The sequence below is a fragment of the Populus trichocarpa genome, chromosome 6, assembly GCF_000002775.5.
Source record: "Populus trichocarpa isolate Nisqually-1 chromosome 6, P.trichocarpa_v4.1, whole genome shotgun sequence".
Taxonomy (NCBI): Eukaryota; Viridiplantae; Streptophyta; class Magnoliopsida; order Malpighiales; family Salicaceae; genus Populus; species Populus trichocarpa.
In genome coordinates, this window is record NC_037290.2 from 20,698,360 (window position 1) to 20,840,822 (window position 142,463).

The 142,463-nt window shown below is 32.9% G+C and overlaps 13 protein-coding genes, 1 long non-coding RNA gene and 1 other non-coding gene across 31 annotated transcripts in view; 6 read left to right on the top strand and 9 right to left on the bottom strand.

Annotated features, from left to right (window-relative positions):
* Positions 1-3,209, top strand: part of LOC7479492 (calcium-dependent protein kinase 20) — a 6,081-nt gene extending 2,872 nt beyond the window's left edge. Inside the window, exons 3-7 of the mRNA XM_002309233.3 lie at positions 84-236; positions 691-806; positions 1,661-1,828; positions 2,506-2,730; positions 2,832-3,209. Coding sequence (XP_002309269.2) covers positions 84-236; positions 691-806; positions 1,661-1,828; positions 2,506-2,730; positions 2,832-2,912 — 743 coding nt within the window. The 3' untranslated portion in view covers positions 2,913-3,209. The remainder of the gene's footprint in view (positions 1-83; positions 237-690; positions 807-1,660; positions 1,829-2,505; positions 2,731-2,831) is intronic.
* Positions 3,210-20,233: 17,024 nt separating this feature from the next.
* LOC7455612 (ABC transporter G family member 22) lies at positions 20,234-26,914 on the top strand. 6 transcript variants are annotated; one of them, XM_024602441.2, is made up of 11 exons: positions 20,234-20,403; positions 20,728-21,114; positions 22,922-22,992; positions 23,605-23,840; positions 24,057-24,212; positions 24,355-24,538; positions 24,638-24,946; positions 25,031-25,318; positions 25,549-25,833; positions 25,924-26,031; positions 26,126-26,914. In XM_024602441.2, the coding sequence occupies exons 1-11, from the start codon at positions 20,385-20,387 to the stop codon at positions 26,138-26,140; spliced, it is 2,058 nt and encodes a 685-aa protein (XP_024458209.1). In that variant the 5' UTR covers positions 20,234-20,384; the 3' UTR covers positions 26,141-26,914. The 6 variants fall into 6 exon arrangements, with proteins under 6 accessions (XP_024458209.1, XP_024458207.1, XP_002309268.2 ...); XM_024602439.2 differs by having other exon boundaries at positions 26,341-26,914; XM_002309232.3 differs by having other exon boundaries at positions 20,731-21,114; positions 26,341-26,914.
* LOC127905503 (uncharacterized) lies at positions 22,760-28,320 on the bottom strand. Its single transcript, XR_008059603.1, has 2 exons — positions 27,913-28,320; positions 22,760-23,158 (listed from the first exon to the last, which is right to left on the bottom strand). It is a non-coding gene; the product is annotated as an uncharacterized LOC127905503 (long non-coding RNA).
* Positions 28,321-28,648: 328 nt separating this feature from the next.
* On the bottom strand, positions 28,649-33,910 carry LOC7479491 (prolycopene isomerase, chloroplastic). Of its 2 annotated transcripts, none has more exons than XM_024603502.2 (13): positions 33,253-33,910; positions 32,558-32,764; positions 32,355-32,454; positions 31,513-31,595; positions 31,341-31,397; positions 31,121-31,273; positions 30,917-30,995; positions 30,658-30,806; positions 30,438-30,572; positions 30,214-30,327; positions 29,739-29,849; positions 29,288-29,396; positions 28,649-28,964 (listed from the first exon to the last, which is right to left on the bottom strand). In XM_024603502.2, exons 1-13 carry the CDS (start codon positions 33,721-33,723, stop codon positions 28,891-28,893), a joined length of 1,842 nt encoding a protein of 613 aa, XP_024459270.1. In that variant the 5' UTR covers positions 33,724-33,910; the 3' UTR covers positions 28,649-28,890. The 2 variants fall into 2 exon arrangements, with proteins under 2 accessions (XP_024459270.1, XP_024459271.1); XM_024603503.2 differs by having other exon boundaries at positions 33,246-33,305.
* A 3,570-nt stretch (positions 33,911-37,480) lies between these two features.
* LOC127905450 (uncharacterized) lies at positions 37,481-38,506 on the bottom strand. The gene has a single exon (XM_052453756.1). The coding sequence runs from the start codon at positions 38,504-38,506 to the stop codon at positions 37,481-37,483; it is 1,026 nt and encodes a 341-aa protein (XP_052309716.1).
* A 784-nt stretch (positions 38,507-39,290) lies between these two features.
* On the top strand, positions 39,291-44,286 carry LOC7479489 (sucrose-phosphatase 1). 3 transcript variants are annotated; one of them, XM_024604502.2, is made up of 9 exons: positions 39,291-39,595; positions 40,380-40,533; positions 40,624-40,923; positions 41,061-41,162; positions 41,335-41,529; positions 41,633-41,923; positions 42,674-42,860; positions 43,894-43,940; positions 44,023-44,286. In XM_024604502.2, the coding sequence occupies exons 2-9, from the start codon at positions 40,474-40,476 to the stop codon at positions 44,113-44,115; spliced, it is 1,275 nt and encodes a 424-aa protein (XP_024460270.1). In that variant the 5' UTR covers positions 39,291-39,595; positions 40,380-40,473; the 3' UTR covers positions 44,116-44,286. The 3 variants fall into 3 exon arrangements, with proteins under 3 accessions (XP_024460270.1, XP_002309266.1, XP_024460271.1); XM_002309230.4 differs by having other exon boundaries at positions 40,449-40,533; XM_024604503.2 differs by lacking the exon at positions 39,291-39,595 and adding an exon at positions 39,618-39,842 and having other exon boundaries at positions 40,449-40,533.
* A 357-nt stretch (positions 44,287-44,643) lies between these two features.
* Positions 44,644-44,715, bottom strand: TRNAC-GCA (transfer RNA cysteine (anticodon GCA)). Its single transcript has one exon. It is a non-coding gene; the product is annotated as a tRNA-Cys (tRNA).
* Positions 44,716-66,943: 22,228 nt separating this feature from the next.
* LOC7479487 (uncharacterized) lies at positions 66,944-68,040 on the top strand. Its single transcript, XM_052453650.1, has one exon. The coding sequence runs from the start codon at positions 67,357-67,359 to the stop codon at positions 67,921-67,923; it is 567 nt and encodes a 188-aa protein (XP_052309610.1). The 5' UTR covers positions 66,944-67,356; the 3' UTR covers positions 67,924-68,040.
* Positions 68,041-83,730: 15,690 nt separating this feature from the next.
* LOC7479486 (E3 ubiquitin-protein ligase RHF2A) lies at positions 83,731-88,226 on the top strand. The gene is made up of 9 exons (XM_002309227.4): positions 83,731-83,979; positions 84,682-84,822; positions 84,960-85,006; positions 85,936-85,998; positions 86,085-86,193; positions 86,303-86,685; positions 86,826-86,933; positions 87,045-87,408; positions 87,899-88,226. The coding sequence occupies exons 1-8, from the start codon at positions 83,974-83,976 to the stop codon at positions 87,355-87,357; spliced, it is 1,170 nt and encodes a 389-aa protein (XP_002309263.1). The 5' UTR covers positions 83,731-83,973; the 3' UTR covers positions 87,358-87,408; positions 87,899-88,226.
* Positions 88,227-95,722: 7,496 nt separating this feature from the next.
* On the top strand, positions 95,723-98,686 carry LOC7455610 (fasciclin-like arabinogalactan protein 15). The gene is made up of 2 exons (XM_002309226.4): positions 95,723-97,278; positions 98,319-98,686. Exons 1-2 carry the CDS (start codon positions 95,952-95,954, stop codon positions 98,390-98,392), a joined length of 1,401 nt encoding a protein of 466 aa, XP_002309262.1. The 5' UTR covers positions 95,723-95,951; the 3' UTR covers positions 98,393-98,686.
* Positions 98,687-99,803: 1,117 nt separating this feature from the next.
* On the bottom strand, positions 99,804-104,740 carry LOC7455609 (protein WVD2-like 4). 4 transcript variants are annotated; one of them, XM_052454107.1, is made up of 9 exons: positions 104,589-104,740; positions 103,229-103,492; positions 102,746-103,135; positions 102,596-102,654; positions 102,332-102,412; positions 102,157-102,238; positions 101,996-102,067; positions 101,751-101,858; positions 99,804-100,481 (listed from the first exon to the last, which is right to left on the bottom strand). In XM_052454107.1, exons 2-9 carry the CDS (start codon positions 103,463-103,465, stop codon positions 99,999-100,001), a joined length of 1,512 nt encoding a protein of 503 aa, XP_052310067.1. In that variant the 5' UTR covers positions 103,466-103,492; positions 104,589-104,740; the 3' UTR covers positions 99,804-99,998. The 4 variants fall into 4 exon arrangements, with proteins under 4 accessions (XP_052310067.1, XP_052310066.1, XP_052310065.1 ...); XM_052454106.1 differs by having other exon boundaries at positions 104,533-104,699; XM_052454105.1 differs by having other exon boundaries at positions 104,427-104,697.
* A 9,237-nt stretch (positions 104,741-113,977) lies between these two features.
* On the bottom strand, positions 113,978-118,543 carry LOC7455608 (calcium-dependent protein kinase 26). Of its 2 annotated transcripts, XM_052453508.1 has the most exons (8): positions 118,421-118,543; positions 117,033-118,256; positions 116,454-116,597; positions 116,204-116,356; positions 115,560-115,675; positions 115,255-115,422; positions 114,945-115,169; positions 113,978-114,779 (listed from the first exon to the last, which is right to left on the bottom strand). In XM_052453508.1, exons 2-8 carry the CDS (start codon positions 117,940-117,942, stop codon positions 114,654-114,656), a joined length of 1,842 nt encoding a protein of 613 aa, XP_052309468.1. In that variant the 5' UTR covers positions 117,943-118,256; positions 118,421-118,543; the 3' UTR covers positions 113,978-114,653. The 2 variants fall into 2 exon arrangements, with proteins under 2 accessions (XP_052309468.1, XP_052309467.1); XM_052453507.1 differs by having other exon boundaries at positions 117,033-118,531.
* A 3,580-nt stretch (positions 118,544-122,123) lies between these two features.
* Positions 122,124-126,049, bottom strand: LOC7455607 (putative pentatricopeptide repeat-containing protein At5g06400, mitochondrial). The gene has a single exon (XM_002308297.4). The coding sequence runs from the start codon at positions 125,933-125,935 to the stop codon at positions 122,789-122,791; it is 3,147 nt and encodes a 1,048-aa protein (XP_002308333.4). The 5' UTR covers positions 125,936-126,049; the 3' UTR covers positions 122,124-122,788.
* Positions 126,050-132,218: 6,169 nt separating this feature from the next.
* Positions 132,219-136,006, bottom strand: LOC18100605 (iron-sulfur cluster co-chaperone protein HscB homolog). Of its 2 annotated transcripts, none has more exons than XM_006381868.3 (8): positions 135,590-136,006; positions 135,378-135,477; positions 135,180-135,269; positions 134,503-134,568; positions 134,289-134,357; positions 133,944-134,087; positions 133,145-133,213; positions 132,219-132,413 (listed from the first exon to the last, which is right to left on the bottom strand). In XM_006381868.3, the coding sequence occupies exons 1-6, from the start codon at positions 135,967-135,969 to the stop codon at positions 133,950-133,952; spliced, it is 843 nt and encodes a 280-aa protein (XP_006381930.3). In that variant the 5' UTR covers positions 135,970-136,006; the 3' UTR covers positions 132,219-132,413; positions 133,145-133,213; positions 133,944-133,949. The 2 variants fall into 2 exon arrangements, with proteins under 2 accessions (XP_006381930.3, XP_006381931.3); XM_006381869.3 differs by having other exon boundaries at positions 133,145-133,218.
* Positions 136,007-137,741: 1,735 nt separating this feature from the next.
* LOC18100606 (uncharacterized) overlaps positions 137,742-142,463 on the bottom strand; it is a 5,964-nt gene continuing 1,242 nt past the window's right edge. For all 4 annotated transcript variants that reach the window (XM_052453946.1, XM_052453947.1, XM_024604017.2 and 1 more), the window contains 9 exons: positions 142,276-142,403; positions 141,908-142,016; positions 141,734-141,773; positions 140,715-140,804; positions 140,263-140,362; positions 140,006-140,145; positions 139,667-139,769; positions 138,332-139,284; positions 137,742-138,214 (listed from right to left, as the gene is read on the bottom strand). In XM_052453946.1, the coding sequence (XP_052309906.1) occupies positions 137,935-138,214; positions 138,332-139,284; positions 139,667-139,769; positions 140,006-140,145; positions 140,263-140,362; positions 140,715-140,804; positions 141,734-141,773; positions 141,908-142,016; positions 142,276-142,403 (1,943 nt within the window). In that variant the 3' untranslated portion in view covers positions 137,742-137,934. The remainder of the gene's footprint in view (positions 138,215-138,331; positions 139,285-139,666; positions 139,770-140,005; positions 140,146-140,262; positions 140,363-140,714; positions 140,805-141,733; positions 141,774-141,907; positions 142,017-142,275; positions 142,404-142,463) is intronic.

The following is a 142,463-nucleotide window of genomic DNA, read 5'->3' on the forward strand; positions in this document are numbered from 1 at the left end:
GATCTAGAATCATGTTATTTTATACCTTTATCTAATGATTATTTGGCTGCGTGTAATTTATGCTCTGTCATGTTTGGGATCAGAAACGGAACAAGGAATATTTGAGCAGGTTTTAAAAGGGGAACTAGACTTTGAATCAGAACCTTGGCCTAATATCTCTGAAAGTGCAAAAGATCTTGTTCGGAAAATGCTAGTAAGGGACCCTAAAAGACGGCTGACAGCCCATGAAGTTCTCTGTGAGTATGCATGCCACTATAATCTAATCTTTAAATATCTCTTTGCCAAATAAACCAGTGCATTGTTTATTATTAGTTTGTTGTGTCTCTTTTGTAGTTGTGTTTTTTAATGATAACCCTGATTTTCTTTTATCATGAGTCACCATAGCTTCTTGAAATTTTAGCTTATAACAGAACTGAATGGAGGAAAATGCTCACACAGCTAGCCGTAGCTAATCAGAGATTGAGGTCTAGTTGACTTGAGCTGAGTTGTTGCTTAAGTGGATGAAGTCATGAAACAAAATCGTAAATTAAGTTCTGTTGGAAATGTGAAAATATACTATAGTACAAAACTAGCTAGATGGATGATGGTTTAGGAGGAGTTAGATGATATAAAGAACATGTCTTGATCTTACTAGTTTCTTTTGTCGCCAAGGAGTAGCAATAGTTACACTATGTTTTTGTTCTCGTGCAGGCCATCCTTGGGTGCAGATGGAAGGTGTTGCACCTGATAGACCTCTTGACTCAGCTGTTCTAAGTCGGTTGATGCAATTCTCAGCCATGAATAGGCTCAAGAAAATTGTCATCCGAGTGAGTACTTATAATCCCTGAACTCTTAAAAATTTTGTGCATGCTACACAGCAGACATGGTAACTGGAAAACTTAGGTCATGCTTTGGATGCTGTATCATGATAAAGAACATACTGAGACAAGGAATGCAATGGAGCTGATCACTTCCTTTGTTTGGTTGCCAGACTTGTTTTGAATGGAGTTGCAATGCTAAAACATCAATATAGAAACATCATTTATAATCTTTTGATAATTAAAAGGTGATATGGCTGTTCAGTTTTACCTGCAGTTTTGTTTCTTGCATCTATTAATGAAAAGATGTTACCCTGTCTTTGAAACAAGAAGAGTGCATATATCGTAGCATGATAATTTTGATTTTAAACCTTCTGACTATTCCATGCTTTAAGCACACATCTCTTTGTAACGCAAACATCTTTATGTTATTCACCAGTGTATTTTTTCATTATAATTTTTAGTCTAATGTGCTTTGCATATATAAATACTGCATTAAAAGTTGCTAAGCTAACCAAATATCATCATTGAAGTCATCATATAATTAAGCTTACATTACAACTCTAAATCTCTGCTTACAGGTATCAAGCATTTCTTGTTAGCTGAAGTATTTGCAACAGTGCTTTTTTCATTTGAGTACATTGTTTCACATAGTGAGCACCATACTTCATAGATGCCATTAAATGATTTTGCCCTCTGAATGTTAAGTGTGTGATTACACATTGTACATGATCACTTTCTCTTAAAACAGATATCTTGGTTGAATTGCTTGAAGTTTTCACTTGGTATTTTAAAGACAACAATGCGAGGTCCTTGCTAAAACCTGTTCTTTTACTTACCAGAAAACTTCTTTTTCATTTCAGGTCATTGCTGAAAGCCTCTCTGAAGAGGAAATTGCAGGTCTGAAAGAAATGTTCAAGATGATAGATGCAGACAATAGTGGACATATCACTCTTGAGGAACTGAAGACTGGTTTGGAGAAAGTGGGTGCTAATACCAAGGATTCTGAAATTGCTGGGCTAATGCAAGCTGTAAGTCTGTTTGAAATTCAGATTCAAGGTTTTTATAGTTATATAGCATAGGATCATGATGGTAGTTTTCTTTCTTACTCTTGTATTTTTAACAAATTACCTTGAGACTTTCTGCTGTGAACCATTAAGCGATTTCAGACAACCCGGTCATCTTTGGTTAAACATGACTAAATTTAGTGTGAGTCTCTCTGAAATGAGCTAGATAAGTAGCTTGTGTGCTGTGACCAAGATTCAAGTACCGTGTTTCTATTTTCTTGAGGATTACCTATTAAACAACTCATAGCCAAGCCGTTGTCCGATTTAGCTCAAATATGGAGAAAAGCATGAACAACCCGAGATATAGGAACATGGTGCATGATTTTGTAGGTTATGTTTAAAGAGCCTAGGTCCCAGGGAGTCTTGGAACAAGACACAAACACGCACCGACACACGTGCACAGATCATAAGAAACCTGTCTAGCATCTAAAATGTAAATGGAGAACATGTGGAAATTGATATATTTTGGTTACCATTATTTTCTATGAGATTTTATCATGGCCGTTAAATTAACCAGTGAAATCGCCACTTTAGCTCCTGGATCTCCCAGATGATTGTCTTGGATGAATTATCACATCAGCGTTTGCCCTCATCCATACAGTTTGATTCTGATTAAGCTCCCTACCTGTTAAAAATTTCAGGCTGATGTTGATAACAGTGGTACCATAGACTATGGCGAGTTCGTAGCAGCCATGCTCCATCTAAACAAGATTGAGAAGGAGGATCATCTATATGCAGCCTTCTCATACTTTGACCAAGATGGGAGTGGGTACATCACTAAAGATGAGCTCCAACAGGCCTGTGAGAAGTTTGGTTTAGGAGATGTTCAGTTAGATGAAATTATACGTGAAGTTGACCAAGATGATGTAAATATCTTCTTGCCAATAACAATTTTCATTTACCTCCAGGTAGAAAATAGTTTAATTCATCGGCATGATTTAATTTTTCACTTTCATATTCATTTCAGGATGGACGCATCGATTACAGTGAATTTGTGGCTATGATGCAAGACACTGGTTTTGGCCAAACCAGATCACAAATAACTTAGGCGTGTAAGATTCAGATAAGCCTTTAAGCAGGAGTTAATTTGTATTTTCTAGGTGTCATAAGTTAACAGAATGTGCAGCGCATACTGTTGTAAAGAGGAGGCAGGCTTCAGGGAGGTTAAGAGAGGGTATCCTATTCATTTTATTCTTTTCCAAGTTGTATTTTCCACGTTTTAGGTTCCTGTTAAATTTATTCAGATGGATTAGATTGCAATTTCCCATGTTTGAAAACTTTGTTCACGATCAAACTTTTTTTTTCCCAGTTATTTTTGTCTGTAGTATGAACGGTGCTTGATATCTCTATCGGTCCTAAATGGGTACTTGGCATGTTTTTAGTGCTCACCTTTTAATGATTAATGTGTAAATTACGTATCTTAGGTATTCATATATAATTCAATTATGCAAAATCTTCTTCTTGGAGCTAGATAACATCTCTTTCCAATGATGTTATTTGTTCACCATTATGTTCGTTGCCTATTTGCTGAAAACACAGAGATGTATACATGTTTTTGTCGCGTTGTCTAGACAAAGACAGTACTCCAGCAGCAATCGTGTTTGACACGAGTTCAATCTACATTTGTACATACACAATTGACATTTTCTTTTGTACCTTGTCCAGCATCTTCAACGTACCTTGTTCAGCAGGACCAGCACCGTGTCACGGTTGTAAATACCGTTCCTCAGTGATGAAAAGGCCAGCCATGTCTTGTCTGATAAGAGAAATGACACTACTTTTGTTCGTGTTGTGTCCATGTCAATAAAGGGTGCGCCACGACGACTTGGAAGCATCCATGTAGAAATGGCTGCATGTGCAATTGCCGATGTACTGCTTTGTTTTAGCAGGTTCATAGTAATGAAAGAAAGCAATCAATTCATAGATTTTAATTTGATGCCATGCGTGGTTGAAGGGTCTTTCTCCAATTGTTGTCCTATGCAAGGCGTTCTATCAAACTGACATTTGCGGTACCATTTAACTTGCGCCCTAAATGGACCATGGCAAGTAGCCTTCCTAATTTGCAACTAGTGCCAAACCAAGCAAAACGTCAATGAAAATGGGGCGATCAGCTTGATGCACTATGTTAAGGACTTCAAAATAAGAAAACTAGAGAATTAAAGAGAGAAGAAGAAGAGATGAGAAGAAGAGAGACAAAAGGAACTTCATTTCTGCAGAAAATTAATTTTTTATTACTCATCTCTTATATTTCATACAATTGGTGTTTATGCATAGGTAATTTCCACTAATTGTAACTAATTTCGAACTACTAACTAACTAACTCAACATCCTAACTTTTTAGCCATGTAGATTCTTTCTTGCTGCCACAATTCTGCAGCTGCCAACTACTATAACTATTGTTGCAGGTGTCAACCCAAATCTAAGGCTCATAACAATACTCCCTTCTTATGAGATTCTTCTCCTCATGAATCAAAGCAAAAATAAACTCTTCCATACTCATCAACCCCGCTTTCTCTAGTTGTAATTCCATTATTATTACCTTCATTCACATCTAGAAATTCTTCCCAACCCCCTTCCATTCCTTCAATCATACGGATCCCTTTCATACTACATTGGCGTCCATGTGTATACTTCTTTTCATATCTAAAACATTGCTTCAACCTCTTTCTCTACTCATGTAAAATTTTAAGGGTTTGTCTTGAACTTTGAGGCATTTATATTTTACAATGGTTAAGAGTTTTTTGTGGTGGTTTACCTTGTTGTCGATCCTTGTTATACGAAAGAGCAGTTTTTAAATTGAAATATGCTCTTTTTAACAATAACATTGTTAGATTCCTTTTGTTATTTAGCTTGATCAAAAACTTGCATCATGATTAATGGTTTAAGAATCATGAGCATTAGCTTGATGTCATCCTTGACCCACTTATAAAGCTGAAAATATAATAAGATTCTAGTAATGAAGAGTTTAGTGTATTCACTAACCACTTAAGTTATTCAAATCTATTTACATATTCTTTCATACATTTATCTTGCACAAGTTTATTGAATTCCTCCGCCATATCTTTTCTATTGTCAAACCTCATGCAAATACCCTTGGTGAATTCTTCCTAACTAGCCAAATCCTCTCCCTCTATACAAGAATCCTTCATACCACATCTCATCTCAAAGAACTTCTTGTATTTTTTTTATCCAACTCCTTGGATTTTCTCTCGAAAAAGTTGGCAATTCCACTTTAGATAAAGCTACATTGTACCTTACCCTTTGAACTTATTGATTTCCCTTGCCTTCTTCATGTTAATTTATCATGTGATTGGAAATTAATTCATCAGAAACTGTGTTATCCCTTCCCCCTATCTACTTCTTGGCCTTTTGTGATTATCTTAAAAGTAGCCATTATAGCCTTCAACTATAAATTAACTTGATCGATCTTCTTATTTTACTGTTCCACTATTTTTTAGAGTTTCTCGTGTAGGTGTTGTATCTGTTCATTCACCTTCCTTCCATGCTCGTCTAAAGCCTTAATTCTATTATTCTCTATTTTTGCTAATTGTTTAGTAGTAATAATATTCTTTTGGTTATGGAATGTTGACTCGAATACCAATTGTCAACGACTTTCCTTAACAAAACAAGAAAAATAGAGAATTAAATGGAAAAGTATAAGAAAAGAAAAGAAGAGAGATAAAAGGAACTGCAATTCTATAGAAAATCAATTTCTTATTATTCATCCCTTAAGTTTCATACAACTAGTGTTTTATAAAAAGACTTTATGCCAATTCTAACTACTAACATAATTCCACTAACTAACAACTAGCTCAACTTCCTAACTTCTTAGCCATGTCAATTCCTTCCTACTGCTTCAATTCTATAATTACCAATTATTGTAACTATTGTTGTAGCTGTCTAAACCATTTTCTATATAAAAAGTTGTAATAGCCTTTAGGCAAGAGGAGACATAAATATATAAAATTAGGTATCATAAGAGTCTCCGTATAAATATAATGTTCTTGGTCTTTGAGGGTTTTAAATTATAACAAACCTTATTATCCTCCGCTCCGTCTATACTAGTTGGTATCAAAGCCCAATGATTCCTAGTGATTTTGGTTAAAGATCGTAGAGGAAGTGTGTTGTGGCTCATCTATTTTTAGTGGTTTTATGTTGTTGAATAACCATAGTTGGAAGATGTAGCATAACAAGACATGCTTGTGTTGAAAGGGATGACGAGGTTTTCATATGGAAAAAGACATCCTAGAACTAGAATGTTATTTCCATTTGTATGAGTATCTTTTATTAAAAATCATGGTGGTGGGATCCATGATGGGGAAGACCATATAAAAGTGTTATGTCAGGGATACACGATAGGACGAATCGCACAAATTGTGGTAGACTACACAAAGATGTTAGGGATCCACAATGGGGTAGACCACATAAAAGTGTTGTGTTAAGGATCTATAATGGGATGACTCGCACAAAGATGTTATATTAAGGACATATGATGTGGTAGCCCACACAAAGATATTAGGGATTCATAATGGGGTAAACCACACATAAAAAGATGTTTGTGATGGATGATGGTCTTTTAATAAGATTTGAACTCAATGACAAGTTCCTTTCAACTTAGAGAGACTAATTTAGAAGTTTTTTTAGTTAATTTATTTTATTTTATTTTTTAATTCAATATTATTCTATTTTTTCTAGTTTTTCATATTTGAATTGAATATGTTTTTTATGTTATTTTTTCTATTCAGTATTACTGGGGTTTTTTAATTTTTTCTATATAAAAATTGTAATAGCCTTTTAGCAAGTGAAGACATAAATAATTCATCAAGTAGTCCAAATGGAATAATTATTGACTAAGTAAACAATGTCTCTCTTTTACTATTGGTTATTATTAATATTTTTCAACTTTCAATTATTATACCATATGTACACTAGTCTTGTTTTTATAAAGGACATCATCATTTACATTAGTCTCCAACAAAAATCTTACCATTCATTTGTCTTCGTCCATAACGATAGACTTAGAATTCATTGGCTTCCATACAAGACGCTAAGCTTAACATTCATCGGCTTTCATCAAGGATGACAAGCTTGTTTTTCATTAGCTTCCACAAGGATGACAAGCTTGTCTTTCATTTTACATTTTTCTTTCATCTTTTTTTTTTCCTTTTTTGCACCACAATACAATAATATAAATTAAAGAAACTTACAACAATAATTTAAATAGATAAGGTGCTAAGCACTTACCAGCTCTTCCTGCCGACCTCGCTCCCTCAGCTAAAGATCTAACTCCTTGTGCTCTCTTGAATTTTAAAAAGGAGATATTAGTATTTCTAACAATTTAACCACATTAATCAATATCCATGTTATTACAATCCCATCTATATTTTACTTTCATCAACCTAATTATTACCATAAATTTCAATATCTTGAGAATCTACAAATTATTATTTAATTTCTTTAATCCCACACCTTCCACACCATGTTTTGAAATCATACATATATTCTATATTATTAAACCTCACCGAAATTTCTAAGTACTCATTTCTTATTATTCAAACATTTCATGTAATTTCACTTAAATCTTTGTTTATTTATAATTTAATCACACTAACTAATTTAACCATTTAAGTAAAAAAAATCTTTTCAATTGTATACAAATATTTTCCTATTATTTTCGACTTTAACCTAACTTCCATTTACCAGTTCCTACTTTCATATATAAGATATTTGAATCTTTTATGTTATGTAACATTTTGGCCTCTTTCTAAATTTCATCATCTTACATATTAACAATTTGGTTAGTATGAACAACACTAATAAAACTTCAAGCTTTCCATGTACAAACTTCAACATCATATAACAACTAAAAATACATACCCACATATAATTCCTTAGTATTTCCACACATCACTTCCATTACATTTTACATTAAACCAACATAAATTCAACCATAAGATTACTTACCTTTTCATTTATTTTATTTCATATAACTGCACAAGTATTTAACTTAAAGTCTAAATCTTTTCAAATTCACAAGTTTACAACTTTTACTTAGGCTTTAAAACATTAAATTTTAGTATTACATGTAAACTCTCAATACATAACTTCATTAACCACAATTTTCTCATGCAATTTTACCAATTTATCAAAAATCTCACATCACTTTAATCAAATAAACCATTCCTTAAAACTTTCTTCTATGGTCGGCCGTGAGGGCTCTTCATCAACATATGTTTTACTCAATTTTCTTTCATGATTTATACTAATAAATAATCATCATATAGTAATTAATAAAATCACAAGTAACTTTATAATTTCCTCAATTCTTTAACATACCTTAAAAGAAAACTTAGGGATTTCTTCCCGTATCATAATCAAACTTCAAATAACATGAGTTATATAATTTATGACACCTTACCCAAAGATTTTGAACCCAAAATCACTTTCTTTACAACTTCCTTTTGAATCCTTTGTTTCTCACTAAACTCAACTTAAATTCCCTCGAATCTTTGGCTTATAATGTTTTTCCCTTTATAATATTTCCTAGACCAACCCAAGACCTTTAATTTTGGAAGAATTTAAGTGGAAAGTGCGAGAAAAAAAAGATTAATCCTTAATTTTCTTCTTTGTGGCAAGTGGGTCATTATAAAAGGGAGGGAGATAGACTTTTTATTTATTTATTTATAATTTTTCCCTTAATGAGTCCATATATTATTTTATGTATTTCCTCCCAGCCATTGGTAATTTTGTATAGCTTTTCAGAACTCTAATTGACCTAAAATTTTAACCTATGGTAGAATAACATGTTAGAAGACTGCTCGAGAAATTTCAGCATAATCCAACAGTTGGATTGAGAGTTATGTTTGATAGTAAAAATTAAACAATAGAAAATATTCTTATGCAAAAATCCAGACTCCTATTTTTTTTATTTACATAAATCATCAATATTTTTAAACTAATTCATTGGAGACTTTCATTCATATTTATCTCTCATAAAAATTTCATTTCAATTAATAACGTGTTTATTTTATTTATTTTCTATAGTCAAACTTTACCACTAGTTGATAGAACTCATATAATTTTTTTTTTACTGAAGGGTCTATAATTATTTTGTCCAATTAATACCTATTATTGTTGAAAAAAAAAACAGGCTTAGTTTCCTCTTTTAGTGTTATGCAAGTTAAAATGCTAAAGTGGGATAAACAAGGCTTTGGCAATATTTTTACTCACAAAATGAGGGTTCTATATAGGCTTCAAAGAACTCAACATTATGTGACTAAGGGAGGTAATCCTTTTCTGTATGATTTAGAAAAGAATTTGACAAAGGAATACAATCTCATTTTATCTCAAGAAGAGATTTATTGGTTTTAAAAGTCTAGATGCCAATGAATTGCTTAACTCCTTTTACTTTCATACCAAGGCAAAGATTAGAAGGATAAAAATATAATAAAATACATAAGGGATAGTAATGATGAATGGATGTGGGATGATGTCTCTTTAAAACTCATAGTTGTAGATTTTTACAAGGGTTTATTCACTAGAGAAATAGATGCAGTTCAAAGTTTTCCTTTATAAGGTGTTGTCCCGAAGCTTAAACGATTTTATAGAGATTGGTTACTTGAACTAGTAATAGATGGGTTTCAACCTTGTTTTTATTTATCTTAATAAAAATTGTATTGTTTGATATGAAGCCTTTTAAAGCTTTAGGGCTAGATGGGTCTCAACCTTGTTTTTGTTGATCTTGCAAGTTTGTGAGACAACTTATAGATAACAAAGTTGAAGTTGTTGATATCAATTAGAAATATTTGGTTTTGATTCCAAAAATTCCTAACCCTGGGCTATATCACTATTTTCGCCCTATTGGTATGTATAATGTTAACTATAAAGTTTTCTCAAAGGATTTTGTCAACATATTTAACATCCTTATACCAAAATTGGTCTTGTAATTTCAGAGCAGTTTATGCCAAGAAGAAATATTACAGATAATAAAGTAGTGGCATATGAAATCATCCACTTCATGAGAAATATAAAAGGAATGAGAGGTTGTATGGCCATCAAAATTGATTTGGAGAAAACATATAATTAGTTAAGGTGAGGTTTCATTAAACTTACCTTGGAGGATGTGGGGTTTTCTGAGGAGATAGTGGTCCTTATTATGAAATGCATTAAGATAGTTTCTCTTAGAGTTCTGTGGAATGGTAGTCCTTCAGCTAATTTCACTTCTATAAGAGGAATTCGTTAGGGAGGTCCTCTCTTATTTTATATATTTATATTGTGTCTAAAACGACTATCTCAACTTATTTGCAAGATTTTAGAGTTAGGAATATATTATGTGAGGCTTGTCAAAGAACTAGTCAAAGAACCATCTCAACCCATAAGCATAAGCTGTTAGGTGAGGTCCTAGGATATGATTTATATTATTCTCTAACACACTTCTTCAAGTGAAAGCCCTTTAGGCTTGAAACTTGCATAAACTCACATTACTTTGTGCTTAATTTTTATCAAATAAATGAGAATTGTGAGATTTGAACCCGTGACCGCTTGGTCATCAAGGCTCTAATACCATGTCAAAGAACCATTTCAACCCAAAAGTTTAAACTGTTAGGTGAGGTCCTAGGATATGATTTATATTATTCTCTAATAAAGCTTCTAGTTAGAAAGTAAGTATTGCGAAGACTAAGGTATTTTTTCCAAATAATATTTCAGATTGTAACCTCCTTCAATTCATATTCTATAACTTGATCGCTTTATTGATTTCATGTTTTTTTCCAATTTTTTTTCTTTTAGTAAACCAAAGGAAAGAGAAGTAGGAAGATGGGAAAACTGAGTAGGAAATAGGGTAGTTTTCGTTAAAAAAAAAAATTGAAATGAGGATGCTTACAAGCACTATTATAATAAACTCCGACAGCGAATGAACAATTAAAAGGAGCTTTCCAGGTGGGTGAACCGATTTTTTGCCTTTTCGCCATGTTCGCACGTAGTAAAACTTTATTTTCCAGTAAGGCCCAAAACCACATGATACTTGACCTACCAGACATCTATAAACCTTTTTCTTCAACTTTCCAAAACCCCCCACCAATCTTTTTTAACAGAACTGGATCAGCGTGTGAGCAGCAAGAAAAGATCAAGTTGCTGTGGTTAATTAGTCCCCACCATTGGCACTCACCATCGATCCCACGTCGATTTCACCTTCCAGTTCATCTGGGCCATTTTGTGTTTCAAGTTTTCTTCATGGAAATAAATAGCAGAAGAAAAAACAGTCTGGTGGATGAGGATGAGGGTGACCTAGCTCTCTTCCTCCTTTTTCTTGATTGATCCATCTCATACATGGCACATCACAGCTCCTGGACATTTGTCATCATGACCCATGCAGATATTGCATGCACGTATATACATCTTGACGTTTTCGTATTATGACACGTCATTACTCTTTTTTCGTCTAATAAATTTTCGTTAATGTTGCTTACACGAATTTGTCAAGAAGCATATGCCAAGTCTCCTGGATTTATTTTTATGCACAGCAAGAAATTGACATATATACAGTTTGCATAAAGTATATAAAAAATCCTGCTGCTTCCGATGAAACCTGGACCGCCCCCACAATGACATTAATTAAAAGTAGAAAGTTAGAGATAAAAAATAAATAATAATAACCCACTAGGAAAACGTGATCGTATTAACCTTTTGATCTTTTCATAACTGGCTAATGTTGATGCCACCAGAAACTCGTTTTCACTTTTGTTGCCTGTGCCAGTTGCCACCCTCAGTAACAAGAAAAAGATCGTCGTAATTAATTAATGTCCGACACGTGGAGGTATCCAAGAGGCAAGCACAATAAGTCATACCACGTGTCAAGGGAAGGGGTAACAGCCACTTATTAATGCTGAGGTGTCGCCAATCCTGACTGTGTAGTCTACACGTGGCAATGGAATGACGGCGACTTTAGCTCTGTTGTGTTGTTAACAGCAAGAAAATGCTCCATAATCCCTGAGGTCTGGACATGACCTAACTAACAAAGATTGTTTTTCTGTGTCCCTCACCCGGTCACGTCCCTGTCACGTCCCTGTCACGTGGCTTGCCCACAGTTGGCCGGCACCGCCCCCCCTTTCTGATTTTTAGTGACTTGTTAAATTATTTTTGCATTTTTTTTTTGTGTAATAAGAAAAAAACAATTTAGTGCAATTAAATATTAATTATTTTTTAATTAAATATTAATAAAAAAAGTCAAGTCAGAAACTTTTAAGTTAGAGAAATTGTATTGAGTTTTAAATTTTTTTTTTACAATTTTATAATTCATTACTGAGTTTTTATTGAATTTTATCTTGTAGCATTTGATTCATAATAGGTGTGATCATTTTCAGTTTGGTTCGGTTTTTACATAAAAAATTAACCAAACCGACATTATTAATTTTAAAAATTTAAAACCGAAACCGGTTCAAACCGACTGGTTTCGGTTCGGTTTTTATTGTTCAAAAACCGGTAAAACCGAAAAGCAAATCTCGGTGCCTAGTGCCCACAAATTGCAAGCAAATCTCGGTTTTTTTTGTTCGGGAAAACAGATATGCTCAGTGCCCACAAACTATAAGCAAATCTCAGTTTCTGTTGTTCAAGAAAACATATATGCCCACAAACTACAAGCAAATTATAATTTAATAATAATAATAATAAAAAGCAAAAACCCACAAGATGCAGGGATGAACTTGAAATGGAGTTAGAATCTTAATCATTAAAAAACCATCTCTTTTTTTTATCTGCCCAGTGTGATGTGGTTTGATTAGAATAAATGTTGATGCAGGGATGAACTTAAAGAGATTAGAGATAGAGAGAAAAGAAGGGGGGGCTACGGGGAGAGATGAGAGACAGAGAGAAAAAGAGAGGAAAAAATAGGGGGTTGTGAAAAGATGATGAGAGGCAGAGAAAAGAAAGGTGGTGCCAGCTGCTGAATATTACTTTAGGTTTATGATTGAAAAAACATCCTATTTATACTTGTTTTTTTTTTAAGTGTTGGCATGGTTGAACCGGTTCAGTTTGGTTCAATCGGTTTCAGACTTTGGAAACCGAAACTGAACCGAACCAGAACTTTTTTGTGATTTTTTAATCGGTTAATTCGGTTTTTTTTTCGGTTCGTTTTTTCAGTTATTTTTTTTCTGGTTTTTTCGGTTTAATCGGTTTATCGGTTTTTTTGCTCACCCCTAATTCATAATAAATTAATTTTTTATTTTTTTCATATAATAATATAAAAAAAATAACTTAACTCAATAGAGTCCATAAACCAATTGTAAATTTGATGAGTTGACTAAATATTAATAAAAAAATCACGTTAGAAATTTAATTTTAAGTATAAACCATTATATTAAATTTAATAACAATTCTGAAAAAAACACTATTTTATTTTATTTTATAGTACAAGATATTTGAGTCCAGCCTGCAACAAAAGGGCTGGCGATAAACTAGTGTTGAACTAAATAATAACACTTGCATGCACGTGACGTTTAAAAAATAATTGAAATTGGATCTCACTGACGTCTAAAACTGAAAAGAATGGAAGGTGATCCATAAAATCATTTTTTTTAATTAAAAAAAATAAATATATATAATAATCATCCTTAGGCCTTTTGGTAGACATCATATCTTTAATCCAATTTATATATATATAGAGAGAGAGAGAGGGATAAGGCACTGAGTTCCTGAATTCGCATCCAACCGCATAATGTGATATTGAATCCAGTAGGATCCCATTCCTTTGTTGTGTCATGTCATCGATCGGTTGAGTGAAGAGTTGAAATTAAGAGATTTGGGCCTTTTATTTTATGATTGTGTTGTGTTCTTCGGTGTTTTTTTTTTTTAATTATGAGATAAAAACAGTGCTCGGTGACTGGTTAATATATATATAAATATTGCTTTTTTAATGTTTAATTAAGACGACTAATTAAGTTGTATTGGATAAAAAATAATAAAAAGTAGGGGGCTGAATATTTCCTAGATATAAAGAAAGTCTTATATCCAATCTGCTTTTCTTTAATCAAAAGTGCATGATGGATTTAATTATTTCGGATCTTGGAGTATAATACCGCTCACATCCAAAATCTTTTATGATTTGATATATTATGCTCGATCAGTCAGCTAGAATCAAAAATACATTATTATTATTATTATTATTATTATTGAGATAATAAAAAACATAAACTTGATAAAATTAAATACCATAAAAACTTTGATAAAAAAAAATCAAAAGAATCAAATTGAAATTAATATTATTCTTATTGGAAAAAAAATTAAAAACCTGATATGATTAGTGATAAAATTGAAAACCATAAAAACTTTGATAAAAGAGCAAGGAAAAAAAATTAAAAAATCAAAAGTAGAAGGACATAAATAAAAAACTTACATTTACAAATTAGAATTGAAAAATTAAATTGAAAACAAATAAAACTTTAACAAAAAAGAAAAAGACAAAAATCAAAACTAAAATGACTGAATCTGAAACACCAACAATAATAAGTTCTGAAGTTGATTTTCTAGGGTAGGAGAGAGAAATGAACGGAAAAAAAAGGGTCATTGGTAGAGGTGAGTAAAAAAACTGAAAAACCGTTTAAATAGAGAAAACCGGAAAAAAATAACCGAAAAAACCGAATTGTGAAAAAAAACCGATTAAATCGATTAAAATTTTGAAAAAAACCGACCGGTTCGGTTCTGGTTTTATAAGCCTAAAACCGGAAAAAACCAAACCGAACCCAAATCGACAAAAAACCAAAAAAAACCGAGTCAAATCGGAAAAAACTGAGCCAAACCGAGAAAACCGAGTCAAACCGGTTTTTGTCCGAAGAAACCGAACCGAACCGAAACCGATCAGTTTGAACCGGTTTCGGTTTTTTTAAAAAAAAATTCGGTTTGGTTACTTTTTTTAATAAAAACCGAACCGAACCGAAAATGATCACCCCTAGTCATGGGTGTCAAACCAGTTACCTTTAGATGCCACCCACCACCAACAAAGGAAAAAGACACGGAGAAGAACCAAATGAGACGGCAAAAGCTCATTTTACACCATTAGAAGACGCCGCACACGCCACCCAAAATGTGTGGCGTCTCCCACACGCCATCAGCTTTTTGCATTTAAAAACTATAAATTAAATGGTAAATTACGTTACAACTCTCAACCAAACCAATAATTACACAAAAAAAAAAGCATGAGAAAAAGACAAAAACACCCCCATTTCAATCGCTTAAATCTTTTGTCCTTAAGGTTATATATTATATACATAATCTTACTGTATTTTAAAAAGGAAAAAATAACAATATCTCTGCCCTAAAGTGTTAGTTTTTTCTTTATTCCAGTGGTATTTTGGTTGTTTTACTGATCATAATATATTGCATAAATAGAAATACCTTTAAACAAATCTATATATATTGACTAGTTCAAAGACAAATAATTTTTCTTAGAATGACAAAAAATTCACTATATTGTAATGATAAATAGAAAAATAGCAGTGAGGTTGTAGTATTTTTCCCTTGATCTGATTTAGTTGTTGTGTAACGTGGGACACCAAACAATGAAGTTGAAGCTCCTTTGCTAATTAATTCGTTTCACTGCTTTCTTTGTAATATCTCTCCAACCTTAATTTTTCGTGATAAGAAAAAAATAGAGATTTGTGTGGCTTGGTACAACTTAAATCAAGGTGGACGTTATTGAATATATATTGTTTAAATTGAATGATGTAGCTTAATGTGAATTAATTGGTAGGAAGTATATTTTTTTTTTAGTTTAACGTGGGTGTCCGAGCCAGCTTGCGCGTACCTCGACTAATCCCAAGGGCCCTGAAGTTAACGACCATGTAAGTCTCCAGTGGCCATCATATGAGCAACCACAGGGCTCGAACCTGAGACCACAGAGGGAGCAAACCTCTTAATTCCAAACTCTTACCACTAGGTCACCACCTAGATAATTAGTAGGAAGTATATTACTGCGATGGGTCATGGTGCCATGTTGGATCTAATCCCATGGCCAGTAAGTAGGAAATAATAGTTAATAGGCTTTCATGTAAGAGTCTGTTTTTTATTTTTTATTTAGAAATATATTAAATTAATAATTTTTTAAAAAATTTATTTTTAATATTAATATATAAAAACAATCTAAGAATACAACAAAATTTATTCAAAAGTTTTAAAAACCCTAGCTAAAACATGGGATAAACAACCTCTACACGTAAAAGAATGCCGACACCAGCTTTTAGAGCCCGGCGGCCACATTAGGGTCGCTAGCTGCGTAGTTTTCTTTTTATGGAATGTCGTGTTGATATTTTGAAGTAGAATCTCTTAGCCTTTGTATTTGATCATTCTGTATTTCAATCCCCGTCTTTTTGTATTGCTCGTTGCTGATGATCAGCTTCGTGAGATATGAGTATAATTAGCTTTTATGGTTTGGTTGCATAATATAACTTTTTTTTTTCACTTATATCCTTGGAAGCTCAAAGTTGGTCGAAATATATTCATGTATTATTATTTTTTTGTGTGTTTTTTATTAATTAATACTCTAAAATATATAGGAAAAGTACTGTAGCTTTTTCTATATTTTTTTCCCCATATTTTTTTTTGTTTTTTTCCCTTTTTTTTTGGGTTTTCCCTTTTTTTTTTCTTTTTTTCCCAAGACTATATTCTTCTTCTTCTTTTATTATTTTTTGTTTTTGTGTTTTTTTAAAATTATCTTTGTTGATTTTTTTAATATTGAACTGGTTGAGAATTTAGTTCTGTAGTTTTTTTCTTTAAAACATTATGGATTACTATAATATTTTCCTACATGGTTTTTTTTTCTTTTTTTATGATTTTTTTTTCAAAATGGTTTTTGTCGATTTTTTTTTTATATTGAGCTGGTTGAGAATTTTGTTTCATAGTTTTTTTTCCTTAAAACACTGTGGATTATTACAATGTTTCCCCACATGATTTTTGTTTTGCTACAGTGTTTCCCATATGTATTTTTTTAAATTATCTTTGTCGATTTTTTTAAAATATTGAGTTAGTTGAGAATTTAGCTTTAACTTTCCCCACATGTTTTTTTTTTCATTTTTTTTGCTTTTTTTTTTTCAAAATTGTCTTTTTTTTTGTTTTTTTTAGAATTGTTTTTGTTGATTTTATTTTGTTAATATGGAGCTGATTGAGAATTTAGCTTTGTAATTTTTTTTCTTTAAAACACTGTGGATTGCTACAGTGTTTCCCTACATGGTTTTTTTTTTCTCTTTTTATGATTTTTTTGTTTTTTTTTTCAGAATTGTCTTTGTCGATTTTATTTTTTTCATATTGAACTGATTGAGAATTTAGCTTTGTAGTTTTTCTTTAAAACACTATGGATTGTTACAGTGTTCCCACACATGATTTTTTTTTTTTATGATTTTTTTTAAAATTATCTTTATCGATTTTATTATTTTTAATATTGAGCTGGTTGAGAATTACAACTATAGATTTCCTCATGAAACACTATAGATTGCTATAGTGTTTTCCTGTATGGTTTTTTTTCCTTTTTTTTGTTATGATTTATTCCAAAATTTTCTTTATTGATTTTACTTTTTTAATATTAAACTGGTTAAAAATTTAGTTTTGTAATTTTTCTTTGAAAATATTATGGATTGTAACAGTTTTTTTTTATATTTTTTTTTAATAAATCCACGACAATATATAACCATGGCCGAAGACATAACATTTTTTATTCTAGTTCAAGGTCACCACTCTCAACAATGATGTCACAAACAGTAGTGGTGATAAATAACATGGAAATTTGTCGCAAAGATTTTGGAGAAAAGGAAGAAAACATGCACGTGATTTGAACATTCCAAGAACTCAGCCAATCAGCCAATTCCCTCTTGAAGAGGTAATGTGAGACACAACGAAGACCTCATATGCTGTCGACACGGACCATCTGATCCCTAACGAACAAAAGTCATGGCCACAGTCGCCTTCGGCCAGTCCATTAGGCGCTCCGTCAAGCAACCTAAAAACGTCAAACCACATAATTGGCTAGCTAGTCGCTTACAAACCCAGTTCACGCGTAGTTTTAAAACCCGGTTTTGTTCTTGTGGGTTAATCCGTTTGATCTAGAATCAGAATTAAACTAAGTTTAAAAATAAATAAAAAAGAAAAAGAAAAACTTGAGTCGTTATTAATTTATAAAAAAAATTAAGATCAACCTGAAATTACTCTAATAACTCAGTCAAAACCTATCATGCAGGTCTTAGTCTTGGGTCAAGTCAATCATCAGGCCGAGATTAAATACTCCGACTTCACGTATACAATGGATGTTAGGTCCAGGATCAACACAAACATAGCACATGCAACTGTCCAAACACGTGTACGGTAAGGATGAACATGATTGATGTTAGATTCATCATGCATCGGTGGACCCAGATACTTTCTTATCAAGTCTAGTTATTTTCAGAATTTAGCTCATACTAACCATCTCACCTGCGACGATATTATGTGGGCTCAATATTTTTTTAACAAAAAAAACTAAAAATATAGGTTTTTTCAATATTTTTTTACATAAATATATAAAGGGTAAAAAAAAACTTATACAAATTAAATAAATTAAGAGTTATCTATGTTAATTAATAAATAAAAATAGTCATTAATGATAACTAAATACATATCTGGAAAAATCAAAAGTCAAATGTAAATCAAGATATTTGTTCTCGCAACACGATTTATTTACCCGATTTTGTTTAATAATTTTGTTAATTAAAATTAATTTTTTATTTAATTAAATGATAGCAAAAATAGACACACAAATAGAATTGATTGAATAAAATCAAATAAAAAAAGATATCTCGCGAGGTTGAACTTATTAGAAATACCATGCAAAAAAATATTTTTTAATTAAAAAAAGTCATAGATGAATTAGAATAATCTCTTCAAAAAATAAATACAAAAAATATAATTAAAAAACAACAACTATTTTAAAAAAGGCTAAATAAGAAAAACAAAAAAAATAGAGAGAATGTGTATTAATTTAAATATATATTAAAAACAAAAAAATTGAGAGAAAGGGTATTAATTTAAATATATATTAAAAATTTATCTTAAAAAAAATATATTTTTTAAAAAATAAAACAGAAAAAAAGAGGTCAGATGTTACTGAGCCTGACCCATCTAGGAAGGGGCAGCATGTGGGCCTTAATTTTTTTTAATGTAATTGCGATATTTTTTTTTTATAGAAAGAACAATCAGACAACACGTCATCTAGTATTTCTTAGATTCCAGCCAATGCGGTGATTGACAAAATAGGTTCTGTGTTTTTTTTACCAAAAAACTCATTTCAATCCATTTGTTTTTACCCAAAACACCCAGAAAAGAAACTAAAAACTTTGACAAATCCATAAATGGAGTTAAAAAAAAAAAAACTAAAATCAGCCTGAAATAAAAAATCTTTCCAAGCTCAGATTTGGTTTTTTAGGCAATTTTAAGGCACAAAAAACACCTAGGTGGAACTCTCTTCACTAAATGAAACTCTTTGACACCAAGATAGACTATTTTGGTAGCGATAACACCCTTTTACTTCCTTTACCATCGAGATCCAACGATCTTTCTCTCTCATCTCTCAAACCAGAAATTAAAAACTAAAATAAAAATTGAACTTTCATACTAAAATTGAATTGAAAAAACATTAAGGGATTGGATATGTATAATTTATAAAGGGTGAGAACTAAATTAAATATTTTGTGTGAATTTTGAAACTATCATCGTGGCTCATTTTATACTTTGGTTTATATTTTTTTAATTTTATTTTTAATCAATAAATTTAATCTAATTAACCTTCAATTTGGCCTAGAAAAGATGTAATTGCACAAAAAAAAATTGAAAAAAATAAAATTTTGAACAGAAAATCCACAAATATGAAAGAGTGAACAATATTCAGGTACAATGTTTTCACCGCATAGTTTAGAGTACTTGTTAATAATTGTGGAATGATATGCTCATATTATTTGTTAACAAGTCCAATTATTAAAAAATTATGACAAGTTGGCAATCACTCGATGGCTCGCGATACGCCACGTGCCAGATAAAAGTGAAAATACAGTGTGAAAAAGTGAAATCATGGTGACAAAAGCCCTGCTGTGAAAAAGAAAAAAGGACCTACTTTTCCGTTTAATGTTTTGTTGTTTTAATGGAAAAGCTAGTCACTTTACTGTACAAAAAAGTGAAAATACAGCGTCAATGATTTAGAGGTACAGTAAACTTGCTACACTCATAGAAGACCTCCCTTTTTAGTTTCTTTTAATAATAATAAAAATAATTGAAAAGTCCAGGGGTGTTTTGGTAACTTGGTGGACACCCTCTCAAGCGCACCTTATAAGTAGTGGCTCCATCATTTGATGTAGTGTTGCAGTTTAGACATTATTACACTTCCCTCGAAAAGACATATCCTCTCCCTAGGTTCTTCCTTCCTGTCCTTCATCGGACTTTAGCCTAGCACTACTCTAAGGTACTAGGAGGGCAAGTCCTTTTGTACCGGCACTGTATACTTTGTCATCTCGGCATGCAAAACTCTCCTCAAGGTACGAGTAGAGACAGTCCTTTTGTACGATTACTGCTTCCTTCAATTCATCTACGAGTCTCTGTGCGCGCGCGCGTGTATATATATATATATATATATCTCCTCCTCTCCATTTTCTATATTCAAACAGAAAACACATCTAGCTACTGTAAACGGAAAGGTCTACAATTTTATACTAGCTAGACTGTTTAGACAGAAAACTATTGATCGTTTTTCTAGCTTTCTTGACTCTCTTCAAGCCAGTTAGTATCGAGCAATGTTCATCAATATCCCTTAACAGAATCTCATATTAATATCTTCGTTTTCTTTTTTTAATATCGTTGAGAAGATTGTAGCATGGAGAGAGCAAACACATCCTTAGCGAGAACCAAATCAGAACAATTGGCTGAGACAGTGGAGGCAGCGTTTAAATCTCCCATGAACAACGATGGGGTTTCCGAAGGCGGCAGCGGCGGGACACTCTCAGGTAAGTCCAGCAAGAGGCTAACGACGGCAGCCTCACCGGGACGTACCACTTCGGGTGGTAACAAAAATACACACATTAGGAAGTCAAGGAGTGCACAGATGAAGTTTGAATTGGATGACGTCAACAGTGGAGCAGCTCTAAGCCGGGCCTCTAGTGCCAGCCTGGGCTTCTCTTTCTCCTTCACTGGCTTCAACATGCCACCTGATGAAATAGCTGACTCCATGCCGTTTAGTGATGATGATATACGTAAGTCTATATACACCTTTTTTTAATGATTCTTCATTGTTTACTAGCATATGGTTGGAGGTGTTATAATTTTCTATGGTTTGTGTGGTCCAGTACTTGAGTATGGGTGGTGGAGGTATGTCCAGTCTTTGTCCTGGCTTGATAATCTGAAAAGGTTTCATGATCTAGCTAGAAAGTAGAACCTTTAGGCATGAAGAACAAGCTACAGGGCTTACTGCATATTGATCTGGTGATCAGAACAACATGAATGTGAGAGAACTCATGAAATTTATGACTTGCTTGGTTTTCTGTTTCCACGCATACGCATGCTGCTTTTTCTTTGAACCGAGTACATATTTCTATATCGTATCACGTTATCACTTTCATAATTTGCAAACGGGGTCTCCTAAATTCGGGTTTTTTTTGGGTTTTCCTCTGAAGTAAAAGTAAAACTCATAAAATATGACGAGTTTCACTTTTTATCTTAAAATGGAGCAATTCATGAGCGAGTAGCTACTAAGTTATATGAGAATAGTGCATGGGTGGTACTGAGCTAGTCGCAGATAATAATTGGGGTCACAGAGAGTTAGGCAAGACATGCACTTGCCAAGCCTTAAATGTGGGAAAAATTCAATATGAAAAAGCGGCCAGCTTGTGACGAGGGGGAGGAAAGTGAGCATGATCATGTTAACAACCACTTGCAAAAATGGGAAGGCAGTGCGTGAGAAGCGGGTCCCTTGTCTCTTCTCCTGTAAGGAAAAAACCTAGGCCTCCTTTCAACCTTGGATTAGAGATCTGCAACATAAGCCTAATGATACCCCACTCAGCCCACATAAATACTGATGGGGTATTTTTGGCTCTTATTTTCGTAGTGGTAGTTACTCAGTCTTGCTTCAGTGCGCACTGCATTATTTTTCATGTCCAAGTCACTGGTGTTAATGGAAGGTTGATGTCCAATCTCTTTCTGCTAGCTCATAACCACTTGAGTAGATTCTCTCCCTGTTTTTTTTTTTTCCCTACAGTTATTTGGATCCTTATGAGCTTAATTTCCAATACTGAAAGTATTAAATTCATCTCTTTTTTTGGGTATAAAAATAAGTTATTCATATCAAAATTAGGAGATTTAGGGGTTTTTTTTCTTGCAAATCTACAGCACTACAAGTATATGGTGTTTATCCTCCTCCTTTTTTTCCCCTTCCAAGAATAGATATAAATTAAGTCTTCCATATGGGCCCCAGATCTTGGGACAAGGTTCCTGTTTATTATTATGATTAGCAAATTGGGCCCCAAACTCTATAGACTTTTGCTGACTTGTTGCCTCACGTAACTTTCATCAAGGATATTGATTCCCCTCGTCTTGGCAAAAATCATGCACCTAGATCATATGTGACTTCAGAAAATGATATCAGCACTCTTCCTCTTCTGTCGTAATCCTCTCTCAATGATAAACTCTTAAATGGTTAGGTGATGGGAGGATCGTACGTGACATTGAGGTTACAGAGTTCTCTTTACTGTTGATTGAATTTGTTGGGATCTTTAAATTGTGACCATTGCAACCATATCTTCAGGAATTATTGCAGCCACAAAGTTGTGAAATGATATGACAGAAGCTTCAATCTCTCCAATCAAGTTATGATTCAATTGGCATGTTAGCCGATACTAATAATTTAGAGAAATATTGGCTAAAATGAGAATTGCTTAAAATGTTCATCACATACCATGTTATTTATCATTCAAGAAGCAAAACAACTTCTTCTTCTTCTTTAGCATCAAAAACATCTTGATTCTGTCATTAGTTTACACAGTCCTATATCTATGGTTGTTGCAGCGGAGGATCTTGAAGCCGGAATGCGTAAGCAGAAATTTCAAACTGAACCCTCCTTGCCAATTTACCTGAAGGTAACAAAATCTAATTTGCGATGCTGCAGGTTTCCAGTCTTGTTCTTCTTTATTCTCCAAGTAGAGCTAGCATGCACCGGTAGTATTCAAACTAGCCTTTCCTAATGGTGCCACGGATTGATACCGATACGTTCTATTTGGACAGGCAGGGATGGAGATTTATGATCTAGCAATCAACGCGATCCATAGAATATGGTTAGCATGGTCAGGTTCAGTCTTGTACAGAGTTTCATTGTATATGATATTTTTGTACAAGACTCACCCTTCTTTCCAACAAAAAAAGAAAATGCAGTACAATTTATTAACTTGCCATGAAAACTACTAATGGGGTCTTAAGAGTTCTATTAACCATTTGTAAGAACAGGAACATGCATTTGAGGATAGAAAGCTATCTTCACTTGTTTTCTTGAGTCTAATTAGACTAGTTCCCGAGTCGATCTCAGGTATTGAATAAAAAGCAATGCTTATTTGTCAAGGAAAGAAGGGTATGGACAGTTTTTCTTATATTTTGTTAGAAATTAGACTTTCTAACTTAGCAATTATCAGATAATCATGTAATGAAGTTTCCACCATTTACCGAATTGAACTTTGTTCTTGTTTGGGAATCTGCAGTTCAGAGATGTTACATACAAGGTGATCATCAAAGGAATGACCTCAACCGAGGAAAAGGATATCTTGAATGGGATCAGTGGTTCGGTGGATCCAGGGGAAGTTTTGGCTCTTATGGGACCTTCAGGAAGTGGAAAAACAACACTTCTGAATCTGCTTGGCGGCAGGTTAAATCAGCCCACTGTCGGTGGTTCAATCACTTACAATGACGGACCATACTCCAAGTTCTTAAAAAGTAGGTAAGAAACTTAGATATCAGTGCAAGACTGGTTCGGTACTTACAGCGCTGAATTGACTTGTTACTTGCCAATTTATTTTTCATCGCGATGACCAAAAATCAATGAAAAGACGCAAGAACCTGAATTTAGCTAAGTCAGAACTTTTGTTGCATGTACGACTAGAAATTTGAATCATTGCAAATGCACATCAAAATGACATAAAAAAACATATGGCAGGATAGGATTCGTGACACAAGACGACATTCTGTTTCCTCACCTTACAGTGAAAGAAACATTGACATATGCAGCCCTCCTTCGATTGCCAAAGACATTGACAAAACAACAGAAGCAAAAACGAGCCATGGACGTCATCTATGAGCTAGGCTTAGAGAGGTAATGAATTCTCATTTCCCTGCCATCATCAATCAAGGCAAATTTGTAATCAATTCAAGTCAAGAATGTTAATAATAGAAATAAATTCTGCAGCGTCTGATTGATCTTGCTCATTCTTGAAAGCTAATGTTGATGTGCCTAGGTGCCAAGACACCGTGATTGGTGGCTCATTTGTGCGTGGAGTGTCAGGTGGGGAGAGGAAAAGAGTTTGCATTGGCAATGAGATTATAATCAACCCTTCAATCTTGTTTCTTGATGAACCAACCTCGGGCTTGGATTCTACAACTGCTTTAAAGACAGTGCAGCTGTTACAAGATATGGCAGAGGTATTCTATTTGTGATGCTTCTTATTCAAGTTTTTGGCCCTTTCATCAGGAGATAGTGTTGCATTTTTCTGCTACCAACTTGTTTCCATTTAATGGCAGGGTGGGAAAACAGTGGTGACAACTATCCACCAGCCATCTAGTAGACTCTTCCACAAATTTGACAAGTTGATTCTTCTTGGGAAAGGGAGTTTGCTTTATTTTGGAAAATCATCAGAAGCAATGCTGTACTTCTCATCTATAGGTTGCAACCCGCTTATTGCCATGAACCCTGCAGAGTTCTTGCTAGACCTTGCAAATGGCAATATAAATGATGTTTCTGTCCCATCTGAATTGGACGATAAAGTGCAAATAGTGAATTCAGATGCAGGAAAAAGAAACGGGAAGCCTTCTCCTGCAGTTGTTCATGAGGTAATGAAGTATACACAGACAGACTTTTGCGTTCTTAACATCAAAAGCTGCTATTTAACTAGATAATGTTTCTGTCGAAAACAGTACCTCGTGGAGGCCTATGAGACACGAGTTGCGGTCAAAGAGAAGAAGAAACTAATGGTTCCTATACCCCTTGATGAAGAAGTGAAGGCAAAAGTGTCTTCTCTGAAACGACAATGGGGGGCAAGCTGGTGGCAACAATATACCATTTTGTTCTGCAGGGGAATCAAAGAAAGGCGGCACGACTATTTTAGCTGGTTGAGAATCACCCAAGTTCTCTCTACTGCAATTATCTTGGGATTACTATGGTGGAATTCAGATACTAATAGCCTCAAAGGTCTTCAAGATCAGGTAAATAATGGTCCGGCCAAGATCAACCCTTGGGCCTTCTCTTTTCCATTTCAGGCTCAAAGTTTACTGAAGCACTTCTCTGAAAACCTATCCGAAACCATTGAAAATCAACTGAATTACAAAAAATCAGTCTGGCTCATAATCACAAAAGCACATTTTTTGTTTCCTGAAGCTCCTTTACACAAACAACATAATTTCACTTAGTAAACTTAAACCTTCTTGGATTACAGGCAGGGCTGCTGTTCTTCATTGCGGTTTTCTGGGGATTTTTTCCTGTATTCACAGCAATCTTCACATTTCCCCAAGAAAGAGCCATGTTGAGTAAAGAACGGGCAGCTGACATGTACAGACTAAGTGCATATTTCTTGGCAAGGACTACAAGCGACCTTCCACTTGATCTAGTACTACCAGTACTTTTCCTTCTCGTCGTCTACTTCATGGCAGGCTTGCGAATGAGTGCTGCTCCATTTTTCCTAACCATGCTCACGGTTTTTCTCAGCATTATTGCTGCTCAGGTGAGACTAGTTTGCAATACTAACGAAGAAGGGTGTCAAAGAAAAACAATTTAAAATGTAAGTATTTAATCAAGCATGTCTCCATGGCAGGGACTCGGACTAGCTATTGGGGCTACCCTGATGGACTTAAAGAGGGCCACAACTCTAGCTTCAGTTACTGTGATGACCTTCATGCTGGCTGGAGGGTATTTTGTAAAGGTAAGTTCATCAAAGATCATTTCATACATCTCTCTCTATTGCTCCTCTCCAATGCAATATTTGAGTGAATTTTTTCACAACATTTGAATTTTAGATTCGCACCACATGACACATATTGCTGACATTGATTGACCGATAGAAAAGGACTACTCAATAACGTCTACAATCAATATTGAAGTTTCAGAGCATGTCATCTAGAGTGGAGTTCATTACTTCACTAATTGATAACTCTCTCCCAGAATTAGTATTGATTCAACTTTTTCTCACCTAAACGCAAAGAATGGTCACAAATGGTCTTCGATTTTGCAGAGAGTTCCAGTATTTGTATCTTGGATCCGCTATCTGTCTTTCAACTACCACACCTATAAGCTTCTCCTCAAGGTTCAATATAAACACATGACACCAGTTTTAAATGGAATGAGAATAGACAGTGGCTTGACGGAAGTTAGTGCCCTGGTGGCAATGGTTTTTGGCTACCGTCTCTTGGCTTATATTTCCTTGCGGAGAATGAAGCTTTGTGCGCAGTAAGCAATATTATTCAGTGCGCATTATCGACAGTTAACTTCCACGTTTGACTTCAAAGATCTATTCCAAGAAAACTTGGGTTCCACGGATCAGAGAAAGGGATATAAGCAAGTTATCATATTTCAGCTCCATGAAGATTTTTGGATGGAAAAAGCCTCAACGACGATATTTATGCAGTATCTTAGGCATGTAAGTTGATTTTTCCGCGAGGAGAATTCCTAGAAATGCAATCACGTTATAAGAAGCTCGCACTCACAAGCTCGTATCTTTTATATTAAAATGGAGTGATGTAATAATAATTGTCAGACATACCTACCTATGACTAATGCATATCTATTGGAATTAGCGACTTCTAAAAGTTGGGGGAATGAAAAACATGGTATCGCATATGATTTGATGGAACTTTATTTACGTTTTCCTTGGAAAGAAAATTTCCAAGAGCAACCGCTTAAATACATAGAAACCACCAGTGATTGCTAACCAAACACCAAATTGAGAGGGAAAAAAGGTTGTCGCACCCGATATCGCGGCGGCCTTAAAAATATATATTTGGGAAGAACGGATTTTTGGCATCCTGTTCTTTAATAGGGAATGATCTTATTTAAGGAGTCGTCACCTAGTATTATGGTCACTAGGAACTCTAACTGGTCAGCAGAGATTCTATGGTACGAGATTGGTTATGCAAAAAGGAAAGATATTATCACCCCTTAAACGTCCTGCCCGAGGCAGGCTGCATTGCTAATTTTGTCATAAATTGCTAATGTTTTGTTGGTTTATGCTATGATGGTTTGCATGTGATATTCCTGGCTTTGACGCCAGTGAATATTCAAATACGGATACTTCCAACTCTGGCGTTGGTAAATATTACGTAGTTATAAAACAAAATAAATTTAAATCCATATTTTTATATTCCTGACTCTGGCGTCAGTCAATAAACAAATAAAATAAATTTATTTTTACGCATGCACAATTTTTTTATTTTTCCAGCTAAATAAAATAAAATACAATGAAAGAATAATATAAATTTAAACCGGTATTTTTATTCCTGACTCTGGCGTCAGTGAATAAACCAATAAATTTATATTGTTTTTATTCATGCATACACATTTTTTATTTTTTTAATAATTTTTTTTGGGCTGGGCCCAGCTCAGCCCATGTGGCTGGGCTGGACCCAGCCAGCCCGGCCAGGTCACTGGCCCAAGCCAGTGACCCGGCTGGGCAAAAACTAAAAGCACGCGTGAATTGGTCACGCGTGCGCGAACACTGGTGAAGGTAATTAAATTACCTTCACACAGTGTTCTTGTAACACTAATAATTACATTTTGAAATGAAGATACAAAGGGGATGAAGTCATACCTGCTTCTGGAGACCGAAGATGTTTGCAGCACTGATGATGATTCTCGCCTACTGTTTCCCCTTGTCTTCCTTTTGTGATCACTTGTCTGTGCTTTCCTTCTTGCTTTCTCAGCAGCTTTTAAAACTACGAAGATGATGTCGGTCTGCTGTGAGTGTTCTTTGAATGAATACGGGTCTTTCCTTTGTTTGCAGGGACGAAGACAATTTCAAGGATAATTCTCGTCACTGTGTGTGCTGCCCTCTTGTTCTCTCCTTCTCTCTGTATATTTTTTTTGCTCTGGTTTTTACTCTGTTCTTTGCTCTGGTTTCTGGGTTGATTTTTCGGGTCCCTGCTTATGTTTTCTCCCCTTTTTTCTTCTCTGTTTTTCCTTTTTTTTTTCCTCTGAGATCTGTATTTATAGTGTCAGAGTCTTTTCGCGTGTGAGAAACCAAGTTTCAATCAAACTCATTCTTTTCTTTGAAGTTTGAATTTAATTAAAAATCAAATTTGAAAGCGGATAATTATCATTATCTTAAAGACAAGGATTATCTCGAAGATAAAATTTATCTTGAAGATAGGGATTATCCTGAATATTAAGATAGAATGACAAAAGCACATTATAGTCCTTAATTTTCACGGAAGTTGACAAATTACACTTTTCATCGAAATAAATCTCTGATATTTTAATTTTTTATTTTAAATTCTATAAAAATTAAATTAAAAGCTAAAAGGCAAAAATTAGGTTATGACAAAGGTAAACGAAAAAGAAAATCTTGAAGATCCCTCTACAACTCTGTGTACTTTTGATCCAGCCTAAGGAGTGAGAATCACCCGCAGTGATTCAACTCACAGTTTGTGAAAGGTTAATATTTTTGGATACCTGGTTCACTAGCTTGGCAATTGCACTTCGCTTCTATCTCTTGCAGATCATTTCCACTAACCTGTGTTCTTCAGGCAAAAATGTCATGTTGCAGGCTCTGTTTTTCTTTTCCCTGTTCTCAAGCCAAGGTCCTTAACCAACCAAGAAGCCGGAGGAGAGCAGCATCCATTACAGGGGACCTTTTCTCAATGCCTATGATAAGATTTTGGGGGGAGGGGGGGTAAACAGAAAAAAACTAGTCATTTAAAGGGAGTAGGAAGCTCATCAAAGTTGACATACAATTTACTTTTCTTGTCCTTGCACCTAAACGTAGGATAATTTTTTAAATAGATCTCGATCAGGAAAAAGAAAAACACCTTGAAGGTTTAACAGGGTTGACATTCATTATTTCATCAATGGAGAAAATGCATAACTATAATTTCTACCACGACTTGATCATGCTTTCACAAATGGTCAGCAGAACTACCGAAGCCAATATCAAACACATTGAGAATGAGAAATGTTTCCTAGCTTACCAATATCAGCAGCTACTCGATGAGCACACATTACTCCTGAAAAAGCTACAGCTATAACACCCTGTCCTGGAAAGCAGCTATCGCCAACACAGTAAAGACCATCTACAGCCTGCAAGTTTCATCATGTCATGACCCAACTGATTTTCTCCCATGAACTACTTGTGTCAATGGATCAGTTCGATCCAAAACTTGAGATAAATCGTGTAATCTGAAAAAAGATTCATAAGTGGTTGTTAATGGAGTTTGGCAGGCTTGAGAGGAGTGGAGTATTGACATTTCAACAAGTGTTGATGGCACTTCACTTTTGTAGGGAGAGGACCAGAGAGGTAAAGAAAGAAAGTGAAGCACCATTGATAAAGGGCAAAGGCAAATAGCCTGAGTATTTCTTGCTTAAATGATTTCTAAAACTACAATTACTGTGACATTCATGAGAGGTAATGATTGGACTTACTGTTGTATTGAATGGCATTCCCAATAAACCTTTAGGAGTACTGCGTGGCATTGGTCCATATGTACCCTTGTCACGAGCCAAGTACCTCCTGTGTGTCTTGGGTGAACCTACCTGCCATGATTGCATGTACTTTTGAAGCCAAAACAAATTTGAATGACAAGAGTCGATAATAAACATAGTATTCCATTCACTGAAACTTGGAATGTAAGAACTTTGAATGAGCTCCCACCAAACAAGGCATGCAGTTAATAAAGTACAAAATGGATAGTGGGAAGGACTTCTTCAAATTAGAGAAATTCGTGAATTTAAAGCCTCTATAAGGATCCAACCACTTGAGGTTGGTTTATGAATTTGTGTGTATCATTCAGGCTTACATCCATAAGTAGTGATCATTTCCTTCTCATATGCCATCACCTGACACAATCTCTTTACATTCTTCAATGAATATGTACTTTTATGATAATGTGATATATACCTCCATGAAAGTAATTGATGATCTGAGCCCCGGAAAAAGTTTCTTCTCCAATCTGCTTATAATCTCATAAGCCACAACCTTCTTCTTTGCCTCGTAGTCCTCTGTCGAGAGTCCCTAAACAGTTAAGTCCAGCTATTAGGAATTTAGCTGACAGAGGGAGGGAAGGGATAGAAATAAGACATTAAGTATAGCTATTCACTTAAAAGTTACAGTAGTGAACTTACCTCCCAGTCTTCAATGGAAGATGTTGTAAATATGTGGAGTATATGACGGCCTTCAGGAGCCAATGATGAATCAAGAACAGTTGGAATGCTTAGGAATATGCTTCCATAAGGCTCCTCTAATCTTGCCCAGTCATCCTAAGTCAAAACAAAAGAATTAAAGTTAAATGTGTCAAGCTCACAATTCCAGATATATGGTCTCAGTTTGTGAGCAAATGAATACCTCAAGAACAAAGTGGTGGCAATCTGTATCTGGTGGTAGAACCTCGGCTTTAACACCCATGTGAATGGAAAGAAAAGATGGAGCCTTGACATAAACTTTTTGAAAATTTTCTTCCTCTTTTGGAAGGGTTTCTCCTTTCAACAACTTCCCTGCAACATATTTAATTACTTCATAATAACTGAAAAAGCCCAGTGCTAGAGCAGCAAAACGTTATTGTCAAATCAAATAAATTAGAATGTTGGAATCTGCCAAAACCAACCAAAGGTATCCCATCTAGTAGCATTTGATATTATGGTTTTGGCAAAGAACTCCCTTCCATCTGAAAGCCTCACTCCTACCTGCCAAATTCAAGTGAAACTAAAATAGATAACAATATTATCATCTTCCTTTTTTTTATTTCTTTTTGCATTTATAAAACCAAGGATTCAATTCTAGCACCATTTATCCACTATTTAAAACTCACAGCCTTTCCATGCTCAAGAATGATGTTGGTCGCGTTTGCCCTGTAAAGAATTTCACTGCCCTGATCAATCAGACCTTTTGACAAGGACTTTGCAATTCCACCAACCCCACCAACAGGATAATTGATCCCTCCAAAATGCCTATCACATAAAACCTGGTGCCGATAAAAAAAGATTAGAATATACATATTGGAGAGGTCCAAAGTTATTTAAACTGCTCACCATGCCCGCATTGATCATTGGGGTCTGCAAAGCATTGACTGTGCTCACTATGAAACACTGCAGAGAAACAATAGATAAAACTTCTTTATGAGATTGCAGGACCCTCTTTCAATACCCAAAAGACCATTAAATATACAAAATTTATCAAAGAATTGAATTCAAAGTATATCACCTCTGCATCAATGAAAGACAACAACTCAGGATCGTTTATGTACTTTCGAGCGATGTCTCCAGCATTTTGGGGCAGATAATAAGCTGCAGAGAATAGAAGCATCTCATTAGAGAAGTTTAAAAGAAAGAAACAATTATTTTTTTGGTTTAATTTAGTGACTAGAATGGAAAAAAAATTCATGATAGGGAAATGAAAAGAAAAAAATAAATAAAAATAAAGATTGAAGGACCAAAAGAGATGTGACTTTCAATATTGACTATCCAAAGCTCCAACCTCAGAACTAAAATAGAAGATCATGATAAACATTTGTAATTTTTTTTTTGTGAGTGTGTGTGTGTGTGAATTAGAACATTTTCTTGACCATCCAAACCAATATGATATCAAGGAATGCTCCAAAAAATTTTGGGGCCAGCACTTTGTCTTTTAAGCAGTCAACCTGGAAGTAATGAGCACAGCTGCAATTGTCTAATAATTGAGAGTTTTTCCAAGATCCATGCTCGACAGTATTTTTTTTCTAATCTATTGCAGCAATAGCTTTGAACATCAATACAAGTTTTGTTAATTAGAAATTTCATGGAACTTAAAAGTTGCAGTTCCATCTTGTTTTCTACCAACAATAATTTTACAATTAAATTAATGCCCAGGTACATTATCTGCAACAGTTTTCCTTGCTCAAATGATGGAAAAATAGATGTCCTGATTGTGATTGGAGCAAGTATACAGTATCTACACCCTGTATGCATCTTGCTATTGATTCTGATTTTATAAAAACCTGTTGGAGATGTAACAAGCTCCCATTCAAATCAATTAGTAAATTTGAGAGGAAAGGATAGGAAAAATACCTAGTGTCAAGCATTCAAGAGGCTTCTGAAAGAATTGTCCAAGCAGGTAGATTGGCTCCTCGAGCGACTTCAGTTCCAAAGAGTTCAAGGCATTGAATATCTACCCGACAAAATAAATGACAAAATAAATGCTACGGTAAGTGATGATCAACAAGTAGACACAAAATACTGATAGGAAGTTGCATTCACCATAATTTATGTACCTTCCAGCATTCACTATAGAATTTAAGGATCCCTTCCTTTTCATGGGGAAACTTAGCAGTAAGTTCTGAGATGAAGTCGCTGTACTCTTTGGGAACTTTAACAGAAAGGTTATTAGGTAGATGAAAATGGACAGTAGTGGGATCAGGAATCACCTCCATTTCACAACCAACTGCTGCCAATGCTCGTGTTATCATATTTAGGTTGCCCTGCCCAAATTTTAGGCACATATCAACGCTGAAGACTTTAGTGATTCACCAAAGCACGCAGTGGATAAAAGTTCAGCGGAGATAGCTTAGTTACATAACAAGAGCAAATAAGCAATAAAATGCTTACAGTGAGGAGTCTTACAGGCATTGAGGTTAAAATCCTTACTGAAGCCCGGTAAACTTACCCAAAAACCTGATGAACTTGGCAAAATCCATTTAAACCTAATCGAAAAATCTTATCTACTAAGCACACTTCTATTGGTTTAGTGGAAATTCTCTTTATGCATGACCATATTTCACTAGGTTACTTACCTTCTGCAAATAACCATCCAAACACTAAAAAACAGTAATAGAATCTTCAAAATCATGCCAAAAATGCATTACAACCTTATTCCAACTCAATCAACAAAATCAAGTCCTTAATAAACAAATAAATCACAACGCAAATAACAACAATAAAGAAATATGGAAGAACAATAACAACTGACCTTGTCACTGAAACCAAACATAACAGAAGAGCCAACATCAAAAGTATATCCATCCCTCTCATAATACCCAGAACTCCCACCAGGAATCACATACTTCTCCAAGACCAAAACTTTAGCTCCCTTCACTGCCAACTGTGTAGCAGCAACCAACCCAACAATACCAGACCCAATAACAATTACATCATAATCACTCCTCTCTCTGCTCACTCCTTCATTTCCTTCAATATCCACTTCTTTATCCACAGTTAACACGGCCTTTGACCTCAAAATAAAGTCCTTATTTAACTTTACTTCACCAAGACTGTCAATTTTGCTTTTTATGTTTCTGGGCACAATATAACCACTGAAAACTGAGGTTTGGACAGGTTCTACAGACGAAATCCTATGTTTTTGGCTTCTGGGTCTGAACCTCCCTAACTGGACAGTATTGAACTGACCAGAAAATATAGAATTCTTGAACCCTAGACTCATGTTACTAAATAGCTCTTAACTAAAACTAAAACTCAATGTTCTGTGGGCGTCCAAAGAACATTTTGGACAGATATTTTCTTGTTTAGATTTATGGGTCTTGAAGAAAAAATAGCTGTGAGTCAGTTGATTTGATTTAGTACAGGGATAGACAGATAGTGAGTGAGAAAGAAACCTGTTGTGGGCTCTTTATGAGAAAAAAACAAGGGGGTTAGCAGTAAGTGATGTCGCTGAATTTGGAAGTGGCAGTGTATAGTGTAGGCAAAGATTGGTTAAGGATTCCTGTCCATGATTCTCTTCTCTTTTCGAAGAACAGACAATGACAATTCAAGTTACAATGGTCGTGTTATTTAAACGGTTGAAGGATGTGCAGTGCTTTGGTTCCATTGGTCGTTGGTTTTTGTCGAGTAGTGATGGTTGCCGCCTGCCTGACTGTTGGAATAGATTAAAGTTTTTTTTCCACGTTAGCACTAAAATATTTTCCAAACTATTATGATTAGAAAAATACTTCGAAACACTAGTCGTGGATATATTACATGCGTGTTCTATCATGTAATATATACACGACTAGTATAAAAGCAGCAGCTCAAGCTTATCCATAAAGTTTTTCACCACAACAAATTCAACACAATAATTTCATATTCAAGTAAACTTAATTGCAATATCAAGACAATTTATTATATAAATAATATCAATTCAATTACAAATTAAACTACATAATTACATTTAACAAATTAATTTGTCAATGGGTATACATCATTAGAACCACGAACATGATGTCATTGTGCATGATAAATAACTTTTATCTTTTTCTATTGTATTGTCCGAATATTAAGTCTTCTCGGTCTCATCAAGTGAAAAATAGCATGATGAAACCATCTAGGTGATGACCCAGTGGTAAGAGTTTGGGACCAAGAGGTTTGCTCCCTCTGTGGTCTCAGGTTCGAGCCCTGTGGTTGCTCATATGATGGCCACTGGAAGCTTACATGGTCGTTAATTTCAGGGCCCGTGGGATTAGTCGAGGTGCGCACAAATTGACCCGGACACCCACGTTAAACTAAAAAAAAAATAGCATGATGAGAACCAAATATTAAAAACATCCTGCACAACATCTTCAGTAGTTATTTCATGTTTTTGCTTTTTGAGTGGATTTTTGACTGTGGATTTATAGTGGCATTTGTTTAGAACATGGAGTTCTATAATCCTTAAAACCACAATTTTTTAAGCTATAACAGGAAAGTGAAAATGAGATTAATTTTGTAATTAAATATGTCCAATAAAGGAAAAGGCCAGAAGAGAATATTTGGGAAACAGTACCTAATGAAGCATATGCTTATCTCTTCTCCCAAATGTAAGAGCATCTCCAACCGAGAAGGTAAAAGAAGAGCCAAAAGGAAAATCTTGTACTTTTAGCTTTTTTATTTGTTTATGTCAACTCAAACCGGGTAGCTAAACTCACAGTTAAAATAGCTGTTGAGTACGGTAAAAGCTATTTCTATCTTCTTCTGTAGCAAAAGGCAAATGTAGCAAAAGGCAAATGAAAACGTTGGCAACCGTTTTTTTCTCTGTTGATTTATATCCGTTGGCCAACGTCTTCATTTTGTATCCGTTGGCCAACGTTAATATTTTTCCATTTAAAAGCAGAACCAACCGAAGGAAGAAGACAACATTTAAGCAAAACAGAAGGAAAAAAAACTTACCTGCAGATTTCACCGTTCTCTCTAATTTAGCAAAAAAGAATTAATTGTTCGCGGGTTAATTAATAACATCGATTGTGTTAATTAGCTGAAATCAAAAGGTATGTTTGCTTAAAGACTTTTTTTATTTTTTTTATTTTTTTGCATCTCTTGATTTTTATTTGCTATTTGTAATGATTTTTATTTCTTTGTTATTTTATGTTTTTGATATAGGTTAAGAAAAACAATTTTTATTTATATTGTTATCTTTGACAAAATCGAAAGGATGTAATGATGGTAGCTGATATTGATAAAAACATGGAGTGACATATCTTAAATTTATTTTTGATTGCCTATTTTAATTTGAGGTCAATTATATTTTGTCTTGTTAAAAATGCAACTAAACCAAGTGATTAGATTAATTGTATGATTAGATTAATGTTATAACAAGTAGAAGGCAATTTTTATTATTAATTCACATGTATGAAAACTACAAAATTACTAGACATTAAATGTGAGCTTCATTTACACCATTTTATAAGGTTTTAACTTGAGTTTTTTTTTTTTTTTTATGTAGATGGATTCAAATTTTCCAAGCTCTTTTACCAATTTTCTTATGAGCGAGTCAGAAGATATTCTCTCTCAACCAAGTGATTCTAATCAATTAATTAATAACTTAACATACTCGAATTTAAATGTCAATACAATAAAAAAATCACAAAGAAGTAAAAACTTCTCACCAGAAGAAGATTGTTTACTTGTCTCTGCATGGTTAAATACAAGCAAGGATCCAATTACAGGAGTTGAACAACAAACAAAACAATTCTGGGCTCGCGTCCATGCTTACTTTGTAGAGAATGGAGGAAACTTGTTTAATCGTTCCCAAATAAGCATCTCAAGTAGATGACAAGAAATAAATAGAGAAGTCGGTAAATTTGTTGGATTTGTCACTCAAATTGAAAATTGTCAGCAAAGTGGAATGACCGAAGAATCAAGGGTAATTTTAATATTCATTTCCATGTTAAATTATTTAACACATATTTTAACATTATTTAATTTATTTATTTTTTTACCAGATTAATGATGCTCGACAAATGTATGCTTCTTGCGTTGGCAAACGATTTCAACTAGAACATTGTTGGGTTATCTTAAGAAAAGAACCCAAATGGCAATTTGAGCGTGCAAGTCAATATCAAAGGTCAAATAAGAAACAAAAAAGTCATGTCAATGCAAGTCCAGCTTCATCAACTCCATCTACCCCTGATTCTGTTAGTTTAGGAGAAGATAGTGAACCATTGATTTATCAAGACAGACCAATCGGTCAGAAGGCTGCAAAGGAACGACTTAAACGTAGACAAGGAAAAGATAAAGTTGGGGAGGTAACTGTAACAAATCTCTTACAACAATTCAAGGATACTCTAGTTGAAATTGAGGATCAGAAAAAACGAGACAGGAAAATTATGTTAGAGCAACAAGCCATGGTGATTCAACAAAGTCAAGAGAAACAAGAATTGGACAGGATTGAGAAAGAAGAACAAATTATGAAAATGGATATTTCTAATTTGGATCCAATTTCTGCAGCATATTTTCAAAATAGAAAGTTAGAAATTATGCAAAAGAGGGGTTTTAATTTTTAATTAACTTTGATTGATTTATTGTAATGTAATGTATTTTTAATTAAATATGTAGAAAATTCTTGGTTATTTTAAATATATTGTTATGAAATTGATATCAATTCATAATACTTTTTTGAAGTTCCTCTAACACTTAACAATAATAAGTAGGATTAATTAACTTAAAAGATAACAACCATAATGAAAAAAAAAAACATAAAAAACTTGAAAATTATGATAACATAAGAAGTTCAAATCTAAAGATTTTACTCGTTGCCATATTGTTCCCACAAATGTTCGATCAAATCTTCTTGTAGTTGAGAGCTAGTTGCTCTATCCCTAATTCGATTATGAGTTTGAAGAAAATCATGTAGTTCTGGTATTTCACCATGTGACACTGATATAAAAGAATTGACTTCATGCTCATGGTCAAATCCAAGCTTCACTGCTCCTTCATCCTCAATAATCATATTATGCATTATTATGCAAGCTTTCATAATATATGTCAAGCGTTTCTTCATCCCAGTATTGAACAGGTCCACGTACAATTGCAAAACGAGATTGGAGCACCCCAAATGCCCGCTCCACATCCTTTCTTGCAGACTCTTGCTTGCTTGCAAAATATTTTCTCTTTGCTCCTAATGGTCTTGGGATTGTCTTAACAAAGGTTGACCAATTAGGATAAATCTTATCTGCTAAATAGTATCCCATTATATATTCATGCCCATTAATTGTATAATTGACAGGAGCAGTATGACCTTCAGCAAGTGCAGCGAAGATAGGTGACCGATCAAGAACATTAATATCATTTAATGATCTAGGCATTCCAAAAAAGACATGCCATATCCAAAGATCTTGTGAAGCCACCGCCTCTAGAATTATAGTTGGTTCACGACAATGACCAATATACATCACATGCCATGCAATTGGACATTTCTCCCATTTCCAATGCATACAGTCAATGCTCCCTAACATCCCTGGAAATCCACGCTGCTCTCCAATTGATAATAATCGACAAATATCGGCCTCGTTTGGTGCCCTTAGATACCAATCACCAAAAACTTCTACGATTGCTTTGACGAAAGCTCTAAGACTTTCTATCGTAGTGGTTTCTCCAATTCGAAGATATTCATCAGTAAGATCTGCAGGAATACCATATGCAAGTATTTTGTGAGCTGCAGTTACCTTTTGAAGGCAAGATAAACCAAGAACACCAAGAGCATCTGTCCTTTGTTTGAAATATGGATTATGAGCTTCCACTGCATTTGCGATCCGAAGAAAAAGACGACGACTCATCCTAAATCTTCTTCGAAATTGACTTTGAGTGAATTTAGGATTTTCTGCAAAATAATCATTATATAACCTTAACTCACCTTCCTTTCTATTATGATTGACAATATTGTGACCAGGAATAGAGCCACGATGCCCTGTTCTCCGCCCTTGATTATTCGATTCTTCTTCAGCAACCACAGCAGTAGCAACTTGAAAAGCAAACATAGGAGTGTCATCATCAAAATCAAAAGCATCATAAAAATTAAAATTAGAATGATTCATGATGAATTTTAATGAAATATGTTTTTGATTGGAGAGAAAAAAATGGAATGATGAGAAAAAATGTTAAGATATATGAGAATATTTATAAATGGATTATTTTTTCAAATTTTGAAATCTTAGAATGATGACAGTTATTTTTTTAAAATTTAAAATTTTAAAATTTAAAATGTTGGCGGTCATTTTTTAAAAATTTAAAATTTTAAAATTTAAAATGTTGGCGGTCATTTTTTTAAAATTTAAAATTTTAAAATTTAAAATGTTGACGGTCATTTTTTCAAAGCATGAATTTTTTTTTAAAAAAATTGAAAATCAAAATTTAAAATATTGGTGGTTTTTTTCAAAGTTTGAATTTGAATTTACTTTTAAAAAATTAAAATTTTAACAGTAATATATAAAACTGAAAATTAAAAATATTCATATAGATAAATTTTAAGTTTAATTTTAAATTATATCTTTTAACTTTCATATTATTTCATTAATTTTATATTACTTTTATAAATTACTTATATTACTTATATAATTAATAACATCATAATTATATTATATATAAAATATTTAAATTAGTTATATAATTATATTAAAATTAATTTAATATGAAATATATTAAAATATAAATGATTTTTTTAAATAGCTTTTTACTATTGAAATGTATATAATAAAAAAAATTATATTTATATTATTTAAAAAATTATTTTATTAATTTAGTTTTTGATTTAGCTTTTTGGGTTGGAGATGCTGTAAGACCTGTGTTATTCCTTCTTCCTAATTTTTCCATGCATATTCTTCGACCACACGAACAAGATCACCAGCAAGCTCCACCATGCGTCTATCTCTTTTTTTAACAAGTGTCCAGATCTATTTTTATATTTTTTACACTCTCCCAGTCTCTCTCTCTCTCTCTCTCTCTCTCTCTATCAGTCCATTATTTTCTAGGATTTTCACAAAAGAAGCGCCAACGAATTTGGATCCAAAACTCTACTCTCCATCTTTATAATTATCACATCATCACCAGCACAGAATATTAAGAAAAGGGTACAAATCTACAATCCTTTCATTCCATTTGTTTTAGGTTTCTTTGGTTTTCCAGTTCCATGATAATAATCACTGCAGTTCTGTATCAGTGGAAATCGTCATTTCCAAAAGCTCTTATCTTTTCATTTATTCGTTTATGCTGCTTTTAGATTATGCAGATTCTTTTTCTGGGTTCATTTTATTTTTTTTAGTGTATCTTGCTTGGATTGGTTGCTTAGGTAGTGTGCTGAAGGAAAAAAATAAAGAGGTGAAGTAACGGAAGATGGGATTTTTATTTTCAGTTTTTTACTGATGTGGGATTTTTATTTGGACATTGATTTTAATTTCTTTCAGTTATATTAGGACCTTTGGTAATGGAAATGTTTTGAGTTGCCTTTTCTTTTGATTGATTAGTAATTCATGGTCTCTGATTTTCTGCTATTTTGTTCATTTGATGAGTGTCTCATGCTTTTGAATCCAGTTAATGGGTTCTCTGGCTTTTCTTTATTTTAATTATTTAGTCTTTTTGGGGGGCTTTACCAGTTCTGTTTACAATATCTTCTTCTTCTCTTTATTTTTTCATTTATAATATCATATATCCAGTCTAACATTAAAATTACAGCTACAAAACAAACTTTACTAATTGCTTTGTTAGTACCTGTGCAAATCTTATGGATAGGCGAAATTATGAAACTTTTCAATTCTTACAGTACCTTCAATATCCAATATTAGTGATTCATCTTATAAGTTGATGACTTCTGCATAATTGCCAAATTAATTTTTTTTCTTGGATATAATACCCTAGGCTTGAATTGATAGTGAAGCATGTCATTGATGCTTGTTTCTCTAGTTAAATCGAACCTTTTTTGTACAGGGTTAAAGTTTGGGATAGAAAAGCGATGGATAGGCTCAAGGCTCCTGCTCGCCTCATGATAGTTTCGGATCTTGATCACACAATGGTTGGTCTCGTAATTGTTTGGTTTCTGCTTGTTTCATTGTATATTCTTGTGGCTGCTATAATTTTATTAGACAATATACTCTTGTTGCAGGTTGATCATCATGATCCCGAGAACATGTCTCTTCTTAGGTTCAATGCCTTATGGGAGGCCTGTTATCGTAATGATTCTCTGCTAGTTTTCTCCACTGGAAGATCACCTACGCTTTATAAGCAGTTGAGAAAAGAGAAACCCATGTTAACACCTGATATAACCATAATGTCTGTGGGAACTGAGATCACGTATGGCACCTCCATGGTGCCTGATGATGGTTGGGTTGAAGTTTTGAATCAGAAATGGGACAGGAACCTAGTCACTGAGGAAACAAGCAAGTTTCCTGAACTTACTCTTCAGGTATGTTAAACACTTATGGGATTTGGTTCTCTGATTGTGCATATTGCTTTGAAAATGAGCATATAGTTTTGTACATAGAAGAAAACAGTTCGGCAACTTGAAATCTCTGAATAAATGACATCTATGGGGTAATGCAGTCAGAAACAGAGCAACGGCCTCACAAGGTCAGCTTTTATGTTGATAAAGCCAATGCTCAGAATGTGACGAAGGCGCTATCAGAGATATTTGCAAAACGTGGGGTTAGTTTCTAGTTTTGGGATCCTTGCCCCCTGATTTTGTGTTCTTTTTAGTACAAGTCTACAGGTGCTACAGTGTCTAACTTAATTTTTAAATCTCTTCTCTTCTTCTTCTCTCTCTCTCTCTCATCTTTCTTTTCTTCTTCTTCTTCTTCTTTTTCGTTTTTGTTTCTAGTTGGATGTCAAGATAATTTATAGTGGTGGAATGGACCTGGATATACTACCCCAAGGTGCTGGCAAAGGACAAGCTCTTGCGTATTTACATAAGAAGTTTAAGACTGAAGGAAAACTACCTGCCAATACTCTTGTTTGTGGTGATTCTGGAAATGATGCCGAGCTGTTCAGCATTCCAGATGTACATGGAGTGATGGTGGGTATTTATGTTCTGCCATATCACTTCATTGGGAAATTGAGGTTGCTCACATAGGTCATTTTTTTCTGTTAACTATTCATTCATTGATTTATCTGTCTAGGTTAGTAATGCACAAGAAGAGTTGTTGCAGTGGCATGCTGAAAATGCTAAAGGCAATGCTAAAATAATTCATGCAACCGAGCGGTGTGCAGCTGGGATCATACAAGCTATTGGTCATTTTAAACTTGGTCCCAATACTTCTCCAAGAGATACAACCAACCTTTCATACTTTGAGTCGGAAAACATCAGTGCCAGTAGCGAAATAGTGAGATTTTTCATGTTCTATGAAAGATGGAGGCGTGCAGAGGTTGAAAACTCGGAGCTATATTTGGCAAGCATGAAAGCTGATTGTGTATGTTTCTATCCTCTTTTCTTTTGACTCTATGTGTTGCTCTAGAAAAGTTTGTGGACTTTTATGTCTTTCCTTTTCTTTGTGATGCATTTTAACCTTTAAGGATTAGGTTTATACTAACTACTATGCAAGAAATAAACATGGCTTGTGTCTGCTTTTCTTTCATGGTATAAACAATACACTAGATTCATCTGGATTTCATATTCTTTTGAGGCTCATAATATTCCAGCTAAGCATTAAATTATCCAGTCATGGTTGTTTGGTTCAGTTCTTTTGCTTTTCTTTCAGGAGGATAAATATATTGCTAATACCGTTAAACTGTTATAAATGAAAGTCTGACCTGTTGTGCTTAACCATGTAAGCTTTTGATACTTGTTCTCCATATGAATAGCCTTGTGGCTGATGAACAGAAAAGCAAGCTTGAGACTGTTCAGTTTTTTATCCTTTCTGCCATAAAATCTGAAGGGTTGAATTTGTCTGTTTTGTTTTAAGAATGAATTTATTCAAAGAACTGGACAAGGTTCACCTGGACAATACTAACCCACCCACTTGCCTCTGCAGTCAAGGTCTGGGGGCGGATTTATTTTAAAATACATAGAGCAAGCATTATCAAGCATACTTAGATAAATTAATATCCACCATCATCTTATTTGCTGGTGTCCATGAATGCACTCTTATATACATATGTTTTGCTTTTCCAGATTCCCTTTCTTCAGTTAGCCTGATATAATTTTTTCCTTTTTTTGACAGGATTCATCTGGTATTCTTATCCACCCATCTGGTGCTGAGCTTTCTCTTTGTGATGCTTTAAATGAAATGAGGAGCTACTATGGTGACAAACAGGGCCAAAAATTTCGAGTTTGGGTGGATCGGGTACTATCCATACAGACTGGTTTGGACACGTGGCTAGTAAAGTTCAATAAGTGGGAATTATCAGGTAAGACCTCCGAATGATAATGATTGCATTATCAATAATGCTGATGATAAAATGTCCCTGCTCTCCCATGCATTTTATGATATATTTCTGCACCAGTTTAGACTACTGGACGCTGGTACACTTTCCTCTTTTCTTTGATGCCATCCATGTAATTTCTTCTGATTTGTCAATGCAAGGTTTTTAAGTTTTTAACATATACTTCTTCAGCTGTAGTTGGTTTGCAGGATGTTCTTCAACTAATCAGGGATCTCTTTTCTACTGGATTCTGGTTTTTCTTCGGAGTCATACAAATGCCTTTGCATGGGTAGCTGTAAACAGGGTGGAAGAGCCTTTAGAACTTGACCTGCTTAGGAGAGGGACAAACAGATCTACAACTACTGATATTCTCTTTCTTACTTGGGGGTTAGAATCCTATAGGTGCTTTATTTGGCAAAAGCCATGGTCAGAGTGAGCATACCATCTGCTAGAAAAGAAACCGTCCATAGAACAATTAATCATATCTTCTATGGACAATAATAAAACTGTTTTACTCTCTCCTCTCTATGATTAATGGTTCTACGGTTTCCTTATTTGTCTGAGTTTCTATGAGAGCTGTCACCCAGATTTTTCAACTTTTCCTTGAAATAGCCTGTTCGTCACCTGGACAGGATAAAGGGTGGTTGCTAGACACCCCATAGTAATGGAAAATCGCTAAAACATGGACTAGCTCAACCTTTGAAATATACCTGTAGAATCCTTAGTAACTTCTTGGTATAGTATCTGTTGCAATGCCTTCAATGCACTTGACTGGGTTTTTGGAGTTGGTGTTGGAAAATTTGCACTGGCAATCGGGTTTGCGGACAATTAATTTCTTGTAGCTATGCTTTTATTTGTAGAATTTTTGTAATTCTTTAGTGGCGTAGATTACCTGCATGCCCATTTTAATTTATTCCATGCTAAGTAAAATCTTTGATAACAGGGATCTCTTAATCAATTAATGGAGCTGTATGTGCCATTTTTTCATTTCTCCTAAATTATTCGTCAATTCTTGCAGGGGATGAGCAGCAAGGTTGTGTGATCACTTGTATAATAAATATAAAGGTAAACCTTGAGATCAATCAATGAGTTTCTGCTAAAACAAGAATTCTGCCCTCACATGATCTGCTTCCTCTTTGTGTTTTAGAAGGATGGTGTTTCTGGGGCAACTTACATGCATGTGCATGAAACTTGGCTGGAAGGATCAGGAGCTAAAGATCAATCAACCTGGCTGTTCTAGATTGTGTTTACAGCTCAAAGCTCAGATGCAGACAGCTCATAACCGTCTTCGAAGTTCGAACACAATAAAATTAATCAAATGATGATTTTCAGCTTTGTAATTTGATCATTGTTGTATGAACATCAACTTCATGGTGATCGGCTATTACATAATAAATGAATATGATTAATATCCTGAGTGTTTTTCTTCCATCAAACTTTTAATTCCTCGTAGTATTAATCTAGGTGGGTATGTTGGAGATCAATAACATGTATGATCCTGCTGCCCCCCGAAGGACCCCTCAGCTGCCCTACCATGCTTCGATGATCATGCGCACACAAAATTCCTGTGCTGCAATGGCTGCTGCCACCAGTCACCATGACCACTGTGCATCACCTAGAAAAGTACGAAAGAAATTGCCTCGCGAACGACATGTCATTGTTAGGGGTACTTGGGCCCAGTTTGTATGGACCCAATCTGAAAGACCAGCCCATCGTGCAATCAAAGCAATTCCAAAGAATGAATTAAGAAAAAACTAAACAACAAAAAAGGGCCCAACCGGGTTCGAACCGGTGACCTCTTGATCTGCAGTCAAATGCTCTACCACTGAGCTATGGACCCCTGATGCTTTGAAACTCATAAATACCAAATAATATTGATTAATCAAAGAGGCAAACCCCACACTAAACAATATAGTATGAAAATTGAAAAGATTCGTCTTCATAAAGTTTTGTTTCGTTTTGTTTTGCAGCCAATCTTTATCAAAATTAAGGTTATCTCGGGGTTTTTGTCTTAAAAATCTAAAAGAAAGAACGCTGTGGCCGTGATACAAGCATGAGGGCATATTTAATAGGTGAGCTGAAAGAAGAGTCAAGGAAAAAAAAAACTATTCTTTTTTTATCCTTTTCTTCTTTAATTTTACAGCTTCAAAGTGATAGTAAATAAAATGAAAAGTTAAAATGATTTTTTAAAATGAAAATCCATTTCTATATATCGATAAAAAAAGCTGAAAATATTAAAATAGATTATTTAAAAAAATTTCTTTCATCCCTACAACTTTTCTCAATGTCTTTTTCTAAAACAAATCAAAAATTATTAATATTATATATATTAAAATACAAATAGGTTAAAATAATTTTTTTTTAATTGGAGTGCATATAAAAAAAATAGTCATATTTATATTATTTAAAAAGCTATATCAACACTTTGGCTTTTTTAAATAGCTTTTGTTATCGCTTTGACTTTTACAAAGTGAAAAGGCTATTGCAAGTCTATGTTATATATTGTATATACCAATTTGATATGGTAACATTTGTTTATTGTCTTAGTATAGAAACAATAAAGACAATAAAAATAGAAATATGTTTGATTAAAGACACAAAAATATAAAATACATTTGTTTTTAAAATAGTTTTAGAGTGAGATTTTTTACTTTTAAAATAAAAAATACATGAAAAACATGTCTTTTATATTTTCATTATCTTCGTCTCTTTTATTTCGAGACAATAACCAAACACTACCAAAGAAACTTTCTAGTTTCAGTTATGACTACTTTATTATTAAGGATAATAATGAAGTACCTTGAAGGAAAAGATGCATTCTCTAATTTTATATTTGTGAAAGTCTTTTAATCTATATTATCTATTTTATTTCTATTAATAGTTTAAAATTAAACATCTTAACTGGAAGTGCATCTTGATGAAGGTCCATATAATTTTTTTTTTATGATTAATTTTCATTCAATAAATTAAAAAATAAAATATTTTACACATTAATAAAGTTACTATTGAAAAAAAACATGTAACACCCTCAAATTATAATATCATGAAATCTCCCAACATTTCTTTACCAATGTCAAGTATTGGGTAATATGTCTAAAATTATGGGTTTTTTTTTTTGAAAATTTCGGCAGAGTTTCCTCTATTTTTGTTGGTACCAAGTTATCGACAACACTTCTATTATATGTCATTACGACTTCCATCTTGATCCAATCATCCTGGATCACATTCCATTCATCAAACAATAACTCAATATTTATACTTATCAATATATGCAAGTCTCATAATATCAATTAGTAAATCAACATAAATGTACTACCAAAACAACTTAAAAGATAAACAAATTCATCATTAAACGTAATAAATGCTAACTAACTACATAGAAGCCTTTAAACTATATAAATACAACATTAAGATTAAGAGTCATATTATATTTATAATAAATCTTATCTTATCATTTTGAAAATGAGTTGGTCATACTAACAACTATACATATATATATAATACATCCACTACATATTACACCTTCTACTTAATTTTTACAACACAAAAGGATTTACATTCAAAGTAAAGACATGAATATTACATTCCAAAATAGTAATTCGTAAACAGGAGTATTCCTACATCTAACGATCTGCATCACCTCGCGGTGTATCTGTTTCAACAATAACAATATTAAGTAACTTACTCACTATATTATTCTAATATTAATTAATTACTCTTAACCTTTGAAATTTAATACTTCTACTTCAATCTAACTTAATCCCTTAATTTACATAATTTTTTCAAAATTTACAAATCCAGCTAACTCATCTTAATTACCAAATAAATCTAACACTTCCAAATCCTCCTTCCTTCACTTGCTTTAGTGTTTTATAGGTTGAACTTGCAAGCTTATAAAGATATTTTCTCAATTTCCTTATTGTTTTTCCTTACTTTTCTCTCTTTCTCTCACGTTATGCTCTGTTTTTCTTTTCACCTTTTTGTTTCTGCCCATTCGGCAGTTAATAGAAGAGAAGGAGAGCTTATATGTTTTGTTTTCAATGGAAAATTACTATTATACCCTTAATGAATATTTTTTCCTCTTTGACGGTCTTTATTTTTTTTGCTAGCACTACCGAGCTCCATTCATCTTAAAATTTTAACCAAATTTTATTCAATATATTTTAAGGTTCCTCATAAAATTTCAGCTCAATCCGATGATCGGATTGAAAATTACATCCAATAACGTAAAACTAGTCGAATTGTGATTTTTCGTTAAATTTTTGAATTTCTCTAAAAATTCTGAAATTTTAAACCAAGTTAAGGTATCATATTAGAAGGCTCCACGCAAAATTTCAGAATTTTTAGATAACCCAATCAAGAGTTACGAATTTTTTTATTTTACATAAAACTAGTCAATTTATGATTTTTCGCCCGGAGGTTTTACAAAACTACACATGTTATTTTAAATGTATATTAAGAAAATAATTAAAAAAAATGTTAATATTAAATTATAATTGTTTAGTTCAATTTAGTGTGTGTTACATGCAAGTTTAGTTCAATTTAAAGTATTTGAATTATATATCATGCAAATTAACAACCTACCAACAATTTTAAGACTAAAAATTACCTTGTATCTTATTTATTAATTGCTTAGTTTAATTTTTGCAATTCCATATTTTATAATTTTTATATAATAAATTTGTTTTTTGTTATTTTATTTGAATGTTGTAAGTCATATTTATATATAGATTATATTATTATGTCTTCTACTTAGGAGATGGTTAATACAACTAATATTTCAGCAATGATTCCACCATCACTTTTTGTGGTACATGGTGAGAAACCTAAAAATTCTAATGGTTTGAACTTTGAGAGGTGGCAATAAAAGGTATTTTATCTAACCACCTTGAACTTGGTAAAATTCTTGTCTAATATTATTATTGTGGTAGTTACGAATGCATGGATGCACAAATATTTCATGTGCAATAACTACATCTTAAATGGTTTGGATAACATGCCATATGATTTGTATAGTTCAATTAAAAGTGCAAAGACACTATAGGAAGCCATCATCTATTGAAAGTATAAGGTTAAAGATGTTGACATGAAAAAGTTCATAGTCATCAAACTTCTCGACTTCAAGATGATTGATTCAAGGACTATGATAAGCAAATTTCAAGAGTTTTAACTCATCTTACACAACATTCATGTTGAAGGGATGATTTTAAGTGAATCTTTTCAAATGATTGCTATTATTGAGAAATTATCATCATCTTTGAAAGATTTCAAGAAATACCTTAAAGGCATAAGTGAAAGGAGATTAGAGTTGAAAACATCATTCTAAGATTGATAATAATAATAATAATAATAAATAATAAGTTGTTTGAAAGGAGAGCTAACTCTTTCATAATAGCTTCTAAAACAAACATTATTGAACAAGTAAAGAAGACCAATAATAAAAACCAAAATAAAAAGCTTAATGTGAAGGGAAAAGATATTGTCATGAAATTCAATAGCAAGTGGTTTATTTATAATAAGACTGGATATCAAGTCAATAATTACAAAAATAAAGCTCAAGAAAGGAACTTTAAGAAAAAAAAAAAAGATTGCTTAAGACAATGTCACCAGGATTAATAACCTAGTAAATAAAGTATTGAGTATGAAACTATATTTCATTAAACCTATAAATCTTGTGAACAATATTGAATATTGGAGGATTAACACTAGTTCTATAAGACATAATTGTGCTAAAAGAATGATGTTCTCTGCTTACTAAGAAGTAGGTGTTAAACAACTTGTCATAACCCAATTTTGAATCCCCCAAAACTTTTTCATATTTTGCTTAAAAATAAAAAAAATCATAAATTCAAAATTTAAAAATATTTTTGGGACATAAATAGAGGAGCTTTTGAGTTGCAACAAGTCAAATTCCAGGAGTATAGTCAGATTTTAATATTGTTGACAAGATAGGTTGAAGAACAACTTAATTTAAGCACAATTTGAAAGTCAATTTAATTGAAATTGAAAGAATTAATTAAGTTCAAGAACTTAATTAAACTTCTAATGAGTTTATCTAACTTATTTAAGGATTTAATTGAAAGAAAATTATGTTTGAAAAATAATTTGATCAAAATTAGAAGAATTTATTAAACTTAAGTGCTTAATTAAACTTCTAATGAGTTTAATTGATTTAATTAAAGTAAAATTAAGTTTAAAAGTTAATTTTTGTAAGCAAGAAGTATTTGTGTGATGTTTTTTTTTAAGATAATCGCCTGATATTCATAGTCAATTTGATTATTGTAATAAGGGATGTAAATTATAATATAATTCTCTCTTCTTTTATTTACTTTACTTTATCGCATGTTAATTATAATTTTATAAAAAAATTTAAATTTTAACCAACCTCTTTTTTGGGCACAATCCCAAACAGGGGCTTAAATGTCCGAAACACCAGCTAGCTCATTGTGACACTCTAATGCACTTCCACATCATTCGTGGATTGACAAATGTAAAGGTGATCAGTTTTCGGAAGTTGCTTTTGAGTTCTAACATTCACAACCACCAGTCTCATGGCAACGCCATTCAAGATCCCTTTCTCTGTTCATACGTTTCAGCCTGAGGAAAGCACAGGCAAGTACCACAAGAAATTAATAATAAAAATAAAAATAAAAAATGATCAAACAAGACAGGTGCTTCAAAATAAACATTCCCACGTAACATTTCTATCTCTATTCCCTACGCGTGGGAAAACCCATCTCTCTTTTAATTTCACTTTAAAGGAATAAGAATCGAATTCCAGATACAGATCCAGAACGGCAAAGCCCACCTCTTCCTCTCCCTGTGGATTTTCGAGATCTTTGGTGATAATGGGTTTGAGGATTGTGTACGGGGTGGTGTTCCTTTCTTTCTCATGTGCCTGCTTCATGCTTCTCCATCTCTTTCTACACCCTGTATTCTACTTCACTACCTGATGGGTTCTTGGGATTTTTGAGAAAGAAGCTCAAATGGGTTAGCCAGATTTTACACTTTTTCTTCTTTTCGTTTGCTTAATTTGTATACTTTTCTTCATATAATGACATAAGGGGTTGAATTTCTCAAGTACTACTGTGTACTTCTATTACTACTGTGATGCAAGTTGAACTAGCTATAGGTCTGGTAGTCTTCCTAGTCCTTTCGCATCTCAGAGTTTGAGTGCTTGCGTCTTGTGTTACTTGTCATGACATTTCAAGCACATCTACATGTCTTTTGTTTGTTTGGTTTTGCTATGATGTTGTTGATATAATACCAGTTTAATGAGAATTTGCTGATATGTTTATTTATTCAGTTTATTTTTATTTTTTTGATAATAAGTACTACTTATGATCTTATGCTCAGTGTTCTGTTGCTAAGTGCATCTGAAACTTTCAATTTCAGTCCAGTAAAGGATGTTTCTGCAAAATTAGCGTTCTGGCTTAATTATATTGCAATTGTCAGTAGCAGTTTTGCATTCTAAACCCATTATTGTCATGGAAAATGTGTTTGGTATCTAATTTGGATTGGGTAAGAAAACAAAGGTTTCAATTCGAAATGATGATTATAGCTGTAAAATCCAGAAAAAAAAGTTGTTGGGCATTTTTTTAAGTTGTAACTTTGACAGCTTGAGGAGTCCATTGCTGGTTGTTCCAACCACCAAGACAGAGATAAATTTGACAAATTATAGGGAAATGCTGTTGGGCCTTGGCACAGCCCAAAAGTCTACTATCATGGCATTTTGCTGTTCAAATGACCAAAACATCTTCTTCTTCTTCTTCTTCTTCTTCTTCTTTCATCTGTGATTGAAAAAGCAATTGGCCTATAATTAAGTTACTAGTTGGTTATTCTTGAAATAAAAGAGATGAAGATTGTGTAGACTGGAGGGATATGTTTCCATGTTCTTAAAAGAGATGAAGATTGTTGATCAGTCGGTAATATTTGCTAATGGATTGGTCATAAGAAAAATGGTTGTCAAATATTCTTTTCTGCGTGGATATTTTGTTGGTGTTTTTGTCGGCAAGAAAATTCATCGGTTGAATTACCGATGGATTCGAAATCCCCAACAAAAAAACTCATCAACAACAAATTTTCAATGGAGAGTCTATCAATGATTTAGAAAATACAACTTAATATTAGGCAGAATATTTTATCGGTGAGACAATTTTGTGAAAGAAATTCATTATAAAATTATTCTTTATTTTATTTATTTTTTTCTATCTCGTTAACTAAACACAATTATATATTTATCTTCTATATTTGTTCTAATGAAACACAACCATATAAAAAAATACAATCCATATCTCAACTTCAAAAAAAAAAACCCTCCTCCACGTCCATCCACCTTAGTATCTCTCTACCCGTAAAAATATTGAATGTTCAATATTACCGATGATTACACCACTCTTCTTAAATTATGTTATAGTCTATGCTATGGCAACCGCTAATCACATGAAGTGATAGATAAACCATCGAATAACTTGCGTCTGAAAGGTTGTCCTTTTCATTTGGTTAGTCGGATGGGATCTTGTTCGAATGCTTGGCGATAGATAAGAAAAGCCTTTGGGTACTAGGAGCAAGGGTTTATTTATAGAATTGGGAAGGGTGAGCTTTCGTTTTGGAACGACCTTTGGTTGGAGCTAGGAGGGTCAAGTTGCAGCCTTAGTTCCAGTAGTGAGCATTCTGGAGGGTCAAGTTGCAGCCTTAGTTCCAGTAGTGAGCATTCTGGATACTGATTTATAAGTGAATCAGTTGCGGTGCCGAGGTCGATGGAGTTTTTCTAACTTAGCTACTGAATTGCCCGAAGATATCAAGAATAGAATTCAAGCTATTTCCTCCTAAAATTGAATATATTTCTGTGGTTTCTTTCCAATATCTACCGTATGGTGGAAGACACGATCGAGACAGGCATGGTATGGGGCTGATGTTCTGCATATTACTTCCAGGATGGTTTCTTGGAGCAGGCCGGAGGAGGATACCGTTGAACTTGATGTTAATGGTAGTTCTTTGGGTAATCCAGGTAGAGTGGGGATTGGGGGCTTAATCAGGTCTCCAGACGAAGTTTGTATTACTGGTTTCACAGGGTTTGCTGGCGTCGAAGCTAATTTGATGCCTGAATTGTTGGCTTTGAAGAATGGACATTGTCTTGCTACGAACAGGGGTTTCAGAAAGTTGCTATGCAATTCTGATATCCAGGTCGATTTTCATAAATATAAAGCTATTATTTTTTGGATATCAGGCATCTCTTGGATCGTGATTGGAAAGTTACTTTAGAGCATACACTTAGAGATGAAATATTATACCATCTTTTTTATCTAAAAAATCTCTCATCACATTTATATTGGCAACAAAGCTTAAAGTCATAAAAAATATGTTATACTAATAAAATCAACTTAATCTTTTAAAAACATTGTAAAATCCACTTAAAATTATTGTGCAATGTGGAAATTCTTAATTGGATGATGGTTGTCAACCATAATCCAACCTCAATAGTAACTGTGTTTGGTATTAATACATTAAATAATTATTATTTTTTAAATTTTTTTATATATTTTATATATCAGAACATAAAAATATCTAAAAACATCAATTTAAATAAAAAAAAGATTTTGAGAAGAAAAAGTTGCCACAATTCCAAATGGGATATAAAAGTAAAAGCCGTTTAAAAACTTGTGACAATTTTATTTTTATAAAAAAGACCAACTATTAAAAAACTTATTCAGTACATAGAAGTATTCATAAATAATTTTTATAAATCAATATTATACAAACAAAATTTTCATAGATATATACATACAGTAGTTATTTTATTTCACACAAGCTAATTATTTATATAAACTTTACTATTCATATATTGACACTTTAATATATATATATAACAAAATTAACATGAATTGTTTTTTTTAAAAAAAATCATGTTACTTTTAATAATAAATGAGTAAAATACAAGTCGACTATGACCCTGCTTGTTTGCTGAAAACTAGTTTGTTTTTGGAAAGTGAATTCCGAGAAAGTTAATTATTTTTCGATGTTTGGTAGTGTAATGAAAAATAAGTTGGAAAATATTTTCCAGTATTTGGTTATGTCATGAAAAATGAGCTAGAAAATGACTTATTAATGTTTTATTTTTTTCAAGTTTATTAAAATAATGAGAAACAAATCTTACAAATTAAAAAGTTGAATGAGAATAAAATTGAAAAAAAAATATGATTTCATAAATTATCTCAAATAAAATAAATAATAATCAAAATAATAATGATCAAATCTAACAAATAAAAAAATTGAAAGATGAAGAAATTAAAATAATAATAATTACCATTTCATAAATTATTTTAAATAAACTAAGTAACAATCAAAAGAACAAGGATCAAGTTTGGTAGATAAAAAATTTCAATTAAAAAATTATAAGGAAAAAATAAATAACAATTATAAAAATGAAGACCAAAGTTAATATAAAAATCAAATTCTAAAAGATGAAATTGAAAAAAAATATTCAAAACAAAATATATATAGCAATCAAAAATTTAAGGATCAAATTTAATATAATCAACAAATAATATGATATTTATAAATTTTTCACAACTTTCAAAATATATTTTGCACTCAAAATAACAAAAAAAAAAACACTTTTATGAAAACTTTTACTAGAAAATATTCTATTGATCAACTTTCAAAAGTTTCGTCAAACAAACGAGGCCATATGTTGAAAATTTTGAACACACGATGAACCAATTCAATGATCGTTGTCATTGTATGCCTGCCACATCTTCCGTCTCTGTGCAGGTAGTTGAAGCGGCCGCTTCTAGAAGCTCAAGCGGATAGTTACATATAGAGCGGCTGGCTACCAAACTCCAGGTTTATCATTTGACTTCTTTGCCCTTCAGAAAATGAATATTCACCCCAGCAACCAATTCACAGTGAGAAGATTCAAATTACAGATGAGTGTTTGAACTTTGAAGGCAATGTACCATCGAATTTATATAATTCAAGATTTGTCTCCTTTATATATTTTGCAAAATACATATGTTAACGAGTATCTTTAGAATATTATCTAAATTTATTTATTATTTACTTTTGACTGTGATAAAAAAATAATATTGATTATTATTTTATTTGTGAATATTTTTAAGTGCTGTCGATAAATTCTATAATTAAAAAGAAAAATAAATATTAATTTGAAGTATTAAATGGTTTTTAAAGGGTGTTTTAAAAACACCCGTTAACCAGACTTGGCTAGTCGTTGTCATTTCCTCGTTTGGATCGTCTAATTCCAAACTCATCCTTCTCTTTTCACTAATAACACCAACTAGCCATTCTTCCATTTCCAATTCCCAGTGCTTGTCTGCCGATGTTTATCGTATCTCCCTTCACCGTGATAGACCTTAGCTTTCTCTCTCAATTTTTTTTACTGAACTCATCAAACTAGGTGCCTTCTTATAGCGTTTGAGACCGAAAAGTTATAGCCCAATTGAGAGAGAGACATATATAAATTAGAGCATGGCAGGATATCTGGGGATTGGTTTCATGGCTGCCTTTGCAGTTTCCGGAAGTGTAGTTCTCATTGCACGTCAGCTCCACAAACGTCTCCTCTCTGATTTCATGAAGCAGATGGAATTTGAATTAAGGGGTACGTATGTGATCCTTTCTTCTTTTTCTTAATAAAAAAGAGAAACAGAAAACCAAAGTAATGTTCGAAACAGTATTGAATTTAACGTTGTTTACAATTGACAGGATCAAGGAGATCATGTCAAGACAAGAAGAGGGTGCGATTTGCAGATGATGTAATGGAGCCATCATCTAATAACAAAGAATATCGTAGGAGACGCATAAAGATAACCAAAGTTAACAACCAGGTCATCGAAAATGGATGATATTGTTCTAGACCAGAGTCGTTATGCTGGTGCGCACAAGTGTTAGAAATCATTCAAGTGTAAACCTGTTTTTGATCTTCAAAAACTGCTTGGGTTGTCCTGGAAGGTGTTTTTTCTTTCACTTGTAAATTCTGCAGTTCTCTATTCTTTTATGTTTTGTAACTGGGGGTAGGGGGATAAGTTTTCAAGGTGTACATTTCCAGATATTTTGCAGATATAATCAAATCTCCTGTAATATTGTGCTCTTTTCTTTTCCTTTTAAATGCTTTGAATCTCTTGATCGGGTAGGCTTTTCAGTTTTTACAGGGACGCAAGGATGTTTGGGTATGCCGATAAGAGATTGACAAACGTTCATCTGGTGGATTAGGCACAGTATGCTAATGCTATTACTTAATTATTCTCTTGAGAAATTTCCCAAGCTTCGTTTCCACGAAGAAGAAAATGTTGAAAGTGCTTTCAACTTTCATCTTGAAAGTATGTCATGCCTGCAAAATCATAATAATCATAAATATAACAAGAAAGGAGGCAACCCTGGCTTACAAGGAGAACATTAACAAGTATAATTTTTTTAAAAAAAATTATAATTGTCAAGTTGGTATATAATTATTTTTAAAATAATCATAAATATTACCATAAAAAATTCTAATGTTCTCATAAAATCATGGCATAATTAGATCATTCGTTAAATATTATTTTAATAAATCTATTATTTTTTTTATTATTATAAACATAACAAGAAAGTAGGCAACCCTGGGCTTACAAGGAGAGATCCAAGTGGGAGGCCTAAACTAATAAGCCTAGGAGTGTTTGGAGGGCTTACTCAAAAAAAGGCAAAAAGACATATTGTCCATTCTATTTTATTGAGATCTTGTAAGCTCATTTCCCAACTACTTGTCTTCACCGTTAAACATCTAAAAAAAACATCATCAAAACCTTTCCAAGTCTTGATTTCTTTTTTTCTTTTTTTTGACAAGATGAAAACTCCATACTATGTTCATGGGATTTCTTTTTTAATATGAATCCATTGACATCTGAAATCACTTTTTTTCATGATCAAAATATGTATCATGTATTTCTCTCTTTATCTTCATATTTTCTAGCGGCCGTCTCTCATCTCTCAACACTAGAGGTGAGTAAAAAACCTGAAAAACCGAGAAAATCGAAAAAAAAGTAACCGAAAAAACTGATTAAAATTTCAAAAAAAACCGCCTGATTCGGTTTCGTTTTTATAAGCCTGAAACTGAAAAAACCGAACCCAAACCGAAAAAACCAAGCCAAACCGGAAAAAACCAAGCCAAATCGGTTTGAACCGGTTTTTGTTCTTAAAAAAACCCAAACTCTAATACTTGTTTTGATACTAATTTTAACAAATCAATAGAGTGAATATTTGAAAAAAATATATTTTTAAGTCATCCTATCCTAAATCTTAAAAAGTATCCATAACATAAAATATCAGTCCGGTCACATATCTGCATACGTGCTTCCTAGCTGATGGATGTTGAACTTTCAACGTTCCATTCACAGGGACCACCATTCTGATTTGAGAATTCGTGATTCCGGCAGGCATCATCTCCCCTTTGCTCAGGCAACAAGCCTTTTAATTTGCCGTAAATACCAGGCCCTAGCTATAAAACGCTGGACTCTGGTTAATAGTGCCCTTGACCCAAAAGGACGGCCCATTTCAAAGCCCTCAAGAAGGATTTCCCTCAACAGAAGTTGGGTTCTCTTTCTCTTGCCGTAGACATAATAACCTTTAAAAAAACAATCATTTCAATATTTTCGTAGACTAATTCTACAAAGCTACCGCTTTAAAATGCCCCTTTAAATATTGTTAATATTCATTATATTAAAGACTTTTTGAATAGGATAATATTTACCATACTACCATCATCAATGAGAACTTGGTATAGCCAATGATTGAAGAGTATAATGGTGATGACATGGGCGTCTCTACGAGGGAAGGCATTTCCATTTAATATTTGTAGAGCCAATGAGGAGAGGTCTTTGTCTAGAGATCATAATGGCCATGAATGTTAAAAGGAGGTGCATAGAGAGGGTACTTCGAACATGAACGAAGACCCTTAACTGCTTTTATATGGCTAAATATGTTTTTGTAAATTTTCTCACTTGTAGTTGTAATTAAAAGAGGTCATGGGATGTGCACTAGTACTTACATGGTCACGTAAAAAAAATTATAAAGCTTATTTTTCAACCAATTCAATATTATAAAAATTAGATTGAAAAAAAATCAATTAGAAAAAGCATCCTAAAAAAGAATGATACGAGTTAATCCGGGTTAACTTGTTAAATCTATGATCTTAGTCATGAGATCAAGATAAATTCATAGAAAGTAAATAAAAAAATTACGAAGCCTCGCTTCCAACAAATATAATGTTAAAGGTTGGAATGAAGACAAAAAAAAAATCCATGAGACCAATATATAACTCAAAAGAAAAAAAATAAAATTATGAAGCACAATTTTCAAAACAATCAATATTAAAGGATGATTTTTAAAATAAAAAAATTGATTGTTGAGGGGTAAAATTAAAAAAAAAACACAAATAATTAGAACAATTCAGCCACACCCTTAAGTATTTTGTTAGTGTGTGTTTGACATTATAATATAAAGTGTTTTGATTTTTAAAAATGCTTTTTGCTTAAAATTATATCAAAATGATTTTTATTAGATTTTTTTAATTTTTAATATATATACATCACAACCTTTAAAAAGCATTAAAAGGTATCAATTTAATATTTTTTTTCTAAATAAAACATAGCCAAATACAAAAACAAATGGTGACATATGTCAAACCATGCTAATTTATCATGGAACATGACTCACCTCACACAAGGAGCACCACACACACATAAAAAAAAAAAAAAAAAAAAAAAAAAAAAAAAAAACCAATAGAAGAAAGAAGCAAAGGCATGCAATAAACTTTGTTATCTAAAAAACGTCACTACGTTTTGAAAGACATTTTTCTATGGTACATATTTTGAAGTAAGGATAAGGGCGGCTCTTGTCTGTACGCCCTCTCATCGATCAGAGGAGGAGATCTAATCAACAGCAAAACGTAAACTTGCAGAACAGCAGGTGTGATTAAATCATTTGCCAATAATCACAAGTACAAAACCGCCTTAAACCAGTCATTGTCTGAATCTCAAGAGCAGCCGCAGGTCACATCACTACACATGTCATTCCAGTTTAAGTATCACAAGTAAAACAAACATTAATTTTTAAACATTTGAACAAGAAAAACCACTTCCATATTTTTAAATTAAGTTAGGTATCTGCCGGAATGTAAGTAAATTAATTTAGTTTCTGCAATTATGTAGACAACCAGACATTGATTACGACCGTCGCGGATCCAATGATTTTTTAGCCCACCCAATCATGAGGGGGTCTGTCTAGAAGAGTCCCTTCCGCCAGTGATAAGGGCAATCACTTTTAATCACAAGAAATATAATACCACTAGCTACGTGACGGGTTCGATAAAAACACATTAAAAAAAATTAAAAATAAAAATTTGATATATGTATGAAAATATATAATAAGGCAATTGAGTCTTAGTATTGTTCTTCATTTAAAAGGTAACAGTAAATAAGTTTAAACTTGAGATTAAAAAAAGAATATCGATTGAACTAAAGTTTATTGATTAGTTTTAGTATTGTTTGATGTTATTATAATATGGTGCCGGTGATGATAATTTCACCTAACATCTCATTAAGGGAATAGCATCACCCTTTCTAATTATATCATATTTTTTTTACTTCAACTAGCTTGAAGAAAATTCAATTTAATTCCCTAACATGATGTCTTCACCTCCTTTTCTTTTATTCTTATTAGTGTAATATGCATACACATACTTTATGTGGTCCATAAATTTCACTTAAATTAAATTCACTTTATAAATAAATTAAAAAATTTGTGGGACTATTGAAATGCTACTGAATTCACTAAGGAAAGGATAGTATTTGCTAAGGGCGAGCTTGTTTTTAAAGATACTTACAAAGGTTAAGCAATGGTTATCTTTCGTATAGTTATCCTTTGAGAATTGTAACTAGTAAAATATTATATTGATATACAACGTTTGTATACATTGAAACAAAGAATTATATATCAGTTACCTATTGACTCTACTTGAATTTAGTTTACAAACAAAGTGTTATATATTAAACAAATTGTTAACACATGGATACATATGAATAATTGAGACTAGACCAAAAATTCAGTTGGATGGGCGTCGTTATGTTTTTGGAACCCGAGATACTGGACCACTAAACATTTGATAAATCCATCACTCACCATAAATTCCCAAAACGTTTACATGTGGACAGTAAGGTCTAGGTATAGACTATGTATGAGCTCGCAGGCTGCCACATCAAATTCAGGTGAAACAATTATTAAGTATGACTAAACCCTAACCTTAAAAAAATCCACAAATTAGCCAAGCAAAATAACAAATTAATAGAGGAGAAAAATGAACACACCTTAAATTGATTAAAAAAAGGCTTTAATGGGTGGCGCCGGCGGTGGTCGTGGTGAGAGAAAGAGATTACAGCGAATGGATAAAAAAAAAAGAGAATCAACAATGAAGAGAGAGAAAGCTAAGGTCTATTACGATGAAGGAAGATAAAGGGTTTTTTTTAGCATGGGAGGGAGATCAAGTGGGTTAAGCTTCAGGGCGATGCTGGAAAAAAAAAAAAAAAAGGAAAGAAATAGATAAAGAAAAGGGGGGAAAGGATTATATAACTTGAAATCAATTATTTACACATACACTACACAATTATCACACATGCACACGATTTTGTTTTACTATATTCACAACTCCTATTACCGTGTTAGACTAAAAATTATTCTATCAATTGTGGTAGTATGATAAATACTTTGGGTTATTTTGCTAATATGAAAAAAAAAAATCTTATTGGTGTAAAGTTCACACTAGGTGAAACAATTACAGTTATTTGGCATCTACATCAAATCACGTCATATCAGTATCGTACCTTTATTTTGTATATTTGTTAACTTATTAAATTTAAATCACTAATAGACGCGTGTATATCTGGTTCTAGCTAACGATAAGATCTGCACGTCAGATATGGTCCCACGTGTCTATCGAAGAACAATTTAGATTTCTTGTTTAGTTGTCTTGTCTACCCCAACGCGCCTTCCACGCGTTAGTGGTGGATAGTACTAGGCTACAGTAGAGCTCACCATTGGCTCAAAGATTCCATGAATAAACTTTGAATCTTTAAATTTGCCTTTTTATTTAAACCCGAGTTTAAAATTAACCCATATTAAAATTATTTCAAAATAATTCAGTCAACTTAATATATCTAAAGACAACTTGGATGATCAGTAAAATATATGGTTTGACTTTAAATTTTTTTTTCACGATGATATATTTTTTAAAAAAATATTAAGACAACGACATGTTAAATCGACTTGGTTTCGTGGGTTAACCAGTCAAACCTGAGATCTGGATCATGAACTCCACTGAGTTTAATAACTTTATTTTTTAAAAATATTTTTTACTTAATTATATAATAACAAAAATAAATACTTGCAAAATGATTTTACCAAATGCCCTTTTATTTGTTTGAGATTGTAATAACTTTTTGCCTAATTTGAATTCAAAATTAACCCGCAAGGAAGTTTCCCTACATGACTCAGTCAATCTGAGAAGCCTCAAAAGAACCCAATTGACCTGTAAGCGAATGATTTGACTTAAAAAAAATCAAAATGATATTTTTTTAATATTGAGATGACAACATATTGGAAACTGGGGCTTCGCGTCTTAACTCGCCAAACCCGCAACCGGATCAAGAACTCACTACGTATAAATTTTTTTTATTAAAAATATTTTTTTATTTAATAATATGATTACAAAAATAGACTCTTGTAAGAATCAAATAAATGTCATGAAGTTTGTTTGATACTGCGATAATCTTTTTTTTAAAAAGCTAAAATAAATTATAATGACCAATTCAAATTCAATAAAATATTTGTCGCACGTGCGCGCACGACCTGACGGAACATAAAGGTCAAGGAGTTGCCATATAGTTGTTTGATTTAGAATCATTAGGAGACCCGGGTGGACTAATCTTATTTGAAATTTTATGGTAAGGAACTGCTTGTCGTTAGGGAAGGAATTAACACTCCTAACACACCTTACATGAGGTAAACTGTATTATGTGGTCTGGATGTGGTTTAAGGATGTTGATAGCTATGAAAGAATTGTTTATATTAAAAAACAATGATAAAGGAATGCTTAATCATCTAAAATAATAATGATGGATCACTTTGATTGATAAAAGATGATTGATGAAAGAGAAAGAAAAAGGCAATGGGGCATATCTCTTGGTTGTATGTATAAAAAACTTGTCTCGTAAAATTAAATAAAGCTAATTGGGGAGGGCAAAACATTGTTTTATTATGAAAGGATTCATTGTTGATTAGAAAAATATAATGACCATTTTACCTTTCTAAAAAAATTGATGAATCGGTTATTAGAGGTAATATGATCTTTTCGCAAGACTCATTAATCATTATCAGATTGATCAGGAATAAATAAGTGTTTTTACATTTTAAAAGCACATTGAAATGACTAAATTACCTTTGAAAACACATTTTTGTTTAATATGTCCATGTGCTTTTTCGTGTTGTCATTCTTGGTTTTTTTAGTTTTAATACATTTGGCTAAGGAGAAATTTGGTGTTTTAATAAATATAAAATATAATTAAAAAAACAAAAAATAGCAAGTGTGAGCACCACACGCAACAACGCTTTCATTGCTTTGCCATATTCAAGCGGTGCGTGCAGTGGATTGCAATGGAAAAAAAAGAGGGTTCATTGATATTTTTGAATTGTCTCGGTGAACCCTCCCTCATTTGGTTGCCCTTGTAGCTTACTGACTCCCGGTTTGGTGCCAACAACCTTTTTATTTCTTATTTTCTCTTTCTACTTTGATTTTCATACCTGACCCTCTAATTTTTCAGAGTAGCCTTTTATTTTGTTTTTCTTTCAGATTTGGTTCATGTTTTTTCTATTACTATTTTTTATTTGAAATAATTTATAAAATTAGGATTTATTTTGCAATTTTATCCTTCTTCAATTCTTTCATTTGTCAGATTTAATCCTCTTTCTTATGATTGCTATTTATTTTATTTGAGATGATTTATTTTTTATTTTTTTATGATGTGATCATCTTTCAGTTTTTTTTCTATTACATTTAATCATAATTATTTTTATTTCTATTTTTTCCTTTGATAATTTTTTTAATTGATTTTTTTTTCTATTTCATCATTCAATATTAAATTAGTTGGGAATTGAGATTCTTAACTAAACTCAGGTCTAGGATTTAATGAGTTGCAAGTTTGAAAAATTAAATTTTATAAGATTCACCTGAGTTTGTTTGCTCCCCCCTCCCCTTTAAGCTCATGTTATTTTAGTTTTATCCTTCAACATTCATTTAATTCAAGATTGACCTCCGTTGTTTTTTTCAATTAACTTTTTATAGGTCTTTTCGCTAATTTTGAAAATAACTCTGGTTATCTTTAGTCTTTTTATTTGTCATTCTTTGTTGAATTTAACTTAAATTAATTGATTAAATATAAACATGAGATGTTTACTTCATGATATTTTTTTAGTTTCATGATTTTTTCGAGTTTGCTTTTTATGGGGCAATCCCGACCTCAAGGCTCGAGTTATGAGTTTAAAAGGTTAACCCAAGTTAAATCAACTCTTTTTTGGGTCCTTTTTACAATTGATTTTTTTTTTACAATTACATCCTTCAATATTGAGTTTCTTAAGGATTGAGTTTTGATATTTTTTTTTCTCTTTTCTTTCTATGAGATTATCTCGATCTCATACGTCAGATCACGGGTTAACTCGAGTTAATTCAAATTTGTTTTTGTTGTTTTTTTTTAATTTGAATTTATTTTAAATTTCACTATTCAATATTGGGTTGATTTGATAATTGAGTTTCATATTTCATTTAATTTGCTTTCCAAAAAGTTATCCCAGTGTCACGATAAATCATGGACTTAGCGGGTTAACTTAGATTGACTTGAGTTGGGTCTTTTATCCTTTTTTTAAAAGAAATCTCAATATCATCCTTCAACATTTGATTTGCTAAGAACCGAGCTTCAATTTTCTTTTTCATTCTACTTTTTATGGAGTTATCTCATTCCTATTTAATTTTTTTTCTTATTATCAAATAAGATTATAGAGCTCTTTTAAGAATATTAGGAGGATATCTTTTCATGATATTGACAGCTCATTTTTTATAGTTAATATTGCAAAAAAAAAAAAAATTGTTTGACTTATCTATTATCATTGTCTATTTTATTATAATATTATTAAATTAACCGAGCTTATTTGATCCAATCAAATTAATGATTTGACTCTCAAATATTTTTTTTTTTAAATACTACTATTATTTGAGTATTTCTTTTTATGTTAGAAAAAAATTTAATCTGGACTAGATCGTTGCACACTACTCCATTCTAGATATATTGGTCCATGTTCTTGAGTACGTGTACATGACTTTGTGAGATTAGAGAATTAAAATTACATGATTTTATGGCACTGAAGGAACGAGAAATGTTGATAGGATGAAGAATTGATGCCTCATGAGCGATCTGTGTTGTTGAACTCGGAAATTTCTCAATAAAAACCAAACACTCTTCTTCTTCCTCTAACATCCATGAAAAGATCCAGTTGGATAAATTATTTATTATCAGATTAATTACTGGGTTCAAATATCTGGAAAAATAAAGTTTTTACAATTCTTCTGGTTCTGGTGTGGATAACTTGTGTTCAATGAGATAAATTAATAATGAATTTAATCTTAAAAATTAAATCGAGACATCGTTGACTTTAAAACGAAAAAGAAAATTGGTTTTATTTATTTATGAATATCCAATAAATCCTGCAAGGGAAAGAGACGGCCTGGTAAGCAAATATTTGAAAGAGATGGTTTTAGTAGGCACGCAGATAAATAACGAGTATATGAAAACAAAAGAGGGGTCAAATTCTTGCGCGCACGTTTTGTAAAACATAACCAGTAAACGTGCTAGTGTCGACGACAATGACATTCTGTCTGGAAAGATGGATCTGAATGTCGTTAGATTGCTACCATGTCGCATGAAAAAGAAGACTTCCTCCACGGATAAATTAGGTAATTAATACCCAAAATATAAATTAATATTGAAATAACACAAGATAATTTTATTTTTTTTGGTAAAATAGTATAATTTGAGGATGTCTCGGCTCATAAACATGATATTTCAATTATAGTTTGGATAGTTATATCCAGCAATCTTGGTATCTAGAGCCTGTCCAAATAAAGATGTTCCCACAACCATAACTGTTATTAAATAAAAATATTTTGTTAATTTTATTGGGCATGAAACATTTAAATCCAAATAGTTATTTATATTTTTTTCGATTCATACTTGTAGAAGTAGCAAACATCCCTTGACCTATTTGGACCCCCCTTCATATATGCAAGATATAGATGTCTATATAATAAGGTCAATACAGCAAATCCCCAGCTATATGGAGGGATGACATCGAAATTTTCAAGTGTTAGATAAAGCAAAGGAATATATTTATCTGTGAGGTTAGTAAATAATACATTGTCAAACATATAAAGTATATATGCTCTAGTATATCTACAAACAAATTAAAATCATCATAATAATTAATGTTATCATAACAAATAATCATAAGTTGAGGTCTGTGTGTTTTGCTAGTGTTTGATCTGTTTAAATTTTAATTGATGTCACGTTTCAGAAGCGCGACATGTAGTTTTCACATTTAATAAGCGTGACATTTAATAGATGTCATGTTTTTGAAGCGTGACAAGGTCAAACTATGTTATTTCACCAAATCTTTTTCAAACGATATCATCCTTCCAAATTTTTAAGTTTACTCTTCTAATTTGATTAAAAAAAAAACCCTAGATAACACAATATCCTCCAACAAATAATAATAATAATAATAAAAAATACAAGTCTAACCACCAAAGTAAAATACAGAAGTAGTTATATGCTATTAAATTGATGAAATGTCGAAATACCTTTCGAATGCTTGGTTGATTGTTGATTTTCATAGCTAGCTGCCAAGTAGAAATATATTTTAGATTATGAAACTTTGGACTAGTTTTCATGCAACTAGATTCATTACGGTTTGGATTTTGGGCCCCTCACGTCCAGATTATTTATTTACTAATCAAAAGATCTTTCATATATATTTTTTTTATTCGAGATTGAGATGATAACACCAAGAATAAATAGTTGCAATTACTATCTGAATTAACATCTCAATAATTATATAGCATAAAAGCACCTGGGGAGAATTATTTTGACTAGGTGGTGTGGGATGAGATACAGGGACAGCACATAGAGCTAAAATAGCCTTTAGAAAGGGTGTCAACAATATGGATAGAACAGGATACGTTTTAGGAGCAATTAGATGATTTCCCTGAGTTACGTTGTTGGTCGGATTTAAAAAAATAATCTTAAAGCATTGTAAACAGTTTAAAAATTTATTTGATGTGACTTGGTTAATTTGACAAGTCTATAGAAAACTTGAACAATAAAAAAAAAATTGACTAAAAAAAACTTCAATACAAAAGCTTTTTAATTTTTTTTGAGACGACAACATATTAGATCGACACGGGTTAATCCATGTTAACATGTAAAATCTGCGACTCAGGTCATGAGACCACAAAAACCTCTTAGAGAACAAATAAAAAGACATATTGAAGCCTAATTATCAATCATCCCAATGTTGAAGAATGAAATTGAAATAATCAATTAAAAATAAAAGAAAAAACCTAAGTCAACCTGAGTTAACTTTTCAAACCTGAATCATGAGACCGGGATAATCTAATAGAAAAAAAACAAAACAAATTATAAAGCCCAATTTCCAATCAATCCAATGTTGAAGAATGAAAATGAAAAAAAAAATCAATTAAAAAAGGAGAAAAAAAAATCAAGTCAATCAATATTAACTCATTAAACCCTTAACTCAGGTCATGAGACTAAGATAACCTCATATAAAGCAAACCAAAATAAATTATAAAGTTTAATTATCAATCAACTCAAATGTTGAACAATGAAATTGAAAAAAAATCAATCACGGAAAGGATAAAAAAACTCGAGTCAACCGGGTTAAATCACGAAACCCGTGACTCGGGTCATAAAACTGATATAATCTCATAGAAAGTAAACTGAAATAAATTAGGAAGTGCAATCCCCAATGAATTCAATATTATAGGATGAAATGAAAAAAGAAAAACTAAAATTAAAACTAAAAAAATATATTATTACAATTAACAGTACTTTACGAGGAGAGGAACATTGACTTCCTCTTCTCAATTAATTCTTGTTAATACCATAGTTATAAAACCTCTCGGCCGATGAGGAGTCGATTTGGTGATTCGTTGATTTGAAGTTTGACTTAGATAATGTTTTTGTTTTTGGAATTGTTTTGAAAGTTGACATGATGATTATACTGATGTGACTTATAAGATTAACTCAGTATCTAGTTGACTAGCCACACTCCGGTGAAACCTCAATTGGATCAACTCCAAAAGTTTTTTTAAAAATTTATTTAAAATAATATTATTTTATTTTTTTAAAATTTTATTCAAAAAGACAACATTTAAGTTTTTTTTTTTATAAAAAATTAAAATGATATTTTTTGTTAAAATTGACTCAAGTTGACTTTATGGTCTGCAGGTTGAACCAGCAGACCCATAATTTAGGCCTTGAAACAAGTTTGATAACTATGAGTAATATTGCTAATTGTGCCAAAAATTTATTTGTTTAAAAATTCCAACTATTGGATTTATAGATAAGATTCATTTATTCAATATATGATATTCACGTTCAATGCATAAGATTTTTCGAGAAAAAAAAGGTAAGAATTGGTATCACTCTACTTTTATTTTTGATAGCTAATATTTTCTTGCATGTTTTCCAACATTACAGAGAAGCACCTGATTTTCTCTATGTTATTATTAGCTATAATATAGTAATTGTTTTTTTTTTTTAATCCTTGGGTGGTACATACTGACGAGTCTCGTAAGCATTGTCCTAAAAAAAGACCTATTCACAATAATTCCACAACTCTCATATCCCACCAAAAAAACAAAAGGAAAAAAAAAAATTCCTGCTGCGCTCACCCTGGGGGGCCTGGACTAGTAATTTAATCTTTGTATCCTATATCTACACTAGTATCAAAATAAAGCAAAATCCTCTGTCAAAAACACCCTGAAGCTAATTAGAAGACAGAAAAGTAAAGTACAGTCAGCGCAAAACTCGGCAGAAGCTGAGACCCTTTGTCCGTTTTATTGCTCTCTGTGATGAATATTACTAGTACTACCTCTTAGCTTCTAGTTTCTGCGTTGTCATCCAAATCCATGGAGTTATACCAGGTTTCTAGCTCCTAATCTCTACAGAAGGGTCATCTCTTTAGAGATCCTTTGAGCAAGATACTGTGTGTATTCTCTTCCCTTGCCTCCTTTTCATCTTCCTGATTGAATTGGACTCTCTATTCAAGATCAAAACAAGACCTGCATTTCTTTTCAGTTTCGTTTCTTGTTAAAATGATTATTAACATTACCAACAAAACCAACGCCAACAATCAACCTTCCATGTCATTCCCATCATCACAATCATTGATAAGGAGCCGGCCGCTTTTAGGACACGCCAACTCCTCAAGTTCCTCCTCCTGCAGCGGCCGTTTAGGTGAGTTAGCTGGAGGGACAACGGCAGAGTGTGCAGCAATATGTTGTTGTTGTCCATGTGGATTAGTTAACCTTTTGGTTCTCACCATGTACAAGGTTCCTGTTGGAATATGCCGCCGTGCTTTGAGAAGAAAACGAAGGAAAAAGCTGATCAAGAAAGGCCTTCTGCCGCCGCGAACGAGGAGTTGTAGCTGTGATTATGATGGTACAGAATTACAGATTCATCCAATGGCTTGTGTTGAGGATTCATTGAGAGAGTTCGATGAGGAAGCGGCCTTGAAGGAGGAGGAAGCTATGGTGAAGTTGGAGAAGGAGATGTGGGAGACTTTTTGTGGCACTGGGTTTTGGAGAAGTTCTTCTCAAAGAGAATTACCATTTAAGAGAAGCGTTAGTTCTCCAAGAGAGGCACCTAAGGCTAGAATCTAGAGGCTAATTGAATTCAATAAATATTCAGAGCATCAAAACTTGGTGTTTGCCTCTCTTTTTATTATTGCTGCTGTTTCTTTTCATCTATCTGGTAATTAATTTTTTTTCTTACTTTTACTTCTTCTTGTCTCTCTTTGTTTTCTGCAATTTACTGATTTTTTTTTCTTCTTGCGAAACGGTGTTTTCTGTGTTTGTATGATGGTGGGTGATTTTTCTTGTGCTTCATGGTTAAATTAGAGGCTAGAGAGTGTTGAAGGGTCTTGCTTGTACATGTTTAAAAACGGGCTTGCATGGTGTGTCTGATACCCTCTCAATGAATTTCTTATGTTAGATTGTGTTTAATTAGGGAGAAATTTTGTTTTTTTTTGCTTGCTGGCGTTGGCATTTTTCTTTCTTTCTTTTTTGGCAGTGCTACTTCATGTTATCGGAGATGATTAGAGAAGTTACAATAATTTACGCTGTGCGGCCATGTCATTTTTTTTAAGAATTTGATTTTTAAAAATTAATCTTTTTAATTGTTTTGATGTAATGATATAAAAAATAAATTTTAAAATTAAAAAAATATTATTTTGATGTATTTTTAAATTAAAAATACTTTAAAAAACAACTATTATCACAATATCAAATACTAAATAATCATGTATGATCTTTGACTTTTGAGTTAAATAATCAATGCCATTCTATTAAGTTAAAATTAGCCTCTCCTTAGACTTTGATGAATTATGTAAATACTTCGATTTAGATTTGGATTTTCCATAGCTGTGTTTTGTGTTTTAGGATAAGGCATTTCGGCTTCGTCATTTTGTACTCTTTTACAAAAACAATTTTTTTTTATCAAGATAAATGACCCTTTGATGCTTAAGTCAGTGAATTGTAAGAGGAAAGAAAAGTATAATAATGAGAACAAGAAAGTAGGAGAGCACATATTGTGATAGTTGTGTGTGTTGGATTTCACGAAACACGTATACGCAACAGAAACAATAAATTTAAATTTTTTAAGAGTCATGTGGATCTTGTTAGACAGATCTAAAGTTATTTAGGGTTTATATAAAGATTACTTGAAAATCAGATATTCTTTTTGGTTTTGAATAATTGCTTCAAGACTAGATTGTCGCAAACCACAAGTTGTCTAAGTGTCTGACCTCTAACAATAATCCATACAAACCACTAGTAAAAAATCTCTTAAACTCTTTTAAGAGAGAGGAATTGATATGCCTTTGAATACTAGCTCTTTTCTTTTGTGTTTTCCAGGTGTTTTGTATTGTATTGTGCATAAAATAAAAGACAATATTTTATTTATAGAGAAACTTAAAAACTCAATAAATGACAAAATAACAATTTGCCCATGAATAATATTGCATATATTATTTCAGGAAAATTTGAAAAATTTATTCAATAAAGTCCTTACCTGAGTCTTTTAGGTCTAGAATTGTAATTCCATGTATAAATAACATTCTAGTTTTCAATTTTTAAAATTTATTTACAATCAAGTCACACTTGATTAATCATTTCATTTTAATTTCCAACCAATGATTTTTATGTGTGTGACCCATTAGATTTTTTAATAAGTTGGCACAAATATAAATCACAATTCTAAATAAAATAAGATTAAATAAATTAAACAAACTAACTTATTATCAATTCAATAATTGATTAATTTATATTTAAAGATTAAGTGCAATGTTTAGCAATTTGTCAAGATTCCCAAAATATTAGAAAAGTCATAAGTGGTTTGACTTAACCTTTCAATGACCGGTTTTTTAGTGTAACTATTATCACTTCATCAACAATGTTCTGATTTAGACACATATAGAATAAAGTGTGTCTGTTTTGTTAAATTATATTTGTTTTCAACACCATAGTTATTGATTCTTTAAATAATATTTGAAACTCTTTTCAAATCTCTTTCCACATTGTGCAAGGATTAACAATCCATACTATTTGAGGAAAAAAAAACATTTTTCATTCATATAGAGTGATGAATCTTCTTTTGAATACTCAAACACCTTCATATAGTTCATGTTATACTCAATATCTACTCGTTTGTTATCCTTGATTAGAATAACGTGTAAAAGGATCAAACATAAAGCTCTTTAAATAAAATAACTTAGTAATCTTAAGTCCAAGGACCACTTACATAACTGTCATGTGAGTCTTTTCATAGACATAAATGATCTCTTCATGTAGAATTATTATATGGGTCAGTTAAGTGAACATAATATGTACTAGAAAATTTGTCTCAGGCCAACGCACCTATGCTTCTTAATTTTAAGACTTAGGCATATTGGGCCACCCAACCCTAGCCTTTTTTTGTCCTTTTATTTTTTTATGGTTATTTTTTTTTAATTTGATCCTTTCATATTTAGTTAATTTAAGGGTAGAGTTGATGATTTATCACAATTAACTTCGTGAAGGTTTCTCACAATGTTTTAAAAAGGTTTTTTGTTTATTTTTTTTTCAAATTCATTCTTTAATATGGGTTTTTATTGATTTTTTTTCAATTTTATTCTTGAATATTTAATTTATTGAAAATTAAACTTTATAATTTAGGTTGATGCTCAATTTATGATTTCTATTTTTATTATCATATAATTAAATTAAAAATAGTTTTAAAAAAGTTAATAAAAACTAGTAGAGTCCATGAGCTAGATTACGTATTTGAAGAGTAAACCCGAGTTGACCTATATCAATCAAATTATAGTCTCAATATTCCAAAAATAAATAATTGCGTGCATTAAATTCTTTTGAAAAACAAATTTTTTGCGACTAGAAAAAACATTAACAACTCCACATTTTCTAATATGTGTTTTCAGCGAATGGCTTGATAAAACTTCTCTTGCACATTAAAAAGTTACTCACAGAATAACATGGGCAACATATCCAGTGCATACTTAAACAATACTATTGCAGTTATAAATTTGATCTCCCTCTCATGCATATTTTTTCTCTCTCTTTATTATCAAGCTACCTTGCATCATTCATAGCAAAAACTTAAAGTTAAATGTAAAGTCTATATGTTTTGTTCATATGAAAGGGCACCTAAAAACCTTGCAGACCTACACAATAAGAACTCCTCTTTTTTCATAAAGATGAGTGGTTTTAATAGCTAGATGAGTTGACATCCACAAATGTAAAGTAAGATTAAGCCATCATGCAAATTGAAATTTCATTTTCAAGATAGGGTTTAATTGATATTGTGACTTGTTCCCACTACCTCATCTTTGTTATGAAAGCTCCACTTGATTTTACTCTCTACATTTTACAATGACCTCTTTACTCCGATTGCCCCTCAGAAAAGATCAACTACGTAACTGTTGCTGAGTAATGTGTCCTTTTTTTAACTTTAGAGTTGTCCCATTTTTCTTAATATGTCACTATCCCAATCTAGATTTTGCCAGCCCCGCGTGGTTCAGGTCTGAACTGCAAACCTCTGCTGGGTAGATTGTGTAAACTGTCTTTTTTGTTGCTCATTGGACCGAAGACTCTTAACCTGTCCGAAGGGGTGGCACTGTTTCGGCCTTCTTGCCTCCTACAAGCATGCAGGGCTAATGTGCTTGTGTTCTTTTTTCACTCGAGTTTACTGTCCTACCTGCCCAATATTAGTTGTCATGTGTAAAGAGAAGTCACTTTATAAAATACAATAGTGAAAGACTCCATGAATTATGTACAAGCATGGCAGCAATCTCTCACGAACAAAGAAAACGAGTTTAGATAATGCGAAGCATTGCATAAGATGAGATAGTAATTGAACTTCCTGGCTGACATTACTGAGGTGAAAAGAGTAGCTTTTGAAGAAATTACAGAGGCTAGCTTATGGTATTTTCACTGGTCTCCATCAAATTAACTTGCTGGCCATAAGATATTCTTAAGATACACAACTGAAAGGGTGAAAATACATCCCAATTCAACCATATTGGCACTCAATTACCTGATCTGTTTAACAAATTTGTCAAAGTAAAGCAGATTTGGGAAACTAAAAAGAGCATGTCCAAAGTCCGAAAGTTGATACTTAATGAAAAACAAACATTCTATGCTTAAAAGGCGCCGATCTAAGCAAGATTGTGAGCTAATGGACCCTATACCGTCTCATGTAAAGTGAGCTCTGTCATTGCGCCAAGATGTCGATGTCCCTACAAATCATGGAAAAAGAAAAAATACAATCACTTTGCCCCATTTGCGTACCTTTCTATTTTATAAGAGAATCCCCATCTTTTATAAGCTTCTCTTATCATTTACTTCACCCTCGTCTTGTCTGGATATGTATGCGCAAAATTGAAATGCCCGTCATCTTTCGGCTCTTCATACCCCTGTTTTTGTGAATTAAAACTCTTCCGCGTTAATTCTTTATGGAAAGATATCTAAAAGTGAAACGCAATGAGACCAGTGTTCACACACTTTTGAATTATTTAATGGGTCATTAGCCGAACAAGAAAGAAACTGAACTGTTAGTTCATCATAAACAGTTTTTTTCTGTCAGATTGAAGCAACTTGTCATGATTGTAACCTTGTTGCTAAAACTTAAGCATGCACGACAAAATCAGTTGTTTTCACAAGCTTTGCCATCCTATATAATCCTCTTCCCTTCCATGGTATTGAGATGTACCATTCTGCTTAATTCTGAACCCAAAGTGGACACCTGCTAATCCCACAAGTAAAATAGCGTAAGCCTTCTTCTTCTTCCAATCATGTACAATTACCCTTCTTCAATAGGATACCAAAATGTTGCACACGAACCTTCAGCCGTATTTGGCAAAAAACCAAAATTAGAACCTTTTGAGATAACTAGGATCTTCTCCTATGAGGGCTGTCTTTCGAATGTATTATGATATTCCCACTTATCATAATCAATTCATCTATCTACCCATCTGAATATTCTGTTTTGCTTCCTGGTGGACCATTTCTCCGTCTCAAATTTCAGTCCATCCTCTCCTGCAATATTCACACCTAGTTTTGATCCCAGCAATGTGACTATGAGAAATCCTAATACTGGAATTAAAGAATATCTAGTTGAAATAAACATCACCTTATATTATAAGGAAGATATTCTCTTCACTGATCGTCTTGCTTCGGGTTTTTCCCAGCCTTTCGCCATAGAAACAAATACAAGAATCTTAATGTAGTCAAAGCTATCTGCTAATCACAAAGGTATGGCCATGATGGGAAGATCGATTCTGGATGAAATGGATGAGGATATCAAGAACGGGATGGTGAGCTTTAACTTGCAGTTTAATTTTTGATGATCAACAACGACATTGGCAATTTGCCAATGATGACACCCTTTATTTTAGATGGTCAGATAATAATATAAAATTATTTTTAGAATATTTTTTATAATTTAAATTTTTAGATACAAATAATTTTTAATATAGCATAAAAAATTAAATGACCAAACAATTATAAATTTAAATCTCAATATTTTATTTTATTTTATTAAATTTTAAAAATTAAACATAAAGTAATGGTGAATATATGCAAACTTGAAGAGATATATTAAAAAATAATATAAAACTATTTTTAAAATCTCAACTAACAACTCAACTCTTTAAATAGGGGTAGAGATAGTTCTTTATGAGGAGGAATGAGATGGTAAGTAGTGGCGATGAAAAAAATGACCAATTGTTCTACAAGGTTGATTTCTACAGGAATTGCAATTCTTCATGTTATGATTTATTTCCTCATTGTAAATTGTTACAATTCATTAAAATGTGGAGTAGAGGGACTTAAATTGTTCATTTTTATATATATGATGATATATTAAAAGTTTTTAATAGTGTACGGTGCATATATTTAAAAAAAAAAAAGTCCTTTAGACCATGACCCAAACAACAACACCACGTTGTTTGGGCCAACACCAATGCTATACTATTTGGGCCATGACCTAAAAGGCTATTTTCTCACTCTTTTTTTTTTCTCTATACAAACACACTAAACATTTTTGCTAAGTTACAAGGAGTTAAAATACAGCATCGTGCATCGCCCATACACATAAATTTTTTTATGCTTTTAATGACAGGTTCTTTGTAAGTACAAACCTTTATGCACAACTGACACCATATTTTTTAGCCAATGGTCAATAGTACAAACACGCTTCATATTCTATGCAATTAGACATCTCTTTTCTCGACCAATGATTATTTCTAACTAACATATCACTAACAATCACCAATTTCTTCACCAATGAAGGGATAAACACTACAACCAATAGTGAACACCAAACTTTTTACCAATCAATTATCGTGCAACCCTTCATGTCTCGATGCGAGATGACATGACCAAGGTCTATAAACACATTGCGTCACCAAGTAAACACAACAAATCATAATTTTCTCAAACTCAACACTTATATAGACTTGCATTCTCGCTTAATTTTCTCATGTATTATTTCTCTCATACACCTATTAACTTAAGCATTAGAGAGTCTTTTATTTTATAAGGAACTTATTCTTTTAGGAATGATCAAACCTATAACCAAGCTCAAACACCAAACCTATACTCAAAAACACAATTTTATAAGGAACTTATTCTCACACATGCCCAGGATTGTTGCTCGTGAAAAGCACAATTTTATGTGAAGTTTTTTCACGACTTCATTAGTAGCACCGTCTGTTAGAATTGAACAAAAATCCAGTTCATTCTCTTTCACTACTCACCAAAACACTTCCCATGACTAACAAAACATCATGATAAGGGAGAGTAATTGATCTCCCTTTAATAGGGAATCTAGCTCCCCGAAGTATCCAATAACTCTCTCATCAGGTGTAGATGCTCAATGATGTTATAGCGGAAATACAACCACACTTGCATCTTCACACTCTCCCTCTTACACGAGAATGATCTCCTATGCATACATCACTAAGTGTCTAAAAAAGACTCTGATTCCCTTAAAAGACAAGGCATAATGACATGTAAATGAGTAACTCTCACACTTCTACACTCAGCAAAGCTACACCCATTATTCTCATATAAGACGCACTTAACAAGGATTTAATCTCCATCAATCTTCATATGAGTCTCATTCATGTACCCCTCATAAAAAAAAAAAAAAAACTAGGCATGGGATGAAATCCATGACTCTACAAGCCCCTGAACATAGCCCCCATTAAGTGGGAGAATCTTCACTTAGTCATATAATACTTTATACTCGATTCTTGAAAGATCATGTCTCCGTAAAAGCAAGCTTAGATAACTACAAAACACTCACAGACCTTCAAGAACACATATAAAATATGAGAAACGTCATTGAGTTTGTCATATAAAATAGTGATGTAACGTGTAAATTTTTTCTAACAATGCTTTGTGGGCCTACGTGAGTTTGGTACCATAGCCTAAAGCCTGACTATATCCTTATTTTTTGTGATCTCAGTTCCAAACTCATCTTTCTTTTTAGCATAAGCATTCCAACTAAAAAACACCATCAAGATTTTCTTCATCACAAAACGAGAAGATGAGAGCACTAGAGCTTATATTTAAAATTTTAATAAAGAAATGCTCAACTTGAAAAGACTCATTGAATCCATCATCATAGAAGATCATATTAGTTGAGTATATAACCATTTTATATGGAAAAGGTTATACATTTTTCTTGAAAGAAATTTCCTTAGATTTAAATAGGTTATAAAAAACTATTTTTGGGGTGGAAGAAACCAGCATAACTAAACAATATCACCTATATTTTCACCTACTAGAGTCTCTCTAACATCATCAATCTTTAACCAAAGTTTATAAAAAAAAAAAAAAAGAAGGAACACATTCATGATCGCCTGACATTCCATGAGCTCTTGACTACCTCTTTTGACCACCATATAGACTAGGGTGCTAACTGCTGTCTGAAAGATTATTTTTTTACAATATCCTTTATCCATGAAAAGTTACAGGAACATAAGAAAAGCTAATAAGTTCTTCTTTTCTCATTGTGACCTTAGGCATGATAACAAAGAATACCATGCCTTGCAAAAAAAAAAAATAGAAAGATTGATCGCTAGAGGTTATTTTTAGTAGTTTATGAAAGCAAAAAACAAAACCGAGCATGAAATAAATAAGTCTACATATTTGATGATCTACCTAAGATCATATAATCTCCAAATTATCTTCAGGAATCATATCTCCATCATTTGAAATCTTTAATAAAAAAAAAATAATTTTTTCTTTATATCTCTAATATCTCCATAAAACATTCTCCATTAAAATCTCCAAACATGTCTCGATGAAAATCTCCAAGTTAGATCTCTGTATCTCCAATTATATCTTTATAAGTGTTTCTAATACTTTTAAATTAACCAAAGATCCCTCTTCAGGTCCTTATGACTATTTGTCTCTAAAAGGATCAAAGATCCCTTTATAGGTCCCCAGAACTATTTGTCTCCAAAAAAATCAAGGGTCATTCTCCAGGTTTCTGTGACCATATGTCTCCTAAAAGATCAAAGATTGTTCTCCAAGTCTTTGTGACTAATGTTACCAAAGTTATGAGCAAAACCCTCATACAGACATACTTATAATACTCAAAGAGGTAACATTTTCATGTATATATAACCATAATGGGTAACATTTATACTATATGTATTTTTTCCCACTTCTGCTAGTTAAGTATTTCAAACACATTTGTTTAAAAGACTTAGATTTGTGCATATTTTACATACAAAAAAAATGGGCTAAAGCCAAACAACATGACAACAATAATGCCACACCATTTGGGCCAAGGCCCAAACATCTACTTTTTTTTCTCTCCTTCTCACCATATGCATACATTGGATATTTTTGTTGAGTTAGAACACAACATCATGCACCGTTTATGCACACAAACATTTGTATGTTTTATTAATAGATTATTTGCAAGTACAAACTTTTAAATAAGGCTCACACCATATTTTCTAGCTAATGGTTGATAGTGCAAACACACACCACTTTCTAAGTAATTAGACACCTCCTTTCTCGACCAATGACTATTTCTAGTCAATGTGTTATTGATAATCACCAACTTTTTCACCAATAAGGCCAAACAATTATCATGAAACTCTCACATTCCAAGATGTGATGACATGAACAAGACCTATAAATATCTTCGATCATCAGGTAAACACAACAAGTCATAATTTCCTTAAACTCAACATTTCTCTAGACTTTCATCTCCTTTTAATTTTCACATACATTATTTATCTCGTAAAACAATTCACTTAAAAATTAGAGAGTTTCTCATTTTACAAGGAACTTATTTTTTCAAAAACGATCAAAACTATAATGAAGCCCAAAAACCAAGCCCACATGTTTTGATTTAGGATTGCAACACCCAATTTTCATGTGAATTTTTTTCATGACTTCATCACTAGATATACTTAATATTATGTTAATTTGGATATTTCTAAGGGACCATTTGGGAACGCGGTCCAACCCGCGTTCCCAAAAATTTTGAAATTTTATTTTGCTTAAAATTAATATTTTTTTAGTGTTTTTGAATCGTTTTGATGTGCTAATATCAAAAATAATTTTTTAAAAATAAAAAAACATTATTTTGATGCATTTCTGAGTGAAAAACAATTTGAAAAGCAAGCACAACCACTTTCTCAAACACACTAAAATTATAAAATAGCATTGTGTAATCAAACACTATTGATTATATACTTTTGAATATTAAATGGGTCATTAGCCAATCAATCATAAGATCATAAATCCAAACATGTATATCATATTCATAATATTGAGATATTTCAAATTTCCAATATATCAGCATATAATGAACAGTAAAAAGTCTCTTTTCTTCTTCTTCTTCTAATGAACTACAACGTTTTATTATGAACACATTACAAAGTATAAACTACAATAACCCCTTTCATGTTAAATAAAATATTATAAAATACCTAAAATTAAGGCATTTGGCATTTTTAAAACCATTTCCTTTTAATAAAAAGGAAAATATTAAAATTTAAAGACATTTTGGACATAATTGGACATTTAAAGACATATTCACTATTTGGCTTCTTTCTTATAGGCTGATTACAACTTATTCATGGTTTTTGTTTCAAGGATTTTTGGCATCCAGTTGAATTCTAACGAGACGAGTCCCCTTCCCTTTTCTTGGTTCTGATTTCTTCTTTCTTGGAATATCGATTTCCTGGGTTGTTCATCCTTTTTCTGCATTGTTTTTCTCAGCTGTCACTTAGCAAAGACTTTTAGGGATGGATATTTTTTTGTATGAAAGGGGGAACGGATGTCGGTAAAAGCAAGATCGAAAGATGAAAGGAGGTGCTAAGTTCACAAGCATTTAGCATGATATGAAGCTCACAACTATGGCTAAACAAAAGGTAATTGCTTTCTTCTTCCATTTGATTTCACTTCTTAATTTTAGGGTCGATTAAACTTCTCTTCCTTTCTTTTTAATATTATTATTATTATTATTATTATCATTCCCACCACAACTATTATTATCACTATTATTACTATTATTATTACTATCAGTAGTTTTAATACTAATATTATTATTATTATTATTATTATCTTTGTCATTATTGATAATATCATTATTATTATTTTAATTATTTTTTATATTATTATTATTATTATTTATATTATCATCATAGTTATTGATATCACAACCACCCTAATAAACTATCACCATCATCATTATTATTATTATTGTTGCTGCTACTACTATCACTCCCACCATTATTATCTTAATAAATTATTATTATTACCATTACTATTATTATTATTATTACTATTATTATTATTATTATTATTATTATTATTCTACTAATATTAATATTATCATTAATTACTATTATTACTATCATTATTATTATTACAATTACCATTATTATTAGTAATAGTACTACAACTACCATCACAATTATTATCATTATTAAAAAATTTATCACAATTATTATTATCGTTGCAACTATTATTGCTATAAAAAAAAATACTATTATTACTACAATTATTATCACTATTAGCAGTATTATTATTGGTTTTATCATTACTATTATTATTATTTTAATTATTATTATTATCATTACCATTATCACCATTATTATTATTATTATTATTACTACTACTACTATCATAATCATTACTATTATTAATATTATTATCACCATCATCACCATTATTGCTATTATAATAAACTAATATTATTATCAATATTATTAACATTATTATCACTATTAGTACTATTATTAGTAATATTGTTAGTATCATTATTACTATTACTAGTACTATTATTATTACTACAACTACTATAATTATCATTATTATTATTATTATTATCTCAACTATTATTATTATTATTATTGAAATAACAAAAATCATAAACTTGATTTGAATGATAAATTTAAAAACCATAAGAACTTTGACAAAAGGGAAAAGAAAATAATAAGAAATAAAAAAAGACCAAATTGAAATAAATATTATTATTATTAGAAAACAATTAAGAACTTGATTTGAAGGATAAAATTGAAAACTATCAAAACTTTGACAAAAGAACTAAGAAAAAAAAAATCAAAAGTAGAAAGACCGAATCGAAAAATATTATATATACAAATTAGATTTGAGAGATCAAATTGAAAACATGTAAAAGTTTAAAAAAAAGAGAAAATGACTAAAATAAACAATCAAAACTAAGAGGATGGACTCTAAATGACTAAAATAAACAACAATAAGGGATGAATTTACTTTTTTGCTAGTAGGAGAGAGAAATGAAGGGGAAAAGACAGAAAGGACCACCAGCGATAAACAAGCTATTTTTTAGTGACATGCGCCACCTTTACAAGAAAACGACACGAAGACGAACAAAACTATATGGCAGAATCATATTTTTAACCATCAGGATGTGCTGCATGTGCCACTCCAAAAGCGTGGCGTCTCCCACACACTAGCGCGTGCAAGACAATAGCTTTTCCAATTTAAAAATTAATATTTAAATGATAAATTGTGTTATCACCTTTGACCAATCCAATAATCATCAAAACAAACATTAGTGAAAAGACGCAATCACCCCTGTGTCAATGGCTTAATGTTTTTCATGCGAAGGTAAATTTATCATTTAACCGTAAATCAAAAGGTTAACTACCTGTAAAGCCCCTTGTTCTTAGATTAATAATGATTTTTTGCTTTTAAGGGTATTAATGTGACTTTGTTGTGCATCAATACGAGAAAAGGACACTAAAACCCTTCAATAATTCTCAAATGACAACTAAATAAAACAAAAATATCATTCTACCCCTGTAAGGCAGGAATATGAGAGTTTTTTTAAATGTAAAATTAATTATCATTTCACTATTAAAATTCACAGCAGACAAAGGCAAATCCACGGTGAAAACACTATGGGACGGTTTTAGCTTTTCTTTTAATTGTTTATTTGCTTATAATGAACTTTGACTGATAATTGTTGTGTTTTTTTCAGTTTTGAAGTGTTGTTCCTCGAGTTTCTCTTTTCTTTTATTTCTTTTTTGATGTTGTTGTCTCTCTATGCTTTTAGTTCTCTTATCATTTTCCTGAATTCATGTTTTTTTTTTTTGCATGTTGGCTTTTCCGCTCGTTCATTACCTCTACAATTTGTTTGGATTGTGCATTTCTGGTCAACGAGCATGCTTGGTCTCTGCTAGCTTCATGCAGTCTCCATTGCAGAGGCGAGATTGTTTTTATGCCTTTTTTTTCTTAAGATTATAAATTAGCTTTGTGAAATTTATTGCTCGGTTCGTCCTCATTTTCCATTCTTGCCTTCTCCTGCATTCATGCATTTCTTCTTCATGTGTCCTCATTCATGCTTGATGTTTTCCTTTCCTTCAGAAATAATCTAGGTGGAAGTGGTCAATCAGACAACTAGATGATGGGTTGGTTCGGAAAAAAATTGATCATAGCAATTCTGAGCTTAAGAACAACTAGATGATGGGCTGGTTTGATGAATTTGGAATTGACTGATTCTACTGTATGCTGCCATCTTCCAAAGGTTGTAACATTTTTTTATACAACTCTACGTCAACTTTTTATTTGTGTATCTATTTTTATTATTATATGAAAATAACAAGAACCAAATTTTTTTAATAAGAAATAACAAAATATTAAGAGATGAAATTGAAAAAAAAAATAAAAAAATTGCAATAAAAAAAGTACTGATCAAATTTGATATAAAAACTAAATCAAACCAAATGTTGAGGGATGAAACTAAAAATTATATATCGATTCAAAAATGGGTTCAAAAGCAAAAGATAGCAGTAAAAAGAATAAGAACCAAATCTAAAAAAATTAGAATGACACCTTTTATTTTTGGCAGAGCAGCGTGAATCTCAAGGAAATGAGAGAGAGAAAAGGGAGGGGAGGAGAAAAAAAAATCAGGTTGCCATGCTCTTCAAAATAGCATGTGTGTTGCCTCATTAGGAAGTTCTCATTGTGGTGAATCCAACGCAATGATGGAAGGCCATGTTTGGCCATTGCAATTAACCTTATGCGTTGTTTGTTTGTGGTGGATAGCTCCCACACACTAGCTTATGCAGTGCACGCACCAGCTCCCACACGATACTACGAGGCTTCCATATGCATGCATAAAAACAAATCACCATAACCAATCCTAAAGAAACACAACATTAAAGGGCCAAATTAAAAGAAAAACATATAGAGGTATCAAAGTGAAAAAAAAATATTTTGAGACCATAAAAAAAATATTATTTGTATATATCCACAGTGAAATATCTCGTAATATATAAGAAAACATTGATGGCCTCTAATTTTCTTTATATAGTGTGTGTGTGTGTGTTTTTTTTTTTTCCTAAAAACAATAGATAATGTTACTAATATTTAAGATAGGGAGTGTATCCGAATAACACATCCATATCATATTACATTAAATGAAACAGGCAAAAGAAAGTATAGACTCAAATAATTAATACAGTAGTGGATCTGAAACTATGGAGGAAAAAAAAACATGGATGATGAATATATATTTTTTTAATTTATCCCTAAATAATAGAAATTGATGAAAAAAACCAATGAAAATCCTCTCAATTTCCCTCTTTTTTCTCTGCAACTCCAAATAGAAAGAAAGAAAACATAACTCATCCTTGCTGGTTTAGTTTGGATTTTAATTTGGGTGAATGTTATTGATTATGATGATCAATTAACAAGAGATTTCAATTATTATTTTTTTCTATATCCTGCTCTCTTTCCTTCCCATTAGAAGAGAAAATGAAAGGAATTAAAAGATAACACATAGAACAATGTCGTGGCAACGTAGACCTAAGTGGTATCATATTGGATCCTTGGGAACCATCACAAGGACGGCCGGCCTATATTTGAACGAGAATGCCGTGTCGTCCAGCGGAGCCTGGAAGAAGGTGACTCGCGCAGACAGCTGACTCTTTTTCAATAGAAAGGAATAGCCAAACCAAGTCAGCTGTCTGGTCAATCTCAACAAATGTTATCAGTTGCCCTGCAACATTTGTTTATTGGATCCTATAACACGGACAGGGAAGACAGGAAACCTGAAACTAACCAAATTTAGAGGGAAATCCGGTGGAGATTTGGTTCTGTGATGACCAATACTAATATAGGTATGTCTTGATTACCATTACCATAAACAACCACAGCTTACATTTGTTTCTTTCGATTTTCTTATTGTCTTTTTGCAGGAGTATTTATTTTTAGAGGTATTTTGAGGTGCGGTAATAATTACTTTTTAATGTGTTTTTTTTACTAGAAAATATATTAAAATAATATATTTTTTATATTTTAAAAATTATTTTTGATATTAACTCATCAAAATAATATAAAAATATAAAAAATAATCTAAAATAATAAAATTTTAATAAAACTTATTGCAAACACAACACCAAACGGTATATTGCAGTCCTCGCCCGGCGTTGGATGAACAAAGGACTTGTCCTCATGTCATTTGTGACTTCGGATCGGCCATGGGTTTAAATTATTCAGTTGAAAAGAATGCCTCCGCCCCGCGGTACAGGTTGTTGACCCACCAACCAGCCACCGATTTACTATTTATTTGATATTATTATAAATGTTGTTTTATTTAAAATTATATTAAAATTATATTATTTTTATTTTATAAATTTTATCTTTTATATTAGTGTATTAAAATAATTTAAAAACACATAAAATAATTAATTTGATATTAAAAAAATATTTAAAAATTTTCAACAACACGGTCCAACCGCAAACTCAAATACCCCCTTAATATCCCTTTAGAACCCAGTAGGTATTGTTGATTTTTTGTTCCGAGCAAGCATTTTTAATCATTTTTGTGTGATTAACTTATTGCTTGTAGGATCATCTGTGGATATAAAATGAGATTAAATTTAATATAGATGCTCCTTATATTTGAAAAATAAGAAAAGATTTTATCTGGTGATCGTGAAATGAAGAATGCTAGGGCAGATACCGAATGGAAGCTCTACTCATCAATGTCATGATAAATGGAAACTCACTGCACCTTTGACATACAGCAAAGAACATCTTCTACAGGCAGAAAAGAATATCACAAAGCTATATCGATCAATTATCTTTCTGTACTCTCTATTAAAAAATAGACTATGATTATGACAATGATTAGAAGAGGTAAGAACTGCAACAAATATTCCATTTTTTGGCCTCCCACTTGCATAGAAATACAAGCATGTATCCAAGAAAAAAAAAAAAAAGTGGGGTCTTTCTTGGCAAAGAATACTTTTATGAGATGAGATTATACAAGAGAGTGTGAAAGAAAGAACTCTCTTGATTTTTTGAGAGTATTTTTAAAATATATATATGAAGACGATGGCTCCACAAAAACAAAGACTGTCATCTGGTTGCGGCTTAGTTTTCCAACACATAATTTTTCTTAATAAAATAAATTATATAATTGGAAAACATTAAAGCAATTACTAAATGGAAACATTAAAGGTGGCCTGACCATGTCTTCTCTTTCTCATTCCTCTTTTTCATCGTCATAGTCCTTCCCTGAATTCTAGGGTTTCTTTCATGGATCCATAATACTGTAATAATCTTTATCATTTCATCAACATTTGTTGATTTCCTTCTTGACCCTTTATTTGGACCATTTCAAATTTCTCTATGGAGGTAAAGAAAAAAAATCCAAGCTTTATTTTCTTTCTTTTTTCTCCTTTTGAAGCTTAATTGGATTTTTGTTTTCATTTTCTGTTGGAATTCTTGAATTGATTTGACTGGTGTATAAAGTTTGAATCTTTTGATTGTATTGATCAAGTTCTCTTCTGGGTTTCATTTGTATGTCCATGATTCTAGCTAATGATATGATTTTGTTTTTTCTGGTTTTGAAATGAAATATGCATATGAGCTGCTTGTAGTTATCATGTAAATGAAAATAACATGAATAACAAATGGTTATAAAAAATACAGCATGGATGCTTAATTCTTTGTGTCGCTGAATTCTTGTTGAGCCTTGTTTGGGTTTGGAATACGTTTCACTATTGATTTAGCTCTATTCTATGTGGTGCTGATTCTGGTAGATAAGCCCAGCTAGTGGGGAATTTGGCTATCTGGATTGGGGTGAGAATTTATGAATTCAACAGGCTTTGTTGGTTTTCTAATCACTTCAACATGTAATACGTGTTGGAGTTTTCTTATTGATGTAAGGAGTTAACGATTCTCAACTGTTTGGCAATGTCATTGCCTGTGCTCTTTGGCATAGAAGCGGCATTTTAAAAATCCTATAAACAGTATATTTGACTTGTCTCACTTGTGTGTTGAATGATTTAGTAGGCTGTAACGGTTTTGAATTTTCTGGGTTTCGGTGTTTTAAAGGTTCTGGAGGTGGATGAAGCAAAGAAACCTGAAGTTCATATGACATCAGCTGCGGCATTTGTGGAAGGGGGGATCCAGGAATCATGTGATGATGCATGTAGCATTTGCCTCGAAGATTTTTGTGAAAGTGATCCCTCAACGGTAATAATTTGTCATATTTGTTCCATTTGCCTCCTCTTTAACCTACATTTACACATGGAATTTCTATAAAGCTTTTTTTATTTATATATTGAATGCATATTTTGTTGCCTAATTCTGTTTTATCTCTTGCTTTGCAGGTCACTAATTGCAAGCATGAGTTCCATCTTCAGTGTATCCTTGAATGGTATAGTGCTATGTGTTTCAATCAATTCTTTCTTCCCTTTTTCCTTTCTGATTCTTCTGACTTTTTCAAAACATATTTGCTCGCTTGGTGTGGTTTTCCTTTCTTTTTAAGTTTCAACTTGTATTTGACATTTGAATTGATGCTTATAGCTGGCTCAGTGGTAGGTTTCTTCGAGATAGTTCTAAGGACATATATTGGAATTTGTGGAATGTACTTAGAGATTTGGAGAGGGGTTATTAGTGATTTGGAAACTACAAAGATCTACTAATTATTTTTCCTGAGATGAATCTCTAAATACATTTAACTTTGATTTGACTACATGGTATTGTCTTGGCTCCTTGTGCTATATAAGAAATGGTGAAAGAATTTATACTATTCTCTGGTTGCGCTGTATTGCTGCTGTTGTTTGCCACTGTCATCTACTGGTTTTACATGTGCAGTTCTCTTTTATTTTTTGGTTTTTTTTTTGGTGAAGACTTTGTTGGAGTTGTATTTTCTTATGCATTCTTGTTCACATCCATACAGAGAATATAAAGAATTGATTTGTTTTTGGTCAGCATTTGATCTGTATTTCTAGCATTGCTAACTCTGTTGACAAGTCAGTGGTACCTGCCTTCCTACAACTCAACTCAAGTAAATCTTGATTCCAAAATAGATGGTGTTTCATCACTACCTGACTGTCCAAGTTCGTGGTGACTGTTTTACCTCAGCTAGACAACCCCCCCACCCACAAATCGATTTTCATATATAGTTTGCAATTGATTGCTAATTAGTTCATTAAGAAATAAAAACTGTGAGAGTGGTACCTAGTTTCATCTGCACAATGGGACTAGTTATCAATGTTTAACTGATGTAAATCATTGCGGTGTGATAGCTGAGTTAAAAAAAGAAGAATGAATCGTAAAACTTTAACTAATTGTGAATTGTAGGTGTCAGAGAAGCTCTGAGTGTCCAATGTGTTTGCGATCCATCAGTCTTAAAGATCCCACCAGGTTGGTTTTGCTTGTTAATGCTTTTGATATTTTCTCAGTGATTCTTTGTTCAATTACATTTCTGAGTCATGTTCATATTGTGGCAGTCAAGAATTGTTTGAGGCTGTAGAACGGGAGAGGAAAATCAGAGCTGCTCCATCAAGAAATGCTACTATTTTTCATCATCCTACGCTTGGGGATTTCGAATTGCAGCATGTCTGTTTTCTATCATTGCTGAAGTCCTGTGTTTGTTACTGTTTGGTTAAGACATTACAAGTTAATTTTCTGGAGATCAATTTGACATTATTTTTGCATTGTGATACAGCTACCAGTTGGTGTAAGTGATTCTGAACTTGAGGAGCGTATAATCCAGCACCTGGCTGCTGCTGCTGCTATGGGAAGGACCGGCCACTTTGGCAGGGGGGGAGGGCAGAGAAACAGGTCATCTCCCCATGGTCGTCCACACTTCTTGGTATTTTCTACTCATCCTGGTGCACAGCCTTCTGGTCATGTTTCATCCTCTCTGTCTCAGCTGGGCAGGGAAAATGAACCAGCAGCAGGCTCTGTAGCTAGCCCATCCACACCACTCACTTCTGTTGAGGATGAACCATCGCAACAAACCTTACAATTGCCTCCTATTTTAACTGATCAAAGTTCCTCTGCATCTGGATCCACAGTGATGCGCCAAGGACTTTCCTTTAATAACCGGTATCGATGATTTTCTTTCATAATCTATTTGTGATTAATGTTTTTTGTATGCACAAGATTTTTCATGCACTTTTATTTGCAATATAAACATGCATGAATTAATTATTTTGTCCTCTTTTTTTCTTTTTTGGTTTTGGCAGGAGCACTTCTAGTCAGTCTGCACCGCCAAATCAAGATAGAGCAGGGCCATCAGAATTCCAGTCATTTTCAGTCTCCCTGAAATCTAGGCTTAATGCAGTTTCAATGAGGTAAAATATATAATAAAGTGAACATTATTTTCTAGTAATCCTTTGTTTCAGATTTAGTACATTATTATTTATTAGTTACTAATTTACTGTCAACATTTGCTGTCCTGAAAGGTATAAAGAGTCAATTTCAAGAAGTACAAGAGGGTGGAAGGATAGGCTGTTTTCTCGTAACAGTTCAGTGTCTGATCTTGGCTCTGAAGTTCGAAGAGATGTAAATGCAGGAATTGCAACTGTATCTCGTATGATGGAGCGCCTTGAAACCAGAGATAACAGTGGAGCCAACCAAGTTTCTGTATCAACTCATTGGACTGATCGTCCAGCTGCTGAGAGGAGCAACCAGAATAATGCTGAGACTCACATAGAGAGCCCTGTAAATGAAGGAAGTACGCCAGTTTCTTGTGCTGCAAGTTCAGCATCTACTTAAGTTAAGATTTCTTCAGCAATTGCATCTGTCCTCAGCATCTCATCTTTGAAGGTGAGTCGTGTTGGTGTAAATTTCTTTTTAAAATAACTAGTTTACCAACGAACCATTAGATTTCACCATATCTGTATTTTTTTTCCCTTTTTTCAATACTTTAGTTTAGGAGGAGCTTCCAAGAGTTTTGTTAAGTTGTAATGCATGTCAACAACTAAAATTTATGGCCCTTTGATGCTTTGAATGTTCAATATAAGTTTGCTTAGTTGATCTCATTCATCTCTACACTATTCATCTAGATATGTTGATATATCCAATTGCATGATTTTTCATTCATCTTTACATTATTCATCTACTTTGCTGTGAGTGTTATGTACCGCTATGTTTCCCATTCTGTGGTACATGTGTATGGAGAAACTGTCATTCTACTGTTGTCTTGTTGATTGGAATATTCCTAAGGGCAATGCCAACCAACTTTTCTAAGTTTCTTAACCTTATAAACTGCCCGAGGATATTCAATATTTAACACGAGTTCGGTTCGCGTTTTCAGGTTGTAAACTCTTTTACTCCAAATATGACATGCCGAGGAGAAGATGTTGTGTATTACAGGCCAGAGGATGAACATTCACCTGAAATTGAATAAAAAGGTAAGAAAGATGAAGTCTCAAGGAATTCATGTTGACAGATATACATTGGGTATATGTAAGTAAAATTATTTTTATGACCCAGATTTGTTTCAAAGCTAAAGCCAGAACATCCACGTGTATGTCTGGATGGTTGGATTTTGGTACAGGTTGAAAATTAATTAATATAATATTATCGAGTCCCGTATTAAGATTTTAGCACTCAAAAGGGACTTGAAGCCTTTTAAAGGAAAATTACTGGTTACCATATATTTTGTGACGATGTGTTACATGGCACTGTGCACAAACATATGCTCTTCCGCCTCAAGGTGGCAAGACGAGGTCAGGATTTTGTTCCTGCGCCAGTTTTAGTTGCTGTAGGGACTTGCTCTATGGGAGTTTATATTGGGAACGTTTTGAGATTAACTGAGAAGGACCCTGGTGATGGGTTCTGGCGCAAATTTAGCTGTAAGAGAATTTGAGCTTGAATTCATGGATTAAAAGCTGTGTTTTTTTTAATTTGAATATTTTTTATTTTTATCTTTACTTTAAATTAATTTTTTTTTTTATGTTTTTAGATTATTTTGATGTATAAACATTCAATAAATTTATTTAATATATTTTCAAGTGAAAAATATTTTAAAAAAATTATCTTGTAATTGAGTTAAAAATAAATTTGGCTACCTTTAAACTTATTTATATATATTTTTTATGATGCTCTGGTCACCGGAAGATCAAGTAACGTTCCTTGAGTTGCACAACATGCAGCCCTCCAATTCGTTCAGTTGGCAAAAAAGAAATGAAAATCAAGAAGTTAAATGTAATTCTCGTTCATGGCCCAAAGCCCACACTCAGATTCTGCCCTGAGGAGGTCAGGCTATGACCCTATTATGGAGCCCTCCTTAGGCCTCAATCCTAGGCGTAGCTCGTAGCCACAGTTAAAAGGGCCTGCCTTGAGTTGCTACTGGGTTTACAGTCACTTTTACAGGCCTTCTAGTAATGGGAAAAAGAATACGTAAGGCTGCATATATTAAAATTTTATTTAAAAATAATTATTTTTATTTTTAAAAATAAAGTTTATTTATATAAAAAATATAGATTAATAGATAAACCTCCTCAAAAATTAAATGTATAATTAAAAAATAATCTTCATTTCAAATAAACTTTTTAAATAACATAAAAAAGAGAAGGGATATTAATCTAAATATAAATAAGATTAAGATTAAGATTAATTTTTTTAAAAATAGAAACAAAAAAAGAAAATATTTTTTCTTAAACAAAAAAACATGAATAATGTCGTCCATAATAAAACTTGTGAGTGAACCCGGACTATAAACTCAATCGGGTTTAATATTTTTTTCCCTTAAATTTATAGCAAATCTAAAAAAATATATAAATAATGTTGTTCATGAGGGGGTGAACAGTGCGGGTACACAATGTTTCCCTCACATACTTTTCCCTTAAAATTATAAAAAAAACTTTTTAAAAAAAACAATGACCAGTGTTGTTCATAGTAAAACATGAGGGAGTGAACAGTGTGTCTGCACAGTATTTACCCCTATATGCTTTAGTTTATTTAGGATGAATCCGGACCATGAACTCGGCCGGGTTTAATATTTTTTTCCCCCAAAATTTATAACAAACCTAAAAAAAAATAAACAATATCATTTATGATAAAATATAAAAGGGTGAACGATATGACCGGACAATGTTCACCTTAAATATTTTCCTCTAAAAAAAATTATGCTTCTAGAATAAAATATAAGGAAGTAAATAGTATGACTGTAGAATATTTACCTCACGCGCTTCATATTATAAGTAATAAGTAAGAAGTAAAATACTATGCGTGAAAAATTGGAAAAACAAAGTAGATTTGTACAGTGTTTTGTTTTTCCACGTAGTTTGGATTATAGGTAATAATTAATTAATTAATTAATGTGGATATCAATCTCAATATACTAACTGTATTGGTAATTGACTTGTGTACTTTATAGGTACTAGTATTCCTGATAGATGTGTTGCAGTTTTATGAAAATGTTCAAATTATTTTTAAGAAAATAAAAAAAATCAATAAAACACTACGTGTAAATAAATTTTGAATAAAACCAAATATAAGGTATATATGTGAATAAGAATTTATTCAAGGCTCCACTAAATTTTATCATGATTACATTATCATCATAGTTTTTACAAAAAAAAATTTCTTAAGATTTGTTTTTTTAATATATCAAAGGAAAATATTAAAGATACAAATATAAATAAATAAAAACTATTTTATCTTTTAGAAAACGATTTTTTTATATATATGATTTCAGCAGAGTTTATAAAAGGTATAAATTCTTTTCTTTGAAGGAGTCAAAGATAATATTAAAAAAATAACCAAGGGTGCCCTATAAAAAAAATAACCAAGGTCTAATTTAATAATTTATTAAATTTTAATATAATCTTATTATATTTGGATTTTATTTACATGCGATATGTATCTCGATTGAAAATTCAGGCATGCACATAAAATTTATAAAATGTTTTTTCTTAAAGTAATTTTAATTTAATATTAGTAGCGAAGCTAAAAAAAATAACAAAAAAATTATGAATCTTTTTGTTTAAAGGAGTAAAATTTAACATAAAACAATAACAAAGGATTGTGTGTGTGTGTGTGTAAATCAAGGATATAATTTGATAAGCTTTTTATGTGTTTTTATTACATTTTAAATTTTTATTAGTCTTTTTTTTACCTACTTTGAAGCATTTCTAGAGTCTTACCATTAAAAACAAAGTGTCAATAAGATACAACATAGAAAAACGAGATCTTTTTTTGAGGGTCTATATTAATGTTTTAGTTTCTTTCTTAACGAGAAATACAGTTAAATTTACATATTAATATTGACATATATTTTATATTATGACATGCAAAATATAATAAATTGAAGTTCTTTTAATTTTGGAATATAAAATATTTTAAAAAATAATTACTCTCACGCGCTCAAATAACTCTTATAATTGAAGAAAAAAAGAAGAAGAAGAAGATGTGAAGTATATGTAGATAGAGGGGGTGTTTAGGAGTATGGCTTTTCTGTAATTATAGATTAGAGTTAGGGGTAATAAGGTATTTTGATATATATAAAATATTATTTTTTTTTAAAAGTAAACTTCAGCATATAAAATGTGCAAGGAAAAGCGTCGGTGAGACCTAAGATGTGGTCAATTTTAATCTAATTTCTCATAAAATAAAATGAGCTAAAAAGGGGTGTTAATGGTTGATTAATTAATTAATTTGTAGTTATGGATGAGATAAAGAATGCTAAGCTACCTACAACTCTTCCAAAAAGCATCGTCCCTATTAAAATGAGGACGGCCGTACCAGTCTCGAAAACAGATTCCCATGAACATCATGGGCCCTTCAACTTTTTAATTATGGTTGTAAGCAATCATGCCCTCATGACATTGATTGATATATATATATATATATATATATATATATATATATATTTTCCAGCTTTCCAATAAATATTCCCATCTGATTAATTGGACTTTCATTAGCAGCACATTCTCAAAGTTAAACGCATGAATCATGTCATTGGTTAATTCCATTTTGTTGTTTTGCCCTGATTGGTGAGTGACACTGTCGGAGATAATCTGATCTTCAAGGAACCATTTATGCTTGATTATAACGGTTCCATGGAAGTCCCTTGGGGGGTGTTTAAGACAGTATCATGGATTGTTTTTAAAATATTTTTTATTTAAAAATATATTAAAATAATATTTTTTTATTTTCTAAATTTTATTTTCAACATCAACACATCAAAATAATAATAAAAAACATACATTCAGTTAAGGGCTCAGGAGTCTCATACTTCACTTACCATTCTTCAATTAAGGGCTCTCATGCTTCATGTTATTAATTAAAAGACCACGTACCTTCTATACTTAAATGCAATCACTTTTCAGTGGGGTTTTTCCAAGCCTCATGCTATTACTCTTGAGTGAGATTTTTCTTTAATGGTAAGCTTTTAAGCCACACCCTCGCCAACAAAGTCACGAGCCTCCTACTATAATGTGATATCTCTTCGATATGGGTTTCTAACCTCCACACCATCGACTAGAAGGCTATGAGCCTTCCTTTGTCTAGTATAATCTCGGATTAGTACGGGGCTTGCAAGCCTTATATCGTTGCAGAGAATGACCCTCTAAAAGTTACCCCTGACCTCCTAAAAGTTTTCTAAATATAGACCCACCTTCTATGGAATCTCTCATTCACTTTGAATTTTTTCTAATTACAAGCTCCTTCTCCGGGAGTTCCTTTAATCTCTTAGAAGTTTTTCTAAGTATAGACGTCACTCCTTCAGGGGTTACCCCTAATCTCTTAGAAATTTTCTAAGTATAAACTCATCCTCCACGGATTCCCCTCAATCTCTTAAAAGATTTTCTAAGTATGGATATGGAACCCTCGATGTCTTAGGATTTTTCTTAGTACAGGATCCTCTTCTATAGGATATAGGTTCCTTTTTGCCTTTTAGAAAAAAATTTCAAGTATATGATTTCCTCTCTATAGGTTCACCTCAGTCTTTTAATTATTTTTTTCATATATAAGCATGAAAGCCACAACATCTTAGAAATCTATCTTAAGTATGAGCATCATCATAGATCTATACCCTCCACCTCTTAGAAGTTTTTCTAAGTATGAGCATCATTATGGGTGTGTTTCTCTCCACCTTTTAGAAATTTTTCTTTTTACGGGTGTCTTCATTGGTTCGTTTCCCTTTTTAAATTTTTTTTTCTAAGTATAAGCTTTTTTAATATGAATTACCCATAACTTTTTAAGAAATTTTCTAAGTATGAGTTTTTCTTTGGGTTCCCCTCAACCTTTTAGAATTTTTCTAAGTATAGGTTCCTCCAATATAGTTTTCCTCTATCACCTAGAAAATTTTTAAGTATGGTTTTCTCCATGGATTCCTTTATGTCTCTTGTTGGTGAAACCAAGAATTCTCTCAAATCATATTTCACACCTCTATGTATAAATTCCCCGCGACATGCCTCAGGATATATTCTCCTTTACTTATATAAGAAAAAGAATCATCATCCCATCTAAGATATAAGGTAATTAAGTTTTTAAGTATTTTATATCACAAAGACTTGGGGGGCTACTGATGGATCAAGGTTTATCAGTATTTTCTAAAATCAAAATTTTAGCCTACGTGCTAAGCTTAGGCTCAACACACACACACACACACACACACACATGGTGCCTTTATTTATTTATATAGCTCTAGACACTTTGGTCTGGATCCATACCATTCATTTATTTATATAGCTCTAGAGTATAAATACAAGGCACCAGGAGCCCATGCTGGGATCCCCTCGTCTGACCCTCAGTCCCAGGCAACGCACGCCCATCCCTCATGGGCATGACTTCCTGCCTTGCCCGACCCTTCTCAGTTTGGCTCTCTAGTGAGCCCAACCCTCTATGGGTCTAACACCCTGCTTAGCATGAAGCTTTTGGGCCTAGCACCCCATTAGACCCAGAGCTTGACCCTTTTTTAGCCTAACGTTATGCCACACCCAATCTCAGTTTTATTGTTTGGGTTTGGATTTATATCCTAAGCCCGACACCTAACCCTTGAGATTTTTTACTAAGCTTTGGCTCTACGCCTGACACCCATCTCCCCGTGTTGCGCCTTGTGCTTGTCTGCCCCTACACTGTTAGGTGTACGAAAGTCTCCCTAGGACATCTCTATCTCTTAGCTGGATAAATTCAGTGGAAGATAGGTGTGTAGTTATGTTGCCTTGGGTAGGCTTAGTAGAATACAACTCACAATACAAATTAATTTATAATGGTGAAATGACTTTTCAACCCTTCTACTCTAGCAAAAAAACAATGTTAAGGAGCTATAAGCACCTTTAAACCATCTAGGTAAGAGGTTTATAATCTCTATTCTCTACTGCATATATATTTTCAAAGGATTTCTTTCTAAAATATCATTGCACTCCTTTTCTCTCTTAAAAAAAAATATTCACTTAAGCATCTAAGAGTTTCTTAACTTACCATGGGAGACCTTTTGCAAGTGCATGACCTCAAACATTAAGCTATACCTATTTTGACCATCCTAACCACGGATAATGAGCAGATTACAAGGAGCAAGTGATTACTCAATTTATCTACCCATATAAGCCTTTTTTCTTAAGCATATTATGATTTTTTTATGACATCATCAATCCCTCATGCCTCCACAATTGATGCAAACAATGTAATATTTGAGCAACATGTATATTGTAATGAAATTTGTTTCAAGATTTAATTTTTTATTTAATTCTATCGAGAAACACAATTAAGACTATATAGTTTAATTACTTTAAATTCTCTATGATCTCCAATATATATGATCAAATTTTGTCTACTATGCCAATTAATTCTATAAGTAAATATATATTTGATAATATGGTGTGTTTTTTTTTTTTAAAGTGTCGTAAAACAATGTCTTTTCAGCCCTTTTAAATGCAATACAAAGTACAAACACATTATCAAAGAATAAAAAGCATCTGTATGGAGCAATTTGGAGATCGTGTGATCAACATTAGTCACACTAGTTGCAAAAAGGGTTAAAAATTCGATTCTATTAGACAAAAAAAAAATGATAATAGAATGGGAAAAAAAAAAGGGTTAGGAAGAATTAAAGATGAAGGATGATCTGGGTTGGAGAGAAGGTAAGGTAAAGTAGACAGTAGACACTGTGAAAATGGGGGTGAAGTCAGCTGAGAGTGACGAGCAATCTACCGGCAGGCGAGACGTCGCCGTATGGCGTTAATGGTTTGCCCACAGAAAACGCTCACGCATGAACGCGCGCTTAAAGAGCACGTAGACGCAAGTATTTTTAATGGCAAAAAACTTGGCGTAGAAATAATTCATTCAGACAGGTGACTGACACGTGACACCCACTTTGCTCTTAACGTTAGGCTTCTAACCTTACTGTAACTGCTACAACTGCACACGTGAAATGCTGAGGCTCGCCCACTCACATGTTACTATATATATATATATATATATATTTTTTTATTTTATTTTACTAAATGCCCAGAACAACAGTTGGTAATGAAGAAGAATTATTTCTTTTAGGTTGCAACAATACAGATTTCATAATTAATATTTTAGCAGCTTTGGATGGAAAATCTCATTACAGAACAACAATAATGTTCATCCACAAATGATTGCAACTGATATTTAGATTAGGTTTCCAAAAACGTCTACTTGTTTGTTTGTTTTTCCTTTCCTCCATTCCTCTCCAAGCAACTCAAAAGTAGAACAAAAATGGTGAATTGTCAAAATCAGAATACAACACTGGCCTGATTGTGATTGACTTTCAACTTGTGTTTTGAAATTGCTTGCTTTTAAATCTGAATTTCCTGATATTAAAAATAAAAAATTTTAAAAAATAATTTTAATATATTTTTATATGAAAAATACTTTTGAAAAAACCACTAATTACACTAGGATAAAAAAGAGAGTTAGCGGGGTAAATATTACTTTTCAGAGTGTTTATTTTTAAAAATATATTAAAATAATATTTTTTTATTTTTAATATAATCCAAGAATATAAGTTGAAAAATAATTTAAATTTAAAATAAATTTAAATTAAAAGTACAGTTATACCCCCCACTGCCAAGCATCGCCATGTAAAGCAGTCGCCTTCCGTGTGAACCCCACATCCAGCCTGTGCCTGTCCTCAAGTCTTTACCCCACTTTTATAAGTGTCCATTACTTCACAAGTGAAGTCTTCTTCCGCAAAGGTCTCACCTTTCTCTTCTCTAAAGCAAAACCCAACCCTCTCGCCTCCGCCTCCACCTCCACCTCCACCTCCCTAAAAAGGTCACCCTAACCATTTAACCAAAAGTACACTGCACACCACCCATTTAACCAAAAGCCAAAGAGACCCAAAAAATTTCTCATCGATCTCTTCTAAGTTCCAATCTTTGTCTTTGAGCACCATGGATTCTCACATCTATGGTGTCTCTAAGAAAACCCTTCTTCTCTTTACTCTTCTCTGTCTTTCCGTTTCCTCCATTTCTGCATTACCCCATCAGAATAAAACTGGCAATAGTACGGGTACTGGTCAAATGATAAACTCCAACTCGGTGCTTGTTGCGCTTCTTGACTCGCATTACACCGAGTTAGCTGAGCTCGTTGAAAAGGCTCTCCTTCTACAAACCCTTGAAGAAGCTGTTGGCAAACACAACATCACCATCTTTGCGCCAAGAAATGAAGCTTTAGAGCGTCAACTTGACCCCGAATTCAAACGGTTTTTACTTGAACCCGGTAATCTCAAATCTCTCCAAACCCTTGTATTGTTCCACATTATCCCCCAACGGGTCGGATCCAATGACTGGCCAGGTCACAAATCAAACCCCAGCAGGCACACCACTCTCTGCAACGATCATCTGCACTTGATCACCAAGAATTCAGGCAAAAAGGTTGTCGGATCCGCCGACGTGACCCGACCCGACGACGTGACCCGACCGGACGGTGTTATTCATGGCATTGAGCGGCTCCTAGTCCCACAGTCAGTCCAGGAAGACTTCAACAGGAGAAGAAATTTGAGATCCATATCAGCTGTATTGCCTGAAGGAGCCCCGGAAGTTGACCCAAGAACCCACAGATTGAAAAAACCGGAACCACCAGTTCGGGCCGGTTCACCGCCGGTTTTGCCCATTTATGATGCCATGGCTCCTGGCCCATCATTGGCTCCCGCCCCAGCTCCTGGACCCGGTGGACCTCACCACCACTTCGACGGAGAAAGCCAAGTTAAAGACTTTATACAGACACTACTACTCTACGGTGGCTACAATGAAATGGCTGATATTTTAGTGAACTTAACTTCATTAGCCACTGAAATGGGCAGGTTGGTATCTGAAGGCTATGTGCTTACAGTTTTGGCACCAAATGATGAAGCCATGGCTAAGCTAACAACAGACCAGCTGAGTGAACCAGGGGCACCAGAGCAGATTATTTACTACCATATAATACCTGAGTACCAAACTGAAGAGAGTATGTATAATGCTGTTAGGAGGTTTGGGAAAATAGGGTATGATACATTGAGGTTGCCACATAAAGTCGCGGCGCAAGAAGCTGATGGGTCGGTTAAGTTCGGGTCAGGTGATGGGTCGGCCTATTTGTTTGACCCGGATATCTATACAGATGGGAGGATTTCAGTTCAAGGGATTGATGGGGTTTTGTTTCCTGAAGTTGAGAAAGAGAGTACTTCTGTTAAGAAATCCGTCAGCTCTGTTAAGGTTGCCACTACCAAGCCAAGAAGAGGTATGCTTTTGTTATTTTCGGTTAATTTGTTCTTTTGATTGTTTGTTATGGATTGATAAGATTATTTTTTTCTTGTTAAGTCAACTCTAGTTACTGTTTAGTGCTAATTCAGATCATAGGTCCATACAAGTACAGTTTCCTTTTTTGGATTAGGAACCCAGTTTTGGGGTTAGGTTGTTTTGGTTACGGAGGGGGGGTTTGTTTGATGAGTGACGAGTTAGGTGAAATTGTGCTAGGGATGATGGGATTGAACTCTTGCCAAAAGTTCTGGTATGTGTGGTTATGACTGGTGTCGGTGATGGGGCAGATGGAATCATGGAATAGGCAGTTGTCGATTGTGGTCTTTATAGCCTTTGATTACTCTTTTCCATAGGGGATAGCTTGGCTGTTAAGCAGAGATGAGTCCAGATTGCTTTGAAAGGAATGGATGATTTTGTGCATTCTGGTAAAGCTATAGTGCCTAAAATTGTCGATGTCAAGTTCACTCTCTTTCCCAACATTTCTGGTTGGTGAGGAGAGGGAATCATGCTCTCAAATCGCATTAAGTTGTGATGATGAATGACTGCTGTCGACCTGTTAGAGGATTTCCATTCCATTGGTTTCCAGCCTGGATAGCAGAAGCTTAATGAAACAGTGCAGGTTTCGTATGAAGATGGGTTCAGTTTTGATGTTCTTGAGTCTGTGATTAAAAGAAGTTGAGATGGATGAAAAGCAGGGTTCTATGGCCCCTGCCACCGACGAATCCATGTGAAAATTGAAAAGCAAAAGGAAATGCAGTTTTTTTCCTAGCTGTGAGCCACATTATTATGCCCCACCCCACCACAGCTAAGATGCCAACAACAGCTTGTCTATAATTAAGTTCCACGCCATAATATTCCTGCATTTCTTTTATTAGCTGACCTGAATTGGATGGCGTAGTTGAGACGGCGTTTAATTGATATCTTAACAGCTCAATTTATGATTAGTCTTTGCATGCCTGTGATGTTGATACATTAACACGAGTTGACTTGACAGTTTTTATTGTGGATTCTGTCTTGCAGGGAAATTAATGGAAGTAGCCTGTATAATGCTTGGAACTCTTGGACAGGACTCGCGTTTCACTACATGTCAGTGAATATACACAGTAAAAATCGCAAAAAAAGAAGAGAGGGAAGATGGCTGGAACCAAGAAAACAATAGAGAAATGGTAATTAATTGCAGGAGGATGTCTGGAATACAAACACAATTGGAAGGGAAGGATTTGCCTGTAGGACTTTCCTCTGAATCCCAGCCATCAGAGAGAGGTTGTTGTTGTTTTTGTCATAAATACTGTAATTACACATCATTTTTTTAATTATTTTTTAATGTATGAACAGACTCGGAAAACTACTACTATATATATATAATGGGCTGTCTTCTTTATGATCCACCGCTTGTGAATTGAACTTGAAACTTATTTCTATTTTTCTCCGTGAATTATTAGTCAGGCCAATAGACTAATTGACTGCACCTCTCTTGTATAATTTATCGGAAGAAAAATATCGTTTTAAAGCTACACTTAACACGAGGGATTCCTTTTGGCCTTGCTTGTCAAATCTGGTATAACTCAGTGAGTTAATCCAAGAAATCATTGACTTAGAAATCATTTATTTTTTTCTGGGCATGAAAGCTATGCTTTTGACTTGATTAATTAATTTAAAGTAATTAACAATGAACCTACCGATTGACATAAGAAAAAGCCAAAAACCAAAACAGGGCGTGGGATATGGGATGCAGACTCGTAGTGTACATGACACCAAAGCATATTGCTGGATCTAGCATGCAAGTAGATAGCATAATAATTTCATTTCCCGAGGCATTCTTTTTCTTTTTGAGATGGAGGAATCTCATAGGTTTAGTATATTCGGTAATGCAGTAATTGTTGTATTTTAAAATATATTTTAATTTTCCAGATTAAACATTGCTTGAATACGATATGTAAACGTGAAGAGAAAATCCAATCGTAAATGGTAGCATTTTGGACATAAAAACAACTCTTTTTTCATAATGATCTGAGCTTGGAAGCAATCAATCACTGTCATCCACTCCAAGCTGGTCCTGGCTACCCCATGCCTTCAATTGCCGGAGAATTTGGCCTTCAGTAGGGATTTTCCTTCTTACAGCATCAACTAAAACCTGTCGCGCTCTGTGAGGGTAGGAAATTAAAGATGGTTGAAATGAGCTCTCCAGTTTGGCATGATAGCAGAGTCACCTTGCCACCATGTCCAAATCACAGAAGTAAAGTTCGGTGAGATTTCAATAAAGGTAGAATCTTTACTCAACAACAATCACATTTTGCTTAGCAAACAAGAGAAGCTTTACCTTTTCACGAGCCTCTTTTTGTCATTGTTATGTGCTTTCAGTTTTCAACATCGAACTTCACCTTCTACAACTTGCAGCTTCATAATTGCTTCACCTTTCTTACTTCTTTGGAAAATGTTTATTGTTACTGGTTGCATTAAAAGGCCGGCAATTCAAGCCTCGCATTAGAGGGACTAATTATGAAGTTCTTTTTTTTTGCCAAACACTTCAATAAAATTTAACAAAAGAATACAAGCTTATATCATGCACAATTTGGTAGATTAATGTTAATTTCACAAGCACCACAAAAAATGCCATATACCTTAACATACAACCAGGCTATTCACAACATGATGGGACTTGAACAAAACCTACAGACACAAGATGAAATAATCAAGTTCTCACCCTCCAACTGTGACATGAGGGAGCATAATCTCAGGATTGGACGAGGACAAAACTGGTCCATTGTTCTGAGGAGTGTTGTTTTCGGGCATGGTCTCAATTCCATTCTCACATACAGGAACTTTCATGGAGTTATTCTCGTTTACTTCCACTTTTTCGACATTAGCTTTCTGGGTTTGACTCTCTGCTCCTGGTAGCTTCGCTTTGGACTTGACAGTCTTTCCTTCCATTCCATTGGCTGTTATTTGGCGAGACTGATGCTTAGGCTGGGACTTGCTAATTGGTGTTTTTGAAGCACCATTATCCACGTTACCATTTCTCTGAGCTCCTTTGGTTGGGTTGCTTGATTCTTGGTTCAGATGTGGGCTGTGAGAAGCTCGTGGGCTAAAAGAAGATCCAACATCTTCCAAAGAATTGTTCATTGAAGTGGTAGAGCTCTTGCGCCTTCCAAGCTTCGGCGATTTTGCACGAGTAGTCGGTATCTATAAGAATCAGCACACAAAACTTTATCTCAATGTTGCGTAGACAGAGGAAGAAAAAAGAGAGCAAGCAAGGAACATGAAATGAAGGGGGTGGAAAAAATGAGCATTAAAATGCATTGAGCTACATGAGCTTAGAATTGAACTAGCAAGTATATTTGTTTGTGCACATATATTCACAGTATATGGGCTGAGCCACAAACTGTTGGGACTCATGTTGGCCTGAATCCATAAACTTCTCCAACAGCATCAGAATAAGTGTTTCTACTTCCAAGTATCAAACTGAGTGAGAAATGAGGACTTGAGGCTAGCACTGGACCTGATGTTCACATTCAATATAGCAGAAGCAGAAATAACCAAGCCGTTATGATAGTTCCTGTTAGGGTTCATGAGATGTAGAACAAAACAATGTGAACTTTCCTCTTTGGAAAAACAGAAAACAAGGCTCCTGAGTCATAACAGATGACCATGACCATATGCCATCTTCAACCTTCAGTCCTTCAGAAACTACTAGGTCTGTTTTGAAGTAATGACAGACACAAATGGGTCTTTACAAGCCTCGGTAAGACTTGTGCATGTAACCGTCAATTAAGATCTAAGTTTGAACCTATATCATAATTTTTTAATGAGTATATTCCTCCTACTTAATAACATTTGGATTAAGGAGTTATCATAATATTGCCTAAGTTATTCAAAAAAAGAAAAAGGATCAAGGAGTTAAGCAAAAAGGTTGTGTCCCACTTTTTTTAAAAAACCAGCATCCACGCAGAGATGGCCTCACTAGCTATTGTCAACACCTTAACATGCAAAATAGACTCGTGAAAGCAGTATCCTAAGCTAACACATCACTAACTGTCCTAATAAACAGCACTTGCAATTTGCAAAGGCCAAACAAAAGCCTAAAAAAATGCAAAAATCATTTGTTGTATAAATGCATTGTCATTAAATATGCCCAATTATATTTAAGGACTTCCAAGATTCATAGAAATTGTAGGCCATATTTAGAAAACTTAATTCAACAGATCCAGACAAACAAACACACTGACAGAACATGTGGATTAGAAACCAGAGTGTACGCATTGGTTAGTCCACATAATGCACATGATATTAGTAAAAACATAATGAGCATTTGAAAAATAGTGATAATTTTTAGGCATTTAAAGAGTTCAATTGGTGTGCTTTCAATCTTATAGTTGATGAAATGCTGCAATACAAAAGGCAGGAAAAAAAAACACAACGTTATCAATGGATATCTGACAGTTCAAGCATTACCTTCTTTAGTTCCACTTTTGGAGGAGGCTCTTTATAAAAACAAGGCATAGGTGCAGCTTTAAATGTCAAACTCTTCCTCAGTTTTTTGATCTCTGCTTCCTGGCTCTCCTGTAATCCACCAAAAAGTAAAATATGAAATGAAGATTCATTATCCTTTAGACTCGGGAGAGAAAAGTCAAATTGGTAAAAAAATATGATAAAGGTCAAGAGGAAAAATGTTTCAGGTGAAAGAAAAATCCCAATACCTTTGATTTTGCCTGCAAGTTAGTTTGTTCTATTTCTTTAGCATGGATCTTCTCTTCAAGCTTTGAAAAGAACTGGGGAACAAAGGCCACAATACAATCATGTCATGGATTAAAATAAAAATATAAAGAATCTAGCAAAGAAACTAAAGTCCAGCAACAACCTCCTTCCGTTTCTCAGCACGTTCTTCCAATCTGAAGGAGAATCCAGAGCCGCTACTTCTCCGCCCGCTAAGAGTGGCACTTCTGATATTAATAGAGTATAATGGCACATTAGCAAAATAGATACTAGTATACATAAATAATTACAAAACAAATTGTGTTCTATAGGAGCAGTACGAAGTTGTGGAATGGGTGTCATCTTCTTCTTTGCTTGAAAATGTGGTTGTCTCAGGTTTTGAGTTTTGATCAGCAGCAGACCTGCAATTAGATAAATATTATATTAGGAACTTTTATCCACGCAGCAAATATATAAACAGGTTTACTCCTTTTCAAGCGCAGAAGGTGGAGGTGGGACATGGCAAGCTTCCATGAATACATTTGATGGCTTCAACCGATAAAAAGGGAAACAAAATTTTATGTAATGCATGGATGTTGACGTACTCAGAAACCTGGGGTGGAGGGCACTTTGCAGCTTCAGTCAAAGAACTTGATTTCACAGACTGTTATGAACAACAAAGAGTTACAAAAACAAAAGACCTAAAATTACAACATAAATGTTAATGGTCAAAATATATCAGCCGAAAATCTTACCGCAGCCTGTTGACTGCTAGACTTGCTTGTGGAGGAAGTCTGCTTAGTTAAAGTCTTACTTCCATTAATATTTGATTCCTTTGAATTCGCTCCAGTGGGTGCAAGCCTGTTGGCTCGGTTGAAACGGGGACTTGAAGTGACTGATCCATTGGAAAAAGGAACCTGCACCTTTGTTCCTTCATCCCGGGAAAGCTTGACAGCAGTTTTGAGTGGGTGTCCCTCGATGCTCTTCCTCATATTATTAGTTCGCACACCTTTTGCTGGAAATGAAAGACTCTGAGAAAGTATTGGTCTCTGGCTATGAGAAAATGGACCTGAGCCTTTCACATTAGGCTTATCCTTGGCCAATTTGCTGTTCTTTGAACCAGTGCCTTTCCTCAGAGCAGGTTCCTAAACACAGGTGAAGACATACCAACACGGTAAGAAGGAAAATGTGTCTTTCATTTAGTACTATGAATCTGATATTCACAAATTGCACGGCACCTTTAAGGCATTTGAGAGTTTTCTTTCAGAAACACTTGCTGCACCTTCACTTGCAATGCCAGAGGAATTAAGACCTTCAGTTTTGGCAACATGCTTAGATGTTTCATTGGCTTTTAGAGGTCTTTCACCATTGGTAGCATTTTTTTCTTCCTTTTCTGGTGCCACAACAGGTGCTTCAGAATGAATTTCCTCAGCAATGGTTTCCTCATTCGTTTTAACTGCATTGTCACCCTCCATTCCTTCACTGAATCTTATTGCAAGGAACTGCAAAATTACAATAGATATGAAGACCCGAACTTCATGCTACTCTATGATATGCATTTTGACCAAGCAAAATGATCTTACTGAGCTAACAGCCAGAGAGATTGTTGAAAATGAAAACCTTATTCTTCGTATAAAAAATGAACAGAAATTGAACGAATACAAAAACTGAAATCACAATACAATTGAATAAGCTACACCAATAAAATGAAAGGCCAGAAATAAAATCAAATAATTCAGATCCCATATAATTGATCACTAAAACAAAGAAAAAGGACTTAAACTTCAAGATTTAGTACAGATTAACATAAATAAATAAATGAAATGAAAGCCTACCAAATCAAAATACAACAAATAAAAGGTTTAGCCAGGCTGGTTTCAGGAAATTGAAATATACCCTTCGATGTTGAAACTCAAAATTACCAAAGCTAGAAGTTCACATTTAAAGAAAACGTTCCTCCTCTTAAATGTAAAATTCAGACAAACCAAATTCTATCTTCCCTACACTTCCTCTGCAATTAAACAAAGGACAAATCAAATCTGAAACTGCAAAACTTCACGCAACAACTACATATCATTTAAAGGAAAACCCGCTTCATTTATGGAAACTAGGAACACGATGGAGGTTTAACTACAGTAGTTTCTAAAGAATGCAAGCTTCAAGACCTTCGTTTTTCCTCCATGTCACAGCAACTACACAACACTGCAAACTCTCACAAACTTTCAAACAGAAAAGATTGAAAACGAGAGATCAATCCAAGAAAAAATAAATCCAATGTGACTAGACGCTAAAACACCAATCAAGATTTAAACCAAAAAACAAAACAAAAAACAAAACCTTACCCAAAAAAAATCAAGAAAAGTTGTCCAGATTCCAAAGGAACATTACAAGAACATAAATACCACGCAAAAGCAAAATTAGAAAACAAAAGCAGACCTTTAGACACTAGCAGAGGAGTGAAGTTTGAACTTTTGAGGGAGACCAGAGAGCAAATGAGATAAAAGACTGAAATGTATGTGAGAATGGTAAAGAAGTGACAAACTCTGAGTGTAAAGCTACAAAGATAGACGTGTAAGAGCCGGTTGTCGTGACACGTACACACACTGCCACTCTATCTGGTTCTGGTTCTGGTTCTGTTCGAGAAATACGAGAGAGAGAGAGAGAGAGAGAGAGGGTGGGTTGGCTGTGAAGAGTTAAAGTAGGATGTGAATTCCAATGAAGTGGATAGAAATAGATAGATTTATGAGACACTGTTTTGGAATGTCTAATTACTAACATGCCACTTCCTTCCTTGCCAGTTCATTTTATTTTTTAAAAATTATCTGTTACCTTGTAACTCCCATGATTCTGAATCCTCATGGTGGGAGGGAATTCTTTGCCCTTTTTTTTTTAAAAAAAAAAACATTTCTAGTTTATATTCGAATAAAAAAAATGTGTAGGGTGGTTCAAAAATATATTTTATTTTCGAATAAAAAAAAAGATTTTTAACGTGCACAATCATAAACTTTTCTAATTTATTTTTCAATATTAGCCAATAAAGCAGGTGGCTTGGGTTTAAAAATATAATAACAATATTAAGCACAATACTAATACTACTACTATTATTATTATTATTATTATTATTATTATTATAGAAAACATAAAAGGCTTGGAAAAATACTATAGCCCCACACTAGTAGCCCTATAGACTATCATAATGATTTATTTATTTTAGTCATCAAAATTTTATTCTCATTGATTGCATGCTTACGTGGCTACAATTGCTTCTATATCGTCAGAGAACGGAAAAATTTAAAAGGCAGGAGATCAAAATGAAAAATATAGAGAAAATAGATAGTTGTTTTGAAATTCGACTAAAAAGCTGACTTTGGTCATCTTAGTTTGCAACATACTTATTTTTCATCCCTTTGGTTTTTCAAAAATTACTTTTGGTTCAAAACTTCATTTTTCTCATTTTTCAATTCCTAGTTGAAGGTGAGAGAGAGAGTTACCAGATTCTAGTGGTAAAGAGAGAAAATTGTTGGTTGACAACTATTTCGACCATCAAAATAGTTGATCTTGATGTCAACATGTTTTATTTGATGAAAAGAGTTCTCTTAAGATGTTCTTTCACCTTCAAATTACCTAAAAAGTAAATCTAATCTCAAGAATATTTTGGATTTCAGGTTGATTTTTTGTTTCAGAGCTATTTTTTGGGTTATTAAAAGGCATAAACGAGTTTATTTAAATATATAGGGTGTTTTTTAGGTATTTTTGGGTCAAAATAGTTAAATGAATTTTTAGGTGTAAAACTGGCATAGATAAGAGTGAGGGATAATGAGATTTGTTATATATCAAAACCCTCAAAGACCAAGAACATCATAACTATAAGAAGACACTCAAAATATTTAATTTTTATTCACCTAAGTCTCAATTTGCAAAAAAACTATTACAACCCTTTATATATAGAAACACTAGAAAACTCTAATAATATTAAATAGAAAAAATAAATTAGAAAAGCTATTCCATTTAAATATAAACACAAAACTAGACAAGCATTATAATACATAATAAGAAACAAAATAAAATTAACTAAGAAATTTATTTTTCTAAAATAGCTTTTGCATCACTCTTCACAAGTTGAAAGGAACTCGTCTTCGAGTTCAAACATTAGTTAGCAGTCGTCCTCCATGAACATCTTTTGTGTTTGGATCACCCTATCATTAGTCTTTAAAATTTTTTTGCGAACCACCTCATCATGGGTCCTTAATACAATATCTTTATGCATGTCGTCCTATCATTGATCCCTAACACAGCATCTTTATACAAACCACCCTATTATAGGTCTCATCACCAAGATTTTAACTAACAACATGACATTTTTTATTTATGAGAGGGACCTCTTCATCCTTTCCTACATAAGTACGTATTGTTCTGCAATCTCTTCTAGTCATAGTTATTCAACAACACATAACAACTAACCACTAGAAATCATTGAGCTCTAATACACGTTCTCAACGACCCCCTACCAAAACCACTAAGAATCGTTAGGCTTTGATACCAATTGACGTAGATGAGAGACTAACCAAAATATTCAATTTTTATTCATCTATATCTCTACATGCCAAAAGAATACTACAATCTTTTATATATATAAAAAAAAAACAAGAAAACCCTAATAATATTGAATAGAAAAAAAAAATAAACTAGGAAAAAATCCCCTTAAAATAGAACAAAAAACTATAAAAGCATCAATATAAAGAATAGAAAAATATCTATTTTCCTAAAAAAATCTCATGCATTAGTCTTCTTGGTTTGAAAGGAACTCATCCTCGAGTTCAGTTTTTAGCTAAAAAATAATCTTTAATTAAGAACATCTTTTTGTGTGTGATCCACCTTAATATGAGTTTCACCACTAGGATTTTAAATGACAACAACTGACATAAACGAAAACAACACTAGTTCATGAAAGTGTTTTACTCGAGGGAAACCTCTTCACCCTCTCCTACACAAGCACGTCCTGTTCTGCAATCTTTTTCCAGCCATCGTTATTTTGCAGCACATAGCAAAACAAAATAACCTCCAAAGATCTTTTGATTCTCTTTCAGCTATGGTTGTTCTGCAGCACCTAACAAAGTAAAATAACCACCAGGGATCGTTGAGCTCTCTTCCGGCCATGATTATTTAGTAGCACATGGAAAACAAAATAACATGGGATTGCAACACACAATAAACAATAACATGTGATTATTGAGTTATGATATCAACTGGTATAAATAGGAGCGAAGGACAACTAAGTTTGTTACCTACCAAAACCTTTAAAGATCAAGAACACCATAACTATGGGGAGACACTCAAAATATATAATTTTTATTTATACAAGTCTCTACTTGTTAAAATGTTATTACAACACTTTATATAGAGAAAACAACTAGAAAACCCTCATAATACTGAATAGAAAAAATAAACTAGAAAAAAATATTCCCTTTAAGTAGAAAAAAAAATAAAAAAATATTATAATACATAATTTGAAAATAAAAATATGAAAAAAATAAAATTAAGTAAGGAAAATATTTATTTTAAAAAAATGCTCTTGCGTAAAAAAACACCTATGCCCTGGATTTTCGGCGACCTCTAATCGCCAAAATCTAGGTATAGCAGGTAACATGTCACGAGTTTGACTGGTTAACTTTGATCGGTTAGGAATCAAACTTTATAATTTATTTTGATTTGCTTTTAATGAAATTATTGAAGTTTCAAATAAACATTCTGACATTGAGTTGACGGATCACTAGTTTGTCTGTTAACTTCGGTTGGTTATAATCAGATTTCATAATTTGTTCCGATTTGCTTTATATAGAATTATCAAAATCTCAAACAAACGTCTTAACTTTGAGCTGTGCTTGATTTCACAATCAACTATTTTTTTTACCATGATCCAGGTTATAGGTCAACGAGTTAAGCTGTAAAATCTAAGTCAGTTCAATGAGTCATCGTCTTAATATTTATTATTTAAAAATTTATGTCAAAAAAACATGTTAAAAAATCTGTACATTCATTTTTTTTTTAAATAATTATTCTACCCGCAGCAAAACCTAATATCTAGTTTTGCTTCGATTTCGCAATGGGAGACAATTAGGCTACAGTCCACTTGGGTTCTTCCTGACGTTGGATATTTGGAGTTGTTCGAAGTCTATTAATGACATCATTCCAAGAGAAACCTGGAGCTTTCCAAGTAGTTAAAAGAGAATACAATTACTGTACCTTTTCTCTTTATTCTGTTTAATGTATTTCCGTGGTCGTTTTGCTTTGGTGGTCTTTACTAAAGTCTAAAAACCTTACTAGTAGATTCTCATCTTCTACACTATTTCGTCTCCCAAAAAAAAAAAAAATTACAATCGCTAGAAATAGTTCTCATTGTAGTTTGCACTATGGATTAGAATAATATAATTATAATTTCTTGCTTTTCAAAACAAATAATTGGATTAACTATTAGGGATAATATAATCTTTTTTATTGATCAAGTATATCTTGGTCTTTTTATTTTTTAAAAACATAATAAAATAACTAAATTATTCTTAAAAGCAAAATTTATTTAATAGATGTCCATGGGTTTTTTTTGACGTTTCAATTTTTTAATGTACAGTAAAGTGACTAAATTATCATCAAAAGCAAAAATTCTTTGACCAACGTCTAAGATATTTTTTAACTTTTCATCTTGCTTTTTTTATTTATTATTATTTTAGTTATAATTAAGATAACTTAGGACCAATTTTGTATTTTAATAAATATAAAATATAAAAGAAAATTTAATTGGCGAGTGCATTGCATGTGTCAAGGCATACACCACTTTGTTGTTTTCAAGCAGCAGGTACGACGATCAAAGATGACCGCCGTTGATGTGGTTGAAATCGTCTCGGTGACCCCTTCCTTTCTAGATGGCGCGTGTTACTTACCAGCCTCCGGTCTGGCATTGACGACCTTTTCTTCTTTCTTCCTTTTTTTCCCTCTTTTTTTTCTCGATTTCCATGCCTAATTTCTAAATTTTCAAAGCAACCCTTCAATTTATTTTTCCCTTGTATTTGGTTCATGTTCTTTTAATTACTATATGTCTTATTTGAAATAATTTATAAAATTAGTTTTTTTTTATTTTACCCTCTAATTTTTTTTCTGTCAGATTTGATCTCTATTTTTTTATAGCTATTTATTTTATTTTAGATAGTTTTAAAACTTTTACTATTTCATCTTTCTTTAGTTTTTTTTCCCATCAGATATGATCCTTATTCTTTTGATTGCTATTTTTTTTTTACTTTGACAATTTTTTTAAATTGATATTTTTCTGATATCATCGCTCAATATTAAATTGGTTAGGAATTAAGCTTCTTGATTAAATCCGGGTCTAGGATTTCACGGGTTAAGAGTTTGGGAGATTAACCTAGATTTAGGAGATTCACTCAGGTTTGCTTGTTTTATTTTTTCCTTTGTTTAAGCTAATATTCTTTTACTTTCATCTTTCAATATTTATTTAATTGAAGATTCAACTCTATTTTTTTTATTTGCTTTCTATATGATTTTTAACTAATTTTAAAATGACCTGAGTTATCTCAATTCTTTTTATTTGTCATTCTTTGTTAAATTCAACTTTTTATAAAAAAAATTATTTTGAGTTAAATTAAATTAATTGATTAAATATAAGCATGAGATGATCAATTTATGATATTTTGTTTGGTTTGCTTTGTCGGGTCGTTGCTCTTGCAGCGCATGGGACCTTTTTCATTGTCGTTGTGCAACCTTGTACAAAGGTATTAGAACCGTCTCAATGATCTGTTTTTGGTTGTGGGGCGGTGTTCATGACAGAACGACGATAAATTTAAGATAGGCTTTTCTTTTTGCTTTCCTTGAATATGAAATTAACAACTCATTTTTGCTCTTTTTTTTTATTTATATGCTATCATTACTTTCTTTTCATTATATTATTAAATTAACCGAGTTTATTTGATTCAGTTAATTTAATAACCTGACCCGAATCTTAAATTTTTTGTTTTTTTTAAACAATCATTACCTGAATATTTTTTTAAAAAAAATTATAAAAAATTGATTCAGGCAGGCATGGCAAGAGACATTAATCTAGTATTTATCAATCATGGGTGGGGGGTCGTTGGTTGTATTGTAATCAATCAACCCTTTCTCCTCCAATATGTGAATGGGTCACACACACTCATGTGTCTCGTTTATGATCAATCAACCAAGAAAATAATCTTCCTTGCCTGAAACAACTCCAGCATCACTGCCAACCAACATATAATGCCAATTACTTTCCTTAATTATATTAATCGTCACTTGTTGTCTTTTTCCCAATTAAATAAAACAAGTAAAGCTTCTTTTCAAATTGAATTAGCTGGGTGCCACTCCAAAAATATTTATTTATTTATTTATTTATTTATGGTATCAAACAACCAATCACCCCCCAATGCTCATCCAGACATTATCAGCACGTGTCTGAAACCAATCAAGGGAGATTCTACTCTGACGTTACCATTTTATTTATTTATTTTTGAAAATAAAAAATCGCAAGAATCAGAGCAAATGCTCAATAACCGAGGAGAATTAAATACTTTTCTCTCAGCAATTAATCGGCAGCGAAGAGAGGAAAAGCCGGGGGGCATTATGGTAAAATATAGAATAATTAGCGAGGAAGGGCATTAGAGTAAGTACAGGGCAAGACAATATTATATAATGATTGAAGACGACAGAAGAAGCTGTTACACAACGTGGGATGTGAGAGAGCTCTCATTGGATGTTGGTCCCACTTCTTACTGGGTCACAAGTGGGTGTGTCACCCTGGATGACGTGGCTTGACCAAGCAACATGATTGGTGTCACGTTGGAGCCCAACGAACATAAATGTAGGCCCCACTTACACCACGTACACCAACCGCCAGCGAGCTGTCACAACGTGCGTTGGAGATTAGAGTTTCCCTCTTGAGGATGAGATAGATGATCGGAGGCGTTGGATTTAAGAGTTCAATCATTTACCACGTTTTGGGCCCCATTGATTTTCTTGGGGATTTGTAGATTACAGGATTTTCTGGGTGGCACGTTGCATTCCTGAGCAAGGCTGGCCTGCCTTCCGCTCTGGAGATTAACCTTTTAAAACAATTAAAAAATAATCATAAATAAATAAATTTAAATTAAAAAAAAAACACGGTTTTCACGGCATTGCTAAACACTCACTTTATCTTCAGGGTTTCCCCCCCCCCGGCTGTCCACACCCAGCCGGCCAGACACTCGCCTCTCCTATTAGTGTCTCCTCTCTCTTTTGGCATTTCCCTGTAGAACACGAGTTCAATTCTTAATAAATGTTATGAATTAAATGTATTTACTTGATGAAAATTATTTTTTATTTTTTATTTTTTGTTGTCAAATAAATTCTAATAACTAGCCATACAAAGTACCATGTATATACCCATGGGCGGACCTCCATCAAGCTTTGGGGGGGAGCTTGGCAATGGCACCCCCAAGCTTGCTGTTGTTCCCTGCCTATGCACAATAAAAACATTCTCTAGCTCTAGGCATGGAAACTAGCTACTTGCATTCTAGGCGGTCCAAGTTCATGGAGATGCGTAGGATTTCCTAACGCACGCATGGCCATCATCCACTGTTTACCAAATTTATAGCACTATATATATATAAATTCTGTCTTCAAAGTTTTCTAAAAATTTAATATAGCACTAAAATATATTTTAAGATTTATTTTTATATAACACATTAAAATAATTTTAAAATAAAAAAAAATTTAATTTTTTTTTTTAAAAAAGCATAACCATGCAAGGCTGTAATGTATAGAATATCAAATGGGCCATCCATTTGTGATTGCTCTTTTTTTTTAATTAAAAAAACCTTGAGGGGATAAAAGTAAACGTGATATCATCCAGCCGAAACAAATTTAGTTTTTAAAATTGTTTGAAAATAAATTAAATTTTAATCAATGTTTAAATTAGTTTTGGAATATTTAAAGGGTATAAAAAAAATCTTAAATGTTTAATTTCATGGATTTGATACGCTGTAACAGAGCATAGTTTTTTATGATATATTCTTTTTATTTTCCTAGAAACGTGAACCAAATAATTCATTTGACACAGTCAAACTTGAAGACTTTTTTTTCCCAGCTGGCAAATTGATGTTCTTAGGTAGCATCCCCCAATTGGTTCATTCAAGTCTTTAATTAATTCAACCTTCTCCTCTGAAAGCATTAAGCATTATTCCTTGCACCTACTGGCACCACTTGATTTCCTCACCCGAAAAAAGAAAAAGAAAGACCGTTGATTTCGCTTCTTAAAGTTAACAATGTCTCCTCCTGAATGCGTCGTCGTATTGTGGCAATGATTATATTTTAAAATGTTTTTATTTTAAAATATATTAAAATAATATATATTTTTTATATTTTAAAATTCATATTCTAAACAATACGAAAACACACAAAAAAAAAATTTAATTTTTTATAAAAAATGCTTTTGAAATATAAAAACAAACAAACTTTAACTTCATTTCTGGCACAGCAGATCTAAAATATGTTTCTGTTAAATTATATCAAATTCACATGAAATTGTTTTTATAGAAATTTCATGAAATCTCCAAGTGATTTGCATTGCTGTTATTATATCATGTCCCTGCATTTAAAACTTGAATGTCGGGGTTGGGCCATTGATGGCTAAGACATTCCTCGGCAGCATATAAGTTGGGCTGCCTCTTTCAAGATTAAAGATTAGACATGCCTGCACCAGGCTAGTGGCTTAGCGGCAAAGGTAAAGAAACCTTCCTCTGTCACTTGGGTTCGAGCTTTAATGTGCACGCCTGTCATCCCCGCGATATCTTACCTATCTACTGGGCTTGCAGGGTGTTCAATGAGTTCGGGAATTAATTGTGGTGTGCGTAAACTGGCCCGGACACCCCGGGTTACCAAAAAAAAAAAATTAGAGATGCCTTGCGCATTATTTGCATGCCCCTTTCAGGTATACATGATTGTCTTGGTTTATTTTCTCCATTCGTTTATGCCATACATTCATAATCCCCATAGCTTGATATTGAAACCTACCCCTCAACTTCGTGGAGGAAAATTAAAAAAAAAAAAAAACATTATCGTTCAAATAGTTTCTTTCTAATCAATCCATTATTTATCTGAATTATCCCACTTCATTAGCCCAGATTCACACCTTGCAGTGGGGGATCAGTATTGATATTAAGTTTTGGTAGAACGTAATGGAGTATTATTGAAGCTGAAATGTACAATCTCTACGGTAGCTTTTGTTTTTAGATGTTTTTGAAAAATGAATTTGTTCAAAGAAAATATTAAATTGATATTTTTTTAGTTTTTTTAATTTTAATATATTAATGCAAAAAATAAAAAAAAAATTATTTTAATATATTTCTAAATAAAAAATATTATACATCACAATACTAAATATATACTTATACGTAACCTTGTAACTAAATGAGCCGGGGTCTCAGAACTCGAGCCTAAAAGAGACATGCTCAAGAATATGAAGTTCACTCGACATCCTAGTAACTAAATGAGCTCATATTCATTTATGCCTAGACATATCATGTGGCCCAATACTCTTTTAGTATAAATTATTGATTTGGGCTTCTAGTAGCCTTAATTACCCAACAAATTTATCACACCCACCATCAATTTGAACTTGGGGGTGTCCAAGAAACTCATCAAGACAACGCCCGAATAGAGAACATGTTGAGATCTCATGTAATTCTAATTTTAGATCAAAATATATTTTAAAATGTAGAATTGTTACTTATTTAAATCTTATAAATTTTAGGATTACTGAAAATTTATATGGTTATTAACTTCAGGCCCGTAAAATTAATAAAAATACGATCAAGCTGGCTCGGAAATCCATGTTAATTAAAAAAAAAAACCTTAAAGTTATCTGCTACCTATCCTTAAGTACATTACTCTTTAATTAGATTTGTTATACTTGTCACCAATCACAAGAACAAACTATACATACATTAAATAAGAACATATATCTTAATCATGTTGTCCTCTAAAAATTATTTATATTATCGTTACATAGCTCACAAAACCTAATCTAGAACGAGCGCAACTTGTCAATCTAGGTCTTGAGAAAAAGTAGTTGAAAATTATAGGTAACATATATTTAGACTATCCAACCCTTACATATATACATACTCACATGAGCGAGCTCAAGGCTATATAAACATCCTTAAATCTCGAGGGAAGTCTTTTTCTAAGCAACCATCTCCTTCACAATTTTTTTCATAAGAAAACACTACCTTATTTAAGCTATGTAACACGGACAACACAACCTTCTAAAGCTCACTTTCTCCGCCATCAATGTTAACATAAACACCGCAGGAGCTCCTAAACCCGGCAAAGGGCTTGTTTTGCAAGTGTTCTCACATCAACATTCTCTACTTTTCAGCATGTCCCCAGCTTTGAAAATAAATTAATTTTTGTAAGGTTTTCTATGATCTCATTGCCTTGCAAGAAGGATATACACGTACACTACATAAATCTGGTCGAACACATTTGAGTTAATCGGGAATCTCCTTTCACATATCATACAGGACATGTGGTCTAGTTTGCAATACAAATGTGTTGAGTTTAAAAAAATATTAATTTCCAGAAGAAAAGCTCATCATCAGGTTAATAGACTGATAGTGCCTCCCTAAATCCAATGCTAAAATTCTTACCCTGTAAACCGTTCTTAACCAATTCGGTGTTGCCTCTCTGCATCATGGCCACAAATTCATTGTAATCTATGCGACCATCCTGTAAACACAAAGCAAAAGTATAATCAATGAAGGTTGCCATATATTACAAGCATTAATCCAGCACAGATACACACGCGCACACACATGTAACCAAAATGTTTTTGGAGATTGAAAATAGTTTCTTTAATTGATGGAAACATCTTAATAATAAAGAAGTGCTCACATTATCTTGATCAACTTCTCGAATCATTTCTTCTAAGTGAACGTCATCCATGCCGAATTCATTACAGGCTTGTTGGAGTTCATCTATGGTGATATAGCCACTATCATCCTTGTCAAAATATGAGAAGGCTGCAAATAGATGATCTTCCTTTTCAACTTTGTGTAAATGTAATGTGGCAGCTATGAACTCCTTGTAATCTATTGTGCCACTGTTATCAACATCTGCCTGCAATTTTGAAACAAACATTGTGGTCAAGATCAAGAGCAGCAGCTAGCATAATGACAGTACTGAAGTAGTTGGATGATCTTACTGCTCGCAGTAGAGAGTAAATTTCAGCCTCGGTGAGATTCGCACCAAATCTTCTCAGTCCTACTTTGAGTTCTTCGAAAGTAATTTGACCACTATTGTCTGTGTCTATCATATTAAATATCTCTTTTAAGCCAGCGATTTCTTCTTCAGATAGGTTCTCGGCAATGATCTGCGGGCAATAGATTTAAGAACTTGCACTCTTCATTTATAATAATAGTAGACAATTCGTGAGTGGAAACAACTTCAATGGTTTGAGGACAAAAAAATGTGGAATTAAATATGCGAGGATACAATTGTTAGACTTACTCTAAGAGCCATTTTCTTAATCTTGTTCATTGCAGAAAACTGCTTCAAGCGACTTAATACTGCAGGATCTAGAGGCTTGTCTGGAGCCACCCCATCATCACGAACCCAAGGGTGACCTGCAGGGAACCAAAATTTACGTTCAGCAGTGGTACTGGCACATACAGCAGAGCTTCAATGCTGCAACAAATGAATGCAGAACAAAATCTTTCTGCTGAGATGATAATAGACAATAAATTGATTATTTATATCAAGTTTAAACATCTGATCACATGAATCAAAAGCCATCCTATCTAGAGGTGCCACATGAGGCCAGAAACTGAAAACTGGCGATGAACCAGGTGAGAGTTTAACTCAAGCAGGTCATTCTATCTAAATAAATCATACTTGTTCAAGATCATCGATGTATTCCGATCAGAAAACTAATTACAAGCAATTTGGCATCCTAACCCACAACTTTCAGCTATAGAGACTCATCGTTTCTATGATAATATGAAATAACATTCATTGTGTTCCTCATACCATCTAACGACAAGGGTCTTGACCAACTATGAGTCCTATGAGTTCAGCAATCTCATATATATTTCAGTGATAAAAAGCTGGATTGAGGAAAATAAGACTAATTGAGAAAATGTATCACAACTTACAAAGAACTTCATGGGCAGTAAGTCGCTTCTTAGGGTCTCTGACAAGCATTCTCCTGATCAAATCTTTTGCACTTGCAGAGACCTTAGGCCAGGGATTTGATGTGAAATCCAGATGACCATGCAAGACCTCCTCAAATATGTCATGTTCCTTCTCTATGTCATAATCAAAGAAAGAACAAGAACAGGAAATCAAATTGCTGAGAACATTATGAATATACCTTAGAAGTAACGGACATCAGAAAATTCTCACCAGCCCAAAATGGAGGTACCCCACATAAGAGGATATAAACCATCACTCCAGCACTCCAAACATCTGCTTCTGGACCATAGCGCTTGCGCAGAACTTCAGGTGCAACATAATATGGGCTTCCAACCACATCATTTAAAATCTCCCCTGCAATTTAGGACTGTCAATATTCAACTATATATAGCATATCATTCATGAGTGGAAAAGAAGAGATGAGATCCTCTTAAATAATGCTGCATATCATTACCGACAAAAAATCTATGTACATGAGAAACATAGGGATCATGTGTTAAAGGATTAGTTAGACGCTACTTCCCTAATACGCAAAGATCTGGAGTCCTTTATATTTATTCTAATTGGAAGCAGAGGATATTCAGTTGTGCATTTCCTTGCATTATGGACTTCATTTATTGTTCATAGACCATGGGAAAAATATTAATGCTCAATTTTTTTCTCTGGAGTTAGAATGACACTCTTGTGAGAACTAATGGAGATTAATGCACTAACTACAAAGCATTACTGGAAGGTGCGCAAGTGAGATGATTTCAAAAGAAGGAAAGCTACTGAAAGTCGGAAACATACCAGGCTTGAAGAATACTGATAATCCAAAATCTATTGCCTTGAGAGGTGAATCCTCACGCTCATTGACAAAGAGAAAGTTCTCAGGCTTGAGATCCCGATGCATGACCCCTAAGGAATGGCAGGCTTCTATAACACCAACTATAGTCCTAGTGAGTTGAGCTGCCTTTCTTTCTGTGTAATGTCCTCGCTTAATAATCCTATCAAAGAGCTCACCACCAGCACACAATTCCATCACAACATGAACTGCCACAGCATCCTCGTACGCCCCGTTGATAGAGATAACATTAGGGTGCCCTGCCAGGTGATGCATTATCTGAATTTCCCTCCTTACATCCTCCACATCATCTGCTGTCAATAAATTCCTTTTCGCAATCGACTTGCAAGCATACTCTTTTCCAGTTGCTTTTTCCACACAAAGAAAAGTTGTCCCAAATTGACCACGGCCAAGCTTCCTCCCCAAGTTGTAGTAGTCCTTCAAATGACCGGTTCTTGTCTTCAACACTGAATCTACCTGCAGCCCTGCACTTGGTGTCCTCGTAACAAGAGGCTTACTTGGTCTCGTGGGCTCTGCTGGTTTTTTCACTTCCTTGTCACTTGCTGGCTTTGCCGGTCTACTCTCTTCAACCTCCATGATAATCTCCGATGCTACAGTTGCATTTTCCTTTGGTTTTGGAGGCGATGGTACTTGATTAATTATCTCTTCCTTAGCTATCTTCATTTGCTCCGGAGGCTTGTTTTGAGCATGGAAAGGAGGTTCTTGCACTCTATTCAAGGACAACCCATCAACATTTTCTTTCTTATTATAAGTGATCAAGCAATCCTTCGATCGAGCCCACCAAACAGAAGAAGAGATTGTTTGAAAGATACCATCCCTGGAAACCCTTGATCCAATACAATTATTATTCCCCATATTCAGTTCTCTATCATATAATAAGACCCCACTTCTTTGTTCTCTAAAAGGCCGAGTGATTTTGAAGGGAACACAATCAAATTAAAACCTTCACCGATCAGAAGAGTTTGACACTACGCTTTGATTCCACAACTCCCTCTTACTCTAATGTATGCAAACACAGACCTCTGTAACTGGAAATCATTAATTGTGTGCTCCAAAACTGACATTCGCATTCACACACAAGAGTCAACCCAAAAAAACTATCAGAGCCTCCCTCACAAATGCCCTGAATCCTGCAATCTGGATAATATTATCCATATAGAGGAAAGATTCTAGGATTCCACGTCCAGTGATTGAATAATATTGCGTAAAAAAAGAATAAAATAATTAGGGTCATGAAAGCAAACCATTAAAAAAAAAAAAACGAGAGACCAGAGAAGGAGAAATTGAAGAACAAGACAGAGTCTATGTGCGTGTGTTGACAGATTGTTTTTACCAGGTCTTCTCGAGCTTTGAGAAAGATGTTTGAGCTGACAGAGATTAAATAGCATGCAGTACGTACGTTGTTTAGAGTCTTTTCCTTCCATAGTGTCACAGAAAAGGGAAGGGAGGTGGAAGGAAAGACCGTTTATTCTGTTGGAAACTTTTAAAATTCGCGTCCCGAGCATAAAATATCGCGTTTAATGCATTAGTGTAGTATACTGTATAGTTTGAATTTTGAGATGGTGGGTCCATTCTGAAATTGCTGGTTGAGATTGATATGTTTCTCGATTCTCCTTTTATTTTATTTATTTTTGGAAATTTGTCTTAGGGTTTTCAACTTCTTGGAAAACCTGGTGTAAGTGCATCTTGTTTTTGGAGAAGGGCCCTGTGTAGCTGGACAGTCTGGATTTGAGTGAGGCTGGGATTGTCGCAGGCCGGCAGCCGGCATGCGCCGGTAGTATTCTGCTGATCCCACATATTTTATTTATTTGATAAAAAAATTGAGCACTTTAACCAAGTAAATCGAATATTGACAGAAATTATCTTTACTTAGTCCAAAACCTGTCATGATAGACGGCTTGATTATGGTTGAGAAAATAAGATGAAAGGACAAACAATGCATCCCATCATGTTCCTTACTGCGTAAGTTTGGTTTGATGCTTGACTTATCGGTCAGTCTTTCCATCATTAATAACCAGAAGAAGAGGTGATTTAAAAGATGCTTCATGATTTATTTTTTTTAATTTTGTTTAAAAATTATTTTTTTATATGTTTTTATTAAAAATAATTTTTTAAAAATAAAAAATATATATTTTAAAAAAATATATTTTGAAAAACAGTCGCCACAACACTTTTATAAAAGCATGTACCGCTTCTCTCAAATTTTAAATTTTTTTTACTAAAAATTATTTTTTTATGTTTTTAGATCGTTTTGATGTGCTAATATCAAAAATAATTTTTTAAAAATAAAAAAAATATTATTTTGATACATTTTTAACCGCAACTGCTATCACAATTCCAAACACACTCTTAAATATATATATATATATATAAAAAGAGAAAGAAGGAGGAGGATGATCAATTCAATGACTTTACAGCATCCACATTAGTTTTTCTCATGTGGAGGCTTTGACCTTTTGACCTATTTTTGGAGGTAATCTTAGGAGGATGCACATAAATAACGAAAAACATTTTTATTAATTAATAATGAATAGAAACATAAAGTAAATGATTAACAATTTAAATTAAATTACCAATACTGTCATTGAATCTGTTCAATAAAATAAAATAAAAAATCATAACATATAACATTACTCACTTAGAAATGGTCTTGGACTCAATATGTGCTCCAAATATTTATTATCCACATTATCATCAATGAAGCTAATAGATTTTTGCTTTGTTTCCTTTGAGCCTAGAATTTAAGCATTGTGATAGCGGAGTATTTGTTATTGTAATAATTGTTAATTTTGAAGTATTTTCTTTTGTTAAAATAATATATTTTAAATATTTTTAATTATTTTTTATATCAATATATCAAAATAAAAATAAAAATAAAAATTAATTTTTTTTTAAAATACAGCCATAAAGACATCCAAGAAAGCTCTGACTAAACGTTATTTCTTCAGTCCAACCACCAATAAATTGATTTAAACAAAGATGTGCAAAAGACGCCGGTCAAAATCTATGATCAAATTTTAGTCCTAACTTGATGTGATATTCCTCCATTGCTCAGCAATAAATCGATGCTTAGGAATTAGCATCTCCTAAACAGTCATTGCAATCATATGATCAGCAAATATTCTATGAAGAAACACATGCAAACAAAGCAAATCTGCAAATTAATTGATTATTACTGGCTCAGGGAAGCAGGATTATGTTGTCTCATGGAAAAATAAATAAAACCTGACGGCAGATATACATTCTGATTGTTTTTATATTTTAAAAGTATTTTTTTAATATTTTTAATATTTTAAATTAATTTCTTTTTATGTTTTCAGATATTTTAATATATTATTAAACAAAACATAATTTAAAAAATAACCATTACTATAATACCAATCAAATTCATAAATCAATGTACATAAAATCAAGGGAAAAGGAGATTGCGTACTTTCATAAATCCCATGTGTGAACAAAAACATAACAACCATATTCCCAACACGAAGCATGAAGACCATATATGAATTAACACAATGTTTAGAATTAAATTATAAATATATTTGAATTTAATTTATAATCTATTATAATTCGATGTTTAGAAAAAAAAAATCATATAATTAAATTCAATTATATTTTAAAAAAAAACATGTGGAAATTCAAATGAATTGAATATGTAATCTTGAGTATTTTCCTCTTAATTCAAAAATTATTTTTGTCACTAAAATTATTTCTTTTTGTTACAAATACTCTTATATTTATTTAAAATAAAATAAAATAAAACATAAATATTTTTAAAAAAATATAAATAGACATATCTCATATTAATTTTTTTTATTAAATATTTGTTGAAAAAAATTCTAAAAATATATATTTGTTAAAAAAAACTTTTCATCAAAACCTTTTCATTGGAATGTTGCGTGAGATAAAAAAAGATAAAAATAATAAAGATATAAATATATTTTGTTCAAGAGATAAAGATAGAGATATAAAAATTTTATATCTATGATATTTTTTAAGTGAATTTATATATTTTCAAAATATAAAGTACATAAGGGACATGTCTTCGAGAGAATATTTGTTATTTTTTATTCTTAAAATATCCTTGTAAAAAACCCTTAATTGCAAAATTATCTAGCTAAAACAAGTAATAATAAAAATAATTATTATCATAGTTTTAAAATTCAACTCGGGAGGTCAACCCAAGATAAGTCCCAGGTTACAAGTCGGGTTGACCATTGAACAAGGTCAAAGTAAGGATAAAAGTGATAATTATCATAGTTTTAAAACCTGATTTGAGAGTTAACCAGGGACAAGACCTGAGTCACAGATAAGAAAAAGGTCAATATATAAATAAAAATAGTTATTATCATAATTTTATAACCTACTTCGAGAGTCAACTCGGAATTCGGAACAGGGCTAAGGTCAAAGCATTTATTCCAAAATTTATCGCCTCCCTTGCTACTCTTGTATATTAGTTATTCACTGCCTCAGTGACTGCTCCATATGCATCACCACCCATGTTTTATACCATAAAGCATCCCTGAACCTAAAGCCACCGCTTAACCTGAATCCTTGGAAGGATAGCTGCCCAGATGTATGAGCATTTCGTATAATTCATGTGTCTTGGAGGAGACACGCTGAACAGTTTCTAATGCCAGAAAAACTGGGACACAAGCAAATCCACATTTTCATATAGGAACTATTATTCTATCGTCCTCCACAAAACTAATTAAAACCATTTTTCACGTCTGATAGTTGTTCAGATATACTCGGAAATGAGTGAGTTCAAGGCAAGGCCTTTCCTCCCATTGCATAACCAAAATTGAGCATTAATGCTCTACCGTTAAGCTAATCCTTCTTCACCACCAATTTCCCAGAATTTATTCCTTAAACACCACCGTTGTTTATTCTATGGGAAAAGAAGCTATTGGTTGGAAATTGAAGCCTTTTATTTGAAGCTAATGACATCCAAGACTTTGGGTATCTATAATCAAAACTCTTTTAAAATAAGAGGGGAAAAAAAAAATTCTCTCCATCAACTATAACAGCATAAATGAGGAAATGGCCATTCCATCTTCACAATCAATCATTAAAAAGTTAAATCAATCATCACCATTTCTTTTTCTCAGGAACCAAACAGAAACCAAAATATAATTAACAAAAATCTAAAATAACTTACTTTCCGAGGCAGTCACGAAGGACCTCTTCGGTCTTCTTGCACTGCGACCTGATCACTACCGTCCTCGTGGAACAAACCTCACCAGAAGAAGAAGAAGAATAATTAGGGTTATTTTCAAAGTAATCGTCCGAGTCCGAGTCGGAGTCGTCTTTCCACACCCACCCCATTGCCTGTCCCCTGTTGTTACTGCTTGCTATGCCTTCTTCGTTCGTGTACAGTACAATCTAGATTTGTATTTGTATACAAAGAGTTTGGGCGGGGCGTTAGGTTTCGTGTATCGTGTTTGTTTTCGGTGGAGATTCTAGACCTACCTGAGTAGTACGGTGCTGCTTTGTCACTGTCACACGGGTGACAACTACAAGTCGGTTTGTTGACAGACACGTATCACCCCGACCGTTTCGGTTTTTGCTTCTATTCGAAAGCCACGTTGTTTAGAAGCATGAGAAAACGACAAGTCGCTTTGTTTTTCTCATTAAGAAGAGATGAAGAAAATGTAAAACATTGCTATGAACACAAGAGAAGAGAATCAGATTTATTATGTTAAGAAAATTTACGTTTACTGGTTAAAGCCCACTTCTTTTGCAATACAGTTTGAGCTAAACTTTGCTTGCCTTCTCTGTTTAGCCCAAAGAAAACAGTTCTAAAATTAACATTACTGGGAACAATCCCATTATCCACCATATCTGACAGAAGCTGAAGGGCTTCTTCAGATTTTCCTGCCCTACATAGACAGCTAAGAAACATTGAATAAGTCTTAAAATCAGGCGCAGGCCCTTTCGTTTTGAGAGAATGGAAGACGTTCCAAGCTTCAATGACATTTTCCGTGTCCATGTAACCGCGAATCAATGCCGAATATGTAACTATTGTTGGCTCACAACCCTCCTGTTTCATGCTTTCGAAAATTTCCAACGCTTTTGATGCCTGCTTTTCCCTGAAGAAATGAACTATCAAGGATGTGTAAACATGGACGGTTGGATTAATGCCTACCTGCTTCATAGAGTCCACCTTAGCTAAAGCCTCTTCTAGTCGTCCCTTCTGTAATAGGCCATGCACAAGGCTTGCATGCGTATACCGATCCAACGTAGTTTTCTCGGTGCTAACCTGGTCTACTAATGATAAAGCTTCTTCTAACATTCCAGCTCGACAAAGCGCTCTAATGTACAAGGAGTAACTAGCAGGAACTGTAAAACCAGCTTTACAAAGAGAGTCTACGGATTTTCTGGCTTCCAACAATTTGCCAACTTCACATAAACAGCAGAGGTACGTTCCAACCAGCTCTTTGTCAGGGACATGTCCAGCACGAATCATCTCCCGGAATATTTTAATGGCTTCATCAACCTTTCTTCCTTTTCTTCCACAAAGAAAAATTATCAAGTACTTGTAAGTGCTGTCATTTGGATTACAACCGCTAGCTTTCATCTCACCAAATATCTTAAGAGCAATCTCCGTTAGACCTGTTCGACCATATTGCATTATCATGATTGCCCATGTATCTGGTGGTATTAAGAAGCCCCTTCTCCTCATTTCATAAAAGAGGCTTCTCATGTGCTTGAAATCTTTCCCACGACCTGAAACTTTCATTGCCATGTTGTACGTTTCTGTAGTTTGGCAAAAACCATTTTGCTTTCCTACCCACGCAAAGAAATGCAATGCAGCATTTCCATGCATACCGCAATTGCGTAAGGTCTCGGCAACAAGTTCTGGTGTGAACTGAATGGTGCATTTCTCCAGGGCATCTTGAATGATGGGCCAATCCTCCAAGGATGATAATATCCTCAGAACTTCTTGCAAGTCCTGCTCATCGTAAGCCTTTGAAAGTGGCTTCACCGAGTTCCAATCCACCCTTCCTTGCACTGATTCATTACAGTTCGAGTCAACATGGAGCTCCTCTTCCCTGGACAAATCATTTCTAGATACTTCATCATTTAGCGAATGAAGTCTGCAGATTCTATGCATCTGCTTTACTTTTCTAATGTTGTCCATCTCTCCCTTTCTCTCCATACAAGATATAACCCACTCAAATATTTCATCACAAATAAACATCTTGGAAGCCTGCATTTTCCCCAAAACCTTGATAATTTCATCTGTTCTCGAAACTTTGCAAAGCTCCTTGATAAATATTGAATAAGATTTCCAAGTCGGCTTGATTCCCTTATCCTCCATAGTCTCAAACACTTCCCATGCTTCAGATATATGGTCTTGGCGAACATGACCTGCAACAATGGCCATAACTGCCACACTGTCTATCTCAACTCCTCTTTCCAGCATCTCATCATACAGCTCGCAGCATTTCTGATACTCATTTGATCTGAAGAGGTGTTGCATTAGCTCTGTATAGGTAGAAGTAGTAGGCAAATGTCCAAACTCTTTCATGCTCTGGAACAGATCGAGTGCCTTAGAAAGTTCATTTCTCCTCAAGTACCCATTGATGATGATCCCATAAACCTTCCCATCAACAAAATCTTTTCTCTTCATAATTTCAACAATTTCTAGAGCATCTGCAATCCTATTAGCCCTGCTTAGTCCTTTCACCAGGGTCTCGGAAACTTCATAATCAAGCTGTATTTCTTTATTCTTGAGATCACGAATCAATTCTAAAGCTTCTCTAATTCTCCCAGCCACGCAATAGCTCTTCAGGACACAAACATGAACATCATGCTCCGGAATCTGAGAGACCCTAATCATGTCATCAGCCACCGATTGAACAGCACTAACATCTCCTGACTTTGCCAAGCAATTCAATAACATCTTGTACAAACTTAAGTTAGGTTCCATTTCCCTTTGCACCATTTCCTTGTAAATTTCCAAAGCGATTTCACCTTTTCCAGCATCACAAAGTGAATGCAACGTCACTTCATAAACTTCTACATCAGGTTCACACCCAGACTTTCTCATCTTCTCATGGACCAACAAGGCTTTGCCTATCAACTTTGCCTTCCCATACTGTCGAATAAGAATAGTCCAAGTCTTAATATCCCTTTCGCAAGAGTACTTCTCCATCTCCTCCAGTAAAACATCCACCACCGAGAACTCTCTGGCTTCCCCAGCTGTATACAACATGGTATTATAAGTCTTCGTTGTATGACAAAACCCATCTTTCGTCTTCACCCAATTAAAGAATCTATAAGCTAAATGTGGCACTTTATAGCACCTCTTCAATACTTTCTCAACAATCTCTGGTTCTAGCTGAAACCCCACTTTATCTAGCCTTTCCTCCATTGAAGCTGTGCAATTTTCTGCACGAACAATCCCAGTAATCTCATGAACTACAGCACTAACGTCAGTTTCATTCAAAGCTCCCACCTTTATATCTCCGAAAGCCAACAAAGACCCCTCCTTTTGCAACCCATTATTCAGTTCAGCATTTCCACAAACACCTTCTTCGCGATACTTGAATTCTCCACTTATCTCGTTATCTCCCACATGGGTTTCTCTAGGTATAAAAAACCCATATGGAGTTCTATCTGGGATCACAACATCAGCACCCAAGATCTCAGTTATCTCTTTAAAGAGTGAATTAATGGTTTTAGTTTCTGCATGGCCTTTCAATTGGGGTTCTTGAGTTTTCTTCGAATGGGAGGGTTTAGATGATTTAGAGAGGCTGGAAAAGTGAAAAATTTGGTATGCGGAGAGCTGGGAATTAAGAGGTTTATAGCTTAAAGATTGGAGTTTGAATGTCTGCCTCATTGTTTTAAGACATTCATTAGCTACTTTGATAAGTAAAAACTGAGCTTCAGTTCAGCAGAGAATGGTGCTTCTTTATACAAATGTTAGAAATCACACCAGGAATTTGAAGATTGTACGAGGAGTAATTATTAGTGGTTAAAAAAAAGAAAAACAAATACCATGTAAGAACAAAATTTGAATAAAATCATTATGCACAACATATTAATACAAATTCAAGGCTCCACTAAAATTTATCATAATTACATAGCTTTTACAAATTCTTGTTCTTAAGACTTTCTTTTTAATATATGTTAGGTAATATTAAAAAACATAGACACAAATAAACATTGTATTCATATTTTAATTAAAAAAACTCTTTTTTATATTAATAAGAATTTTCAAAAGGTATAAATCATTTTCTTTAAAAGAATCAAAGATAAAATAAGAAAACAACCAAGAATCCCTTATAAGAAAATAATAACAAAGGTCCGATTTAATAATTTATTGAATTTTGATGTAATTTTATTTATTAATTTTTTACATTTTAGTCATATGTGGTAGATATAGATTTAAAAATAAAGGCACAAACAAATTTTTTATAAATATTTTATTTTAAAGTGATTTTTTTTTTAATTTTTAGTAGTGATTGTAAAACAGAATAACAAAACTTTTATGATTTTGTTTTGTTTAAAGATGTAAAAATAATATAAAAGATAACAAAATATATAATCAAGGATCTAATTTAACAAATTTTGATGTACTTTTATTATTTTTTTAGATTTTAATTATTATCTTTTGTGGACCTATTTGTTTTATCATTTTTAGAGTTTTAATAGGTAAAATAAAGTTTCAATAAGGTACTATGTAGATGTAGGTTTAAAGGTGATTTAAAACTATTATTGAGAAAATTGTTCTCATCCTTTTAAGGTTTGAGCAATGTAATACTTTTTCTCTATCTCTTAAAACATGATAATTTATACTCTTAGTCAAAGCTAATTTCAAATTTTGATGGAAATATAAAAATGTCCTTTTATATTAGTAACATAGTCCTAGAAACAATTCTCTCTTCTCTTTCTTCAACCAAAATATCTAAGATGTTAAATATTTTTGGAAAAAAAAATCAATAAAATATCATGTAAGAATAAAATTGGAATAAAATTATTTATATAAAACACAAATACATAACATACAAATATGAATACAAATTTCATTTAAGGTACCACTAAACTTTATCATCATTATAGTTTTTACAAATCTTTTTTATTTTTCAAGACTCTTTTTTAATGTATGTTAGGTAATATTAGAAATATAGACATAAATAAACATTTTATTCATCTTATAATTAAAGAGTTTTTTTATATTAATAGAGTTTATCAAAAGGTATAAATCATCTTCTCTAAAAGAGTCAAAGATAACATAATAAAATAACCAAAAATACCTTATAAAAAAATAATAACAAAGGTCCAATTTTATAATTTATTGAATTTTGATGTAATTTTATTATTTTTTGATTTTACAAAATAACCTTGATAAATTAATAATCTCAATTAAATAATATTTTTGGTCAGTTCCAACCTAGGACTAATATGATAATCTTTGTATACATCAAAATTAATTATATATATATAGAGGCACATATGACTCAATTAGAAGGCCTTTGTAAAATATGATTCAATTATTACTTATTTTCTCTTGAAATTGATGTATCATTGGACCTCATCTCTAACTTTTTTTTAACACATTAAGAAGCTAAGTTGTAGTGATCTTGTGTTGCAAGAGAAAATTATATTATGTGATTGTTGCTTTGAGTGCATTTTTGCACAAGACAAGTTCCACTAAAGAACTATCATCTTTAATTTTATCTTCTGACATTTTTCTTGATATTCTCATTAGTTTGATCATATTCAAACAACTCTGAAGTTGCCTTGTATTTTTCTTGAGTAGTTCAAAAGGTACTCAACATCCATTGTATCATGATATTTCAACTTTTTGATTAGAAGATGCAATTGTTGAATACTTTTTATACGAGTGTTGATCCAAATTGTTTGAAATCATGTTATCCATAGCTTAATTTTACAATGTCAAAAACAATTTGCAATTGTGTTTGTTTAAACATCGGTTATCCAAGTCAAGATTGTCAGATTCATTGCATCTAAAACATCTATTTTCTTTAGATTTGTGATCTTAATTTCACAACTTTCTAAAATATCTCAATAAAATTAATGACAATAATGCATCTTGAAAGCTTGTATGATCCCTGTATCACAAGGTTGCATATTTGATGTTGTGTTGAGTGGCAAGAAAAATAATTCAATATTTTTCAAACTTTCAATAGTTTTTGGATGAGCGGGACAATTATAAAAAAACAAGAGAATTTTTTCTACTATCCATTTTCTTTTAACTTGTCGAACATAATGTTAGGATCCCAGTCATCCATGCTCATTTGTTAGCAAGATACTTTCAATTTATATTGCTCAAGTTCACATCCTTGAAACACTGTGGATTAACATGCTTGTCACATCTTATATTGTAGAACTAAAAATCTCAATCACCGTGTTACTTATAGTTCATACTGCTTAAGTTCATATTTAATAAGACTAATTATATTCATAAATGTTTTTATGGCTGAACAAATACATAGAATAATGATAATTTGATAATTAGAGGAGGATGACACGTTGTCTACTAAAGCATTTTCCTCCTATAAACCCATTTTGTAACCAATTTTAACCAAACAACAACTTAAAAGCACTCTCAAAACACCTATAAACCAATTTATAAACCTAAGAAACCCTAAAAACGATCTACAAACATGAAATCAAATTGAGTTAGTTTTTTCTTCATCGGCTTCAATCTATTTTCTTAGGTAATATTGAGATTTTAAACAACCATCATCGAGCTACCTTTTCAAATGAAACCTATGGACACCAAAATAAACTAACTTGGTGGTTGGAATATACGAAAACGATAATTTTTCTCTATACATTGGAACCCCGCAAAACTTTCTTTATTTTGGTGAACAAGGTTTTTTTTTTTTTTTTGCAATTTTTATATTCTTTGTGTTTATGCATAATGAATTTAAGAAAAAAAAAAATAAATTAGACTCGGTTTGGTCCTTGGCATGGATCAAGATTTTGACGAGTTAAAACACAACATTCAGGGCTTTTTTTTATTGTTTAATGCAATTTAACCCTTTGTTGTCATTAATTTTTTTTATTTAACTTAAAACAAAAAAAAAAATACAATTTCATCTTTTTTTATCATTTAGCTTGAAAAAATTATGCCTAATTGAGATCATGTCCATGACTCAGGTTGTAAGTTTTTTCGGTTAATTCAAGTTGACTGGAGTTGATACAATATGACATATTTTTTAAATTTCATCTTCAATTCTTTTATGACTCTTAAATTTACTTTTGAATTTAATTCAATTTGTGATCGATAAGGATCGAATCATGGCCAGCCAAAAAGATAATATGGGAAGGAAAAGAAAAGAAACAAATTATTCAACTGGGTTAACTCATTATGATCGTATCCATTACTCAGGTTGTAAATTTCACATGTTAACCCAAGTCAATATAATGTGTTATCTTTTCATTTCACTCCCTCAAATGGTTTTATTTAATCTTTTGGCATATATTGTTTCACTTTTTATCTAAGGTTAAGTAAGGTTAAAATGACAATGAGATAGCAATTTCATCGATGATTTCTAATACTTATAGAATTTTTTCAAATGCTAAAGGAATATTTCATCGATATTCTCCAGTTTTCTAGTGGTGCATGCACTGCCACAAAGAACTTGAGAATTTTATTACGCCAAGCCTAGTGGGTTAACACAATGACCTGTTGACTCAACCTCTGAACTGAATCGATTTCAAAGTAAATATGATGAGAGTTGACTCAGTGTTACCTAACCAACTTGGCGGGTGCACCTGAACTTGATTAACCCAGTTAAAACCCAAATTGGATTTAAAAATAAAAATAAAAAACAACATTGATTATTTTTTATTAAAAAATTATCAAAACAACAACATTCTAGATTGACTTAGGTTAAACTAGGTTAACTCACTCAACATGCAAACTAGGTCATGGCCCCCGTCGGGTTTAACAACCTTGCTTTTGTAATCTATTTTTTATTTATTAAATGATTATAAAAATAAACATTTGCATGAAAGACAACAAATAAAATTATTGATGACAAATTTATTTTTTCAATATAAACTCTATTTTCTTATCAATGTTTTTCTTTATTGTTTTAATGTAAACATTTGCATGAAAGACAACAAATAAAATTATTGATGACAAATTTATTTTTTCAATATAAACTCTATTTTCTTATCAATGTTTTTCTTTATTGTTTTAATGAAAACATTTTTTTACAAGAAGCATTTTAAAAAAAAAACTACCGTGATCTCAAAGTTTGAAATAAAATATCACCATGAAGTTTCAGTATTTTGTGTGTGATTGAATGGAAAAAATTAACAAATATGATAAAACCATGTCAAAAATCTAAAGAACAAAAAAATTATTTTCATTGAATGTTAATGAGCAATTTGTTTTTGTCATATTAGATACATAATAATTAAAACAACAATTGTTAACATTCTCATAAAAACCCATAATATTATTTAATAACTATGGAAAAATAAAAAAATAATTGAAATATCATGCTAATAGTTTTGTATAATGTATTTCAATGGGAAAAAAAATCATAGAAAAAGGCCAAGTACCTAGGCCAAAAAGATGAGGCCAGCACGCCTGGTCCAACAGAAAAAAAGTCAGCGGGCATGTGTATGCAAGGCCAAGTCTATGCACTTGACTCTCACTTTTTAGTAATAGTATACAAAGAAGCTTTTGTATATAAAAACACTGAGAAAATTACCTTGATGCTCGTGAAGTTTAGTAATTTTTTTATTTTGTCTCAATTCTTTTAAAAATTATATTTTATATTTTAAAATTTATAAGTTCATAAGACTTTACAAAGCTAAAAAAAAACAAAAAAGGTTGATAGTCAAAATAAAATGGTAGTTTGATACAATTTCCAGTACGTGTTAAAGCATACTCTACTCAGAAATTTGCTCTTTCTTCTTTGCTTGAACTATCCCAACATATGCATATTTCACTTATGAACTAAGAGCTTTGGTTGCCATGCTTCAGTAAACTTTGCAGGCTCAGCCATGGCTGTAAACAAAACTCTTTCTTTGACAGGCATGTTTTGTGCACATTTCGTAAATTGGCTCAGGGGGGTGTAGCTTCCAATACTATTTATATCTCACGAATTACGGTAGATTGTAATAGTTAAGTTTTTTTAAAAACAATTAATTTAATTCTGAATTATTTTAGTACAATTTAGCTCTTTTGAGTTCAAATTAGCATTTAATTGCAAGTTTTCTTGGAAATAAAAGTTGGATTGAAAATCAGAGGTTCAAAGTGAAAATAATTGATAAAATAGATAGTAGATTCCAATTTCATACAAAAAAATTATTTTCATCCCCTATCTTTTCAGGTTTATAAATAATTGGTCTTTTTAATTATCCAAAATTTAATTTTGGTATAAAAGGATATATATTTTATTTTTCAGTCTTTTTTTATTAGAAGAAAGAGAGATAAAACGTTGAATTCTAACTTGGTAAAAGAAAACAATTGTTTATTCTAATTATCAAAAATGTTAAAATCGGTGTCAATAGCTTCCATTTAATGAGAGTAATTTTACCTAGGAGTTTTTTTCCTTCTCCTTGCCCGAGAAGTCAAATCTAATCACGAAAATGTTTTTTTGTTCAGGTTTATTTTAATTTTTTGAGCTATTTTCTAGTTTTTTTAGGTCATAGATAAGTTCATCAAAATATTTATGGTGTTTTGGATCAAAAAAGATTGAAAAATAGATTTTTAAACCAAAAAAATTGAAGCCATGTTTTTCCAGCAACCAAAAAAATAAATAATCCCTCGTCTACCCTCTTTAAAAAATAAATAAAAATAAAACGAATAATTTTAAAAATTAAAAAAATAAAAACAAACCCAGACGAGTGGGCTTGAAGGCCCTCATGCCCGAGCTATTTTTTAAAATGAACGGGCACATGCGCCTTAACTTGCGTCATGAGTTTATCTTGTTGACTCGAATTTATCATATTGTTTTTTTTTTTAAGTAAATGTTATTTTTTTTTATCAATTTTATACTTCATCGTTAAATTAATTTAGAATTGAACTTTTCAATCTACAAATTTAACTTTTCAACCCATGTTAACCTAAACGGATCAAATGATTTTTCATTTCATAGTTAAAATCTATTTTTTAAAAAAGAAACATAATCAATACCTAAATATCTTCTTTTGCTCTTTAAAAGTTTTTTACTTCCAACCTACAATATAGTGCGAGTGATTATTCCAACCCTACAACATAGCAAGGGTGGTGGAGCCGGTGATTTCTTACAAAAACAAAATGATCTCTCAACGTTTGGATATATTATTTTTAGCTGTCTCCACTAGGTCTGCCACCAAAATTCTGCCTGGTAAAAAAAACAAAAAACAATGAGAAACAAACAGAAAATTATCTAATCACAGCTTTTGATGTTCATATGAAGTAGAAAAGAAACACCGCATTAATCATTCCCACGAGAAAGCAAACATCACCAGAATTATCTCTGGAATAGAATGGGTGGTGATTGCTTGCAGTCTTACAACAACGATATTGGCAACCATCCGAAGCTGGTGGGTTTGTGTGAGTTTGAAAATGTTTTTTTATTTAGAAATATATTAAAATAATATTTTTTTTAAAAAAAATTATTTTTTGACTTCAAACATCAAACCATCAAACCAAACCGATTACTAAAAATAATTTAATTTGAAGTAAAGAAAAAAAATATTTTATTATTTTTTAAATGAAAGTGTTAGAGAAAAGCCAACTGAGAGAATTGGGCGTGAATTATGATAGAAAACTTATAAACAAACTACAAAATAGCATTGAATAAAAAAATGTAAATATGATCATTCTATATCTTGCAGCAAATAATGCTATTACAAATCCAAAGTTGGCAGCATAATTGGTGGAAATAGGAACAGAAAAATTCAATCGCAAGATCACTTATTAAAATGGAATTACACATGCATTTTCTTTTTCCATCAGCTTATCAAAAAGAAAAAGAGAGAGAGAGAGAGAGAGAAGGAATCTCAGACGAATTGATCCAGAAGAAATACACTACAATTACAATTTTTTTCCCAACAAATGAAGGATACATACCTACAAATTTCGTTGAAGATGATAATCCAATGAATTGGAATCAAGCGTTGTTGACCCTAAAATGACATGCTGAACTGCCAAAAATGGCACAAAATCAATAGCATGATGACATAAGGACTGGTCAAAGATGTTCTATATATTCAACATAAAAAAGCATGGCTTACGTTCAATTTAAGATTAATAAGAAACAAAAAATTTCACCTTTCCCCCTTCTTTCCCTTTCCACACAACGTAAATTCCAAAACTCATGGGTAAGGATCACAAGCCAACTTTCAAAGAATATCCATTCCCATTCTATGCCTTACACTGCTAGAGTTAACATAACTATTTAACAGACTGAATTAGAAATTGAAGGTTTGTTAAGATTTGCAATGTTGTGGACAATTATAAAGAAACAAAGAGGAAGTTGCACTCTTTTGATCATTTGTGATTCCTACAAAACCATTGAGGATGTCCTAACAGCAAGTCGCAAGAAGAAAACATTTATTTTCTTTGTTTTTTTTTTCCCCCTATATCACACATAAAGGTAAAGCCCGTGTTTAAGATTCCATACTAGAATTTGAAAATATACTGGACATCCCAGAAATAGCCCAGTGCACCCAATTAACAAAAGTAAAGATATTCACCCCAAAAGTCACTAGGCAAGTTATGGTGAAGAAAATTTCGCTGTATGGACACTAAAAACATTCTTTTGCTTGATGTACTTTGAGGAACTCCTTTTTTATCATCCACAGACCTAAAACTCATCTTTTGCTTATAATTAAATGTCACCCAAAAAGAAATACTTTGAGGAAAGTACCTTTTTTTAAAGCCTCTTCACAATTTCTTCATTTACACGGTCATAATAAGTCATTCTCCGGATGCAATTTTTAGCTTCTTCAAATTTATGGCCTTGGAATGCACTTGCAAAGGAATTAGACCAGTTTTGTAATTTCTCTTGCATCTGCATAAACAATTTGAAATTGTAAATATAACATAAACAAGATATAGACATACTTTGGAAAATTACAGAAAAATGAAGCCAGTCAGCCTGTGTCTCGGCATATGAGGCCCAATATAGCAATCTAAAAGAACTATTTTGAATTTACAACGAAACTCGTCACCATGTTCCAAATTCTCATAAAAATTTCCAAAGAAGTCATACCAAAGACTGGATCTCCTTTAAAGCCTGATAGTCAGGTGCCTCTTCAACTGCTTCCCTGATTTCCATAATCTGCAGTGTCAGAAATTAGAGTAATAAAAGATCCAAGTTCAAAAACATAGATCATCTGCTTAGGAGCTTGCATGCAGTAATCTACCCAAGAAATCTATGCCAGGAATGAAATACAGAACAAAAACAAGAAGCTCTTATAAATTACCTCAGCTAGCAGCTCTGGTTCTGACACTGTTTCTTCTTCATTAACATTTACACCTTCAAGTTTCAGCTGTAAGAAAGAAAGTATATAATTTTATGAATGTTTAGGAACAGGAGAATTTATACAATGAAATACATGGAGGAAAAACAGGCATTCATGGATTGCGTAATGAAGAAATATTACCCTGAAATACTTAGAATCACAATGTCCAAAAACTTGATGACACCAAACTATTAACAAATTTTAAACATGTCCATATTATTTTTCTTGTGTATTAGCATGATTGTTTAGCATATGCATCCTCTGGCCCCATGCCTTCTGTTATCCATCAACTATTTTATACCAAAACAACCAAAAAGATCTAAACACATCTAATTAACAACGCCCTTGATTTTTCTTATGATAGTCAATTGATCAAATGCACCATGAACTACTGTATCATAAACTCTACAAAAAGATATAATTCCAAGCATAATTTAAGCACTCCAAGTGGTACAAATAAGGACTTATCAAAAAGGTTCTTAAATATTCAACTGACATAAATCAATGAGAAAATCGGCATTCTTAGTTGAAACCTGGAAACCCCTTATACTGTTATTACCAAAAAGGCCATAAATGCCGGTAAAATAGCACAAATAAAAATGCTTCAATTTATGCCGGGATGATATCTAAATGCTTACAATGTATATTGCCCTTGACAAGGCATTGTTCAGCGTCCGGTAAGCATCAATCACCCTAGCTGATTGTTCTGCAGCAAACTCTCTCTCTTTCTGAAAAAGCAAAAACAAATCAACAATTGAAACCCAAAGGAAAAAAATTCAAAAGAAAAAAAGAGTACCTTCTATTTAAAATAAAATAAAAAAATTAAACAGACTAACCTCAGGTTTTGAATGAACTAAATCAGGATGCAATTTTTTCTGCCAATTTTTATACTTCACCTCCAAATTATGATCCTCCTCTATTTCATACTTGTTTTCCCTGTAATATTAAAACCCCCACTCAAAAGAATAAAACCTTGCCAATAAAATACAAAACCCAAATCCAAAATTAACTTTAAAAGCAGGAAAAAAATTAACAGGGTGTACTTTACAGGCCAAATATTTGGAAGTAATCAACAGAGTGATCAACAGGCTGGATGGTTGTACAAGACTCGCAGACCAAAAACGGTGCGTTTTGAGGCTCGGCATTACAGTTCCAGCATCTGAGGTTGGTTTTCTCGGAAGATTGGGCAGAGCAGAAACTTTTCCCTGAAAAAGAGAGAAAGTGGGAGGAAAACCCACTTGAAGATGAAGTCTGGATTTTTTTGTTGTTGTTGTTGTAGGAAAAGAAAGGAAAGGGAGAGTGAGGTTGTGAATTGGAGAGATGCTGTTGTTGGTTCTGTAAGAAGCCACATGTCGTTGAAGAGATGGTTCTGGTCTGGAGGAGACGTTTGGAGAGAGGACTCCATAGCTTCTTCTTTGCTTTCAACATTTTCTTTGTTTTGTTTTGTTTTGTGATTTTTTGAATGGGTGAAGCAAAGGTTTATAGGGCTTTTGACAAAACAATAAAAAATAAAATAAATAAATAAATGGTGAGTGGGTGGCTTTTCTAGAAACGGTTAAGAGAGAGTCTACTATTCTTTATTTTTTTAAAGATTTATTTTTATTTGAAAATATATTAAAATAATATTTTTAAATTTTTTATACATCCCATTAGATATTAAAAAAATAATTAGAAGTACAGCTATCATTTTAATTTTTAGCACGTAAAATAACTTACTTACTTTTCAAATTAGAATTTTTAAAATTGACTAAAAAGAGTATTTTTATCTTTTTATTTTTTAAAATACAATAAAATAACAAATTTATCTTTAGAATTTAGAATAAAAAAAATTAAATCATGTATATGTGCCTTTTAGTTAATCACAAATTTAGTTTTTTTGTGATTACTAAGTTTGTTAAGAGTATTTTAATCTTTCAATACATTTTATACCACGCATGTAGCATTTTTGGTGGCATAAAATATCATTTTACCATGTCGTTCGAAGAATCATCACCTCTTCTTTCTCATGGTTAGGTGCATGTCGACGGTGGATGATAGTTTGTCGTCAGTCGATCTTTTTTTTTTCTTTCTCTCCTCCCCCAAAAATTACAAGTTGATTCTCTTTGTTGTTGAAGTTTTAATTTTGATCTTTATTCTTTTAATTTTTACCTTTTGTTTTTAGTTTTTTTGTAAAATGTTTACTTGTTTTCAATTTAATCTTTCAATTCCAATTTATCATATTTTCTATTTTCTAATTTGGTCCTTATTCTTTTTATTTCTATTTTTTTTCTTAGCACTTTGTAAAAGTTTTATTAGTTTTCAATTTCATCCTTCAATCCAAGTTTATGGTGCATTATTTTTTTTCAATTTGATTATCATTCTTTTGATTTTTTTCTCTTTATTAAAGTTATTTTTATTTTCAATTCAACCCTCTAATAAAAAATTTAAAGTTGTCCTCTAATTTACTTTTTATTTCGTTTTTTACCCTAATTCTTTTAATTTCTATTTTTTATTTTAGAATTTTTATGTAGTTGATTTTTTTTCTCGATTTTATCATTCAACGTTTGATTTGATAGAAATTGAGGTTCGTAGTTTTTTAATGTATGTTACTTCTGGTCTAATAACTTGACTCACGGGTTTGAATAGTTAATGCGAGTCAACATCTTTCTTTTTTTTTTTGCTTATTTTCCTTTTCAATTTCATAGTTTAACATTAGTCTTTTTTTAAAAAAAAAATTGACTTCATGGTTTTTTACAATTTCTTCTTTATCGGGTTATCCTGATCTCATGACCTGGACCATGGGTTTTGCAGGTTGGCACGCCCTTTATTACCCAGGTTATATGTCTATCAATATATTTCAGGTTGACTCGAGTTTTTTTTTTTATCTATTTTTTAATCCAATTTCATATTTCTAAAGGTTTGTTTTCAAATTATCATGATTTTTTTAAAAAAATATCAATTTACTATAGTTACTTTTTTATTATTATCTAAATAAAATAAAATCAATTTATTAAATCCAGTTGGGATATAATCCGAGTTCAACCCAGCATTCTAATTTGTAACTTGAATTATGCAACGAAAGATGATTCTGTTGCACCCAATTACAAGATTTTACTCACATTACTGCTAACTTGACCATTTTTTCTTTCCCAAACTCCAAATTCCCATCAATTTCTACGAATTATTGGTATAACTTATTCATAAATATTTGCTAAAAACAATAAAGGAAAGAAAAACTCACTATTGATACGTCTTTGACAAATAAGAAACAATGATATATTGGTACATATATCATCAGTACAAGGTGATACAAATCCACTCTCATAGTTTAGCTGTGAATACAACAAATGTATTGAGTTGATCACTAAATCTTCGACCTCTTTGGTTATCTCAATTCTTGTCTCACTGTAACATCTACTCGTATGTGGAACCAAAACAACAGTATCTATAATTTGTTTGCCGAGTAAGTTTCTTCCCTTCAATGAAAACATTTTCATGGATGCCATTTACCTCAAGGCTCATTTGCTTGTCGCCTTGCGTGGTTAGGTCCATAGCTCTTACCTCTGTTGTTTCATCTTTCCCATTTTCAGAAGAATATAAAGCAACATGGTGAGTTTCACTAGGAATTGAAATGTATTGATCTGGTGATGCAGGCGTTATCTTGTTATGGCTTGTTTCCCTTGAACCTGCACGCCTGTAAAACAAAGATCGAACCAGCAATGTCATTATCCTAGAGCAGTTGAAGTAATAATTTATCATTTCCATTAGATTCATTACTATGTTTTGGACAGCAGTACGCAGGTATGAGTACCTGATTTCACGGTTGCTGAAGCTATTGCTGGATGAACTCCTCCCAACACGTTTTCCTTTATTGGATGCTTCAACAGAGACCTCAGCATTTGAACGGCCTCCACTGTCTTGTAAATGAGTTGGATCATTTTCTGCATCCTTTTCAAGGTTTTTATTTTCTTCATTTGTTTTTCTAGAGAAAGACCTGGTAAGAGAATTACCGTATTCCCGGACCACAGAAATGGCCTTCTCTAGAGTTTCTAAAGCTCTCCCTACATCAGAACTGATACGTATATTCCTTGTACAGTTTCCAGGACTCTTTCGGGAAATATTTTTGCTTGAAGTTTGACCTATAACTCTGCAATCCCTCATTAATCGTCTGCTATCTTCACTTTCTTCTTCCTCAATCTCAATAAAAGTTTTCCTACCTGTAGCAAGTGCAATGTTTCGCCAACTTTCATTTCCATGGTCATTGCAATGAACTCTCTGCTCCATCCCTCGCATTCCATCGTTCAAGTGTCTGCTTTCTGGATTCTTTTCTTCCTTGATATCACCAAAGGATTTATTGTCCATAAGTGGTGCATTGTCTGGAAAAGCTTCGCTTGCACCATCATCTCCATGACTATTCAGTTCCATAACTCCCAAGCTTTCATCCTTCAAGTGTCTGCTTTCTTGATTATTTTCTTCCTTGATCTCACCAAAGGATTTGTTTACCACAACTTGTGCATTTTCTGGAGAAGCTTCACTTGCATCATTGTCTCCAAGAATATTCAGTTCAACATCTCCCAAGTTTTCTTTTATATCTTCAGCAGAATGCTCTTGCTGTAGAAGGCAAGCATCTGCTTTAGGCTCTTTCCATTCCATGGCCTCATTTGCGTTTTCAGTAGAATAAAGAGCCTCGCGTATTCGAGCATACATTGGAGCTTCCAAAGCCTTTCTGTAGTCTTCATCATGGTTAGACACAGAAGCCACTGCCTGTAATAATTTGCAAAATGGATGTCAGAGAAATATATTGCACAGAAACCACAAAAGTTAGAATGCAATGATGGTTCTTCATTCTTCATGCATGACCCTCCTGACATAGAAACTGGGTCTGAAACTTTTGTAGATCCTACTATAACCCTTAATTTTCATGCCTCCTATCTTTATTACTCAGGCCAAAAGAGAGAAAATCCCAAGCCCAACTAGTCTATCACCTATTGAACCCAGATCCTCTACCTTCAAAAGTTGTTATGATTATGAATACCGGGCACTGGTTTTGTTAATACTGCAGAGAGCGTATAAAGAGCCAAATGAATTGGATTCACTGTTGCATGCAGCAGGGTATACGGAAAATAAATAGAGAGAAATATATAACCTTCTGATAGAGTGTGAAACCATTGCCAACGAGCTGCCTTGTGATGAAGTTCATGAGAGATGGAGGGACAAAATCCAGCTTCAAATCCATATTTGCTATTGTCCTGCAAAATCTAATGGTTTTCAAAAGCTCCACAACAAAGGAGCTCATGCAATGGGAAAGATCAAGCCTCAACTTGTCTACTTATGTAGCAGATGATAGATGGTAGAGCCGTACACAGGAATGATTACGTTTATATGAAATTCAATTAGAAGTTTTCCTCCTTTGAACCGTAGGACTTGTGCATGTGTCGTATATCAAAGAAGAATCGCAATATAAATCGAACTAACTGTAACTCACCGAAAATAACTTCTTCCTGGGGTCACTTTTTGGATGGCAAAGCCACCCATCATATCAATCCTTACCACATCCTTTGCTTCAGGGATTCCATCTTTTGAAAATCCATGGGTATTTTTATCAATGCCCTCCAAATCCGAGATCTGAAAGCAATATAATCCAGGAATTTCTCTTCCAATTTAGAATTAGGTATCCAAAAACTTTGGTAAAAAGAAATTGCAACTGATAAAATGATGAATTCAACCACTTCAAGCGAGTACCGTGCTTATGATAACAACAACCAGACCATCTTGGAGGTGTTCAAACAAAACATAGTGCACAACAGCCTCCCTAGCCGTCATCGGCCATGTAACCTTCACCCTTCCTTCCAAAATTTGAGGAAGAATCAGAATTTTATGTTGCAGAATACAAGCAAAAGGAATCAAACAAGTTACTTCAAATAACTAGAGTAAATTATAAACTAGTCCCTCTAGTCTTGATAAATGAATTAAATAGTCCCTCTTGTTTCAAAAACTAATTATTCAGTCCTTTCCGTGGAAAAAAAAAAGAATTTTGGAATAAAGTAGTATTGAATTAAGCGTGATCAACACGAATCAAATGACTAAATAATTAGTTTTTGAAACAAGGGGGACTAATTAATTCATTTATCAAGACCAGAAGGGCTAATTTATAATTTACTTCACATAACCGCTACAGATTGTGGCGGGCAAACCTCACTAGAGATATCTGTTCACTGATCCGGATCTTTTGCAAGCATTCACAAATGGTGATTTTAAAAGGTGGGAAACTATACTGGGGCCACCTGAGAACACGAAATCACCAGATTAAAGCAAACCTTGCAGTATAAATCTTGATTTCAACCATTTAATTTTTAATCTCTTTTGTCAACTGTGCACCGTCCCTCAACTAAAACTGGAGAAATAAGAATAATCACATGAATCTAGAAGGACGTGCAGCCACATAAATCCTTGACATTTCTAGGGCAAGGCTGCCAGCAAAGATTGTTGTTCCCATAAGCCTAAAACTCCTCATCAATGCACTAATTGCTATCCGTCATGCATGACCATGCATGTCTGGCAGCAATAGTTAATTGGAGTAACAAGGATAAATATGATTGACATGGGTCGATATGTAGAAGGATGAGACAAATATGACAAGACACAGCCTCTTATTTTGTACTCATGAACAAAAATGTCAAACTTCCAAGGAAGAAATCCTAGTCTATGTGCTTATGTACATATTGTCTTTAAAGAAGTTGGAAGCAGGGCCAAAATGTGAAAGAATTTAAGCACAATGTCATTTATACAGATCCACCAACCTACACATTCTTGAGGAAATTCTCAGAACTGTCTCAAAAGTATAAAATGCAACTTATGGAACTTTCAATGAAGCATTTATAAAAGTTCACAATCAAAATTAACAGCTTCAACTCTCAAGTGATCTGATTTCCTTAGCATTACTGGATGTAAAATCAGCCCCCATAAGGAATAACTATAATTAGCAGTGTTAAAATGCAAATTTTTCAGCAATTGTGATTTTTGTTTTCCTAAAATAAAAGTAAAATGCAGTATTTTTATCAAGTTAAGATGCCGCAACAATATTGTCATTAAAGCTGGACAGAGGAATGAACTGAAGACAGGTGTATAAATGTTGTTTCACAGAACAGAGTATCTCCGTAGACATTATATGTCACAAAGTGAAGAGAGATGCCAAGATAGAAGCAATCCTTACCATTTCCTGTAGAGTGTCGCCTCCCAAGAGACGCATAAGCCTACAAGATATTATTTGTACTTGTCAAAAGAGTTTTCAATTTGTGCAGCTTCAAGATGTCTCAAATAATTGTCTGCTTTGTGCTAGTCTACGAGGATAAAGCTCAAAATTTATTAATATTTCACCTAAACTTACAAGTATCGATAGTTCCATCAACATAACCTTCGACAAGTAATGAATGAAAGGGAGTACCCTCAGGTCCTGGGCGATACATAACACGGAACTCTTCATGATCCTCTTTTATCTGTCAAGAGAAGTAAGCTTCAGCATATCAGTATTGAGACCATTTTTCTAAATAGACACCAATTATATATATAATTCTGACTATGTGAGAACTAAAGAACATATGAAAGAAACCCGAGAGGAGCTGAAACATCAAACTTGAACAGATAAAAAAAAATGAAATCAGCTGATTTTCTTGCTTTTTTTTCTGAAAGAAAACGTTCCTAGGAGTAAACAGAAAGAAAAGAAGCCAGAATGAATAGTTAGCTAAAAGGGCATACTTTCCATCCACCATGTGATGTCTCACTGGTTCTTGACACCTCATTTTCACTTACAGAAGCACTCCTCAACATGTCAAGAAAAGAGGACACATGTTTAGTTCTATTTTCTATTAAATTGTCGCTGCATCCTGCAAATTCAGAATCCAAAATTAGAGTCTTTGACAAATGCAGCTGACCATCACAATTAG

Excerpts from the sequence above, each read along its gene's own strand:
- LOC7479487 (XM_052453650.1), top strand. The coding sequence starts at position 67,357 with ATGATTATTAACATTACCAACAAAACCAACGCCAACAATCAACCTTCC.
- LOC7455612 (XM_024602439.2), top strand. Across the intron at positions 21,115-22,921 it reads GTTTAGTGATGATGATATAC|CGGAGGATCTTGAAGCCGGA; the intron begins GTAAGTCTATAT and ends TGGTTGTTGCAG. Across the intron at positions 24,947-25,030 it reads CTCCTGCAGTTGTTCATGAG|TACCTCGTGGAGGCCTATGA; the intron begins GTAATGAAGTAT and ends TGTCGAAAACAG.
- LOC7479489 (XM_024604502.2), top strand. The coding sequence starts at position 40,474 with ATGGATAGGCTCAAGGCTCCTGCTCGCCTCATGATAGTTTCGGATCTT. Across the intron at positions 41,163-41,334 it reads AGATATTTGCAAAACGTGGG|TTGGATGTCAAGATAATTTA; the intron begins GTTAGTTTCTAG and ends TTTTGTTTCTAG. Across the intron at positions 41,924-42,673 it reads CAAGCATGAAAGCTGATTGT|GATTCATCTGGTATTCTTAT; the intron begins GTATGTTTCTAT and ends TTTTTTTGACAG.
- LOC7455607 (XM_002308297.4), bottom strand. The coding sequence starts at position 125,935 with ATGAGGCAGACATTCAAACTCCAATCTTTAAGCTATAAACCTCTTAAT.
- LOC7479491 (XM_024603502.2), bottom strand. The coding sequence starts at position 33,723 with ATGAGTCTAGGGTTCAAGAATTCTATATTTTCTGGTCAGTTCAATACT. Across the intron at positions 31,596-32,354 it reads TCTTGAATGCTTGACACTAG|CTTATTATCTGCCCCAAAAT; the intron begins GTATTTTTCCTA and ends TATTCTCTGCAG. Across the intron at positions 30,573-30,657 it reads GCCACCACTTTGTTCTTGAG|GATGACTGGGCAAGATTAGA; the intron begins GTATTCATTTGC and ends GTTTTGACTTAG.
- LOC7455608 (XM_052453508.1), bottom strand. The coding sequence starts at position 117,942 with ATGGGGAATAATAATTGTATTGGATCAAGGGTTTCCAGGGATGGTATC. Across the intron at positions 115,423-115,559 it reads TTAAGAAAATGGCTCTTAGA|ATCATTGCCGAGAACCTATC; the intron begins GTAAGTCTAACA and ends TATTGCCCGCAG. Across the intron at positions 115,170-115,254 it reads TTTACTCTCTACTGCGAGCA|GCAGATGTTGATAACAGTGG; the intron begins GTAAGATCATCC and ends TCAAAATTGCAG.
- LOC7455610 (XM_002309226.4), top strand. The coding sequence starts at position 95,952 with ATGGATTCTCACATCTATGGTGTCTCTAAGAAAACCCTTCTTCTCTTT. Across the intron at positions 97,279-98,318 it reads CACTACCAAGCCAAGAAGAG|GGAAATTAATGGAAGTAGCC; the intron begins GTATGCTTTTGT and ends TCTGTCTTGCAG.
- LOC127905450 (XM_052453756.1), bottom strand. The coding sequence starts at position 38,506 with ATGTTTGCTTTTCAAGTTGCTACTGCTGTGGTTGCTGAAGAAGAATCG.
- LOC18100605 (XM_006381868.3), bottom strand. The coding sequence starts at position 135,969 with ATGTTGAAAGCAAAGAAGAAGCTATGGAGTCCTCTCTCCAAACGTCTC. Across the intron at positions 134,358-134,502 it reads AACCAGAGCTGCTAGCTGAG|ATTATGGAAATCAGGGAAGC; the intron begins GTAATTTATAAG and ends CTGACACTGCAG. Across the intron at positions 134,088-134,288 it reads TAAAGGAGATCCAGTCTTTG|ATGCAAGAGAAATTACAAAA; the intron begins GTATGACTTCTT and ends TTGTTTATGCAG.
- LOC7479486 (XM_002309227.4), top strand. Across the intron at positions 84,823-84,959 it reads GTGAAAGTGATCCCTCAACG|GTCACTAATTGCAAGCATGA; the intron begins GTAATAATTTGT and ends CTTGCTTTGCAG. Across the intron at positions 85,007-85,935 it reads CTTCAGTGTATCCTTGAATG|GTGTCAGAGAAGCTCTGAGT; the intron begins GTATAGTGCTAT and ends TGTGAATTGTAG.
- LOC7455609 (XM_052454107.1), bottom strand. The coding sequence starts at position 103,465 with ATGGAGGGTGACAATGCAGTTAAAACGAATGAGGAAACCATTGCTGAG. Across the intron at positions 102,655-102,745 it reads CTAGCAGTCAACAGGCTGCG|TCTGTGAAATCAAGTTCTTT; the intron begins GTAAGATTTTCG and ends TGTTCATAACAG. Across the intron at positions 101,859-101,995 it reads ACTTGCAGGCAAAATCAAAG|GAGAGCCAGGAAGCAGAGAT; the intron begins GTATTGGGATTT and ends GGTGGATTACAG.